At 43.3% G+C, this 144179-nt stretch overlaps 5 protein-coding genes across 9 annotated transcripts; 1 reads left to right on the top strand and 4 right to left on the bottom strand.

The window, feature by feature from the left end:
* Nucleotides 1-11472: 11472 nt before the first annotated feature.
* On the bottom strand, nucleotides 11473-14330 carry LOC120034930 (group XIIA secretory phospholipase A2-like). Its single transcript, XM_038981632.1, has 4 exons — nucleotides 13954-14330; nucleotides 13584-13660; nucleotides 12970-13135; nucleotides 11473-12132 (listed from the first exon to the last, which is right to left on the bottom strand). The coding sequence occupies exons 1-4, from the start codon at nucleotides 14219-14221 to the stop codon at nucleotides 12014-12016; spliced, it is 630 nt and encodes a 209-aa protein (XP_038837560.1). The 5' UTR covers nucleotides 14222-14330; the 3' UTR covers nucleotides 11473-12013.
* Nucleotides 14331-15515: 1185 nt separating this feature from the next.
* dnajb14 (DnaJ heat shock protein family (Hsp40) member B14) lies at nucleotides 15516-27664 on the bottom strand. Of its 2 annotated transcripts, none has more exons than XM_038981707.1 (8): nucleotides 27487-27664; nucleotides 24751-24934; nucleotides 19476-19621; nucleotides 18351-18539; nucleotides 18072-18157; nucleotides 17500-17609; nucleotides 16918-17090; nucleotides 15516-16481 (listed from the first exon to the last, which is right to left on the bottom strand). In XM_038981707.1, exons 1-8 carry the CDS (start codon nucleotides 27617-27619, stop codon nucleotides 16357-16359), a joined length of 1146 nt encoding a protein of 381 aa, XP_038837635.1. In that variant the 5' UTR covers nucleotides 27620-27664; the 3' UTR covers nucleotides 15516-16356. The 2 variants fall into 2 exon arrangements, with proteins under 2 accessions (XP_038837635.1, XP_038837636.1); XM_038981708.1 differs by having other exon boundaries at nucleotides 16367-16481; nucleotides 16848-17090.
* A 3687-nt stretch (nucleotides 27665-31351) lies between these two features.
* On the bottom strand, nucleotides 31352-38051 carry LOC120035168 (tetratricopeptide repeat protein 39B-like). The gene is made up of 16 exons (XM_038981989.1): nucleotides 37957-38051; nucleotides 37555-37686; nucleotides 37046-37122; nucleotides 35906-36035; nucleotides 35201-35306; nucleotides 34885-34950; nucleotides 34485-34593; nucleotides 33874-33941; nucleotides 33734-33793; nucleotides 33312-33473; nucleotides 32691-32782; nucleotides 32348-32468; nucleotides 32142-32253; nucleotides 31861-31978; nucleotides 31586-31702; nucleotides 31352-31490 (listed from the first exon to the last, which is right to left on the bottom strand). The coding sequence occupies exons 1-16, from the start codon at nucleotides 38049-38051 to the stop codon at nucleotides 31376-31378; spliced, it is 1680 nt and encodes a 559-aa protein (XP_038837917.1). The 3' UTR covers nucleotides 31352-31375.
* Nucleotides 38052-43271: 5220 nt separating this feature from the next.
* snapc3 (small nuclear RNA activating complex, polypeptide 3) lies at nucleotides 43272-56485 on the top strand. Its single transcript, XM_038981737.1, has 9 exons — nucleotides 43272-43501; nucleotides 43829-43912; nucleotides 44047-44128; nucleotides 44531-44635; nucleotides 44877-45026; nucleotides 45561-45643; nucleotides 47271-47429; nucleotides 55451-55558; nucleotides 55722-56485. Exons 1-9 carry the CDS (start codon nucleotides 43272-43274, stop codon nucleotides 55867-55869), a joined length of 1149 nt encoding a protein of 382 aa, XP_038837665.1. The 3' UTR covers nucleotides 55870-56485.
* A 1810-nt stretch (nucleotides 56486-58295) lies between these two features.
* psip1a (PC4 and SFRS1 interacting protein 1a) lies at nucleotides 58296-75079 on the bottom strand. 4 transcript variants are annotated; one of them, XM_038981894.1, is made up of 16 exons: nucleotides 74965-75079; nucleotides 74210-74303; nucleotides 73569-73645; nucleotides 73259-73397; nucleotides 72205-72300; nucleotides 70190-70249; nucleotides 69737-69800; nucleotides 69394-69493; nucleotides 68762-68960; nucleotides 68200-68303; nucleotides 67021-67076; nucleotides 66825-66895; nucleotides 65063-65164; nucleotides 64257-64458; nucleotides 59474-59567; nucleotides 58296-59171 (listed from the first exon to the last, which is right to left on the bottom strand). In XM_038981894.1, exons 2-16 carry the CDS (start codon nucleotides 74279-74281, stop codon nucleotides 59141-59143), a joined length of 1467 nt encoding a protein of 488 aa, XP_038837822.1. In that variant the 5' UTR covers nucleotides 74282-74303; nucleotides 74965-75079; the 3' UTR covers nucleotides 58296-59140. The 4 variants fall into 4 exon arrangements, with proteins under 4 accessions (XP_038837822.1, XP_038837819.1, XP_038837820.1 ...); XM_038981891.1 differs by having other exon boundaries at nucleotides 58296-59216; XM_038981892.1 differs by having other exon boundaries at nucleotides 58296-59216; nucleotides 74940-75022.
* Between the last annotated feature and the right edge of the window lie 69100 nt (nucleotides 75080-144179).

A 144179-nucleotide genomic window follows, 5' to 3' on the forward strand; every position in this document is an offset into this window, starting at 1 on the left:
TGACCAGACCGGACACGTCGCGTGCGCGAGCGTCGCAAAATAAATGTAGAAATCCATGTTATTCAATTATTGCACCCACACTGCTTGCGCACGCCAACAAGCGTCTGCGACACCAAGGGCTAAAATAGAAGTCGTTCCTACTATGAAAGTCATCTCCTCATTGGTTTATAGAAGCAGGTACCCACGTGCCATCTCCTCATTGGTTATACCCACGTGGGTGACTGAAAGACGAACTTTGTTGCCGGTTGTCGTGGTAATACAATAAAAGTTTAGATGGATCACCATATAAATTCAAAGATGAAAAAGCCTGGAAGGAGGAGCGATGACTAGAAATGATTCAGTTGGCCGTTTTATGTGTGGATTAATTGTCGGAGTAGAGGTCCTTGTGCATTTCAGGTAAAATAATAACTCAATGTTTATATCCCAGGACAAATTAGCTAGCAACAGCAAGCTAGCTAAATAGGACAAATTAACGTCAGCTAGCAGGTGCAAGCTAGCTAGCTAAATTGCCATACATGTTTAATGCTTTTCGACCTGTCCCCAAATTAATGTAATTGGTTCAGAGTTTGTTTTTATATATATATATATATATATATATATATATATATATATATATATATATATATATATAAATTACCCCCTTTTTGTGGTATCCAATTGTTAGTAATTACTATCTTGTCTCATCGCTACAACTCCCGTACGGGCTCGGGAGAGACGAAGGTCGAAAGCCATGCGTCCTCCAAAACACAACCCAACCAAGCCGCACTGCTTCTTAACACAGCGTGCCTCCAACCCGGAAGCCAGCCGCACCAATGTGTCGGAGGAAACACTGTGCACCTGGCTACCTTGGTTAGCGCGCACTGCGCCCGGCCCGCCACAGGAGTAGCTGGTGCGCGATGAGACAAGGATATCCCTACCGGCCAAACCCTCTCTAACCCGGACGACGCTAGGCCAATTGTGCGTTGCCCCACAGACCTCCCGGTCGCGGCCGGCTGCGACAGAGCCTGGGCGCGAACTCAGAGTCTCGCTGCGATGCAGTGCCCTAGACCACTGCGCCACCCGGGAGGCCCTTGTTTTGATATTTTAACCTGCGTGTCGTGATCGCGTTTGGTCTGGGGGGGAAAAATACATTTATGCATGATAGCGCACGATGGCGCACCTGCGCAGCCGGTTTGGGTTCCGTGTCATGCACATGACAGCATTAAACAGCAGGGTTGCAGTATTGTTCACACTCTGAAAACACGAGCAGATCATGTTATACAGACACACAGAAAATGAATAACAATCGAATGTTATTTGTCATGGTATAAAAGTTGCAGTGAAATGCTTGTGTGCTGGTGTAACAGTATAGCTTCTGTCCCTCTCCCCTTCCTGGGCTCGAACCAGGGACCCTCTGCACACGTCAACAAAAGCCACCCTCAAAGTATCGTTACCCATCGCTTCACAAAAGCTGAGGCCCTTGCAGAGCAAGGGGAACAACTACTTCAAGGTTTCAGAGCGAGTGACGTCTCCCATTGAAACACTATTAGCGCGCACCCCGCTAGCCAATTCACATCGGTTACACTCACTCCCCTTTTGATCTCCTCCTTTTCCGCAGCAACCAGTGATCCGGGTCACGGCACCAATGTAACAGTATAGCTTCCGTCCCTCTCCTCGCCCCTTCCTGGGCTTGAACCAGGGACCCTCTGCACACATTGACAACAGCCACCCTCGAAGCATCGTTACACATCGCTTCACAAAAGCCGCGGCCCTTGCAGAGCAACTACTTCAAGGTCTCAGAGTGAGTGACGTCACCGAAACGCTATTAGCGCGCACCCTGTTAACTAGCTAGCCATTTCACATTGGTTACACTGGCTCCCTTGACATTGAAGTTCTATAATCAATCATCAATTAATTTTTTACCTTTATTAAACTAGGCAAGTCAGTTAAGAACAAATTCGTATTTTCAATGATGGCCTAGGAACAGTGGGTTAACTGCCTTGTTCAGGGGCAGAACAACAGATTTTTACCTTGTCAGCTCTGGGATTCGATCTTGCAACCTTTTGGTCCACTAGACTACCTGCTGCCACGCCCCGCCTCGCCCCGCCCCTGCATCAATATCAATAATAAGAGTCAAATAAAAAAAATGACAAGTAATAGAAGAGGTAATACACATAGTAATATGGATGAGTTGTATGTTCTTCCCCACCAGCAAGATTGTTAGCCTGGTTAAACCAGACTGAATGCTGAACTCACCAGTGAAGTGAAACAATTGACAATGGTGAGTGCAGGGTTCAGTATGATTTAACCAGGCTACAAGATTGTGGACACATTATTGAATTAACTGTGAGGAATGCTTGACACTGGGAGCATGTCAATACATGAATCAGGGTTGTGTTCATTGGGCACCACACAGAAGAAAACAGACAAACTACTTGGAGTTCTCCAATAAGAAACACTTATTTTCGTATTCCGTTGTAAAACGTTTTCTGTTGCATGCTCTAATGAACACAATCCAGGTGTCATTTTACCTTGGAAACTCTAGGCAAGTCCCCACATCTTCTGTAATCTCCTACAGAAATCTATCTCCAGGCATTCCTGGAACTCATCGTCACAGTCGTCTTTATCACAGTTACAAGTGGCATAGCAACAGTTGTGCTGGTTACAGAACTTGGTCAAGGATGGGTTGTTGATGTCAACTTGTAGAGTAGACAAAAGAGATGGCCATTAGATCAATGCTCACAAATATTCAATGCAATATGTAATATGACAGGTGTAATCAAATCTAATTATATTTGTCACATGCGCTGAAAACAACAGGTGTAGACCTTAGCGTGAAATGCTAACTTACAAGCCCTTAACCAACAATGTAGTTTTAAGAAAATAGAGTTAAGAAAATATTTACCAAAGTAAAAATAAATAAAAAAGGACCACAATAAATAACAATATTGAGGCTACAAGGGTACTGAATCAATGTGTAGGGGTAAAGTGACTATGTATAGATAATAAACAGTGAGTACCAGCAGTGTAAAAACAAAGAGGGGGGGGGGGGGGGTCAATGCAAATAGTCTGGGTGGCCATTTGATTAATTGTTCAGCAGTTTTATGGCTTAGGGGTAGAAGCTGATCAGGAGAATTTTGGACCTAGACTTGGCACATCGGTACCGCATGCCGTGCGGTAGCAGAGAGAACAGTCTATTACTTGGGTGACTGGAGTCTTTGACAATTTTTAGGGCCTTCCTCTGACACAGCCTGGTACAGTATATAGTTCCTGGATGGCAGGAAGCTTGGCCCCAGTGATGTACTGGGCTGTACGCACTACCCTCTGTAGAGCCTTATGGTCGGATGCCGAGCAGTTGCCATACCAGGCGGTGATGCAACCAGTCAGGATGCTCTCGATGGTGCAGCTGTAGAACTTTTTGAGGATCTGGGGACCCATGCCAACTCTTCTCAGTCTCCTGAGAGGAAAAGGTGTTGTCGTGCCCTCTTCACAACTTTCTTGGTGTGTTTGGACCATGATAGTTTGTTGGTGATGTGGACACCAAGTAACTTCAATCTCTCGACCGGCTCCACTACAGCCCTGTCAATTTGAATGGGGGTGTGTTCGGCACTCCTTTTCCTGTAGTCTATGATCATCTCCTTTGTCTTGCTCACATTGAGGGAGAGGTTATTGTCATGGCACCACACTGCCAGGTCTCTGACTTCCTCCCTATAGGCTGTCTCATCGTTGTGTGATCAGGCCTACCACCGTTGTGTCGTCAGCAAACTTAATGATGTTGTTGGATTCGTGCCTGGCCATGCAGTCATGGGTGAACAGGGAGTACAGGAGGGGACTAAGAACGCACCCCTGAGGGGATTCCGTGTTGAGGATCAGCGTGGCAGATGTGTCGTTGCCTACCCTTACCACCTGGGGGCGGCCCTTCAGGAAGTCCAGGATCCAGTTGAAGAGGGAGGTGTTTATTCCCAGGGTCCCCAGATAACATTCCTATAAAGAGTAGTCTTCATTCCCTAAGTTATAGACCTCACCAGACACGCCATCAGGGGGAGTTGTATGATCTTCCCCACCAGCAACATTGTTAGCCTGGTTAAACCAGACTGAATGCTGAACTCACCAGTGAAGTGAAACAATTGACAATGGTGAGTGCAGGGTTCAGTATGATTTAACCAGGCTACAAGATGGTGGACACATTATTGAATTAACTGTGAGGAATGCTTGAGTCAAGTCCTGCTCTGTGTTCAACACTGGGAGCATGTCAATACATGAATCAGGGTGGTGTTCATTAGGCAACACATGGAAGAAAACAGACTGAAACAGGATGGAAGAAAACAGACTGAAACTGACAGGAACTACAATAAGAAACACTAATTGTTGTGTTCCGTTGTAAAACGTTTTCTGTTGCATGCCCTAATGAACACAACCCAGTTGCCATCTTACCTTGGACACTCTGGGCCAGTCCCAACATCTTCTGTAATCTCCTACAGATGGTCTCCAGGCATTTCTGGAATCATCGGCACAGTCGTGTTCATCACAGTTACAGGTGTCATAGCAACGGTCGTGCTGGTTACAGCACTTGGTCAAGGACAGGATGCCGATGTCAAACTGTAAAGTAGACAAAAGAGTTGGCCATTAGATCAATGCTCACAAATATTCATTGCAATATATAATATGACAGGTCTTACAACATTCCTATAAACAGTAGTCTTCATTCTCTACGTTCTTGACCTCATCTGAATCTGGTAATGAATGGTGTGGCTGTTGAACAAGTAGAGGACACTAAATTACTTGGTGTTACCTTATATTGTAAACTGTCATGGTCAAAACATATAGATTCAATGGTTGTAAAGATGGGGAGAGGTCTGTCTGTAATAAAGAGATGCTCTGCTTTTTTGACACCACACTCCAAAAAGCAAATCCTGCAGGCTCTAGTTTTATCTTATATTGATTATTGTCCAGTCATTTGGTCAAGTGCTGCAAAGAAAGACCTAGTTAAGCTGTAGCTGGCCCAGAACAGAGCAGCACGTCTTGCTCTTCATTGTAATCAGAGGGCTAATATTCATACTATATATGCCAGTCTCTCTTGGCTAAGAGTTGTGGAAAGACTGACTACGTCACTTCTTATTTTTATAAGAAACGTTATTGTGTTGGAAATTCCAAATTGTTTGCGTAATCAATTACACACAGCACTGACACACACACTTACCCCACCAGACATGCCACCAGGGGTATTTTCACAGTCCCCAGGTCCAGAACAAATTCAAGAAAACGTACACTATTATGCACAGCCATGACTGCATGGAAGTCCCTTCCATCTTATATAGAGCAAGTGAACAGAAAACCTGGTTTCAAACAACAAATAAAGCAACACCTCATGGCACAACACCTCTCCCCATGTGACCTACTTGTGTGTATGTACCAACATGCATGTGTAACTGATAGATGCATACACACACACACATTACATGTTAATGTTCTTAAATGTATGTAAATTGTAAAGTATTTTGTCTGTAATGTCTTTTTCGTTATGCTGTTACCATGTTTTCTCCCACTACAAACAAGTATTGGGGTGCGTGTGCGTGTGCGTGTGTGTGTACGTGCGGGCAGCCCGAGGGAGAGACTTTACCATCAATGCATTCGTAGTGACACATTCCATCGTGTCCTCCAAGTAAGTCCAGAGCCACGTTGAGTTCTTTTTTAATGTTATAGATCTTATTGAGGTATTTGTCAATGTTATGGATTCCATTGCGAATGGTTTTTAAAGTAATTTGCCAGTCCGGTGTTTCTGTTTCAGGTTCCTTACTGCATGAATATACAGTTGTGGCCAAAAGTTTTGAGAATGACACAAATATTAATTTCCACAAAGTTTGCTGCTTCAGTGTCTTTAGATATTTTTGTCAGATGTTACTATGGAATACTGAAGTATAATTATAAGCATTTCATAAGTGTCAAAGGCTTTTATTGGCAATTACATGAAGTTGATGCAAAGAGTCAATATTTGCAGTGTTGACCCTTCTTTTTCAAGACCTCTGCAATCTGCCCTGGCATGCTGTCAATTAACTTCTGGGCCACATCCTGACTGATGGCAGCCCATTCTTGCATAATCAATGCTTGGAGTTTGTCCGATTTTGTGGGTTTTTGTTTGTCCACCCGCCTCTTGAGGATTGACCACAAGTTCTCAATGGGATTAAGGTCTGGGGAGTTTCCTGGCCATGGACCCAAAATATCTATGTTTTGTTCCCCAAGCCACTTAGTTATCACTTTTGCCTTGTGGCAAGGTGCTCCATCATGCTGGAAAAGGCATTGTTCGCCACCAAACTGTTCCTGGATGGTTGGGAGAAGTTGCTCTCGGAGGATGTGTTGGTACCATTCTTTATTCATGGCTGTGTTCTTAGGCAAAATTGTGAGTGAGCCCCCTCCCTTGGCTGAGAAGCAACCCCACACATGAATGGTCTCAGGATGCTTTACTGTTGGCATGACACAGGACTGATGGTAGCGCTCACCTTGTCTTCTCCGGACAAGCTTTTTTCCGGATGCCCCAAAGAATCGGAAAGGGGGTTCATCAGAAAAAATGACTTTACCCCAGTCCTCAGCAGTCCAATCCCTGTACCTTTTGCAGAATATCAGTCTGTCCCGGATGTTTTTCCTGGAGAGAAGTGGCTTCTTTGCTGCCCTTCTTGACACCAGGCTATCCTCCAAAAGTCTTTGCCTCACTGTGCGTGCAGATGTACTCACACCTGCCTGCTGCCATTCCTGAGCAAGCTCTGTACTGGTAGTGCCCCGATCCCGCAGCTGAATCAACTTTAGGAGACGGTCCTGGCGCTTGCTGGACTTTCTTGGGCGCCCTGAAGCCTTCTTCACAACAATTGAACCGCTCTCCTTGAAGTTCTTGATAATCCGATAAATGGTTGATTTAGGTGCAATCTTACTGGCAGCAATATCCTTGCCTGTGAAGCCCTTTTTGTGCAAAGCAATGATGATGGCAAGTGTTTCCTTGCATGTAGCCATGGTTGACAGAGGAAGAACAATGATTCCAAGCACCACCCTCCTTTTGAAGCTTCCAGTCTGTTATTCGAACTCAATCAGCATGACAGAGTGGTCTCCAGCCTTGTCCTCGTCAACACTCACACCTGTGTTAAGGAGAGAATCACTGACATGATGTCAGCTGGTCCTTTTGTGGCAGGGCTAAAATGCAGTGGAAATGTTTTTGGGGGATTCAGTTCATTTGCATGGCAAAGAGGGACTTTGCAATTAATTGCAATTCATCTGATCACTCTTCATATCAGTGCTTAGTTGTGGCCGAGTTGTCTGGTACGCGGTACCGGAACCTCAATTTTGGGGTTGAATTGCGTACCAGCTCCTATATAAAACAAGTAGAATATCATCGGCCCAGATTCACACAGTGAGCTAAAAGAAATGTTGATCAAAGCGGAATGAAAGTGGGATCGGCATTTCTCGATTGTGCTATGTTCAAGTTTATTTGCCACTAGTCTGTGATTCTATGCGTGACAGTAGGCTAGCAGTGTTCGAGATTGTGCGGATTGAAAATGCGTCAGCGTGAATGGCATGATGCGCTGTTCCAAATTGCCAAATTAGGGGTTGTAAGGTCATGAAAAGTAATGGAAATGTTTGTTAACATAGTTCATGAAGGCACACTTAAATATTATCAATCACTTAAAAATCGATATATCAGCCATCATTGGAATGACACTTCAGCGCATGTCTATGTGTGCTGTTTATGTGCCAGTGGGCCGTTGCCCGAGAAGAGAGAGCGCGACATTTCAGCAGCGGATATAAAATAATAACTAGATAGCCAATTCAAAACATAACTTGTAGCCGTTATCTCGCTAGGAAAATATAGCTAACTACCATTCATGTTGTTTTCGCCTTTCCAAAGGCGCTGTAGATAGCCTAAATAAATATGCACCGTTGGAAAGCTGGGATTCCCGTCTGTTAAAAAGCAGCCATGTAATTGTGACAACATAAAAAAGATTCTAATAATAGCCTAATTGACAATGAATTTGCTGTGCGAATTGAGGCTATTCTGAGGGCAAAATGTTTTTACACTCAGTGTATATATAGACATGTCTAATTAGATAGCTTTCTCTGAAGTTACCTTATCCATATTGTCCCTGATTCATTGAATGAATCTCACAAATGGAAACTCGGCCAAAACCCTCCTTCCGCTAATATCGTTGCGCGCACACACACACACACACACACACACACACACACACACACACACACACACACACACACACACACACACACACACACACACACACACACACACACACACACACACAGACACACACACACACACACACACACACACACACACACACACACACACACACACAGACACACACACACACACACACACACACACACACGTTAATGGTTTTAACTTTATGTAAATTATAAAGTATTTTGTCTGTAATGTCTTTTTCGTTATGGATCTTGGCCAAAACCCTCCCTCCGCTAATTTAGCCAGTGTTAATCATGGCCAAAAATCTTTTTTTTAAACGATACAAACCATTTAGATTTTGTGGCTGTTGAATCTAGTGGAAACCGTTTATCGTCCACACAGGGTCTTGAAAACCCCTGCACCAGTTAAAGCAGCAGTCGAAACAATAACAAAGCGGTTGTCAGTAAAACGCTGAGGGATGGAGCTTGGGGAATGTAACCTCTCTCTAAATCATAGACAGAGCTATGGATGCAAGGACTGATCAGCCTTGCATCAACATTATAGTTCAAACCATGTTTTGAGGCTGCAGTAGGCTAATTGTTTAACATTTTCTTTGTTTACAAACATTGCAGTAAAACAAGCTTATAATTGGGGTTTTGATGTTGTATGCCAGTTGAACTAAGTTCATGATGCATTTATAAATTATAGCCTATTCTTCAAGAATCAATGTGTGCATATCATTCATTTATAAGTTAAAAAAAATTATGTAACTGCTGATTGTCACTTTATGCACAATCCTGATTTGTCCAAATAAACAACAACAACAAAACAAAACCAGAAACTACTGGGAGGATTGATTATATGTAAGTGTTCATCTACTAAACCCTTTTGTGTAAACTCCCTCTTCATCTCGGTTGCTACTTTTTTTTTTAAACATTTATTTAACTAGGCAAGTCAGTTAAGAACAAATTCTTATTTACAATGACGGCCTAGGAACAGTGAGTTAACTGCCTTGTTCAGGGCCAGAATGACAGATTTTTACCTTGTCAACTCTGGGATTCAATCTAGCAACCTTTAGGGTACTGGCCCAACGCTCTAACCACTAGGCTACCTACTTAAAGTCCCCAGGACATTTGCAGTATTAAGCAAGACTACCTTCTCGTCTTGTGCACCAGAGGCATGGTATAGTCTACAATGCATACTTCATCTAGATATGTTAGTGCCACTGAATGAATTTAAAATGTTGAATGGAGACTCTGTTACAGAGGAGTGTAAATGTTTTTTGGGGGGGCTGGATCATATTGTTGTATTGTATTGTTGTATGTTTTAATTCTGTAATGTATTGATTGTTGCTGCCTTCTCGGCCAGGTATCCCTTGAAAAGGCGACTCTGGGTCTCAATGGGTTTTTCCTGGTTAAATAAAGGTTAAATAAAAAATAAATAATGGTGAACCGCGGGGCCTCGGTGTATGTCCTTTGACGTGAATTGTCAAAAGCACTAAGGGATGAGTGCCCTTTTTCAAGTCAAACAGTCGTCTGTGCCGCTCTGTCAACAAGGCAGCATGGTGCATCATCCAGAAACATACACAGGCATACATCTCTTTTCCATTCAAAATATGTTTGCATTTTCAAACTAGTTTTCAATTGGGAAAGCAGATAATGCTGTTTTGTCAAAATAAATCACTTTTACATGTGAAAACACAGAACCGTACTCTTTACTCCACGTGCTAATTACGTGACTTTTGTTTTGAGCGGATTTCTCCGTGGGCTTTGAACCGGGCACCTGTCTCACGCCCTGGAGGCAGGCCGGTTCCAAAACAAACGCAATGAACTTTCACCCAGTAAAAAACACGCATAGTCTGGCGCCCGGCAGATTAATTGAACCCCTCAATGTTGTTTATAACCACATAATCCTACATCAACATTGACAGATTCTCGCCGTTTCCACAAGAATTAGTCGCCGAGAGATTATAGTCTGGTCTCAATGAAATAGAGTAGGCTGCCTATGCGTGGGAGGAGAATCAAGTGGCAGTTGTCTTTTCAAGAAAATTACATTAAATATTAGACTACGGTTTACTACAGTGTCTGTAAATAAATAGGGTATTGATAATGGAAATAAGTGGTGGACGCTCAACCAACGTTAGTCAAGGTGCAATAATAAAAAATTATTGAAAAGGCGTAACGCGCGGATAGGCTACCATTGTGAGCGAACGTTTCATTTTCAATAAATATTAATTACCCATTTATTTGTCTCTGCCTGCAAATTATCCTCCTAAAAGGTAGGCTATATCCTATATGCAAAACGTAGTTCAAGAGAATGTACAAGTGTCCGCTCTCATCGTTCTTGCTGCCTCATATTCAGTAACCACACATACGAAATAAAGCAGTCTATATAGCCTATGCATGGGCGGAGAAGCCCGAGGCAGTTATCTTTCCAAGGCAATCAATGTAGGCTACTTCCTAAATATGAGTTGGCTATAGTTTACTACATTGCCCTGAAATATATATTGATCAATTCAAAGTAAAGGGCTTTATTGGCATGGGAAACATATGTTAACATTGCCAAAGCAAGTGAAGTAGATAATAAGAAAAAGTGTGTGTCACTGTCTGAAAATCGTCCTACTCCTAAAACCGAGGCTATAAAACGTAGCTCAAGAGAAAGTGCAAGTGTCCCAACTGCTCTAATCAAATTGCTTCTAGCCTATTGGTTGATATAGCGCAGTAATACCGATAACCTAATATAATGGGCCACGTGAGAATCTCTTGTAATTTAAACTATTTCTTAGGTTCATTTTGCGCATTTTGATATTGCTTACATAGGTCGCAAAATTGCTGCGACCATGGCTGGCAAATGAGATAGATGCGTCACATTCGCCTAAAATAATATTGCTGGACTTCGGTTGGGTTTGGGATCGGTTCTTGCGGTAGCGGCTGAGAGTCGGATAGAAAGCCAGCGGATGAGGTATTAAAAGCTGAGGGTGCGAGCAGAAGCGGGCTGAATTAATCAGTACCGCGCAGAACTCTATTTCAATGGGCCAGTTCGTTTTGCATGGCACGATGCCCCGGGCGGGTGAAGATTTCATTGAAGGACCAATGGAATGGTCTAAAAATATTTACTCCTCCTCACACGAGGCACCGGGCCATGCAAAACGAACTCTCCCATTTTCAACGCAGTATATACACACACATCTTTGGACATTATACATAGGGATACTGTAAAAACAAAATGCATGTTTCCGTATGCATGTCTGTGAATGAGGCAAGCTCAACAAAGCTCAAACAACAAAACAAAAATAAAAGCATGGAACAGCGGGGGTTTTCCAAACATTTAATTTAACTACAACATAACCACTGGGGCAACACTCCATCAACAGGTAAACCATGTTGTGTACATTCATTTATCAGCCTATTTACACATTTAATATAAATCATTAAAAAGTAGCCAAAACAATACACTTACTGGGCAATATAATGTAGCCATTACCCTCATCACTGTATCATTATGTGCTTGTAGTCATACATTTGTCTTTCAATGTCTTCTTACCTTTTATAAACATTCATATTCTCTCTTAATTGATACTTCATATATATGTGTGGCAGAACAAACAAATTACATACATGACAACTACTAAACAACCTTTGCATAGGAGAACAATTCTACAAAATGATCAAATAGCGATTTTAAATCTCAGATCACCCAACGCTCATTCATTGAGAGCACATCCAGGCCCCTTCACAAGGCTTAGCACATTGTTATCAATGGAAACTTCCACAGCTCTATCCCGAGGTACACTATTTACTTCAGTGTTTCTCTGGTGGCTTGACTATTCCAGAATCCCCTCTGGATGGCAGCTCATAGATCCCTCTTGACTTCAAATTTGCATATGCAGGAGTCTCTCTGGCTGTCCATGTAAGGTTTACAGCCCATGTGCATGACAGCCTCAAACAGCAGGGTCACAGTATTCTCACACGCTGTATAGAGAGACATGGAAACACGAGTTGATCATGTTATACAGACATATGAAACACACAGAAAAATGAATCAATATAAAATGTTATTTGTCACGTGCACAGTTTACAGCAGGTATAAAAGGTGCAGTGAAATGCTTGTGCTAGCTCCCTCAACATTGCAGTACTATAATTAAGCAATATGGCACGAGGGGGTGTGGTATATGGCCAATATACCACGGCTAAGGGCTGTTCTTACGCACGACGCAACACAGAGTGTCTGGATGCAGCCTTTAGCCGTGGTATATTGGCCATATACAACAAACCCCCAAGGTGACTTATTGCTATTATAAACTGGTTACCAACTTAATAGGTGCAGTAAAAATACAATGTTTTTTCATACCCGTGGTATACGGTATGATATACCACGGCTTTCAGCCAATCAGCATTCAGGACTTGAACCACCCGTTTTCTGTTGCATGCCCTAATATGGAAGAGTTGTATGATCTTCCGCACCAGCAACATTGTTAGACTGGTTAAACCAGACTGAATGCTGAACTCACCAGTGAAGTGAAACAATTGACAATGGTGAGTGCGGCATTCAGTATGATTTAACTAGGCTACAAGATGGTGGACACATTATTGAAATAACTGTGAGGAATGCTTGAGTCAAGTCCTGCTCTGTGTTCAACACTGAGAGCTTGTCAATACATAAATCAGGGTGGTGTTCATTAGACATCACATGGAAGAAAACAGACTGAAACTGGCAGGAACTACAATAAGAAACACTCATTGTCGTGTTCCGTTGTAAAACGCTTTCTGTTGCATGCCCTAATGAACACAACCCAGTTGTCATCTTACCTTGGACACTCTGGGCCAGTCCCAACATCTTCTGTAATCTCCTACAGATGGTCTCCAGGCATTCCTGGAACTCATCGTCACAGTCGTGTTTATCACGGTTACAGGTGTCATAGCAACGGTCGTGCTGGTTACAGCACTTGGTCAAGGACGGGATGCCGATGTCAAACTGTAGAGTAGACAAAAGAGTTGACCATTAGATCAATGCTCACAAATATTCAATGCAACATATAATATGACAGGTGTAATAACATTCCTATAAACAGTGGTCGCCGTACAGGGGAGCCGCACTACTATGGCTGACCCTGTAAAACAACACATTTCACTGCACATATCCGGGTATGTGACAATAAAATTAACAATTTTTTGTGTGTGTGTGTGGGGGGGGGGGGTCTTCGTTACTGGTCCTGAAGAGCCGCCGCTATAGCAATACACTATAGTGTGTGCAGGCTTCACTGTCTGAAACACAGGTCTCTGCTAATCATAAAAACCATGAGTTGATAAATCAGGTGGGTTAGTGCTGGACTGGGACAACAGTCTGCACACACTGTGCCCCCCACAGGACTAATAGGGAAGACCACTGCTATAGATCAAAGTCATACATGACACTAGCTCACCTGGAATCCGAACAGGGGTGACCCACATCCATTGGGTGGGGTTGGTTTGTAACCAGGCCGGGGTTCTGGTTTGTAACCTGCAAGGAAAGAGCAAAGGTAGAGGTGTTCAGAGTTCTTCTTTAGTCTTGTTGAGAGACAACCTGTTCAGAGAGACTACAGAGTGTGTTGGGGGTGGCACTGTACCAGTTTAATGGTTTACAACTCAAGATAGCTACAGTGGTGCTTATCTGCTTTGTTTGTGGAACATAATCACTTTCAACTGATCTTTTTAATAAATGGCTTGTCTGCATAATAAGCAAAGTAGTTATGGCCATGTTTTATTTCCATTACCAACGAGTATTGACTGTGTGTGTGGCCTGAGAGACCTTACCATCGCTGCATTCATAGAGACACAGTCCATCTCGTCCTCCAAATAAGTCCAGAGCAACGTTGAGGTATTTGTCAATGTTATGGATCCCATTGCGAATGGTTTTTAAAGTCATTCGCCAGTCCGGTGTTTCAGGTTCCTTACTACATGAAGACACACAGCTCAGAAATCCATAGAAAGATAGTAAGCCAACGAGAAAAACCGGGATGCAACTGTTATGATGCATGATGACAGCACCGGATGCTAGCAAATAGTTGCAATTGGTCGGCATGTGAATCCAAAGTTAAATGACTGCACCAAACGTCGGTAGAAAATCATTCCACACTTTCCCAAATGTTACACTATAGGTCCTATTCGATGTCAACAAATTGCCTGTCATGCAATTCCCTTTCCGGGTTATGGGATTAGTCACGTGACAGCAATAAGCCTATCAGTGACAATAGATACATTTGCACTTATAGTACACGTGGTCACTCATCGCCCACAGATGTTCAAAGTTCATGCATGCCACGAACAAATGTATATTCATGACTGATTTGATTTTTACTGAGAAATTGTCTTGTTTTGTTTTAAGGCAATATTAATCAGTGTAGTACTTTCAAGTATTTTTACTTAAGTCGTTTTTTGGGGGGTATCTGTACTTTAACATTTACATTTCTAAAGAAAATAATGTACCTTTTACTCCATACATTTTCCGTGACACCCAAAAGTACTTGTTACATTTTGACAGGAAAATGGTCCAATTCACACACATCAAGAGAACATCCCTTGTCACCCCTACTGCTTCTGATCTGGCAGACTCACTAAACACAAACGCTTCCTTTTTGAAAATGTCCGAGTGTGCCCGGTTATCTGTCAATTTTAAAAAAGCAAGAAAATTGTACCGTCTGGTTTGCTTAATATACAGCATTTGAAGTGGTTTATACTATTACTACTTAAGTACATTTTAGCAGTTCCATTTACTTTTGATACATTTAAAACCATTTACTTTTAAAACCAAATACTTAGTAGTATTTCACTGGGTGACTTTCTTTTGAAATGTTCTATTAAAGGTATCGTTACCCTTACTCAAGTATGACAATGGAGTACTTTTCCCACCACTGATATTAATCAATACAAGTGATAATCACTGCCTATACACTAGGTATTTTTCAGAAACACCACTACAGTTCACAAGGACTTCCAGGAAAAACAGCAAATTCCCCTTTCTAGTAGACTTGTTCAGTTGCATTGCAGTTTTATGAATCACAGTACCGACCAGTTTGGGTACCAAGCTGGAGCATGTAGCCATACAAATCCATGTGAACACATCTTTTACAAGCCTCATAAACATGGTGAGGCACTATTAGGTTGAGAATAAGGCTTCCTGCAAAACGAAAGTGAGACTGTATACAAACTACTAATAGAGTAATGGATCTGTATGCCAGGGAGAATATTATGTGGAGAGAATAGGCCTACAGTCTGAGTACTATTCACACATTTTCAAAGGGTGTTTAACCTGCCCTACCATCAGTTTCATACGCACAATTGCACATGCTCTTGTGCTCGAAACAAATCAAAACTGCTTCTGGTAATAATTTATTGTTTATTCAAATGATTAACCGAGCAATGAAGAAAAACCTTGTTTTTCTACTTAAATAACTCCATAAATTTTCAAACATTCCAAATGAAAAATGTACAACAATTGATGAAGATTATGGTTCCAACTTCACATTTTTTCCCCAAGCCAAAAAAGTTAAAGTGAGACCGTGGTCATTTCTTCATCTGCGGAATGAACTTCAAGGTCCATGGAACTCCACAGAAGGTTCCACTGTGGGTTCCACTGTGGTAGCTAGGAAGCATTCTCCGGGTTCCTCACAATACTAGCACTGCTAATGTAGGGATTGGAAGGAAGGCAGCATCTCCAGATGAGCCTAAAAATCTTGTTTAAGTCAAGAAGGTGAAGTAGTTATCTAGAGTGAAGATTGTGATTTGCTTGTTAGAGCAGAATGCTTGGCGCTTCAATACTCAAGAGGCACCACCACAATGCCTTCTGCTTTTCCAGTCAGTGTTCATTTCCAGAGTGGGTTCTTATTTCCAGAAAACACAAAAAGACAAGCAAAGATAGAAGAGAAAGAGGTTGTGTTCTCAAGTGTTTTGGGAGGTTGGTCTATTCTTCAGTTGGTTCATTGAGATGCAGCAAGGCAGTTCCCAGGGAGGAGGGGGTGGTGAGGAAGATGGAAGGATGGGTACTGGGGGAGGGATGGGAACAACTTACAACTTCAACGGTAAGGCTAATTATTTTTATATTTTTCCTCCTTTTCATCTCCATGGTTTTTCCTTAAAAATAACAACATTTACATACATATATCTATTCATATATCTCTTCTAAAAGCGTCCTGTGGGAGCCTGCGGCTTCAGGCGGGCTCAGCCCCCCCTGAACAGGTCATTTAGTCTGTCCAGCTCCTTGCAGTTATCCATGGTCATCAGCTCAGCCTTCTTACGCAGGCGGTCGTCCCTGTAGACCTTAGCAGCATACAGCAAGTCCGTTTCTGAGAGAGAAGGGAGAGATGAACAGAAGAGTCAGTCAATATCAACCATGTCACACTAAGCTACGTCGAGGGAATGCTTTCGTCACAAAATAGGAAATGAATGCGTGTTTTGTAGGAGTACTTGTATTGCTTCACATCATTTGATTGAAGTCCTCACTGTAATTATACCCTGCAGGGGCTACGTGCTACGTCACTGCTTATAACTAAGAAATCTGTATCAAATAAATTATATCCAGCTCAGAGCTCCAGCTATGCATTCGGTTTTCTAACTTGCTAGCTACGTGACAAGATTACAGCAGAGATATTCAATCTCCTCCTGGATCAAGATCCCTGTTGCCTAAATTGTTTTAATACTTCTGGTAATACCTGGTATGATACAGAGACGGTATGAACATCTGGATACCGCCCAACTAATAGAGGCATGATGGACACCTACTCGTCTGCCTCTCCTTCCAGCAGTTGTTTCTGACATTAGACACGTAGTCCTCCTCCACGTTCTTCTCGATCTTCTGCAGATTGGAGCCCTTGTACTCCCTCTTGAAGTCTCTGTTGACGTAGTAATCTACACGCAGGTTCTCCGTCTGCCGTTTCACCGTCTGCCCCGTGGACCTGGAGAGGACAGAGGACAGGCATCAGGTTACATATGGCTGTTCTGATAACAGCTAGATCTACAGTTCTTTTTATATGTCCTATCTTTATACCAGGTGAAGAGAGGCAATGGGAATGATCAAACGCACACAATAAATGCTTCAGTACTTTACTGGTAGGTGTGTCCGTTACATACACCTACCATGTCACCATTTGACAGTATTTTTCAGCACCGAGCATGTGGAGCAGTGGTACAGAATAATAGGCCTGGGTCGTGTTCAGGTGGGAGAAAACGTTTTGAAACAGAGTGGTACCACCTAAACGCATGATGTATCCAATAGGAACACAGATTTTCATTTTCTGTTGCAAAACCTTTAAGTGCCGTGCGCCATACTGAGCACGACCCCAGTGTGTGTGTGTGTGTACGTACGGTCTGGAGTAGAGGCTGTAGGGGGGAGTAGACACCATCAGTTGGCTCAAGATGGACACCAGGATCAGTACAACGATGGGTATCAGCTGGATAAACATGGAGAACCCTCCCTGGACAACAGATTACAAAAATCACTAAACATACACTATTTTGTCCTGCAGCTCAGGAGGTAGAGCATAGCGCTTGCAACGGCAGGATAAGTCGTTTGATTCCCGGGCCCACCCATTGGTAAACTATATACACAAATGAATAAGCTGCTTGGGACAAAAGAGTCAGCTAAATGGCATATATTACCATTTAATATGTTAAGACATGTACTGTCCTGATAGTGACTTTGCACTTTTCCTGCTTTACTATGCAGCACACCGATATTAACTAGAGCTCATCCCAGTCAAGGCTGGAACAGTTGTGTCCTTCACTAAAACAGAGCCTGCAATATGCTGCCAAGACTCCCATAGCTTGTAGAGGGGGGTCTGCTATGGAAGTCTGACCTGAAGTTATCCCAGACTCACTAGGTATTATATTTACAGTCACAGTATACATCTGGCAGTGTAGATGCCAGACATGCATACCTCTCCCCTCTCCTCTGCTCTCTCCCGTCTTTGGTCCGTCTGCTGGCTGTATCGCGCTCTGCCGTTGGTGAACGTGTGGGCAGCCGCTGTGGAGAGGAGGTACCCTGTTAGTGACTCGGCGAAGACTTGCAATACAATACTCATTTAATAAACATTCATGTTTGAGCAAGACAATTGTACTTAATTGATGTAATGAATTAAGACTTGTTTATTAAACATTGAGACAAACTCTGCAACCACTTGATGAAATTAACTTCAAAATGTATGCTTGTCTCTTACAAGAGGGGAATCCTCCTCCGAAGAACATGTTGAAGAGGTCCTCGGGAGTGATGTCGGCCTCGAAGCCCCGGTGGAAGTCAAACCCTTGGCTGTGGGCGTGGCCAGGGCTGGTAGGCTCCTCCGCCCCCGTGAGGTCATACTGCTTTCTCTTGTCTGGGTTGCTAAGCACGGCGTAGGCATTGCCGATCTCTGTTAGAACCACAACACACTTGTGTCAATAAGTGTCGCATTAAGTCAGCAAAAAAGGAGACATTGGCTCAGAGCCGATGCCCATTTTACACTGATCAGCAAACTTCACGTCAGGGGGGATGGCAGGTCAAATTTACACTGCTAACAATGCTGTAGGGACGAGTGGCTCACTTGTTCCAGACCCGGTCCGATCAGTGAGGGAAGCAGAAGAAGTCATTTTTTAAAGCTCCTTTATTAACCAGAGCCGAGTGAGTGAGAGCGTTCTAGCAGGTGGGAGAGGGAGGGAGAGACAGCAACCAACCAAGCTGACTGGCGCTATAGTAGACTAATAGCTGCCATAGCTCAGTTATTTATCATCAAATATGAGTACGTAGTGCCTGTCTTGACTGCATCAAACCAGGAGAAGCTAGGCTGAGGCTGCAGTGCATACGCTTCCTGATCTTACAGTTACAAACAATTCTGATAAGTAGCAGCCTGCCTACCTATTGGTTCTTGGTTGCTGTAGCCTATTCTTCTCCTTTAACGCCATCATTTTAATTCCATCTTCCATTGATTAGATATCTCCTCTCTTTTTCCACACACGGAGCAAGGCTCTACGGCTATAGCCCATTGCCACTGATGACTAATGATTGGCCAACAACCTACACTCGCCACTCGTGAAAACAAGAGCAGCAGCATAAATTATACAATTTCGCTCCCTCTACTGCAGCAGTCGCGTTTGGATTTGTACCTTAAGGACAAGTCGGTTAAAATGACACATACCCGAGTCAATCATATCCAACCCAGACCAGTGACATTATTTTGAATTCTGGTTCCGGACTCGCCCGGGTCCCGAAATCGGGTACGGGTGGATCCGTGAAGACCTGTTGTCTACATTACAACTAAATAAATGTGATTGGCACCGAACACAAAAACAATGCATGTGAAACTTCTTACTTTTGAAGGCCTCTGTAGCTCCGGGGGCTTGGTTTTTGTCTGGGTGGAACTTGAGTGCTAGTTTCCTGTAGGCTTTCTTCAGCTCCTCCTCATTGGCCTCCTTACTGGTGCCCAGGACTTCATAGTAATCCTTACACCGCTTTATCCTGGAGAGAGAGTTTATTACAATGCTACTAGTAGTCCTTACACGTCTTTATCCTTTAAGAAGAGAGATTACAGTGAGTGATTCATCAGGGCTATGTTAACACATGTCCAGGAAACAGATATAGATCTAGTTTATTACAATGCAGTGGATCTGATTCATCATGAGGGTTGTAGCACAGATCACATTTGGCCCAAAAGCAAGACAAAAAACCTCTAATGGATATTTTTTGCTTGAAGAACTAGTGTTTGGAAAGTATCTAGGTTGTGCCTTTAGATTTAGAGAAAATTAACATCCAAGTGAAGAATTTTTACTTCTGGTAAGTTGGTCTGTTTTGCAAGAGTTCCAGGAAGTCTCGCAATGTTGAGCCTCTGGGTTTAGAAAACTGTGCTCCTGGAGTACCATTTGAAACCACAAGAGGGCAAATCAACACTGGTGGCAGAACAGAGCAGGAGAGTTCAAACGCAATACACAGAGTCGATTGCATGACCTGCAGAAGAGAGATTGCCTCCAGTCTCCAAGGAGAACCACCTGAGATACTTGCCAGACTGTTACATTAACATTCAATTAGAATAATCAAATATATGCTGATGTCACTGTGTACCTTTCAATTGAGGTTAAACCCTACGCTGCATGTAGGCCTGTTTTAACAAATTACAGGTTAGTCTCTAAACATAAACACAGCATCTTAGTAAACAAACATATTGTCTTACGCTCTTCACAATGGGACTAGATGTTGGTCAGGCCTACCAAGCACTATGTGAGTGTTACCATAACGAGATGTGTCACAGCTCTTTTGTCTCACTCTCTCAGTCCCTCTCCCTTCCCCTCTCTCACTGGCCTTATGGGCACCTTGCCGAGTCCGAGGTTCCCATAGCGATAGCATGGTGTGTAGAACACTGCAGTGTTCTCATTGAGCAGTTGATTAACGGTCCCCACACATCACCAATGGCGCAAAGCCGACCACAACAAGCCACCCAAACAGCTCTGCCATGAAAGACTCGCATACAAATACACAGACAACCCGTCTGCTGTCATTAGCTCTGCAAACACTGCAAATATTCCGCAGGATTCAACTTTAAACCCAACTCCAAAATGTTGAGCTGAGTAAGTGTTTCAACAGCAGCCTTCCCTACATAAAAGTGTGTTGTTGGCTGGCTCATAGTACAGTAGAGAAGTTTAAGCCCCCCAGTACACCACACTGGACTGGGGGATTATGAGTGATCCTGTAGGTCAACTGCAGGGTTAATTAATGAAACAAAGATGCTAGAGAAAACAAAACATGGAGCCCAATAGAACCATCTAACTACCGTCAGACGACCTCGCTAGGGGAAGGTGGTGGAGGCCTAGGCTACACTCTGCCCATTATTAGCAACACTTCTGTTCACCAGGGACATCAGTCGCTCAGAGCTCCCAGTCACCTACCCTGGCCTATGGGGACAGCAGTGATGCAACAGTGACACAGAAAGAGAGGTGTTAAACAAGAACTCTCAAGGGAGATCATTCTAGTTGTTGGACTCAGGGTCCAACAACAATCAGTGGCCAAAGACCCATACTAGCTAACTACATACTATTTAGCACGTACCGTTCAGTAAAAAGTGTGCAGTGTGCCACGGCCGCAACACAGTACCGGCTACTGATTGGCCGAGTGGGTGGGGCTGCATGTGGGTCGATTTTTCCAAATTCAACAGAAATGCATCACATTAACCAGCATGATAATAGCTCATTTCCAATTTGATTAATTTCTCTAATCAGGAATGGAGTTATAGTCTCTCTATAACCAGCCTCAGTAGGCCTATCACATTCAACCTATACTGCAGTAGACCATATAGCCCAGTGGTGTATAACTCACTCCATTTATAGCCTAGTGTCTGCTGGTTTTTGTTGAATTAAGACCTGGACAACCAGGTGAGTGGAGTTCCTTACTAATCAGTGACATTAATTAATCAAGTACAAGGGAGAAGTGAAAACCCAGTCACTCGGCCCTCCATGGAATGAGTGACATATGATATAGCCATCTCTCATTTAAAACGGACTGAAGACAGAAACCGATCATTTGGTTCAATTTCAAAATATTTATTAGTGAAATCAAAGTGCTGTAGCATATATAAATTAAATCAAATAGCGTAGTACACACACAAGAACTCAGTGTTCAAATCAAAAGGCTATTGAACAGAAGGAGAAAAAAAACAGGGGGAAAAAAGACATACAGTCGGGTGTATCGCAAATTCAGAACCACTGGACAGCAACATAAGCTAAAGCACTGATCATTGGGAACAAGATCAGAATGACTTCGAAGGCTTGATCCATAAATAGTTGTAGTTTTGTAGGCTAGGCTACCTATCTCTATGTTCAAATCAAAAGGCCTGATTAACATGACATCAATAACGCAGCCACATCCCTAGTCCCTAGTGTAGACACTGACAAATCAAAAGACGGTTTATTATTTAGTTTAATAGCGCTGACGATGGCCAAGAAAACATGAAACTGAGAAGACAGAAATTCCACACCCCCTCCCAAAAAAGATTTTAAAAAACACTTCCGTTTTCAAAGACGTAGCCTACAATGCAATACTCGTGATCATTTTAAGGAGTACAAACACTACTTAGCCTACATTTGAACACCACGCAGTAGCTTCGCTATTTAGCATCTTCCCAATTAAGTAGCTTTGTTAGGCCCTAGTTCTCTTCAAGTTGCCAATCCCTTGCAGCCCACCTCTTCCAACGTATAGTGGAAAGGTGTGCATCGAACGCAACTAGATGAGCCGAAATGAGTATAACATCCTGGCATTTAAACCATAGCCTATTTTAACATTTCACAAACCCCCCCCCCCCCCCCCCCACCCCAAATCTAAAATATCTAATTTTTACATCAACGAAATAATCTTTAATTCATAGCGTTCTCAACTCTTATTAAAAATGAAATACGTATATTTACTCAGTAAAATTGTATTTTTCAAATGATTCTCATCAACATTTGTATATTGTCCCATACAATAATCTGTACTCTTAATTGTTAGTCCCCCCATAAAAAAAAAAGGGAAGGAAAACTACACCGACCCAGACTTTGAATACCACGGCTTTAAACCAGGATGGTCTTCTGGACACAATTGATCGTTTGACATCACTTGACTTTATATAATCCACAGCAGGGGTCTCCAACAGGTCTATAGTGAGCTACCAGTGGCTCGCAGCCCACCTACGAGTACCTCGCCAAACAATTCTGAAAGTACAAGCAATTTTCACGTGTTCCACCGCAAACTGTCAAACAAATCTCACAAGTATCAGACACCGTAAACTCCCAGATACTATCTAATCCACGCAACATTATCCCACCCCTGATTATCCACTATTGGCACTACTGATTATGCACAATTTTCTTAAAATAAGACAATATCTGCCAATTAATTTCCAGCAATATTGCCTGTGTGTCTGTGTGGTGCGTGTGTTTATCACTCCATGTGTAAACAGTTAATGTCATAACTGTCTTGTGGGTTGCCATAAATACCATCCCCAAAACCTTCATTTAAATGTTAAATGCAAAGATCAGAATCTGCTAAGGCTTGATCCATAAATGAAATAGTTTTAGTTTTGTAGGCTAGGCTACCTATCTACATGTTCAAATCAAAAGTATATCATGACTAAGTATATCATTTGTATCTATTATTTGTCATTTGCAAACTTTGCCATGAAATTAGCAGTACGCTAGACCGGCACGTCAGATGGCATATTCCTCAATCACTAGATGCATAATTAAAAGGGCCAGACGCGCAATTACAATTTTTTTAATATTGTCTTGCGATGTGATTTAAGCATTGACATGGACTCAGAACATCCCATTCCGTTAGTTCTCTATGAACAATAGTAATTTTAAGATTGAAAAATTTAACTGAGAAGATAATTTGGGGGAAATAGTCGGAATCGCAGATTTTAGGGCCCCCCTTAGAGTTGTTTATTAACCATTATAAACTGGGTGGTTTGAGCCCTGAATGCTGATTGACTGAAAGCCGTGGTATATCAGAAAGTATACAAAAAGATGTATTTTTACTGTTGGGGGTTTGCAGTATATGGCCAATATACCATGGCTAAGGGCTATGTCCAGACACTCCACGTTGCGTCGTGCTAAGAACAGTCCTTAGCCGTGGTATATTCGCCACATACCACACCTCCTCAGCCCTTATTGCTTAATTATTTTACCAGAAATATTGACAGAAAACATGGAACACTACTTTCTCTTGTACACTAAGGACCTGGGAAGAGTTGCAGGGGAGAGAAGAATGTGCCCATTTGATAGCTAGAAAATAAAATGCACCTTGAGATGTTGATTTTTTTTTAAAATAGCTCTCATGCTAGAAAAGGTTGGAGACTCCTGATCCACAGGCTAGTAAAAGGGTTTGAGAGGACATGGATTTCAGAGCCCAGGCGTAAGGCATGGGGGTCTTACCATGGTAAAAGACTAGGGGATTAGGCTAGTAAGGGTTAGCTACTGTCAGAATGTCAAGCATAAAGCATTGACTAATGGTCCCTCGATTGAGACAGAATGACACCGAGTAAGTGGGTTAGTTATTTTTGGTGCGAAGGATATACTTTAAGTTTCATCTAAAATACATCTGATTTGTGTGAAAGCATGCTCACGTGACGTGTGACAGATCCTTATCAATTTCCTGTTGTGGGAAGAACCACCATCAGGTTATAAAAAATGTAACTTATGATCTATTTGACATATATGCAACAGGAAATTCAGGTGAGTAAGGGAATTTTACAATCCACCATTTCCTCATCTTAACAGTTAGCCAAACGAAAAAGAAAACCCAAATGTGTCAGTCTCCTAAATTCCCCATTGGCTATAAAAACTCAGGGTCGAGTGATACCCACAACCCCAACCAGGCTGAAAGTGGCCCTCCCTCCCTAATCGCCACATGAGAATGCACCAGAGTGAAGCAACACAACTACGCACACACAGGTCTGCCTGCTGCACACATGAGAAGTGGGACAGAGGACCGTACCATACGGCCGTCAGGGAGGACGGAGGGCAAGAGAGCAAAACAGAGATTTTACAAACAGATCGCCAATCCCAAATAGATTACGGGAGTGAGCAATCAAGTGGAAAAGAAGTCAAAAGCCTCCTACTCACCTCTGCACTCCCTCCACCTGGTCCTTGGTGAAGCCCTTGGTGCTGGGCTCGCCCCCTCCGGCCTCTTGGTCCTGCCCACCAGCCCGGGCCTTGGTGCTCTCTGAGGAGCTGTCTGTAGTACGCTGTCTGCAGTGCGCGCCATTCCCCGCAGAGCTGCCGTTCCTCGTCAAGGTGTCCAACAAGGCTAGGAGGGAAGAGAGAGAGAAGACAGAACAAAGCATGACGTGGCACATTCAGAAAGAGAGACAAAGCTAAGCACTTCAAAGAACTCATAGGGGCAAATTTCACAGAACCAGATTAAGACGGGTCCTCGACTAAAAAGCGTTCTCATTTTCAATCGAAAGTGTTTTTTTAGTCAAGGACTAGCCTTAATCTGGTTCCGGGAAACTGGCACTCAATCTTACAAGGCGAAACACTAGGCTCTTGAAAGTCAGACCACCATGCAAGGGAACATCAGCGGTTCACACACAGAAACTAAGGTTACATTGTTCCCAGCATCCAGTTGGCTTCCATAGACGAGCTGTAGTGGAGATCTGGTCATGCTTCCATGAGAGCCGCAGGCGAATATATCCAGCTCTGGTTGCTCAATGAGAATGTGCTAAGCTTTTCCAATGACACAAAGCAGCTCTCTGTGTCAGTCTACCCATGACCACTGCAGCAGCAGCCTAAGCAACAGCCTGAGTATACTGCCTAGTGCATCGCTGTTCTCGCTGGCAGCACCCAGACTGTGCAATACAGCTCTACAATTCATGTGAAAGTTTACACAGGTAACTGAACACTATGTTGGATAGACATGCCGGAGTGAGAATACTGACATGTCGGGAAAGATACTCATCTTAATGGTTGAAGTAGTAAATGTATTATTGCATGACACTGAACTGAAGAGGGTGGTTGTTTTTCTTCTATCAAGATGCAATCTTGAATCCTCAGAATCCTCCTTGAATCCAACTATTCTTTCTTGATGCGAGTTAATGAAATAAATAAAAACTGAAATTAAAAGGTGAATATGATTTGGTTTTCCCTGGCCCACTGCCCCCCAGCTTAGCCTTAGCTAATGCCTACCATTGTTCCCTCAGCTCTGGGTCAATCATTCAATTAAGGGATTGAGGTGGACAAGCCTGTTCATCTCGCTAACCTCATCCTGCACGAGCCACGGTACCTCATCTGCTCTGACAGTGGAATCCCTACAAACCCCCTTACCTCATCCTGCAAGAGCCACGTTACCTCACCTGCTCTGACAGTGGAATCCCTACAAACCCCCTTACCTCATCCTGCAAGAGCCACATTACCTCCATTTCCAAAAAAGAAAACTTCTGCTGAGAATGTGAGACAGCCACGTTTCTATTTCCTTCCATTTTTGATATTGAATAAGGCATTGGTGAGGAAGAGCTCGCAAGTAAGCATTTCACTGTACTGTTGGAACCTGCTGTATCCCATGGACATGACCAAACAAATGTTTTTTTGAGTGAGGTGAATAGCCTGCTATAGCCAGCTCCTTGGTGACCATTATAAACACTATTTAACCAAACCTTGAGTATTCACTACAACTAAATGTTCCTAGTGAATGTAAACAGTCATGTTTAACTGCATGATGTGAGAGTTTAGCCAACATGAGGAATAATTGCTGTCAACTGTCACAGCCAATCGTTCAGCTAATATGTGTTCTATTATATATGGCTGCTGTGGAATTGGCCATTTACCTTCATAACAAGGTAAATATCTCTCCTTCTGCCTGACATACTAGTATTGACAATTTCAGAAGCTTTTAAATATGATGGTAGCTGGCAGGCTGCACAATTGACCATAATGCAAGCACACGATTCACTCACAAACGTAAGTGTGTGATTACAGACAAACACTTCAACAGACAAAGCAATGAATTACAAAACATCGCGGCAGCTGAGAGCAATAAGCAGATCAATTGATTACGGCCCGAGGTAGCTGCTGGATCATCCTCATGTATCAATACAACCACAGCCAGGCATGACTTGTGTCCGGCTAGTTAGCCAAGTCCCTTACTAAGCTAGTGTCAGGCCTACATTTATACCAATTTTAAAATTACATTTCTGTCATGAGGACACTGGAGACAACCCCTAGCTGGCTAACTTACTGGTGCATAGGCATCACTTGCTTAGTCAGTTGACCTTGTTATTGCGAAAGAGAAAGACCATACATGTGGGGCGATAACATTCCAGACTGGGAACTTGGTTCCACTGACCACATAATGCAAAACTGAACTGGTTGGCAATCCAACATTTAGCTAGCTCATTTGGCCTAGCTAAAGTTTGTAAATTATAGTTAGTAATAGCTTTGCCAATTGGCTAGTTAGCATAGCCGGTCCACATTCGTCACTGAGCTAAAACAGAACTATAAAATGAAACATAGCTTGTCAAATGAGACATTTAACAGTGGATTTTGTCAACCTTATCAAATCAACAAAATGGGCTAAGAAATGGCTAACGTCAACTAGTTAGCGACATAGTATACATACTGTTAGCATGCTAACGTTAGTTAGCAATTTAAAGAAACGTCACTATTTCCTTTACCCTGAGCAGTTTAACGCGTTAATGACGTTACTTAACCATTTCATAATTTATTTGTTTACGTATTATACGTGCATTGCAAGTGACAATATTCCAAGGCAAATTGCCAAATTGTATTTTAAATAGGTGTTTAATGTGTAACGGGCTAGCTAACGTGGCTAATGAACTGAAATATGGTAACGTAGATATTTACCTTTCGCTTTGTAGGTTGGATAGAGCTTCTCTGCTTTGTTTAAGAATTTCACCGCTTTGTCTTTGTCTCCTGCTTCAAGAGCTTTAGTGGCTATATTTATACATTTTTCTGCTTCGTCTCTGTTCCCTTCCATCTTTCTTCCTCCCCCCCGGCTCTCAGCTGACAGTAGTGATGGGTAGTTCGCGAACGAACGGATCTTTTTGGTGAACCGAATCGCATCGGTGAAAGAGCCGTTTATTTGTCTCCCTGCTACTACAGCTTTTTATTTTTATTTTTTTACATCAAGTTATTATTTAAATTCATAGTATTCATACAACACATTTAGATATGTCTTTAACCCCCCACCGGCAATCTGATAGCATATCAAATAAATCATGAGATAAAAACAAGTAAAATGAATATTACATAGTAAATCTACTGAACAATAGATCATATAGCCTCAGAAATAGGGACAAATTATTGATACTCTCATGAATGTAAAGGCGCATTGGTTAAGAGTTCAGAAAGGTCCGCTGCTGACACCTTGGCCATGTGGATCCTGGTGTTGCTACTGCTTTTTGATCTCAAAACGTTTTTCTCCAGATAATTATTTTGTAATTATCTAAAGAGGGTTAATCTTCCCTGCAGAAACAAAGTGGGCGTGTCAATCTGGTCCATGCAAAAAAAATATTCAGTGCCATCTAATAATCCAGCCAGGTAAACATTTATTTGGAGGTGCATTTCCTGATTTGACATAATGGTAGCCTACCTTTTGGGCTTTAAATTAGAAATGTGCTATTTTTTCACTGGTTCTAGTTTTAATTTTCTAAAATGTTCTACTTCATATTCATCCTCTCCAGCACCACCCTAACATATGTGAAAACAGAGCTTTTATATGTTTTGCAGTCAAAAAGATTGGAAACACATCGTTCTATGACGTTAACCAATTAGACAATTAGTAGGCACCTCCTACTCATAATTTGTTAAAATCATGACACACATCAATGATGTCACTGGAAACACTTACCTTCCTCTCTTTATCAATTAAACATAGAAACGTGTTGTCATTTTCACATATGTTGATGTTGGGGTGGTGCTGGAGATGAATCTGAAGTTAAAAAAAATACAAAAAAGTGAAATTTCCCTTCAAGCATTTTTAACAGAGCAATTTGGGGGCCAAATGAGCCGTCTCTTTTACGTGACGGAGCCAAATGAGTCGGCTCACCGAAAATACTCGAGAAGCGTCACCGCAAAACACATCTGAGCGTTCAGAGCAGTACTTTCGTCAGTGATCCTCGGACGCTGCAATTATTCTGAATTTATATAGTGGGGTTGTTCTGCATTTCTCAATATTAGAGCATGACTTCCAACCCACTGAAATATACACTACATGACTAAAAGTATGTGGACACCTGCTCGTCAAACCTCTCATTCCAAAATCATGGACATTAATATGGAGTTGGTCCCCCTTTGCTGCCATAACAGCCTCCACTCTACTGGGAAGGCTTTCCACTAGATGTTGAAACATTGCTGCGGGGACTTGCTTCCATTCAGCCAAGAGCATTAGTGAGGTCGGGCACTGATTTTGGGCGATTAGGCCTGGCTCGCAGTCTGCGTTCCCATTCATCCCAAAGGTGTTCGGTGGGATTGAGGTCAGTGCAGTCCAGTTCTTCCACACCCATCTCAACAAACCATTTTATTATGGACCTCGCGTTGAGCACAGGGGCACTGTCATTCTGAAACAGGAAAGGGCCTTCCCCAAACTGTTGCCACAAAGTTGGAAGCACAGAATCGTCTAGAATGTCATTGTATGCTGTAGCGTAAAGATTTCCCTTCACTGGAACTACGGGGCCTAGCCCGAACCATGAAAAACATGCCCAGACCATTATTCCACCAAACTTCAGGTAGCATTTTCCTTGTATCCGCCAAACCCAGATTAGTCCGTCAGACCGCCAGATGGTTTAACGCAAGCTTTACACCACTCCAGCCGACACTTGGCATTGAACATTGTAATCTCAAACTTGTGTGCGGCTGCTCAGCCATGGAAACCCATTTCATGAAGCTCCTGACGAACAGTTCTTGTGCTGACTTTGCTTCCAGAGGCATTTTGGAACTCTGTAGTGAGTGTTGCAACTGAGGACAGACGATTTGTACGCGCTACATGCTTCAGCTCTCGGCGTCCCGTTGTGTGAGCTTGTGTGGCCTACTACTTCACCGCTGAGCAGTTCTAGACAATTCCACTTCACAATAACAGTACTTAGTTGACCGGGGAAGCGCTAGCAAGGCAGAAATTTGACGAACTAACTTGTAAAGGTGGCATCTATGACGGTGCCACGTTGAAAGTCACTGAGCTCTTTAGTAAAGCCATTCTACTGCCAATGTTTGCGAATGGAAATTGCATGGCGGTGTGCTCGATTTTATACACCTGTCAGCAACGGGTGGCAGAAATAGCCGATTCCACTAATCTGAAGATGTGTCAAACAAAAGTATATATACACACACAAACCACCTGAAACATGTCGGTTGGAGTTTGATTGTACAGTAAACGCGCTATAACAGAGAACCTCTGATTTGGATACAGTACTGAATAGTAACAAAAAAGCATCCTCTGAAAACTGACTGAACAGTTATAGTTTGCTGCTCAGACAACAGTAATGTGCAGTTTGTAGGTGTGATGCGTTTTGTTACTGAGATCTGATAGTGACAATAAATGGGCTCATTGTAGGATCTAATTGTCAGTGAATGAATGGCAGACAATTCATGCAAAAAATAAAATCTCAAATTCATCCATTCCAACAGTTTTATTTGTCAAAATCTTTTGAGTAATCACTTAGTACAATGACAGGTAAAACTTTGCATTTCCAGTGCACCTTCATATCTGTGGATAATAAAGAACCATGTGTTCAAATGTAAATTAATTGGTTAAATTAGCAGAAAATGAAACAGTTAGAGCAGAATGTATAACAGCATAATGTGTATAGAACATAAATATAAGAACAGACAAACCGTACAGGTACATGTCTTTACAGACTCAAATCAAAGGCTAAACCCAAAACATTTAGGCCATATCCTAACTTAAGATCCAAGTGTGTAGCTCACACGTTTCTTGTAGATCATGCATCGATTACAATGGAAGATTTGTGCTTAAAATGAGTTATGCACTCAAATCTCTAGTCATGAGTCGACCCTACAGAAAAGACTCAAATTCTAATTTTGTAACATTTACATTTTAAGTGCAGGCTTTTTCTAAGTGTACTATAATCAAGGCTCTTTCAAGTCTGTACACCTCCATATCAAGGTAGAATGGACCCAAGATATTCAGCAATTCTTCGTTGGCAGTGGCGCATTTTACCTTTACGTCCTGCGAAGGATGGTTTTGTTCTCTTTTTAACAAAAATATATGCCTTATAGAAATAGGACATGTTAATCACAAAACATAGCGTGTCTGCAGAAAAGCTGTTGTTAATCTAGGGTGTCGACTGTGCTAACCAGAAGGTTGAGACAAGATGGAAAAATGCTGAATAACAAGAAGACAGGAACTGAGGAATGTGTAGAAACTGACAACTCAGCTCAAACTTCACAACAAACACTTCCGGATATCTGGATCCTGTGTGCTGTGAGGCTGGGACCAGCCTGGGCACCACCGATAGGCTAGCAAGTTTAAACCACGCTAAGCCTCTACAACTCTAAAGTTGGAACTACATCTGTCACAGTATAAAAGAAGATGTCTGTACTATTTCAGTCAGTTCTCTGCTTTACCCTGCGTGGTGATACAGTGAACCCGTATATACGAAAATTGCATTTACCATTTATCGCTTATGTTAAATAAAAATAATTAAAGTATATTCGGTGACTCTGAATCACATTTTATCCTGATACCAGATTCGATTGACGCAACCTTTTACAGTCCTCAAGCTGACGTGCGGTGGGGTGGAAGTTTGGCCACCGAGGTCCCCATTGTGTTAAGGGCAGCATGGATACGGAAGTGTAGCCTCGACTCCATGCTATAACCCTTGTAGTTCAGCCTGTAAACATCCAGATACGTCTTAATAACATCCATTCTTCATCCTAGGCAGTAAACAATGCATCTAAAATAGTGCTGGTTTAAATTGACATTTACTTGGCATTTTCTATGGTGGTGGTAGCCTTCCCCAAGTCTCCTTGCTGCTTGTAGAGAAGACCCAGTTCATACATGCTGTATGGCACTAGGTAGCAGTCATGCTTGATCCTGTTTTCACTGTAAAAACAAAACACCACAACAATCAGATTGTAAGAAAGGCAACAGATCTATTACATTTGGGTGCATCAATAGTCTTAGTAGATGGTGGGCTGCCCCCCGAAGAGCCACACAAACCACATTCCTCAATGATCAGTGAATGGCAATAATAGCCTTACCTGGAGATGACGTGTGTGAAGCAGAGTTGGGCCTGGTCGAGACGGCCCAGGTGTCTCAGACACAGCCCCTTCAGCATCTGGACCATGCACTGGTCATCCACGTGGTACTCTGATGGATCTGGGAGAGGAAAGAATTTTTTTTTTTTTATTCTGTATTAGACAGGGGCTGACGGACCAGAAATCAGCCCTGGCATTTCTACCACACCTGACCATTTTTTCCCTCTTGAGACCCCCACACCGTCCCATAGATTAGACCTAGAGCATTGTGAAGGTAAACTCACTTGGGTCATTCTTCAGTTGCTCCTCTGCTTTCTCGATAGTGACCAGAATGCTCTCTGTCAGTTCAGGCCTTTTGCCAACGATGGTGAAGCCATTCCAAACGTATATCATTTCCTGTCATGAGGAAAATGCATTTTAGACCTAAATAACACATTTTAAAAGTTCATGTATATTGCTTTGAATAAATCAAATAAAAAAGTGTTCTCACCACGGCAGGAATCACCAGCGTCACTGGGGTTGCGGCGCTGTACCGCTGAGCCTTCTTCGCGGCGAACTTCTCCGTTGGGATAGACTTCCCTGCAATCCGCAGCCGCAGGCTCTCCACTTGCCTATAAGACACATGAAAGTAGCCATAGCTATAAACCTTAACAACCCACCTTCCCTGTGTAACAGTGCCTTCTGTTCAGTTTATGATTCATGTAAATATTACATTTATGCCATCCTGAATATATAGTCATCTTTTTTTTTGGTGTGGACCTACTTTCTTTTCAAGTTGTATAGTATCTTTGGGTGCCATACAAATAAAATGCGTCTTTATTGACAACACATACCTGAACAACTGTTCCACATTCTCCCCAGTTTTCTTCACCTCCTCCTCTGGCATCATGCTGAGGATGGAAGCTTTCTGGAACACGTACATAGCCTGCCAGGAGAGACCAAAAGTCACAATGAATATGACCCATCTGTACCCAGACCTCCAGGGAATATACCAGTGTTAGAACATGGGGGAGCTGTAAAGAGCAAGACCGTAAGGGTTCAAAAATAAGAATAAAGTGTAGAAGAGGAGAGGAGAGTTACTGGAAAAGGACCTTAATCTGTGACCGGGAAGTAAAATGGTTTTAGTTAGGCTGCTAGGGCAGCAGGTAGCCTAGCAGTTAGTGTTGGGCCAGTAACCGAAAGGTCACTGGTTCATATACCCGAGCCGACAAGGTGAAAAATCTATCGAAGTCCACTTGATCTTAATCTGCACCAGGGGCATCGTACCACTATGGCAGACCCTGTAAAACAACACATTTTACTGCACCTTTCCAGTGTATGTGAAAACAACAAAACGTGTGTGTACTATACCTGGAAACTCCATCCTAAATGTTTTAGTCAGGCTGCTACATGTGTACTATACCTGGGAACTCCATCCTAAATGTTTTAGTCAGGCTGCTACAGGTGTACTATACCTGGGACCACTTGCTCTCTTTGCAGAGAAGGTCTGCATACTGGTAGGCCTCCAGCCAGTCCTGCTGGAAGGAGTAGGACCACATCAGCTCCCAGTAACACAGATGGTGGATCTGACGCCACTCCTGCTGCGCCGCTATGCACTCCAGGAACTTCTTCTGGGCCTGGCGAGCAGATACACAAAACAAGGAGATATGGTTCTTGTTAGACAGAGGGGGTCAATTTTATAACTTGTAACATAGCAGACAGGGTCATATTCATTAGGGCACAGCATAGCAAAATGCTTTGCAACAGAACACAAGCGTTTCTCATTGGACAAGTTTAGGAAGTTGCTCCCAGTTATGTTTTCTTCCATTTGGTACCTAATGAATACTACACAGGAAAATGTATGAAGATGCCATTCTTAAAAAGGGAGATTACTCACAAATTCAAAGTTACCCTTGAGCACAGCAATCCTGGCCTGGTAGAAGAGAATGAGGGCCCCCTAGAGAACAACCACAGTCAATGTTAACGGAGGAGAGGGGCAAGTGGGAAGACCTTGCAGGAGGAGGACTGTTCACTTACATTGGGGAACTTTTCAATGTAGGGCTCCAGAAGAACATCAGACTCTACCAGGTTCGGCTCACCAGTACCTATAGAGAAGGAAAGACAAGGCATCAATCAACCCTAATGGCTGTTGTAAATTAAAACCCATTATCTAAGTATACATTTACACAGGCAGTCCAATTCTATAATTTTCAATAAATCGTCTTTTGTCCAATCAGATCAGTTCTGAAAAAGATTTGACGTGAAAAGACCTGATTGGTCAAAAGATAAATGAGTGGAAAAGAGATCACAACTGGGCTGCCTGTGTAAACACAGCCTAATAGTCCATACAAATGGATGAAATGCTCTTCACATAAGAAACCAGCTGGAGACAAAGTGACTTTGTAAAGCGTGACTGCGACAGTTGATGATCACAGTACTGTAGTAACAATGGAGCAGTTTAGCATTGTCACCACCAGAGAGCATCCTTTATCCTCAAAACTCCAGTGGCCTGTGTGGCATTTGAGGAGTAGGTCAATGTTGCCCCTAGACACAGGTCTTGGGTCCTTTTTGGTTTTTCCCCAATTTAGGGTTCCCAGGTTATGGTAAGGTTTCGGGGAGGTTAAGCTGATCCTAGATCTGTACCTTACCCAGTATGACGCTGATGTAGAGGTGGTACATCAGGAGGCACAGAGTGCTGAGGATGGAGCGCAGGCTGTTGCTGGCTGCCCCCTCCCTCAGCTTGGACAGACCCACTTCCTGCACAACAAGCCTCTGTCAACAACATCCACTTCATTGCATCGTCATTGGCTTAATTATGAGGCATAATGGGAAGTAAACTAAAGAAATGTATCATTTCAAACATTTACAGATGTATTATTTTTTGACTTATGCAAGCACTCAGTTTTTGGGGGACAATAATTACTTTGAAAAAAGAGACTCCCCACTCGGACTATCCAAGAGAAAAGGAGTATTTTGCAAGGCGGCCGGTGTGTGATGCTGAATAGTCTGTCAGAGAAAGAAGTGGTGAGACTGCTGCTCGTCACCTACCCGGTCTCCAGAGAAACCCATCCACTCCAGTAGTCTGAGGACCTTGCTCGGCAAGAGAGACAAATACTGAAAGAGGAAAACCAAACGGTGAAAATAGAGTGACCTCAGCATCTGAGGACTACAAAACAAAAATCCCCCTTTCATGTCAAAGAAAAAAAAAACAGCCAATAGAAAATAAAAACATTTATAATTTGAGTTGAGAAAAAAATATTTGTAATCTTACATTTGACCGCTTTAGCAACTCTTATTAATCTGCCTGTCCTACCATCTTCTACCTCACCCATACCGCTGAAACACTAAACACCAACGCTCTTACCAAGTTAAATGAACCAATGCCCATGTTCACACCACTCCTGAAGTGAGCTTGTGTGCTCATCTGGTCAGACTGGTTCTTTGCCATGGTTGACATATCATCACATTCCCTGGTAGAGAGGAGCCAAACAGGTATTTGGTTATTTTACAAGGATCCCCATTAGACATTGCTAATGAAGCAGCTACTCTTCCTGGGGTTCACACAAAACATGACATAATACAGAACATTAATAGACAACAGCAGCTCATGGACAGAATGACATATATTGAACTATGAACTTGAGTACACTATCAACCATGCAAGATCTCCCAAAATACTTGACTCTCAAATGTGACCCTGCTAAAAACAATCACTGCTTGATAACGTTTGATTCATTTCTTTCTACTGCATCAATTCTGTGAACAGTCATTCTTATACTGGAAGCACAGGAGGCTGGTGAGAGGATGACGGCGGCAGCTAATAATAAACTGGAATGGAGTGAATGGTATCAAACATATGGAAACCAGCTTTGATGTGCTTGATACCATTCCAAACATTACTTTGAGCCCGTCCTCCCCAATTAAGGTGTCACCAGCCACCTGTGACTGGACTACCCAAACACAAAACATAATATCCTTTTCACATTATATCATCAACCAGTTCATGTGAAACCAGGCCAGCTCAGTACAGCTTGGTTTGGGTCAGTTGTGAAGAAAAAAAACTGCCCACTTGTAGATCAGAAAGCTGTTGCGGATCTTGATGCCTCCTTTGATGAAGCTGATCATGCTCTCGTCCAGAAAAGTGAGTGTAGCCTTCTGCAATAGCGCCTCAGCATAGCACAACTCCGCATGCATCTCCTCTGCAGCGGGCAAGGAGCAAACAAAGAGAGATGCCCGTCAGTCAAAGTCCAGAATAGACCCACACATTTAAACCAATGTGGATGTAGTATATGTAAACAGTGCATTCGGAAGATATTCAGGACCCCTTCCCTTTTGCCACATTGTTACGTTGCCTTATTCTGAAATTGATTAAATACATTTGTCAATCTACACACACAATAACAGGTTCAGATATTTTTGCATAACATAGAAATGTATTTACAAAAGAATTCAGACCCTTTGCTATTGACCCTTTGAAATTGAGCTCAGGTTCATCCTGTTTCCATTGATTGGAGTCCATCTGTGGTAAATTCAATAGATTGGACATGATTTGGAAAGGCACACATCTGTCTAAGGTCGCACAGCTGACAGTGCATGTCAGAGCAAAAACCAAGCCATGAGGTCAAAGGAATTGTCCGTAGAGCACCAAAACAGGATTGTGTTGAGGCACATACCCAAGAAGAACCAAGGCTGTAATTGCTGCCAAAGGTGCTTCAACAAAGTACTGAGTAAAGGGTTTGAACACGTACGTAAACGTGATCAGTTTAAAAATAAATTAAAAACTGCAAACATTTCTAAAAACTTATTTTTGCTTTGTCATTATGGGGTATTGTGTGTATAGATTGAAAAACAATTTAATACATTTTAGAATAAGTCTGTAACTTAACAAAATGTGGTAAAAGTAATGGGGTCTGAAAACTTTCTAAATAAACTATACTGTGCATATATTATAATTTTGGTACAGCAAATAGTATTTTAACCCCATGTGTGCTGGGCATCCTGAAGCTGAAGTATGACAACCCAAATACATGAAATCAATCAAAAGGCCAGTCATGAAACATGTACATTTCAGTATGGATGACTCATACTACATACTCATTTTCACATTGTCATCTATCATACATACTACATGTATGAATGTCCAGATGTCGACATACTGATATCATCCTTTATAACCTACAACCATCACGGAGATGGTAGCCCATCACACCTTCAGTTAAGTCGTCAGCTGGCTGCTTGTAAAACATTTCAGTGATGGCCTCCACCATGGTAGTCTTCTTCCGGAACCTGTGATGAGATAATGTACTGTGTTAAAGTTAGAATCCTTAGTTGCTATATCCACCTTTGGACAAAAATGTATAATATGTGCACTACGATTGATTCTTGAAGAATATAACACAGATAAATGCCTCATGAGCTTAGTTTAACTGTCATACCCCATCAGAACCCAAAATGTAAATTTGGTTAACTCCAATGTTTGCAAACTAACAGTCCTTGCATCATCCATAGTTGCATTACTCCAGGTCCATCCTTCAGCTTTTTACCAAAACATAGGCGGGGTGGCCGCTTAGCTATTGCTTCGATTCAAGACTCTAGCTGTAAGTCCTGCAATGTCTGAATCTGATGTGTGAGAAAGCTTCTTCAATGCATTGGCAATTGAAACTCTAGAACTAGATGCCCTACATTCATGTAATTTCTTTGAGAGAAGCAAAACCGTACATCTGGCACGTCTGCAGAGACTCCTTCAGAGCAGTCATGGCCTTTTCAACATCCTTGGGTTCAAAGGTCATGCCTGCCTGCATGGCCAGCATGCTGCTGTAGCCCACAGCGTGGTACATACTCTGGCTCCTCCTGAAAGAACATGACAAAACCCTTCAGAAACAGAAGAAACTCAAGAAGCATTTTATTGAGAAATGGATCCAATGTGACCAACCAATGAATATACACTGAGAGAAAGTGGACCGTTTCTGGTAGCCAATTAGGACCATTTGTGTTGGCAATATTGCAGTAGAATACACTTTACCGAACAGGTCACCATCAATCACTATTAGAGACAGACATGAGCAGTTCAAAGAATGTAAAGCCTCAAGGCAAGCTATGATGATGGTGAATGGGACACACCAGGGTCTGAGGAGATCCAAGGCGTCAGAGAACCGGTTGTTGAGGAAGAGGTCAAGCGCTTTGGCACTATCCTGCAACGCAGTCTCTAAATCCATCTGGGATTTCCTGGGAAGGGAAACAGAAGTGCAGATCAGGTGTAGTGTTTCTCCAGTAATGTTCTACACATGGATGTCATTGGCTGCTTTTAACAGGACTCTAGCAAAGGGTTACTCAAGAACTATTTGAGAAGGTCAAGTAACACAAAATGTCCTAGGCGGCAAAGGTCATTTATTGGTGTAATAAAATAAACTCACAACCCATGCGATTCCAAACTGTTCAAACCCCTCTTACTGGCGTTGAGAATTTAGCAATTTTAAAGCTACGTTCCTGTAATTCGACACTCTTCCATGTCTTGTGTGTGTTTATATGATACCAGGGGTCGAATCCCAACAGAGTTCCTAAAAGACTTGAATCTGTATTGACCCTGTTCTGGGTCCGGATTGCAGTCCACCAGTTGAGTATGGGGGCTATAGCAATCACAGCATGCGGCAGACAGTATTAAATATCTATTTAGACACAGAACACAATGTTGAATGTGTCTGCATCAGCTGAGATTTGTGCTGTAGGCATTAATACTGTAACTATGGTTACATAGCTCTTTTACATGAAGGGAAGATCTAAATCAGTGTGTATCTTAGCATAGACTTGTGAAGTAGGAGACTTACATCTTATCAGGTACCAGGAGAAAGGGATCCTCTGGGTCTATCTGAAAGTCAAGGAAATCAAGTTTTTCAACTGCACAAGGAGCCATCATCAGTGCCTAGCCAAACTGCAAGCCCTTTGGCTGTGTTTATACAGGCAGCCCAATTTTCTCCACTTACTGGTCTTTTGACCAATCCCATTGGAGCTTTTCACATCAGCTCTTTTTCAGAGCTGATCTGATTGGTCAAAAGGCCAATTAGTGGAAAAATATAAGACATGGGATAAGTGTAAATGTAACCTCTGAGAATCAATTGAAATACCATCGCAGTGAATTTATTTTTCTTCTTTGGTATAGCAGTGCATTTGTCACAGGATTCCCATTGGATAATTGAGAGTGCTGGGCCTCGTTCAAATTCCTGAAGTGTATCCTTCCTTACCCTCTTCTTGAGGTGTTTCTAATCAGTTATTACTTCAAAAGGAAGGCAATAACAAATTAGTCACTTACAGTGAGGGGTTTATTAATCCTTGTTCACACTGCAGGCCTTAATGCTCAAATCAGTTTTGCTTTTCAAATCCGCTTTGGAATACTGACTGTCCAAACCGCAAGTTACAAGTGACCAAATCGGATGGGAGTGCGTTCAGACTGCAGTCATTTGCTGACATGGCTACGCTAGTTGTCATAGTAATGACGGGTGTGTGTGCAGTGGTGTAGACTGACTGGTGGTGCTCGTGGTTCCCATCGCTCAGAAGTTATGTAACAAGCTAAGGTGACAACAATGCCTGCCATGGACGTTTCCCAGGTGCTTTGAATACTCAATCGTAGTGTAAAAAAATGTTTAGAGCTTCAAAGAATAAGATGGTCCAACTTTCAAAACGAGTCCTTTTTGGCTAGCTACAGCAGTCAACTAGCTAGCTGTTTAGCTCTCTAGCACACAAACTAATTTGTTTGTCAACAATTAACAAGCTAGTTAGCTACCACATGTTCTTGTCAAACTGTCGTAGCTAGCAAGCAACAAGATATGCAGTCTAAAAACCACTTCAGGGCAAATAGATCAGATTTAACCGTTAAGACAAGTCACAGCGCCAGGAATCAGATTTGTACCGGACTTCAAACCACCTACGAAGGGGGTTTGAAATGTGTCTTGAAATATCCGATTCCATGTGCTTTTTGGCTGTTCAGAATGCAGGAAAAAGAAAAGACTCATATCAGAAATGCAATTTTTGGGGGGATTTGAGTCATTTCGAACTGCCAATGTGAACAAGGCTTTAATACCCCAGTACATATTCTCATTCACCCCTTTAGATTTGTGTGTATTAGGTAGTTGTTGGGGAATTGTTAGATTACTACACTCGCTACACTCGCATTAACATCTGCTAACCATGTGTATGTGACCAATAAGATTTGATTTGACATTGGGACACAGGGGCTGTACAGTAACATGCTCATAGAATTAGAATATCAGAATGGCCATCAATCTTCTTATGAAGGGATAAATGTCAGTCATTTTGGTCATGGAGTTGGTCAACCATGTTTGCCACAAAAACCTTATTTATCTCAAATGTTGAGCACAAATGTGTTTACATCCCTGTTAGTGAGCATTTCTCCTATTTCCCAAGATAAATCGATCCACCTGACAGGTGTGGCATATCAAGAAGCTGATTAAAGAGCGTGATCATTACACAGGTGCACCTTGTGCCGGGGGCAATGAAAGGCCACTCTAAAATGTGCATTTTTGTCAACTCAATGCCACAGATGTCTCAAGTCTTGAGGGAGTGTGCAATTGGCATGCTAAGTGCAGAAGTGTCCACCAGAGCCTTTGCCAGAGAATTGAATGTTAATTTCTCTACCATAAGCCGTCGCCAATGTCATTTTAGAGAATTTGGCAGTATGTCAAACCGGCCTCACAACTGCGGACCACGTGTAACCACGCCAGCCCAGGACCTCCACCTCCGGCTTCTTCACCTGCGGGATCGTCTGAGACCAGCCACCCGGACAGCTTATTAAACTGAGCAATATTTCTGTCTGTAATAAAGCCATTTTGTGCGGGGGAAAACTCATTCTGATTGGATGGGCATGGCTCCCAAGTGGGTGGCCTGACACCCAAGTGTGTGGCCCCTGCCCAGTCATGTGAAATCCATAGATTATGGCCTAATGCATTTATTTCAATTTACTGATGTCCTTATTTGAACTGTAACTCAGTAAAATCGTTAATTGTTGCATGTTGCCTTTATATTTTTGTTCAGTATATATGCACACCAAAATTACGATCTGCTTCTCTGAATTGCCTTGTGAAAGTCTAACACCGTAAGATCGTATATTGTAACTTAGCTAGCCATGTTGGCAATAGAACACACTTTCAAATGCCCACCTGACCAGTTTGCAATTTAGAATGGACCTTTTTAGAATGCGTAAACAGTAATTGTGTGATGGCGGGGATGCAGGGTTGTGTTCCATAGAAAACAACTACAAGTCAGCTTGCTCTAGTAGTTCCTCAACAGCACAGCTACGAGAGCCATATTGGTATGAAAATAAACAACGTGCTATTTAGAGCGTTTCCCCAAAATGCATGTCTTGTTTTTGGCTTCAAAGACAATAACAATTGTAGGCTATAACAAATGTGCATTGTCACGCAGTGAGAACTATACTTGAGATAATCCAAATAATGAATGATTACCTAGTTGGGCTAACTTTTTTACTTCTTGCTGTAGGCCCACATCATCATCCTCTTCCTGCATCCCTACTTGTAGCCTACCTGACTCTGGTATAATGCACTTTCACCTCTCACTCGATCAGTCTTGCATGTGCATCTTCCTGAATTAATATTAGATATTTTAATAGATCAATCTCGCTGGCATAACGCAAAATTATTTAGCTATAGTGTGGATGTAGGGCTGTTTTTGTAATAACGAGTTTATGAATGTATTTAATCTGTAGCCTATAAACTGCATGGTTTCCCGAATTTTAGTGGGAGGACAACACCATATCATCGCGTGACTCCAATTTTACGTGGATATGGTGTTTATTATATCAATAGTTGCGCATAAAGCCCTTTCCAATGCCGTCTCTCGCATAACGAATTTTACGACACAAAAATATCCTACCATGTCCAACGAACAAATTAGGCCTATCTGTCTGCATGCATAAGATTGTACCGAAACATCCTATTTCCATCACAGCTGTCTTTGTTGATTTGTTTAGAAGGTAGCCTATGACTTTAATAGCATAAAAACAGGGGATGGAAACGTGGTTAGTAAGGCAGCCCACTTAATTGTTACCCAGAAATGATTTGATATTGAGATAAAAAGGTCTAATGCTGCCGTTTTTAAGAACAACAAAACAATGAAGCTATTAGGCATCTTCGACCAAATTACACTTTCCAACTATAAAGTAATGTGTATGATGCTATACAAAAATTATATTGAACGCTTCTATAGAAGTAGGATTAGGTAAAAAAAAAAAATGTTGGTCAGTCCCATGATAGCAGATTATTTTGGTGGACATACAAAATACCCCCAAAAATTATATCCCAATTTTTATCCATAGAAGGGTCCTTTGGAAGAGGGACTGTTGACATATATTTGACATTGTTATTTAAAATTGTTATTGAAATGTAACCACTCAAATTCATGGACAGATCTACAAGGACTGATCATCAATGATATCAACATCAGATTTATCCTTTAAATAAAATGTAGGCCTATTGAACATTCAAATTTAAAAAATAAGTAAACCGGCTAAAAACGTCTTACCTTTTGGATGTTCCCATTCTTCACGTGAGCCATGTTCGATAGGACAGGAATGATTGTCAAATAAAGAAGAAACGTATTTTTAAATACATTGGGTGGGGGGGGATAGGTCTAAAAGATACCAGTTGATGAAAGAAAGGAGATAGTTCTCTCTGAATTTAGACGAAAAAAATAGCTATTGGGCTTTGGAGTTAATCTTTCACCAGAAGGAAGAGAACTTGCCCATTTGACACCTTTATAAAATAGCCTACTAAATTATGCATGGTGGGGTTACATAATCAAGGACACACCCACCTAAATTGCAGGGCTCCCGAGTGGCGCAGCCGAAGGCACTGCATGTCAGTGCAAGAGGCGTCACTATAGTTAAATAAAGGTTAAATACAAATAAAAAATGCTAAACGCAGCCCCACAATTACCCTTTATTAGAGAGGGGGTTCGATTAATCTCGCCCGGGCACCCGTTTAGGCGTGTTTTTGCCCGGCTGAAAGTTGATTGCATTCGATTTGGAACCTGGCTGCTCCACTCTGTTTTATGGTGAAGTCGGCGCAATGCAAAAGTGACGTAATTAAGCACGTGTATAAATTATTAGGATTCTGTGATTGCTTTGGATAAAAATGCTTTATCTGCCCTCCCAATGAAAACTAGTCATGGAAAGAGATGTTGCACTATGTTGACAAAATGACCGAGCAGCGCAGATTACTTTTCCATTTGAGATGGGCACTCCTCCCTCCCCGCTTTCGCTGGATGACGTGCCGGGTTTCGCTCGGTTCAACCCGGGCCAGTGTAAAATAACTCAATCAATCGGTAGTTTCCCTTGTATTTTCCCATCTCGAGACACTTCATTACCCAGCGTTACCTGGGAATTTTGACGTCATTTAGATGAAAAAATGGCGGCGAGCAGCAGCTCAAACGTGAACGAAAATATTCCAGTTTTTGAGTATAAAGACATAAATACCAAACCATTCCACGTTGGCTCATTCAGAACAGCATGGCTTGAGAAATTGAAACCAATTGACTATTCCTACGAGGAAAAATACGAAGAGACTGAAGATGCCGACTTTGCGAAGGAGATGGGAATCGCACCAGAAACGTTGGATGAACTGAAAGCTATCTGCAGGTTTGTACAGTAAGGGGTAGTTATAAATGTATTTGGTACTCTAGCTAGGCAGCTGAAAAGCCATTGTGTCTGTCTAGTTGACAAGCAGTAACTTCTCAATATGCTAGTTACTTTTTCTCAGTAATATGATGTTTGTTGTTGAACTTCAGCGTCTGTAGTAGTGGACCAGGGATATAACTTCCCTTTGTTTTTGTTTTATGACGCATTTTAGAATCTTGGTCAAAACGAGTGGTATCAGAGATGGTTTTTATAAAGTGAAGATTCAGACCTTTTGCTGTCAAATGACCCATCTGTTCTGTATCTTCACATTGTTGAATCTTTTCCCAGCGTTGACACTCTTCGCTGTCAAGCTGAAGACGAGTCTCTTGACACCAACGTTGTGCCACCTGACCCCACTCTTCAAACACTAATGTAAAACATTACAACGTTTTCACTATACAAATGATATCCTAGACCATTTATACATGATAAATGCGCCAATTCCATGTTATGCAGACAGTTACTCATTCACTGCATTAAAAAAGTGTTGCCTTGTTCATGTTCAGACAGAGGAAGAAGAAGCAGGACTACAAAGGCACCCTGAGGATCGATAAGATAAGCAGAGTTGACCACTACCAAGACGAACTGGTTAGTTATACTCTGTGAAAGTAACCGCCCCTTCCGTTTTACTTCCGTGGGATTCATGATTATATTATTTAAGTAATTTAAGATATATAAACGTATATTTGTGTTTGAGGATGGATTTACTTCTACCAGGCGTTTGCGTTGCAGACCATTGCGCACATTGTTTTGCTCATTGAATACCATTGGAAAACAATGGGTCACTTGCATAGAGTATAACCTGTTGATGTGACCTTTAACCTGTAGTGTGACTGACACCCAGAAGTCTACGCACCCAGACCTCTGGGTCGTAATTCTTCAGTTTGGTGCCTAATGAACACGACCGACAAGAGCTAAGAGGGGGCTGTTTTTAGAAATTTGGTTGACGTGTGTGTGTGTGTGTGTGTGTGTGTTGTTTTGATCTTCTAGGAGAGCCTAGCGGTGGGTAAAAGGCCTGAGGACCCTGTTGACTTGGTGCCAGAAGGGGAGATAATTTTGAGCATCAACGTTCTCTACCCAGCCATATTTGAGAGAGTACGTGCAGTTTCACTTCTTCGATTCCAAGTCTTTGTGAGAATCACCAAAAGTTGAAAAGCCTAATTCCAACAATCTCCATCATTAGACACAACAATAGATGTGCTTTTGTAAGACATGTACATTATCTTTGCCTATTAATCTAATTTGTACCATGGCATTGTTGAATACCCATTTCTGATTGGCTTAAAGGGCATTCTAGAGCTTGCATTATTTCCCTATAACGTACGTTCTCTTCCAGTTTAGGTATGTGAGGCCCCACATGACCCTTCAGATGCTGGGCTCCCATAGTCTGGTGGACCTGAGGGACGCTATCTGCTGTATCAGTGACCTGCAGGTCTTTGGAGAGTTCAGCAACACGCCTGACATGGCACCGGACTTCATCAGCAAGGTGACACGCACACAAAGAGACATGCTCAAACCATACTATTGTAATGGTAGGTGGGTGCTTATATTTCCCTGTTTCACACATGTACAAGTGTGTATTATACACGTGTGAAATGAAAATGTATTATTTGCATATCCCAACTCCCCCTGAGACACCCTCAGAGATTGGGGTCACGGCCAGGGTCAGCCATTATCAGTGGCGACCCTGGAGCAATTGGGGTTAAAGTCTTTGCTCAATGGCACATAGGCAGGTTTTTTTACGTTGTCGGCTCTGGGATTCGAACTAGCAGCCGTTTTAGTTACTGACCCAACGCTCTAAACGCTAGGCTACCGTCGGAATGTGAATCCATAGTCGCTAGACAGTTTGTCTTAAAAAGTTGTCCCTTACATCACAGAGCAGTGCACAACAAACTAATGAATCCAAATGTTAGACGCTACCACCCCACTTCCAAAACCGAACATTCAGTAGTATAAGCCTACATAATAGGACTTGATCATCATGTCGGTGTTGGGTGAACCTTTTCACTGTCTGTTTCAGGATCACTTCAAATCCGCCTTCTTCTACTTTGAAGGGGTCTTCTACAATGACATGCGTCACCCTGAGTGTCAGGACATGAGCGAGTAAGTAGCTCTCTCTCTTCTTTCTCGTTTTCTCTGACATCCAACTGTCATCTGGCTACATCGACTGGACTGACTGAACCTTCATCCCCTCTGGCTACGTCGACTGGACTGACTGAACCGTCATCCCCTCTGGCTACGTCGACTGGACTGACTGAACCGTCATCCCCTCTGGCTACGTCGACTGGACTGACTGAACCGTCATCCCCTCTGGCTACGTCGACTGGACTGACTGAACCGTCATCCCCTCTGGCTACGTCGACTGGACTGACTGAACCGTCATCCCCTCTGGCTACGTCGACTGGACTGACTGAACCGTCATCCCCTCTGGCTACGTCGACTGGACTGACTGAACCGTCATCCCCTCTGGCTACGTCGACTGGACTGACTGAACCGTCATCCCCTCTGGCTACGTCGACTGGACTGACTGAACCGTCATCCCCTCTGGCTACGTCGACTGGACTGACTGAACCGTCATCCCCTCTGGCTACGTCGACTGGACTGACTGAACTGGACTGACTGAACACTTCAGACTAGGCTTACTTGAACTCTCACCTTAGCTGATCCTGATCCTGTGAGAGAACATCTGTGGAAATGGGCCTGTAGAAGCCAGGGAGTAACCCGAAAAAGACAAAAGCCAGGCCTGTATATTGCAGAGACATTTAGTGTAGAGTGAGAGGTAGGGGCAGATCCACAAGGTATTAAGACAATACTTTTTTCAGCCATAGAACTCTATATTGGATCGGAGGTGGAGATTTGGGAAGGTTTTAGGTGCAGAATATTGCATTCGGTTTGCCTAATTATGACCCAGACTCAACTATATGCCTGGGTTAACCTTTGGGATGTGTCAGCGGAATCAACAGAGATGTTAGATTGTAATGGGCCACAATCCAGTTCCTTAAAATGTCAAACAAGACCCATTGGAAATAGGAAAATACGTTCTACATGCTCCCCTCTCATCCACTTAGCCATTTGCTCAGTATCTGCTATATCTAATGGGTATTCATGTGCATTTTATTGATGAACTAGAAACAACCTTTAAGCCCAAGTATAATCAAATCATTTCGCAGACAAGGCTAGTAAGTATACTGAACAAAAATATGAACACAATATGTAAAGTGTTGGTCTCGTGTTTCATGAGCTGAAATAAAAGATCCCAGAAATGCTTCATACACACAAAGCCTATTTCTCTAAAATGTTGTGCACAAAGTTGTTTACATCCCTGTTAGTGAGCATTTCTCCCATTTGCCAAGATAATCCATCCACCTAACAGGTGTCATATCAAAAAGCTGATTAAACAGCATGATCATTACACGCGTGCACCTTGTGCTGGGAAACAATAAAAGGCCACTCTAAAATGTGCAGTTTTGTCACACAACACAATGCCACAGATGTCTCAAGTTTTGAGGGAGCGTGCAATTGGCATGCTGACTGCAAGAATGTCCACCAGAGCTGTTTAGGGCCTAATTTATTTATTTCAATATGAACTGTAACTCAGTAAAATCTTAAATCGTTGCGCTTTTAGATTTCCAAAGCGTATTTTCTGGGTGTTGGAGTTCATTTCTCTCCCTCTACTTTCTACTGTACTTTTCAAATTGGACAATAAAGTTGCATTGTACTATATGTCCAGGACCACCATTGATTGGGCAAAGACCAGAGACTTCCCCACGTTCCAGAAGGCCAAGATGGAGGACACCAGGTTCTACGACCTGATCGTGAAGGTGGGCTACCCCTACCTCTTCTGTCACCAGGGAGACTGCGAGCACGTTGTCATCATCACCGATATCAGGTCAGAGATCGTATTTTGTCATCCATATTGATACCTGGATTTTGAGCTTTGACTTGGTGTGTCGTTTCCCCCTACAGTGAGCTCCAAAAGTATTGGGACAGTGACACGTTTGTTGTTTTGGCTCTGTACTCCAGCACTTTGGATTATAAATGATACAACTATGAGGTTAAAGTGCAGACTGTCAGCTTTAATTTGAGGGTATTTTTAATCATATTGGGTGAACCATTCAGAAATTACTGCACTTTTGTACATAGTCCCCCCATTTTAGGGGACCAAAAGTATTGTGACAAATTCACGTAAAATGTTTAGTATTTGGTCTTATGTTCATAGCACGCAATGACTATATCAAACTTGTGCATCTACACATTTTTGGGATGCATTTGCTGTTTGTTTTGGTTGTGTTTCAGATTTATTTTGTGCCCAATAGAAATTCATGGTAAATAATGTATTGTGTCATTTACAATAAAAGTGACACACTACATTATTTACCATGAATTTCTATTGGGCACAAAATAATCTCAAACACAACCAAAACAAACAGCATATGCAAGAGCGAATATAGTAGACAGTTGCTGTCAAAAACGGATTGATGTGCTTTGCTGTGTCCTTTTGGTTGACCTCTTAATGACATCACCTCTGGATGGTCTCACTATATTTAGTGTGTCATTCTGTAACTTGACAGTACACCTGTTTCTTTGAAGTAAAAAATGCGTTTGAAGTTTGAACTTGTTGATCTCTTAGTGACATCCTCTCAGGTGATGTGTAGTGAACTTGTTGAACATAAAGAAATGTGTTTTAAAGTAAAAATATGTAAAAATAACTTTGGGATAAGAATATATACATATAAATATATGGATGAGCAATGAGTGACCATAGGCAAAAGATGGTATAAAATACAGTATATACATATGAGATGAGTAATGCAAGATATGTAAACATTATTAAAGTGACTAGTGATCTGTTTATTAAAGTGACCAATGATTTCAAGTCTGTGTAGGCAGCAGCCACTCTGTGTTAGTGATGGCTGTTTAGCAGTCTGATGGCCTTGAGATAGAAGATGTCTCTCGGTCCCAGCTTTGATGCACCTGTACTGACCTCACCTTCTGGATGATAGCGGGGTGAACAGGCAGTGGCTCGGGTGGTGGTTGTCCTTGATCTTTTTGGCCTTCCTGTGACATTGGGTGCTGTAGCTGTCCTGGAGGGCAGGTAGTTTGTCCCTGGTGATGCGCTGTGCAGACCGCACCACCCTCTGATGAGCCTTGCGGTTGAGGGCGGTGCAGTTGCCGTACCAGGCTGTGATACAGCCCGACAGGATGCTCTCAATTGTGCATCTGTAAAAGTTTGAGGGTTTTAGGTGACCTTCTTCACCACGCTGTCTGTGTGGGTGGACCATTTCAGTTTGTCCGTGATGTGTATGCCCAGGAACTTAACTTTCCACCTTCTCCACTGCTGTCCCGTCGATGTGGATAGGGGGGTGCTCCCTCTGCTGTTTCCTGAAGTCCATGATCATCTCCTTTGTTTTGTTGAGAGAGAGGTTGTTTTCCTGACACCACACTCCGAGTGCCCTCACCTCTTCCCTGTAGGCTGTCTTGTTGTTGTTGGTAATCAAGCCTATTACTGTTGTGTCGTCTGTAAACTTGATGATTGAGTTGGAGGCGTGCGTGGCCACGCAGTCATTGGTGAACAGAGTACAGAAGGGGGCTGAGCACACACCCTTGTGTTGAGGATCAGCGAAGTGGAGATGTTGTTTCCTACCTTCACCACCTGGGGGCGGCCCGTCAGGAAGTCCAGGACCCAATTGCACAGGGCGCGGTTGAGACCCAGGGCCTCAAGCTTAACGATGAGCTTGGAGAGTACTATGGTGTTGAATGCTGAGCTGTAGTCAATGAACAGCATTCTTACATAGGTATTCCTCTTGTCCAGATGGGATAGGGAAGTGTGCAGCGTGACGGCGATTGCATTGTCTGTGGACCTATTGGGGCGGTAAGCAAATTGAAGTGGGTCTAGGGTGGCCGGTAAGGTGGCGGTGATATGATCCTTGCCTAGTCTCTCAAAGCACTTCATGATGACAGAAGTGAGTGCTACGGTGCGATAGTAATTTAGTTCAGTGCCGCCTGGGGTACAGGAACATTGGTGCCCATCTTGAAGCATATGGGGACAGCAGACTGGGATAGAGAGATTGAATAGCCAGCTGATCTGCGCATGCTCTGAGGATGCGGTCTGAGCCGGCAGCCTTGCAAGGGTTAACACGTTTAAATGTCTTACTCACGTCGGCCACGGAGAAGGAGAGCCCACAGTCCTTGGTAGCGGGCAGCATCGTTGGCACTGTATTATCCTCAAAGCCGACAACAAAGGTGTTTAGTTTGTCTGGAAGCAAGACGTCAGTGTCCTTGACGTGGCTGGTTTTCCTTTTGTAGTCCGTGATTATCTGTAGACCCTGCCACATATGTCTCGTGTCTAAGCCGTTGAATTGCGACTCCACTTTGTCTCTATACTGACATTTCACTTGTTTGATTGCCTTGCGGAGGGAATAACTACACTGTTTGTATTCGGCCATATTCCCAGTCCTCTTTCCATGGTTAAATGTGGTGGTTCGCACTGTCAGTTTTGCATGAATGCCGCCATCTATTCACGGTTTCTGGTTAGGGTAGGTTTTAATAGTCCCAGTAGGTACAACATCTCCTATACACTTCCTTATAAGCTCACTCACACTCAGCATATACTTCAATATTATTCTCTGAAGCTACCCGGAACATGTCCCAGTCAGCGTGATCAAAATAATCTTGAAGCGTGGATTCCTATTGGTCAGACCAGCGTTGAATAGTCCTTAGCACAGGTACATCCTGTTTGAGTTTCTGCCTATAGGAAGGGAGGAGCAAAATGGAGTCGATCACATTTGCCGACAAGAGGGTCGGGGAGGGTGTTGTATGCATCGCGGAAGTTAGAGTAGCAGTGACAGTGTTTTTCCAGCGCGATCAATATGCTGATAGAATTTAGGTAGCCTTGTTCTCAAATTTGCTTTGTTAAAATCCCCAGCTACAAAAAATGCAGCCTCCGGATATATGGTTTCCAGTTTGCGTAAAGTCTAGTGAAGTTCCTTGAGGGCCGTCATGGTATCGGCTTGAGGGGGGATATGCACAGCTGTGACAATAACTGAGGAAAATTCGGTCAGCATTTGATTGTGAGTAATTCTAGGTCGGGTGAGCAGAAGGACTTGAGTTCCTGTATGTTGTTACAATTACACCATGAGTCATTAATCATGAAACACAGTCCCGGCACCTTCTTCCCGGAGAGATGTTTATTCCTGTCGGCGCGACGCACAAAGAATCCAGGTGGCTGTAGCGACTCCGACAGCATATCCCGAGAGAGCCATGTTTCCGTGAAACAGTATGTTACAATCCCTAATGTCTCTCTGGAAAGCAACCCTTGCCCTAATTCCATCTACCTTGTTATCTAGAGACTGAACATTAGCAAGTAATATACTCGGAAGCGGTGGGTGGTGTGCGCGCCTCCCAAGTCTGACCTGAAGACCGCTCCGTCTACCTCTTCTCCGGCGGTGTTGTTTTGGGTCAGCCTCTGGAATCACTTCAAATGCCCTGGGTGGTTCGGACAAAGGATCCGCTTCGGGAAAGTTGTATTCCTGGTTGTAGTGCTGGAAAGTTGATGTCGCTCTGATATCCAATAGTTCTTCCTGGTTGTATGAAGTAACACTTTAGATTTTCTGGGCTAACAATGTAAGGAATGATACATAAAAAAACAAAATACTGCAAAGTTTCCTAAGGCCTAGAAGTGAGGCAGCCCTCTCTGACGGCGCCATTTTGGTCAACCCGGATAGGTTTGCCTGTGTATAAGTCAGTCTTAAGCTTGTCCTGTGAACACTGCGAGCAAGAAGAAACCTCGCGAGAGAAACAGAAAACTCTAAAGAAGAAGAAAAACATGGAGTTGTTACTTACAGACACGCACGTGATGACCGTAACATCGGAAGTAGGATGCAGGCTTCAACAGAAAAAGGGCTTAGTATAAATCAACACTACAAAAAATAGTTTTCTACATTTGTGCAGAACCCAAATACTACTCATAACGGTGCTGGGAGATCAAGTGGTTATGTCTACTGGACAGCTATGGGGTAAGGCGTTTGATTACCCAGCCTGTAGCCGAAGGAGAAGAATATACAGACCAAACCTTGAGTGGAATACAGGCTTGAGGACTGGGATGTGTTTCACAAGGTGGTGTGTAATGAGCTGAGAGTTAGCTCACAGGGTTATTTATACCTTGTACAAGGGGTAGGAGGCTAAGGGTTATTTATATATTGTACAAGGGTTATTTATGTATTGTACAAGGGGTAGGAGGGCAAGTGGCGGTGGTGTTCGGTTACAGTCAGTCCCAGGTCAAAGACGGACATGCTCTTCTCTAAGAACAGTGATTAGAACAGTCTTTTCTAAGAACAGTCTTTTAATATTGCATAGAAAACTTTAATAATTGTAATATGTATGCTTACATTTCTGTACTGAAGATTTAAGAAAATAAAAGGTTTTAAAGAAAATGTTATTTACCTTTTTAATGAAATCTTTCTCTCGAGCTGTCTCTCCCCGCTCTGTTTCTGTCTCTACACAAGAGCCAATGGGTTCTTGGGATGTGTGTGTCAAATCAAAATCTAATTATATTTGTCACATGCGCCGAATACAAAAGGGGTAGTCCTTACTGTGAAATGCTTACTTACAAGCCCTTAACCAACAATGCATTTAAGAAAAATAGGATTTAAGAAAATATTTCCTAAATCAACTAAATAAAATAAAAAATGTAACAATAACGAGGCTATATACAGGCGGTAGCGGTGCGGGGGGGTGTCAGGTTACAAGCAGGGGTATTTATAAGCAGCGACGTGTCTGCAAGCTCGGAACTCTAGGCGTCTAACAGATAACGCCTTAATGCGTTCAATGATATGAACTTAGGGTGACCCTAGGTTCACAACATGCTTAATGACTTGGGCACCCACAATGTTTCTGCTTATGAAGCAATAAATGATTGACAGGCTTAAAACCACCTATAAAATATAATTGTACTCTTTAACGATGTGTTCTTTACTAATGACTTAAACAGATAATTTTAATATTCCCCTTCAGTGATTCCCCAACATCTTGTCAACATGTGCTTTTCCACATTGTTATATTACAGCCTTATTCTAAAAATGGATTAAATAAACTATTTTCCTCATCAATCTACACACAATACCCCATAATGACATTAGCGAAAACAGGCATTTTAAAATATTAGCAAATGTATAATTACATTATTATTTTTTTAAATACCTTATTTACTTAAGCATTTAGACCCTTTTGCTATGAGACTCAATTGAGCTCAGGTGCATCCTGTTTCCATGGATCATCCTTGAGATATTTCGACAACTTTGTTGAAGAACACCTGTGGTAAATTAAATTGATTGGACATGATTTGGAAAGGCACACACCTGTCTGTATAAGTTCCCACAGTTGACAGTGCATGTCAGAACAAAAATCAAGCCATGACTTTGAAGGAATTGTCGTAGAGCTCCGAGACAGGATTGTGTTGAGGCACAGATATGGGGAAGGGTACCAAAAAATGTCTGCAGCATTGAAGGTCCCCAAGAACACAGTGGCCTCCATCATTCTTAAATGGAATAAGTTTGGAACCACCAAGACCCTTCCTAGAGCTGGCCGCCCTGCCAAACTGAGCAATCGGGGGAGAAGGGCCTTGGTCAGGGAGGTGACCAAGAACCCGATGGTTACTCTGACAGAGCTCCAGAGTTTCCTCTGTGGAGATGGGAGAACCTTCCAGAAGGACAACCATCTCTGCAGCACTCCATCAATCAGGTCTTTATTGTAGAGTGGCCAGACGGAAGCCACTCCTCAGTAAAAGGCACATGACAGCCCCTTGGAGTTTGCCAAAAGGCACCTGACCATAAGAAACAAGATTCTCTGGTCTGATGAAACCAAGGTTGAACTCTTTGGCCTGAATTCCAAGTGTCACGTCTGGAGAAGCATGGTGGTGGCGGCATCATGCTGTGGGGATGTTTTTCAGCGGCAAGGACTGGGAGACTAGTCAGGATCGAGGGAAAGATGAACGGCTCAAAGTACAGAGAGATCCTTGATGAAAACCTGCTCCAGAGTGCTCATGACCTCAGACTGGGGCGAAGGTTCACCTTCCAACAGGACAACGACCCTAAGCACACAGCCAAGACAACGCAGGAGTGGCTTTGGGACCTGTCCTTGAGCGGCCCAGCCAGAGCCTGGACTTGAACCCGATCGACCATCTCTGGAGAGACCTGAAAATAGCTATGCAGCGACGCTCTCCATCCAACCTGACAGCTTGAGAGGCTCTGCAGAGAAGAATGGGAGAAACTCCATAAATACAGGTGCGCCAAGCTTGTAGCGTCATACCCAAGAATAATTGAGGCTGTAATCGCTGCCATAGGTGCTTCAACAAAGTACTGTGTAAAGGGTCTGAATACTTATGTACATTTTAATATTACCTTTTTTTGTATATATTTGCAAACATTTCTAAAAACCATTATGGGGTATTGTGTGTAGATTGAGTGGGGGGAAAAAACATTTAATCAATTTTAGAATAAGGCTGTAACGTAACAAAATATGAAAAAAGTCAAGGGGTCTAAGTACTTAACGAATGTACAAAAAGTGTGTTAATTTCTAAACAGGTCACCTGATATGGATGAAAATAAGCTCAAATTTAAGCTGACAGTCTACACTTTAACCTCAGTCATTGTATCATTTAAAAACCAAAGTGCCGACTACAGAGCCAAAACATGTTGCTGTATCTATGAGAAATCAATGTGTCAGAAATCCGTTCACCTTACTCATATCAGTACTGTGAAGAAGGTCAGATTTCTTGTAAGACAGCAGGTCAGGGGAAAGTGCTGCCCTTTCTAGATGAATAGGATCAAGTCATTTCTTTGATCAATTCACTCACATGATAAAGAGCCTTGAGGCTTTCCAATTGATCTGTATTGTAGGTCAGCCTTTTAAGCTTTCTGAGACTGATTTGATTCAAGTTTTAGCATTCTTCTGACTGGTTTTCTTTGCTGGAGGCACTAACTGTGCATGAAGGCTGGTTTTGTGGCGTGACGTTTCCAAGAAGGCCTCAGTGATGCCAGTAAAACTGTTACCAAACTGTGCTGGCTCAGATATTTTCCCATCACTTTGTCCTTTTCAACAGTTTTTATTTAACCTTTTATTTTGACAGGGAGTCAAGGCTGAGATCAAGGTCTCTTTTCCAGATGAGCCCTGTTTAATACAATACAGAATACATTCATAAAAAAATGATAGTGTTTTGCTTTTCATGTATTGTTGTCATTTTAAGACATTCTTCAGTAAAAAGATCCCCTAGGAGCCATCACATGCCCTGGACCAGTGTTTTCCAAACTCGGTCCTCTGTGGAATGAGTTTGACCCCTGCGCTGTAGGCCTAGGGCACTTTTTCCCCAAACTCGGTCCTCTGGACCCCAAAGGGTGCACATTTTGTTTTTTACCCTAACACTACACAGCTGATTCAAATAATCATCAACCTTTGATCATTTCAATCAGCTGAGTAGTTCTAGGGCAAAAAACAAAATGTGCACCCTTTGGGGTCCAGAGGACCGAGTTTGGGAAAAAAGTGCCCTAGGCCTACAGCGCAGGGGTCAAACTCATTCCACAGAGGACCGAGTGTTCGCTCCTCCCTTGTACTTGATTTGATTAATTAAGGTCAGCAATTAGTAAGGAACTCTCCTCACCTGGTTGTCCAGGTCTTCATTAAAAGGAAAAACAAATACCAGCAGACACGGCCCTCCATGGAATGAGTTTGACACCCCTGCACTGAGGCACCAATTCATCATATTTTAAAGTGCATTGGAGATCATTCCACGATAAAGGTGAAAGGTTCCAGTCACTATGGTAGATGCGTAACAAGGCTAGCTCAGTACAGCTTGGTTTGGCTAGGTTTCATTAGTGTGGACATGTTTTTTATTTTATCTCTGCCCAATGTTTCCAGACTGGCTCATAAGGATGACTGCCTGGATAGGAAGTTGTACCCTCTCCTTACCCACAAGCACAGGGTCATGACCAGGAAGTGCGCCGTGTGTCACGTCTACATCGGCAGGTGTGTAGAGAAAATGTCGCCCACAATAAAAGATAATTACTTGGGTCCTGAGTTTTCCCTTTTTACATGACCTGGCCAAAAAAACATAGCCCTAATAATTGACTGTACATTAGTTTTAATTCATTACAAGTTGTCAGTGTACTAATTTGACTTTTGTTTTCAGATGGTTAACCACAAATGATCCATTTGCCCCAAATGACCCGTGTCTCTTCTGTGAGCGGTGCTTCCGCATGCTTCACTACGACAAGAAAGGAAACAAACTAGGACAGTTCCTGGCCTACCCTTATGTGGACCCTGGGGCCTTCAACTGAGACCGAGCTGGTCACGTTACTAACGTTTCTCCCTTCTACTGCTGTGCAGTATTGGCACATAGGGAAGTTATTTCTGTTGGCATTAAGGCACTTTATCTACTGTTCTATTTGTCTTGGGATTCATGATCACATGGAAATGTTTGTTAATAAAGCATTTTGTTTGCTGTAGTCCTCTAGAATTGTAAAGCTCATAGACTGTTCGTTTTGGATTGATGAACCTTCAGTGGTGAGCTGGTGATGTCACCAGCTCATGCTACTCATGATGAAAAGTTCACTTGAATGATTATAGCTTTGTAGCTCGTGTGAAGAATTGGTTTCACTAATTAAAGTGGAAGTAAGTGGGAAAACGCCCTTGTCTTCTGCTGCCTGTCGTGGCTCTGGATATTTCGTCCTGCAAAAGCTCTTGAGTGATGGTGACTTGGAAGGGCACTCTAGCAACGTCTTGATTCAAAACACTTCAATGGAATAATCTTAACCGATCTGTTAGGCTAATAGTTTTCCATGTGACGGGTGAAAGGATAACCGTCGACTTGACACAGTACCATTGATAGAAGCAATTTATTTAAATGCGTACAGATGAGGTCAATTACACTGCTCAAAAAAATAAAGGGAACACTAACATAACACATCCTAGATTTGAATGAATGAAATATTCTTATTAAATACTTTTTTCTTTACATAGTTGAATGTGCTGACAACAAAATCACACAAATTATCAATGGAAATCAAATTTATCAACGCATGGAGGTCTGGATTTGGAGTCACACTCAAAATTAAAGTGGAAAACCACACTACAGGCTGATCCAACTTTGATGTAATGTCCTTAAAACAAGTCAAAATGAGGCTCAGTAGTGTGTGTGGCCTCCACGTGCCTGTATGACCTCCCTACAACGCCTGGGCATGCTCCTGATGAGGTGGCGGATGGTCTCCTGAGGGATCTCCCAGACCTGGACTAAAGCAAACATGATGTCCCAGATGTGCTCAATTGGATTCAGGTCTGGGGAACGGGCGGGCCAGTCCATAGCATCAATGCCTTCCTCTTGCAGGTACTGCTGACACACTCCAGCCACATGAGGTCTAGCATTGTCTTGCATTAGGAGGAACCCAGGGCCAACCGCACCAGCATATGGTCTCACAAGGGGTCTGAGGATCTCATCTCGGTACCTAATGGCAGTCAGGCTACCTCTGGCGAGCACATGGAGGGCTGTGCGGCCCCCCAAAGAAATGCCACCCCACACCATGACTGACCCACCGCCAAACCGGTCATGCTGGAGGATGTTGCAGGCAGCAGAACGTTCTCCACGGCGTCTCCAGACTCTGTCACGTCTGTCACATGTGCTCAGTGTGAACCTGCTTTCATCTGTGAAGAGCACAGGGCGCCAGTGGCGAATTTGCCAATCTTGGTGTTCTCTGGCAAATGTCAAACGTCCTGCACAGTGTTGGGCTGTAAGCACAACCCCCACCTGTGGACGTCGGGCCCTCATACCACCCTCATGGAGTCTGTTTCTGACCGTTTGAGCAGACACATGCACATTTGTGGCCTGCTGGAGGTCATTTTGCAGGGCTCTGGCAGTGCTCCTCCTTGCACAAAGGCGGAGGTAGCGGTCCTGCTGCTGGGTTGTTGCCCTCCTACGGCTTCCTCCACGTCTCCTGATGTACTGGCCTGTCTCCTGGTAGCGCCTCCATGCGCTGGACACTACGCTGACAGACACAGCAAACCTTCTTGCCACAGCTCGCATTGATGTGCCATCCTGGATGAGCTGCACTACCTGAGACACTTGTGTGGGTTGTAGACTCCGTCTCATGCTACCACTAGAGTGAAAGCACCGCCAGCATTCAAAAGTGACCAAAACATCAGCCAGGAAGCATAGGAACTGAGAAGTGGTCTGTGGTCACCACCTGCAGAACCATTCCTTTATTGGGGGTGTCTTGCTAATTGCCTATAATTTCCACCTGTTTATTCCATTTGCACAACAGCATGTGAAATTTATTGTCAATCAGTGTTGCTTCCTAAGTGGACAGTTTGATTTCACAGAAGTGTGATTGACTTGGAGTTACATTGTGTTGTTTAAGTGATCCCCTTATTTTTTTGAGCAGTGTATATTGGCACCACTTGTACTTTGCAGTAGAGCAGAATGTTCTGTTTCCTCTTACCCAGTAGGCACCTGCAACTTACTACAGGTGGGAAATGACTTAACGAGACTCATTGCCTCCAAATTAATGAATTTTGAATAAGCTAGTCTAGGCCATTTTTGACTTAAGTGAAAAATATTAATTTCAGTTTTGATTTGGTCCTGTGAAGTGTAAACAAGTTATTCATTTAAATGTATTTTTTGAAGAAAGTAAATCATGCAAGGGTGCCAATATATTTGACCACATCTAAAAACGAATAATTACTGTTTCAAACAAAATATCAATTTATGTAGTTACTGACAAAAGGTTATTGAACCAATGCTTTATTACAAAGGAGGCAAAACAGGCTTTCAGACAGGCACAAAAATACTCTTATTTACATCAATGTCAGCAAATTGGAGGACTTACAACAGACAGACATTTAAACTTGGGTGTGCGAGTGGAAAGACACTTTGGCACACGAGTAGTATTTCCTTTCTGTGCAAGAACATTAAAAATATGTGCACCTACCCAGAGTAATATTGGTCAGTATCGAGTACATTTGACTAAACTAACAAGTAATACAAAGACTCCTCTACCAGTAACTACCATATATTTAATCTATCTTGTATAATTCAGAGAATTGAGTTGAACTGAAAGATCTTGCGATGTCAAACGTTAAGTGATTTTAAAACAGACTATAAAGCTTCCTTGACCCACTCCATTTTTGCAATGACCTTCTCAAACATGATACTGTCAATTTTTCACCACATAGCAGAATGGTTAAAACAAAGTGAGGTCAGGGATGGGTTAGATATGCAAGTATTAAACTAACATATTTTCCTTGTGGAACCACTTTTTACTACCATCAGTTTAAAAACAGCCATAGTGGATGCATTCATCATAAACATTTTTTTATCTAAAATAGGACTTTGGAAGACACTGCTCTGTAGGGTTTAAGACGTGGGTGTTCAGACCAGAAAAGAGCCTGGATTTGTACTACTTGAGGGACATGATGTCAAAGCAACAGGAGTTAACCTCTTATTGGTGGTGTTTGGACTAGTGTGTGCAGGTGGGATCAGCACAGATCAGTCAGGACTCAGGAGCAGGTCAGCAGCACCAACATCCCCTTCAGTTTAGTCAGTGAGATGTTTCTTCATCAGGTGGATTCCTCTTGGGCCTTCACTACACTGCCGGTAAAGGGATTAGAAAATGGGACGGCAACTAGCACAGCACTGTTAAGAACGTTTATAGAAGTTATACAAACACAAATGGGGATGTAACTAGCAAATTGACAAAATATGGATACTTTGAAAATTTGCTTGGTTTAGGACGTCGTGTTAATGAAACCTACTCAGACCCAAAGAGATACAGTGAACAGTGAGATGGAGGACATTCGCCAACGACTTATGCACATGCAGGATTGGTTAAGTCTTGTGAGCAAGCACAGACCTCCAAACACCCAGAACCTGTTGGCCCCTGTCGGTCTTACCTGCTGTTATCACCTGTAGAGGCCTCTTCAGCAGGCTTCTCCTTGTCCGACTCCTGCTTCTTATCAGGACTGGAGTCGCCATTCATATTGTTATCTAGAGCAAGCGTCACACACAAGTCAGGAACAGACGCACACGCAGACACACAGACTTTCAGTTTCAGCCTGCATTAATAATCCAAACAGACAACCATCCTCTTGCCCACACATATCATTATTTTTTCCAGCTCTCCTTTTACGACCCCAACTCTGAAATCTCCTGGAGGAGTTAGGAGGGGGATGACATGTGATACGCTCATGCCTATATCTGGGCCAGGCGGAGACTAATCTGATTTTCCATCCATTGGAAATGCCTGTTTCGTAGAGACACTTGTCTGAGGTATGGCTGTGTGGTACGGATGTGGTCCCGACTAGAACAACCCTCCTGATCATGTTAATACTTACGGAGCCCATCATAAAAAAGGGCATAATGCCTACAGACCGGTCATAGTCTGAGAAGTTATAGGATCACAAACATTTAATTCTATGGTGGTCAGGCTGCTGTGGCATTTTACTCTTAAGCCTTGTTCACATTGGCAGTTTGAAATGACTCAAATTAAAAATTTTGCATAACGGATTAGAATCTGGTATTTTTCCTGCAGTCTGAACAACCAAAAATCACATGAATCTGATATTTCAAGTCACATTTCAAACCACCTTTGTATGTGGTTTGAAATCAGATTCAAATCTGTTCCCTGGCCATGTAAACAGTCAAATCTGATTTATTTCCTCTCAAGTGTTTTATTTTTAGACTGTTATTAGGCATATCTTGTTGCTTGCTGATACTCTTGACAGTTTTGACAAGAACATGTGGTAGCTAACTATTTTGTTAATTGTTTACAAACAAATTAGTGAACGTGCTAGAGAGCTAAACAGCTAGCTAGTTGACTGCTGTGGCTAGTCAAAAAGGACTCCTTTTCAAAGTTGGATCATATACTTTGAAACTTTAAAAAGGGTGTTTTTACTAGGGGTCACTCATATTACCGCCACACCGGCAGTCATGACCGCAGTAAAATTCCACGTAACCGTTCGTGGTAATCTCCTTTTATGCACTCTGGACATGCTTTGGTGGTACCCAACTTGCTAACTACCATCGGGTCCTAATGGCCTGCTACTCAGGGCTCTATTGTCCCTCTAACCACTCTGATGTCAATGCAAATACAATTGAAAATGACATCAAGCCTATCTTACTTTTAAAACTCCCGGTGATGATTCATTTAAACAGTGTAAAACATGGTTGGACAGCTCTTTCTAAGGTGATGATTCATTTAAACAGTGTAAAACATGGTTGGACAGCTCTTTCTAAGGTGATGATTCATTTAAACAGTGTAAAACATGGTTGGACAGCTCTTTCTAAGGTGATGATTCATTTAAACAGTGTAAAACATGGTTGGACAGCTCTTTCTAAGGTGATGATTCATTTAAACAGTGTAAAACATGGTTGGACAGCTCTTTCTAAGGTGATGATTCATTTAAACAGTGTAAAACATGGTTGGACAGCTCTTTCTAAGGTGATGATTCATTTAAACAGTGTAAAACATGGTTGGACAGCTCTTTCTAAGGTGATGATTCATTTAAACAGTGTAAAACATGGTTGGACAGCTCTTTCTAAGGTGATGATTCATTTAAACAGTGTAAAACATGGTTGGACAGCTCTTTCTAAGGTGATGATTCATTTAAACAGTGTAAAACATGGTTGGACAGCTCTTTCTAAGGTGATGATTCATTTAAACAGTGTAAAACATGGTTGGACAGCTCTTTCTAAAGGTGATGATTCATTTAAACAGTGTAAAACATGGTTGGACAGCTCTTTCTAAGGTGATGATTCATTTAAACAGTGTAAAACATGGTTGGACAGCTCTTTCTAAAGGTGATGATTCATTTAAACAGTGTAAAACATGGTTGGACAGCTCTTTCTAAGGTGATGATTCATTTAAACAGTGTAAAACATGGTTGGACAGCTCTTTCTAAGGTGATGATTCATTTAAACAGTGTAAAACATGGTTGGACAGCTCTTTCTAAGGTGATGATTCATTCAAAACTCCCATAAGCATATTGGAGCTGATGCATAGGCTTATGAGGCCAGGCCCCCCAAAAAAGAACATAGATTTAAGCTGTTCTAAAATACATACGCCTACTGCATATTACACATGGTAGAAAAACAAAACTGATATAAAGATGTATTTGGTACATAATTGGTCTAGCCTATACAAATTATAGTAATTGCTTTTCAGTGTGGACTGTATTATTATGCATACTGGATGGACTGGTTAGCTTATGCTACGCTCCAAAATGTATACCATGAGTCTGGGAGAGAACGTACAGCCCAGGCCATGCTGTTGGTTCACTGATTGTGCAGGTCGGCTCACAGTTAGCCTGCAATTAGTGAATTTGTATTTCATTATGAATAGCCAAGTAATAGGGAATGTTCATCATTAATTGGGTGACATGCTTGGAGTGAAATAAGTATTCATTTCTCAGCTGCTCATATTAAGCACATGCTGGCTATAAACCCCAAGTAGTTTACAAAACGGCCTCCATTCACTATTCCAGTGCAGACAGATGACGTCTTTTTCCCCTGCCCCTGTTCCTGCCCATTTGATAAATGGACCATTCTAAATCGAAACAAATGTTACATATTAGTAAAGACCAGACTAAATTGAGAATAGTCTGATGGGTGAAAATATGATCAGTTGATGAGAGAACAGCTGTGCAGCCTGAGGCAAGGAACAGAGCGCAAGCTTTTTTTGATACTTTTTCAAATCATCAATAGCTTATTGTCGGATCATGCAGACCATATACGTTCTGATTTCTAACACATTCTAATGTTTGTATCATTCACAATTAAAGTTCCCAAATAACTCTAAATCTAGCATATAAGACCAGTTTCAGATGGCCACTTTTATGCTCAACATACATACTTCATATGCGCACTCGCTCCATAATGGGAAAAATATCCTTTCTATTTTATGCAGCTAACTTCAATTATATTCTTCTTACTATAAAATCATAGAACATAAAATAATGCGATGGGACTTCTATATTATCAGCTAAATGAACAAGCCCATGGCATGGAGCATAGCCAGATAACATAGGCCTACAGTAGCCTGGCCAACTCATATGCTGTTCTTCTGAAACACATTTTCTTCATATCATAATGTTTCTTTAGACCTGACTAAAATACATGGATTTATTGCGATGGTGTACATTAAATTGATTTAGACTTTTTTTAAATGTAGATGTTCCAAAGGGGCGAATCAGCGGCTTGTATGTGAGGAGGCATGGAGATGCTAAAGGTGATTGTTAATTAACGGTCAATTACCGTGAGACTGGCAGTCTTTGCATGACAATAACCTGCGGACCAGATTTCATGACCTCCACAACCCTAGTTCTGAAACAGATGTGGCATTGTTGTCACCTTAGCTTGCTACACTTCTGGAGTGATAGGAAGCACGTCACGAGCACCACCAATCAACACCACCCCTCGTTACTATGACAACTAGCGTAGCCAAGTCAGCAAATGACTGTTGTCTGAACACACACAAATCCAATTTGGTCAGGTGTAACTTGCCGTTTGGACAGTCAGTATTCCAAAAGAGGTTTTAAAAAACAAAACGGATCTGTGCATTAAGGCCTGCAGTGTGAACAAGGCTTTAGTCTGCGCGCGTGGCCTAACCGGTCATAAAGGGTGACCAATGACGTGACCAGAACACCAAAACATGATCCGTAAACAAAACTCTTTTCATACAGGGATGAATGCACAATGCTAACGCCAATTTTCATTCCAATGAATATCCCATTGACAACATGACGATTTATGCAAAAGTTGCGCGTATTTCCAGTTTGGATCCAGCCCACCGTCAAATCATAATACGATATGTGGGCATAAGTAGAATTTGAGATAATTCTCCTAATGTTAACACTGCCTGACTTGTGCAAAAATCAGATTTGTGTGTGCATATCACAAGTTGGCATTGAGCCAAGAGCGGATACGTAACTACCTCTACTAAGTGAGTGTTTACCTTTCATCACAATATGTTCCCACAGTAATTGTTTATGTAAAAAATGTAATTACTAAAAAACATTCTAAACAAAAGGGCATAGATCTGTTAAGTCTCAGAGTCGGTTTGGCCTTTCTCTATACTGGCTGGTGAAGAGTTTCTCCCAAACAATTCGTCTTTTGGACAGAAATTCACAGGATATGTCACAGGCCACACAATGAGCATTGCAGAACACTGAGGAAGACACATCCTTCTGAATCTGTAATGTTTGATGAGTTGACGCTCATCACATCTAGGATTTCTATCAGATTCCCGAGGAGGAATATGTAGGGCGTTGACCCTAACCACAGATACTGGGGAATATTTCTTCATCTTTCTGAAGGATTCTGTAGGCTAATCTGATCTGAGACCAGTGCTTTTGGACAACTTCTAAACCCAGCTATTGTGAGTGATCAGGTATCAACCACATGACTCCAAATTACATTAGCCCACCGAGCTAAAGCCTTGGGTTTAGCTCTAGGTCCAGACATACAGTCAGTAGTGTGTCACCAAACCACCTCCCATACATTTATCACTTATCTGCCACTCCACAAGACCCCGGTCCCACTCCCACACTGTTGTGTTGTTCTCCCTGACTTGCTCAGCCTTCTTCAAAGCACCACTCTTGGCTTTACTAAGTTCACTAGTGTGCAGTTTGCCAGTGTGGCTATAGGAACAGAGCCCCAGTCCCTCTCTCCTCACAGTACCTGTGTTGTTCTCCCTGACTTGCTCAGCCTTCTTCTGGGCTCCCTTCCTGGCCTCCTCCTGCTGCTTCTGCTCTGCTATGGACTTGTTGAGCACCTGGCTGAGCAGCTGGTCCCCTTCCCCCAGCAGGAACATGCTCTTAAACTTGTTGTACAGCATGGTGGACTTGTCCATGATGTCCTGGCTGGCCTTGAACCTCCGAATCTGCCCACCCATGGAGAGCAGACAGTAAATACAGGAGATATAGCTGGTCCTCTATAGCTCAGTTGGTAGAGCATAGCACTTGTAACGCCAGAATAGTGGGTTTGATTCCCGGGACCACCGTACGTAAAATGTATGCACAAATGAGTAGGTTGCTTTGGATAAAAGAGTCTGCTAAAGGACATATATTGCTATTAGAATATCAATAGCGTTTAACTTATTAAATCTCCAGATCTGGCAACAAAGAGCAGCATGTACATGGGGTATAAAGTATGCATGAACATATAAACATGCACCCACAGTTGCATACAATTAGCAGATGTTCTTATGTACTCTTATAATGTGATGACCTAAGAAAAAGGAGAGGGCCAAGTGGCAGCAGGAGTGAGTCTATGTAGGGGAAGCTTTACCCTCAACCCCAGCAGTCAGGGTGAGCACATGCATTCTGGGACACTTTTGGTGACATTCACACTTCAACATTAACTCAGGACACAGCAGCTGTGTGAAGAGACTAGCATAATGATTGGTCACTTGGTTTATGGTGAAACAAAAGGCATTGAGAACAAAGTGTTTGTGTGTAGGGGGGCAGCTCTGACCGAGACGTTACCTTTTTGAGTGTTGCAATGAGCTCTGAGTGTTTCTGCAGGTGCTGGGTGGTGACCTGCAGCATGCCCAGCTCATCCAACGCCACCAGACACTTCTTCACATCCTACACACACACACAGACAGACATGCAGAGACCAAACTATTTATCTTCTTCAACCAGGTGAGTAACTGCCTATTAAACTAAAATACAAAAGGTCTTAACCCCCCCAAAAATAATAACAGTATTGTGTAAGCCTGGGGTCAATTCCATTTCAAGTCAGTAAGTTAACCGAAATTGGCCCTAACCCTTGCTGGTATTGTCACCAATTTTGTCACCAATATAGCTGCTGGTTTTGTCACCAATATAGCTGCTGGTTTCGTCACTAATATAGCTGCTGGTTTCGTCACTAATATAGCTGCTGGTATTGTCACCAATATAGCTGCTGGTTTTGTCACTAATATAGCTGCTGGTATTGTCACTAATGTAGCTGCTGGTTTTGTCACTAATATAGCTGCTGGTTTTGCCACTAATATAGCTGCTGGTATTGTCACTAATATAGCTGCTGGTATTGTCACTAATATAGCTGCTGGTATTGTCACTAATATAGCTGCTGGTTTTGTCACTAATATAGCTGCTGGTTTTGTCACTAATATAGCTGCTGGTTTTGTCACTAATATAGCTGCTGGTTTTGTCACTAATATAGCTGCTGGTTTTGTCACCAATATAGCTGCTGGTATTGTCACTAATATAGCTGCTGGTATTGTCACCAATATAGCTGCTGGTATTGTCACTAATATAGCTGCTGGTATTGTCACCAATATAGCTGCTGGTATTGTCACCAATATAGTTGCTGGTTTTGTCACCAATATAGCTGCTGGTTTTGTCACTAATATAGCCGTTTTGCCCATTTGAGAACGTATGTGTTGACTGGGCATAATGGTCTAGGTATGGACATGACTAAGTCACTCAGGACAAAAGCATCTGCTAAATGGCATATTATATGTCACCCAGAAAGACGTCTGGTAACAGTCAGGAAGGTGTCAAGAGGTCAAGTGAACTCAATGACAACTAGTGTTCCCCTTGTCCACACTGGTACTCCTTGTATATAGCCTCGTTATTTGTTTTTATTGTGTTATCATTTAATTTTTTATTTTGCAAATATTGGTCTTACTTTTTAACTCTGCAGTGTTGGGAATGGGCTCGTAAGCATTTCACTGTTGTATTCGGCGCATGTGACCAATACAAAATGGGATTAGATGTTTCCCCTCCCATAAATATGGTGTTGTTTGGGAAGGGGTGGGGTTGAAGGTTAAGAGTAGCAGAAGAGCCATCCGTTGCAATAGACGGACACACAAAACGTTCCAACTTGAAATACCATTGCATAATAATTTCACCCTCGGTCTAACCAAAAAGAGCAGCTTCTTTTTCTTTCAGCCTCGTGTAAACCCAGACAAAAACCTGATGCTTTCCTCAATGAACTGGTCTGCTCTGAAGACCTGAATCCATCACAGGTCAAGATAAGGTTCAACTAGACTCTGGCTTCAGTCAAAGTGTGACAGCCACAAATGTCAAACAAAACCAAAAACACCCTTCAGCTTACAATGGCTAGGCTAGGAGGATCCATTAAACTGTCTCCCAACTAAAACCTAGAATGACTTGAAAGCTTCTTCTTCTGCAAAAAGTGAGTGTGTAAAATGACCCTGGTGAAGTAAATAAGTGATTGTCTCTTGGGTAAGGGCTCTGTAGAAGGCAAGGTCTAGGGCAGTCTTTTAGGGCAACTTACTGGGTTGTCAATCTTGAGGGAGATTTTGATTTCTCCATGCAACCTCTGCAGCCTCGATTCTGTCGATATCTCTGCGATGAAGGAAACAAAAACCGACATCGGTCATGACTTGTTCATGAAAGTTGAGCTATCTCGACAGAGGACAAGTAGCAATGATCTTCATAATGTCCATGAGAAAGCACCAACACACAGTCACCTTTCTTCTTGTCTCCTTTCCTTTCATCCACTTTGTTTCCATCGTCTTTGTTTTGCCTGAAACACAGAAGACCATTAACGCACCAAATCAACTCAGGTCATGTGTCCATTTCAACTTGAAGTTCACATGCAAATTACTTACCAAAAACCTAATATGTACACACAACCAAACTGAACTGCCAGTCGTTTTAAGAGTAGCACCACTGGAAATTCCATCATCAACATATCAACTGGAGATCATTTGAGATGGATGTACAGAACAGGGAACCCAATTCCCGCCCGAGTGTTTTTAATGGAGACTTCTGCCCAGCGCCAGCCGGGCAGCGCCCTTGTGACCTGTGCACATGGAATGACCCTCATGTCTGAAATCCAATTCTGTCACTCCCCTGTCCTCCCGCTGTGGCTGCCATTCGACATAAACCCTGACCCTGCCATCTTGTCACAGTGACCTCTGACACATGGCATGCTTTTTTTTTTTTTTTTTTTTTTTTTTTAATTTGATCCCCTTTTCTCCCCAATTTTTCGTGGTATCCAATCGCTAGTAATTACTATCTTGTCTCATCGCTACAACTCCCGTACGGGCTCGGGAGAGACGAAGGTCGAAAGCCACGCGTCCTCCGAAGCACAACCCAACCAAGCCGCACTGCTTCTTAACACAGCGCGCCTCCAACCCGGAAGCCAGCCGCACCAATGTGTCGGAGGAAACACCGTGCACCTGGCCCCCTGGTTAGCGCGCACTGCGCCCGGCCCGCCACAGGAGTTGCTGGAGCGCGATGAGACAAGGATATCCCTACCGGCCAAACCCTCCCTAACCCGGACGACGCTAGCCCAATTGTGCGTCGCCCCACGGACCTCCCGGTCGCGGCCGGCTGCGACAGAGCCTGGGCGTGAACCCAGAGACTCTGGTGGCGCAGCTAGCACTGCGATGCAGTGCCCTAGACCACTGCGCCACCCGGGAGGCCGACACATGGCATTCTACACACACGACTGTCACTTCAGGAACCATTTTTAGATGGAGCAGTAAAAAATTAAATCACTAGCCATTGAAAATGTATAGCCCCCGTGTGGGGGGATGTGGAGCAATGTATACCCCCCCCCCACGGGGTACTAAATAGAAAGGTGAGTGTTGGGAGATAGAGAAGATAGATAAGACGGATGGATAGACGGATGGTTGCCTTACTCTTTCTGCTCGTCTTGTTTGCGTCGTTGACGATCGTCTTTGTCCCCTGTCTCGGTCGGAGTGGGCTGCTGCCGCTTGCGGTCACCCGCCACCCCCTTGTTCTTCTAATGGTTACATTGGTTAACGGGGTGGAGAAAGAGATGCTGATTGGATGTACATACATGTAGACATGCTTTGCTGGCACCGTTTGTCATGACATGGTTTCACTGTGTAACTGTCTGCTCCACTAGGCTATTTAGGGCACACTCTGTTATAGTGGAAACAGTAACTGAATTAGAATAACTAGTTCACTACTTTTGGCCAGAGCCCCAGGCACCCTAATCCCTATTTAGGGCACATAGGGAATAGGGTACCATTTGGAATGCAAGCCCAGGTGTGATGAATTTAGCCAATCCCTGTTGGTGAGGTGATTGGTTGTGTTTCACCCTATCCAAGTCCCAAATGGCACCCTATTACCTGTTTAGTGCACTACTCCCTATGGGCCCTGGTCAATAGTAGTGCACCACATAGGGATTAGGGGTCCATTTGGGACACTTCCCTTGTCTGGTTGTGGAACACCCACCTCCTGGTCCTCTGAGTCAGAGGAGCTCTCCTCTTTGGTCTGTCTCCTCCGTTTAGCATCAGGGTCCTTCTTCCCTTCCAACTCTCTCCCTTTGTTGTCTTCCTTCTTTCTCCTCCCGTCCAGCCTCTTCTCCTCCTCTCCTCTCTTGGACTTGTCTTCCGGCGTCCTCTTTCTCTTTCTCTCCGACTCAGCAGTGTCCCTGAATGGAGAGAAACGTCTTTTAGGAGTTATTTTACCCAGGAAAGTCAAAGCAATGTTGCTCAATGGTAGCTACAGTAGTGTTGAGCCGCTGTTGTTTTTCAGACAATTTAACAGTCCATTAATGATGGATTACTAGTGGATCCTTTAAAATCAGCGGATGGGTCTCATATAGAGATTCTATTAGACATAGAACTGAAATTCTTAAAATACACATTTATTGTTCTTGTAAATGCACATTTGCTCTTATGGTATGCATGTGTGTGTGTGTTTGTCTGTCTGTCTGTCTGTCTCTTGCTCTAGATGAGACTAATGGTGACTCCAGTCCTGATGATAAGAAGCAGGAGTCGGACAAGGAGAAGCCTGCTGAAGAGGCCTCTACAGGAGATAACAGCAGGTAAGACAGACAGATGAACCATAACCACATAATGTACATGTCACTGCCTGAGCCCTGGGGGTCCTGCTGCTGGAGTAGGAGCATCTTCTCAGCTTTGGTCTTCCTGCCTCGCCGCTTAGGAGTGGGGCCCTCTCCACCTGGACACACACACAGGTCATAGAGTTTGTAGTTATGAGTTGTCATCAGTTATCATACTGAGGGGGGACACTACTGTCCCAATACAGAGGAGCGCTATGCAAGCTGTTTTCCATTACTTTGGTTGTTGTTTTACCCTTTGACAAAATAATAGAGTGCCTGGGGTAGGTCTGCTGTCTTGCACACACGCACCCAACACCTGCAACAGTGGGAAAGGTAGAGGGTTGCATTGACAGACACTGTACCTTGAGGGCTGGATGTGGGACTGTTGGCAGCGTCCTCTTTCTCAGAGTCGGCCTCTACATCACTCTGACAAGAGACACAAGACACCGAGTTTAGTTTCAAAGTGATTTACAAGTTGTATTATGTCTAGATTAGGTGAATTTATGTTATACTTTAAGCGATAAGGCCCGAGGGGGTGTGGTATATGATCAATATACCACGGCTATGGGCTGTTCTTATCCACGACGCAACACAGAGTGCCTGGACGCAGCCCTTAGCCATGGTATATTGTCCATATACCACAAACCCCAGAGGTGCCTTATTGCTATTATAAAAACTGGTTACCAACATAATTAGAGCAGTAAAAATAAAATATTTTGTCATACCCGTGGTATACGGTCTGATATACCACGGCTGTCAACCAATCAGCATTCAGGGCTCGAACCACCCAGTTTATAAATGAGGATATGGGATACCTTTTTCTTCCTTCTTCTCTTGGGTTTGGGAGTGTCTGTAGATTCCTTTGGTGTGGGGTCCTAGAAAAAACAGACATACAGATGCTGTCAAATAGATTGGCACACTTTGCACTTCACAATGCAGTGCAATGGAGTAGAATGTTCTGCTTTTCTTTTCAATTGCTATTTTTACCCTGCAGGCACATAAAACTTAGCACAGGTGAGAAATTACACAGGTAACAAGAATCATTGGCTCCAAACAAATTAATTTGATCAATTTAATCCAAGCCATTATTTTACTTTAAAGTTAGAGATCTTAATGTATTTCTTTTTTGTCATGTACAGTTGTAAATCAAACAAATATACGTGTAAACACCAACATCTTTTTCAATTTTAACTTATTTTAGAATAAATAGTCAATCATACAAAGGTGCCAATATAAACCATGCAAGGGTGCCAATATATTTGACTGCATCTGTATTGTAATAATTCCCTCCCAACTGTCCTTGCCATAAAATAAGGGGAAATTGTGTTTCAGCCACATCTAGTGGATTACTGTGGTATTACACCTACCAAGTCAGCAGGCAAGAGTCTAGTTCCCAAGTCCCAGAACAGTTCCTATCAAATGAAGGATCAGTCATTGGCGCAAGAGAGCAACTTACCTTTCTCCAGAGCGACATAGAATGCCATGCAAAAATAAAACATAAATACGTTGCTTTAACTGATAAGAATTGCTGTAGTTCAGCCCACCAATTAAAAGCTTGATAACAACACCACAAGGAGGGAGGGAGCAACACGTGCCACTGATCAACAATCAGGCCTCGGTGCCTGAATCAGTAAAACAGTCTAGTACATCAAACCTTTAGGAGGTGGGAAGGAAATGGAGGGAACATGCATTCAGGTCATGCAAATGACATTTAACATACCACATCTAATTCACAAAAACATTTACCCATTTATTTACATTTTTATGGTGAATGACCACTCTCACTAAACACAACATTTGCGTGATCCCCCATAGTGACAGCCCAGGTTTGTTCAAAATGAATGACAGTGGTTATTTTAAGGACACAATCACACCACTATCCATGGTATATTAAACTTACAGGCTGTAAGACAGGTACTGAAAACTCCTCTCTTTGCCCTGCCCTCTCACCATTCACTACAGGGAAATAACCCTGCATACCCCTATCCTCCCCTGTAGTTCAGTGGTACAGTTGTAAAACACTCAAAATACTATTGTTACCAACAGAAAAACCAGGCTAGCTAAGAAACAGAGTGAGGATACGGCGCCAAATCATCACCTTACGGCTTTGCAATGGTAGTCGTGCAAGCCAATGGTTACACAGTTGCCTAGCAATAGGAACAAAAAAACACCACCTAGAAAATGAAAGTCACCAGGTGCCACATGCTTTCCCTAAGTGGGGTGGGAGGGTCACCTATCCCATCATGCAACAGTACGTACATCCCGGCCCTGGGGCTGTCCCTGTTCAGAGACCTGCATGCCCCCATCCTCCTCCTCCTCCTCATCATCCTCCTCCTGTTCAGCCTCACTCTCAGCCCCCGACACCTGGGTAACCATACCAAACACACAGGGCCCAGGGTATGGGAGGTTAGGTTAGTTATTTAGTGGGGCCAATTGACAGCTAGACAGAGAGAGAAGTTGGGCCCCGTCTCTCCCTTGACTTCAGTCCTTCGCTCCCAGACAATTCCATACGTAATTGGGATTCAGCTTGGACAAACAACTCTGGTCAAGTACTAGTAATATATCCCACAAATAACATTTGCCAATTCATGATTTGCCTCTTGGGGTATTACGACACAAAGCACAGTACCGTTGGCAAAAGGAGACAACATCAACAGCAGACAGACACATTGGTACAAGAGCGCACGGCATTTAATGTTACGTAGGCATGGTGCTAGTCAAGAAAGTGAGGTTAGTCAGTATTCTATGGTGTTCACGTGAATAACACAGTAAAGTTCATATAAAAATAATGACCTATGAATTAAGGTAGATGGTAGAATGGTTAGCCTACTTTGGGTTTCTTCCTCTTCTCATAATCTCCCTCCTCGTCCCCTTCCGGGTTACTGTCAGAGTCCTTCTCCGTTACGTTATCCGACAGCATCATTTGCTATATGAAAGAAAACCAAACATGTTACCAAAAAAACAAAACATTCCTAAATCACAGACCTAGGAACAGACTACTTTAACCCCAAAACCCAACCTTAAAAGGGGGAAAGAAATCCACATTTGAAACAATAACAAAAAGGGGTCACTTGTTTTGGTAAACAGCTGAGGGATGGGCCTTAAGAAATAGAATATTACTGCTCTTGCATTCATAGGCAGAACTATGGATGTAAGGACTGACCATCCATGATATCCAAATTATAGATTTAACCTCATATTTTGAAGCTATACAGTGTTTGTTTACATTGACTTTGTTTTTTGTTTTTTTATGTTGAGTTAAACAAGCTTATATTCTGGGTTCTGATGGGGTATGACATTTGAACTAAGCTCATGAGGCATTTATAAGTTATATTCTTCAAGAATCAATGGCTATATATCATTAATTTAACAGTCCAAAAATTGATGTAGCAATAGTAGATTGCCCCTTTAACCATTAGGGCAACCCCCCCACCGACATAGAGAACTCCAGGGTCATGTTCATTAGGCACCAAATGGAAGTAAATTGATTAATGTACTGATTGTTGTGGGAGCTAGCACATAAGTATTTCATTGCACTGTTTATACCTGCTGTAAACTGTGTACGTGACAAATAAAAAGAGATTTGATGGGCTAGCTAAAATGCTACAGTTGTCCCTGATCCGACTCTCAACGTGCAACCTAGACGGTCGCGGATTAGGCCCCCCATCCTCCCCGCTTTTGTTTCTGTCTAAAGTAACTAGACCATTAATAGGCATCATACAGTACGTCTTAGAGGTGCTTAGAAATACGTAAAGTACTTTTCATATGGCTCTGAGGTCAGGCTGAACGCTCATATTCATTTTCTGTTGCATAATGTCTTCCGTTGTGTGCCCTAATGAACACGAACCAGAGCAACATGACAAAAGAGAAGAGATAAAACAGACCTTCTCTCCATTCAGCTCCACCTTTGGGTTGTTCTCAACCTCCCACAGGCCTTCGTTGAAGCCCTTTCTCTTGTTAGGCTTGGCATACTTCTCTTTATTGGGCAGGTAGGGATATATATCTTTGGGGCCTAGGAATGCACTGCAATAGAGGAGGAAAGTCAATGCATAGATGCTTTTCTGGTGCTCAAACTGATGTTTGTATATTGTACACAATGCCAATATCAAGAACTGGTGTATTGTTCAGATAGAGGGTGTAGTGTATTGTGAGACATGGGTGAGACAAAGGGAACTACTGTAGCTAACTTCTTACGTTTCATGGGTACCAAAGAAAAAGATGGGAAACTTCATGTTGGCCGGCTTCACAGCTCCATCAGAGTAGTCATTAATCTGGTAGAAAGGGCAAGAGCAGTGAATTGATTAGCCTAGTATGTACATGTCATGTAATTGGCAGACAATTCAAAACACCCATCTTTAATAAATGCCCTATGTGACAAATGATCTGTGTAACAAATGCTTTACGTTTTCAAAATAAGTTAAGAATGGTAGTAACAACTGTATAATACCATGAAATGACTATACTTTAGAGATGGGACGAAAAAAAACAAAAATCGACACCGACCATTCCCATCACTTATCGCAGGCATTTTGCTGATATCTTTCATTACGATAAGTAGCCTATACTAGAGAAATATGAAGTTTGAAATGAAATAATTGTGCTAATATGAGTGATTGTTAATGGGATAATTGATGGCTACAATCAGCAAACTAGTAGTAGTTTTAAAAGGATAATACATAAAAAATGTGGTGCACATTGTTATTATAAATGTATCGTTATTGCATAATTTCAGGCAATTTATCGCGATATGGATTTTTGTCGAGCTCGCCCAGCTCTACATACGTCGTTATGGTAACTGGAAGTAACTTGTCTTGTGTGATTGTGTATTGGCTTACCCTGGCAGGCCAGTGAGGGTAGCCCTTCATCTTCGCAAAGATCAGGTCACCAGGTTTGTAATCCCGAGCCATTCTTCTTGCGACGTACGGCACTCTGTTGACACATGTGACCAATCAAATTTGATGTGATTTGATATAATAATAATACACAGATCATCTACACAGTGCAAACAGAATGCAACTTTTGCCTACATACACAGAAAGAACAGCTAGATGAAATGCATCAAGTCCCACGAAAAAGCCAATTGGGAAAATTTTACAGGACCATTCACCTTCCTATTGCACACCTGAATTGAGTTTCAGATGTGAAGCCATTCTACAAGTGTCCGACTCAGAAGACATGCATGATTCGTGCATTACAGTGTGGGTATGTAGCAAGGGCACTAACCCTTACCCCCATGCATTAGCCCATCGGCTTGTGCACACAAACAGAAACGTGGACGAATCCAGTTTCATTCAAAATGCCGATTCTCCAGCGACCCATGAACAGGGCATTACATATGTTTACATGTAGATACATTTTCATGCTTGTCAAAATTTAGCTACCTAGCGTTTAGATACAATGTTTCCTTTTCGCGACATTCTAGTATTTTCCGGTGACAACATGAACATGCGGGCTGTCTTTCTAGCTTTGACCTCAGTTCAAAACGAACTAATACATACCGTTAAGAAAGGAATACTATTATGTGTATGTTAGTATCATATTCACAAACATTCTGAATGGTGTTACCTAGAAGAAAATGCAAAATGCTTACCAAAGTAGTACTATATTCGTAGCTAGCAAAGCAGCCTACACAACTTTTCCTGCTCCCGCGCAACACGGTAATGGATTTTACCATAATAGCTATAAAATAGGGTGAGCTAAAATCCTAAACACAAAAATTATAGTCTTTGCAATGTGTATCTTGGTCTTTTTATGTGAAGAATGTAATTGAAGTGACGTTATTTGTGCTTCTGGTGTGCACACAGTTGTATTTGTAGATGTAATCAATGCAAGACAATTCAAGTGGATGAGGTACACCCCTCCTATAAGATGCAAGTTTAGGAGAACTGCGCAAGTACATTTCCTTGGTACTGATGCTGCATTCTGTTATGGTTGTTGTTATGGTTGACCAAGTCCACATGTGATCATTTTGACAGCTATTGCAGTTGACTTGAGGAACTATACTTTCCGTTTTCCTCAAGTTGCCTCAAACTGAAATATGAGTTTGTCTAATACCCCAAAATTGGACTATGTTATCACCTACTAATACATATCACTCATTTGCAGGTAAGAGCATTTGGTAAAGCGTTAGCCGACTCCTGCGTGAAATAACTTTATATTGAAATTGTTGGCTACTTTGGATGTCAACGTGGTCATTATAGCTGTCTTCATGTCTTACAGAATGCTGACATGTAGTGGACTATTCTAGTCTTGCACCAGTACAGGAAATAACATTCCTTACTGCTTGCTATTCATTGCCCTCCAGTGGTGAAGATCTGTACTTAGCCCTATTAACATACCACTACAGGAACTGAGTATTGTTCCCTCACTTCTCTTTCATTGTATTATAGTATTTAGTTACATTCTCTTTTACATCTTCTGAATGTCTCATTCATTCAGGAACATACATGTTTGGTTATGTGTATGTTGTAGTGCAGGGATGTAGTGGTAAAAAGGGTAGATAGACCCTATTCACACAATTAAAAAGGTTTTAGTTTATCTTCCACGACATCACTGAGTTGGAATTATCAGAGGGCTCGTCTAGAAAGGTGAATTTCTGTGCATTGACAACTGCAATGACATCCCATCAGTAATACTAGGCCTGCGACTGCTTCCTCTGACACCACCAGAACCGTCACGACTACTTGAACCTTTCTACTGTTGAATGAACACATCAGGAAGGACTGAATGAAGGTGACCTAGGTGTGTGTGACCACCAAACACAGGACAGAACAGTTGTGTGTGTGTGTGTGTGTGTGTGTGTGTGTGTGTGTGTGTGTGTGTGTGTGTGTGTGTGTGTGTGTGTGTGTGTGTGTGTGTGTGTGTGTGTGTGTGTGTGTGTGTGAGAAAGACAATAGGAGTAAAGGAGATACTGATGAATGTGAAGGACAGGCCCGTCACCCCAGAGAGAGGGATTGGGGAGGAGAGAGATGCCAGAGGAGGAGAGAGAGAGGAGCAAAGCAGGTCGGGCAGGCCCCAGGAATAGCACAGAGGAGCAACCAGGAGGAGGAGGACCCCTGCCCAGCCTGTAGGGTGAGAGACCTTGGTGTTGGACCTGAGCCAGCTCAGTGGGGTTCAGACACCAGGCCTAGTGGGGATGGAGGTAGGTAGGGAAGGAAGGAAGGAGGGGGATGGACGGATGGAGAGAGGGAGGGAGGGATGGACTGTGGTAGTGTGTCTATCTACCCTTCACCCTGGCAGACGAGGTGTTGGCACCACGTTCCATCCCTCTTTCTCTCTGGAGCCCCATGATGTCCTGCTATTCTCACTGCTGATGCTCCATATCACCTAGTGACATTCAGAGTGTGTGTACATTTACTTGGCGAATAAAGGTGATTCTAACATACCCTTAACATAATAACATACCCTTAAAATTATGAACTTAACTATTCTCTGTATGTGTGTTCAGGTTTTGGCATATTTTAGGACGAGGTGTGCAAGGTTTAGGGTACTCCAGGCCTGTGTATGTAGGGTTTAGGGTACTCCTTGCCTGTGTATGTAGTGTGTAGGGTACTCCAGGCCTGTGTGTGTAGGGTTTAGGGTACACCAGACGTGTGTAGAGTTTAAGGTATTCCAGGACTGAGTGTGTAGGTTTTAGGGTACTCCATGCCTGTGTATGTAGTGTGTAGGGTACTCCATGCCTGTGTGTGTAGGGTTTAGTGTGTAGGGTTTAGGGTACTCCAGGCCTGTGTGTGTAGGGTTTAGTGTGTAGGGTTTAGGGTACTCCAGGCCTGTGTGTGTAGGGTTTAGTGTGTAGTGTTTAGGGTACTCCAGGCCTGTGTGTGTAGGGTTTAGTGTGTAGTGTTTAGGGTACTCCAGGACTGTGTGTGTAGGGTTTAGTGTGTTGGGTTTAGGGTACTCCATGCCTGTGTGTGTAGGGTTTAGTGTGTATGGTTTAGGGTACTCCAGGCCTGTGTGTGTAGGGTTTAGTGTGTAGGGTTTAGGGTACTCCAGGCCTGTGTGTGTAGGGTTTAGTGTGTAGGGTTTAGAGTATTCCAGGCCTGTGTGTGTAGGGTTTAGTGTGTAGGGTTTAGGGTACTCCAGGACTGTGTGGCTTCTTCTGAAGGGCACCTTGCCAGAGTTCAGTGAACGATGGTGTCCTTGAGTGTGTGTGTGTGTGTGTGTATGTGTGTCAGTCGTGCCTGTGGATTGGCATCCTTCCCCTCACCGCTGCTGGCAACTTTTCAGCTCGTTGGGGGGTGGGCAGGGGTGCCATTGGTGAATGATAAAGTAATCGCCAGGCAGGTCAGTATCTTCATTAACACCACAGCCATGTTCAGGGGGCATATTTTTTGTTTATGAAGTGTTACTCGACCCGGTGATGAACTATGGAACTCTATTAAATGACCTAGTATGAAAGTAAAAGAACCAAACAAACTTCATATGATTGAGTAGTTATTTTGAATAGTGTTTTTAATACTATAGGTGAGATGTCATCCAAAAGAATGGATTTATTTAAATGTCTGAAACAATATTTGGTACCGAGTGGCACAGGTCATGTATTAGCAGTAATGCAAAATGGCTATTGTTGAAACACTGGATGGCTGGTGGAGACTAATCTGAAGTGGAATTAGTTTGTAAATGGATAGTGATGGCATTTGTGTTTTTTACCCTCAAGTCCAAAAATGTATGTACCTTTCCCAGATTAAACAAGAACAAGAGATGGCAGAGTTTTTCTGGAGGAGGCGTAGGAGAGCTTCCTATCAGCTCTGCAGCGAGAAAGAGAGAGAGAGAGGGAGGGACGAGAGAGGAAGGGAGGGACGAGAGAGGGAGGAGAAAGCGAGAGAGAGGGAATGAGAGAGTCAGGCCCTCGGACAGCAGGTGAGTGTGTGAAGGCAGGGGATGACAGATGCTTCTGTCAACGTTCCAACAGTCGCCGGTTAGTGGGAGCGCCACAGATGCCTCCTCCTCCCTCCCTTCTTCCCTCCCTCCATCCCTCCCTCCTCTACTCTCGACAGGCTGCGATGGGGGGATGACAAGACAGGATCAGTCCTCTCGGTGGAGTGACCACACTGACAAGCGGGCGGGCGTGGGCAGAGGAGGAGTAAGGTGATGGAACGGGCCAGAGCTGGGCCGGGGGCTCGGGTCTAGGGGGCATGTGTGGGGCTGCTGGCGGGGTTATAAATGCGGGGGTCAGCGAGCGAGGACAGGAGAAGGGCTCTCTTGCTGGGCTAGAGGAGCCAGCTGAGACGTAGGGTCCGCCGCGCTGGTCCACCCTGCGAGGGGAGCAGATGTTTTCGCTCAGGGGCGAGCCAAGTTCCGGAGCAACCTTCAGCTGCTTGGAGGTCAGGTCTTCAATAAGGGGAGCGGTGCACGGGACATTTCGGAGGCAAACGCTTCAACTTTGATACAACAACATATTAATTATGGTGCTAGACCCGGTGCCGAGGGTTATAGTGGAACATCCCACCCCACTGGGTTGAGCCTCGATCAGGTTGACATTAGCCAAGGTGGCTGGCAGTTCCCGCGCCGTCCCAGAGCTAGCCTATTTTTTTACCCAGAAACATAACACACACACACACACACACAGCAGACCTCTATGGCCACATCTCTGTGGAAGAGTAGTTAAACCGTGATAGATGGACCAGGATACATTAGATAGCATCACCTCTGTCATGAAGAATAAGAGTTTAGGACAACAGCTCAACTACTGAACTTTTAACCCAGTGGTGTATGAGGTAGGTTTGCACATGTTTAAGGATATATCTGACCGACCACCTCTATTCAGTCTTATGTTGCAAAATTTAAAATTGTGTTTTTTACATTGGATAAATATAGAGATTCAGAGCTACACAATTATATATCATACACTGAAGTTGAGGAGCAATGGGAAAGTAATTCTGCCTTGAATGTTGATAAGCTTGTAACCACACAGAAAATGATGCTTGAATGTTTCGTTACACCTACTGGAGAGCTCTTCTTTGTCTACACCTATTCAGCATTGTTCACACCCTCTTAAGCCTTAGCTCCACCCATCTCTTTAAGGAGTCACATGTGAGGCCATGTGCTAAACAGAGTGAGTAAGGTAGTGTAGTAAACAACCCAAGACTAAAAGTGGTGAAAGTAGTAGCCTACGATAATGAAAAACTCCAGGTAAAAATACACTTTATATAGTCCTTGGCCTATATCCTATTCTGTCTATGGTGTAGGTGATGTTGTTCTTCACATTACCGTATCTGGTAAACACACACTATATCGAATAAAATCAAAGTTTATTTGTCACATGCACAGACTACAGAAAGTGTAAATGGTACAGTGAAATGGTTACTTGCATAGTAGCAATATCAAAAATAGAAAGTGTCTGGATAAAAATATTGTATAAATATTTTATCATTATTATATGATGCTTACCCAGACACACTTGTCTAAATTCATGGGCCATATGAAAGAAATGCTATAACCACCCCCCAGCCACATCTAGCTAAGTGGATAGGTCACTATTGTCAAGTACACATGTTCGTGAAATACAATAGATGGCCGTAATCACATCCAGACACACACAACTTGATTGGTCATATAATCATCTGGAGAAGTGGTCTTTTGTTCAGACATGTAGCTAGCTGGCTATGAACCATAGTCCCAACCCATATAGCACTACTAGTAATACAAACGGATTGTCATAGCTAGCCACCATGCATGAAATGCTGTGATATGAATCTGCAGGTAGCTAAAGCTAACTAATGATGTTCAGTGTTAGCTAGCTAGCTAACATTAGGATATAACTAGCAATGCAAATGGATTTCTGAGATACGAATACAATTATTACACAGATAATACACGTATCGTTAGCTAGCAAGCCAACAAGCTAACATTCGATAGCTAGCTAACAGTACGCTTTAACTTGCAATGAAAATGACTTTCTGACAAAATTAGAAACGTATAATATCTGAAAATGTAGCTAGACTCTTACCCATATACATGGATGAACCCCTTTAAATAAGTAAGACGTCCTGTGTCGTTTCCGTTTTGTTTGTACAGCTTGCACATGAAAGTTCACATGTTCCAGAAGGCATTTCTACCAAAAAACACATTTTGATAAAAAAAGGTTTTATGGACACTACCAGTCAAAAGTTTTAGAACACCTACTCATTCAATGGTTTTTCTTGATTTTGACTATTTTCTACATTGTGGAATAATAGTGAAGACATTAAAACTATGAAATAACACATATGGAATTATGTAGTAACCAAAAAAGTGTTAAACAAATCAAAATATATTCTTCAAATAGCCACCCTTTGCCTTGATGACAGCGTTGCACACTCTTGGCATTCTCTCAACCAACTTCATGAGGTAATCACCTGGAATGCATTTCAATTAACAGGTGTGCCTTAAAAGTTAATTTGTGTAATTTGTTTCCTTAATGCGTTTGAGCCAATCAGTTGTGTTGTGACAAGGTAGGGGGGTATTCAGAAGATAGCCCTATTTGGTAAAAGACCAAGTATATATTATGGCAAGAACAGCTCAAATAAGCAAAGAGAAACGACAGTCCATCATTACTTTAAGACATGAAGGTCAGTCAATACAGAAAATGTAGAGAACTTTGAAAGTTTCTTCAAATGTAGTCGCAAAAACCATCAAGTGCTATGATGGCCGCCACAGGAATGGAAGACCGCTACTGCAGAGGATAAGTTCATTAGAGTTACCAGCCTCAGAAATTGCAGCCCAAATAAATGCTTCACAGAGTTCAAGTAACACACATCTCAACATCAACTCTTCAGAGCAGATTGTGTGAATCACCAATAAGAAGAAGAGACTTGCTTGGGCCAAGAAACATGAGCAATGGACATTAGACCGGTGGAAATTTGTCCTTTGGTCTGGAGTCCAAATTTGAGATTTTTGGTTCCAACCTACGTGTCTTTGTGAGACGCGGTGTGCGTGAACGGATGATCTCCGCATGTGCATTTCCCACCGTAAAGCATGGAGGAGGAGGTCTCATTGTGTGAAAGTGCTTTGCTGGTGACACTGTCTGTGATTTATTTAGAATTCAAGGCACACTTAACCAGCATGGCTACCACATCATTCTGCAGCGATACGCCACCCCATCTGGTTTGGACTTAGTGGAACTATCATTTGTTTTTCAACAGGACAATGACCCAACACATCTCCAGGCTGTGTAAGGGCTTTTTTTTTACCAAGAAGGAGAGTGATGGAGTGCTGCATCAGATGACCTGGCCTCCACAATCCTCCAACCTCAACCAAATTGAGATGGTTTGGGATGAGTCGGACCACATAGTGAAGGAAAAGCAACCAACAAGTGCTCAGCATATGTGGGAACTCCTTCAAGACAGTTGGAAAAGCATTCCAGGTGAAGCTGGTTGAGAGAATGCCAAGAGTGTGCAAAGCTGTCATCAAGGTAAAGGGTGGCTATTTGAAGATTAAACAAATATAAAATATATTTTGATTTGTTTAACACTTTTTTGGTTACTACATGATTCCATATGTGTTATTTCATAGTGTTGATGTCTTCACTATTATCCTACAATGTAGAAAATAGTACAATCAAGAAAAACCCTTGAATGAGTAGGTGTTCTAAAACATTTTACCGGTAGTGTATATGTTCAAATGTCTCTCCTGTGAAGTAGTGACATGTGACATACACCTAGCTTCTTGAAACGGCTCACATATTGACACAATGTTGTTCCCAAATGTACAATGTTGAAAGATGTGGGCAGTTAATTGCATCATGTAGACCAATGCCCATACTAACAAAAAAGGGTGATCCCTTAAATTTTACTACTTTCCAACCCCAATGAGTGAATAATTGCAAGTTAACCTCCTCTCAACCTTTGCATTGATTTCTGAGAGAGAGTCAGAGCTGAGGATTACTTGGAGAGCAACGATGAAGACCTAGCTTATTGGCCCTTTTGAGTATTTGGCAAACGGGCTTGACAAAGATGGGCGAGACAAAATCTAGGGCTTACATCTACGGCACACTATCGAGGGGAACTTGAAACTTGAAAGCAGTGCTGGTGATGGGAAACTGGGAGAAAGGGGTTCCTCCTCGTTTAAGAGCTGTGAATTTGGACAGGGGCGCGGTGATGGGGAAACACTCTTTAACTGAACCGCCGAGGCCCAACATCGTCAAGGAATTGAGACGTTTTAAACCGTTAACCGGGGACTGCCTGCATGCGATCAAAGGCGGCGCCGCGGCAGCGGATCCTCGCTCGGGAATGTGAATGGGGGAACGGAGGGAACAGAGGGGATTGTGGGGGATCACGGCGGGTTGAAAACCTAAAGTCAGCACATTAGCTTTATAAGTGCGTCAGAGAAGAAGATGATCAGGGGGGAATCATTGAACCCAGGGGGAGACTGACTGTGGAGGAAAAAGCCGAACTGTGTCGAGTAGAAACCAGGCTACTATATCAGAGAGCACTGCAGCATCATCAAAGCAGCTATCTGATTAGAAACGAATCTGTATGTCTACTATTCTAAATGGATTAGCTACACTACATATTTTTGGTCTTGTCTTGGTCCGACTTTTTCTTATGACACGGACGCAGAGTGTCAGATGAAAGGTCACATAAAGCGCCTACTGCGTGTGCAGTAGATTACAATAACTATCGGTGTTGTCACTACAGTCCTCCTATGAAGTCCTCATATGAGGTCCTCTTCCTTCCTGTAGTTTGGGGGATGGGGGGTCTCTCAGTCTCTACCAACCTATCCCTTCATCCCTTTCATCTGGCTAGATATCAGAGAGAGCGAGACCCTTCTTTCTTCCCATCTTCCAGACCTCCCTGACCCTCCTCTACTATGTTCCCCCTCTTCCTGTGATCTGATGCCTGATGCCCGCCAGGTGGATGGTTGAGAGAGACAGGGCCAGGTATGGACCTCACGTCTCTCACCCTCTTTAAACCCACCTTAAACAGAGCACAAATTACCCACCATGTTGGGTTGGCTGGCCCCTCTCCTCTCCCAGTCGCACGCAGGTCTAGCTAATTCAGTAGAGCATTAGCCTTGGGTTAGCAGGAGCGCTGCGCTACTGAATTATAAATCAAAGAGCTGCTCACATGAAACCCTTTCGCTAATTACACTTTTTCGCTCCCTCGTTTCTTCCCCACTTTTTTTTACACTGCTGTGTCACTTTAAACTGCCTGTGAGCGCTGCAAAGTAATTGCAAGGTACAAAACCGCCGAAAATGGCTTTGGAGGATTCCTCCACCTTAACCGGAACTCTAGTGAAGATGATGCCAATTATTTTCCTGTCATTACCAGACTTTCAATTCATGTTAATGCCTACCACTTGTTCGCACTTTGGGACCTGTCCTTGATGTGCGGACCAGTGGTCTCTTGCTAATACAACCCCAGAATAGGGTTGTTATTTAAGGGGCCAGAATGGACAGAGACTGTAGCTGGAAGTGTACTTCTCCTGTCTTTCACTTTGCTCTCTCTTTGAACGAGATATTTTTATCTGCTGCCGATTTCCTCCCCTCCTTTAATGTTGTTTGTGACTTCTTCTTCTTCTTTGTGTTCTTCCCCCCTTCATGTCCTCTGCGTGTCATTCTACCCCCCTCCCTCCCCCTACCTCCAGCCTGCAGGGCGAACCAATTTATCACCGGCCAAAAGAGGGGCCTTCACTCTGTCCGGCTGCCTCCTGCCTCTTGCCTCCGTTAGCTGCTACTTTCCTAATGAAAGAAATAAAAGGGGGCCGCGTCCTGGACACTCCTGAGGGAGCTGGCGGGGGCAAGGAGACAAGTTCCAGACCCAACCAACTCGGGGAAATAATTACCTCCACTGCTGGGCCACGGAGAGGAGACCGCAACCCATCCCCCCACCCCCGGCTGGGCCGGAGGAACTCACTAGACTACTGGACTTAACTTTATACATCGAGAGCACACAGCTCTGGATCTGCCATCACCATCATTAGGTAGTCACATGACCCTACGAGGCGGGGGATGGGTGTAATGGGGCTACCGGAGGGGGGCTGGATATGGCAGCGTGGAGGGGTGGACTCAGCAGGCATTGGCCCGGGGAGCTGGCACTTGGCTGTAGTTCCAGGGAGAGGAGAGTGGAGGACGAGAGCCAGACACAGCGGAGCGGAGCGGAGAGGAAGAGAGGGAATGGGGGATGAGGAAGGAGAGAGAGATGACAGGAAGAGGAATGGACTGTCCGACGGAGATAAATAACGAGGAATAGAGGCGGCGCCAGGTGACCCGTGGCGGGGCACCCTCGTAGGGACAGTGGGTCCCACTGGGCCACCCACCAGTCACCTACATCTAGACTATCACCAGCCCCACCAACCACAGAGCAGATGGGTCAGAGGTGGCTCTGTCCTGGCTGATGGACTGAACTGGACTGGAGGGAAGCAGAGAGGACATATAGTGGATGTTCTTAATCTGGGCTGACCACAAGAGGAGCTTTAGCTCCAATTAGATTACTACTCTCTCTGCACTAGATTCTCCTTCTTGGTCTGTATCAAACCAGACATGTTCACTCCAAATATAGTGGTCATGTGTGGCTCAGTTGGTAGAGCATGGTGCTTGCAACGCCAGGGTTGTGGGTTTGATTCCCGCTGGGCCCACCCATACTTAAATTGTATGCACGCATGACTGTAAGTTGCTTTGGATAAAAGCCTCTGCTAAATAACACATATTATTATTATTGACACAGAGTTCATCTGTTATTATGAAACATGTTCATGTCAAAGCAATTCATTCAGAAAATATTGTCACAATCAATTAGTTGGTTGACATGTTGAGCCTATATGTGAATAGGGATATATTCAGATACATCCATATCAGTCACTGCTGACAGGTTTGGCATACAGTATCCAGATGAATCGTTTGGGAAACGCTGATCTACAGTATCCAGATGAATCGTTTGGGAAACGCTGATCTTGATGAATTGTTTGGGAAACGCTGATCTACAGTATCCAGATGAATCATCTGCCATCACAGGGATGATGGTGATTAATAGACTTACATTTCAATTGAACAAATTGATTCAATACAAGAGTCAGATCTGTAATTGGTAGTGAGGCAGAATTGTAGTGTATTGGCCAGTCAACCAAGTCATAGACTGCTCTCTCTGCTATCACACGGCAAGCGGTACCGAAGCGCCAAGTCTAGGTCCAAAAGGTTCCTTAACAGCTTCTACCCCCAAGCCATAAGACCGCTGAACAATTAATCAAATGGCCACCCAAACTATTTACATTAACCCCCCTTTGTTTTTACACTGCTACTACTCGACTAACCTGTACCCCCGCACATTAACTCAGTACCGGTACCCCCTGTATATAGCCTCGTTATTGTTATTGTGTTACCTTTTAAAAAACATTTTTTTACTTTAGTTTATTTAGTAAATATTTTCTTAACTCAATTTCTTGAACTGCGTTGTTGGTTAAGGGCTTAAGTAAGTAAGCATTTCACGGTAAGGTCTACTACACCCCTTGTAATTCAGCGCATGTGGCAAATAAAATAAAATGTGATTTGATTTGGACCCTTGTTTAGAGCCGAGATCTGCTTACAAATGAGAGAACTAGTGTACTGTAACTACCTGGAGAGCACAGGTTAACTCCATCTCAGTCACTACTGATGTAGATGGGGCTGTCTTTCTCTCTGTTAGATACAGCCACCTGTGTCTATCTGAAATACACAGACCAAGTTGAACAAACTTAGGGATTCACAGCTATACCCTCCAAAAAACTGTCTTCTTGGTTTTGTTGTTGTTATTATTTTATCTGTTTCATCATGAATCAGCAGCTGGCCTTCCTAATGTAATAAACCACTGTGTGTGTGTGTGTGTGTGTGTGTGTGTGTGTGTGTGTGTGTGTGTGTGTGTGTGTGTGTGTGTGTGTGTGTGTGTGTGTGTGTGTGTGTGTGTGTGTGTGTGTGTGTGTGTGTGTGTGTGTGTGTGTGATGCTGCATGGAGTACCCATCACTCCCTCTGTATCTGCCTCAGGTCTTATCGATCTACGTCCTCTGCCCATTCTAGCTCTCTCCACTCGACGAGATGTTGCTTCAGAATCTGCACTGCAGCACAACTCGCTCCCCCCTCAAGTCCTAATGACACACTTCACTCATTGATGAATTATTAAATGCTCACCTATGTAGTATTGTCCATTATGGCTTATTTTGGAGATGCGTTGTCCAAGTGTTGACCAAGCATTGTATGATTCTGATTGGTCAGAACAAATAATTTACAAGTGACTTATCCAATCATATTCAACTATCTCCCACTTATTGAACATCATGATCCACCTCGTTTGACTGTGGCGTTTGGTTGTGGTCTGGAGGTGATTCGTCGAAAACAATAAATGACAAGTGGCTCATCCAATCATATTCAACCATTTCCCGCTTATTAAATATGACCCGGCCCATTTGACTGGTTGTGGTCTGGAGAGTAGAAGGCTGTTCATGACCATCATCATCAGATTGTCTGGCTCGATCAGCATTCTAACTCCACAAACAGTCTGTTATTCCTTACCTGGAGACAGGATGCCACTTTTAATTTAGAGCTGCGTCCTACCTTTTGAATACCCTTGTAAATATTTGATCACCTCGGGAAGGGTTCTGACAGGCCCATTTTGTAAAAAGGCTGGGCCTTGCAATTAAGCAATATCGGAGAATGGACTAATTACACTTGATAGGCTGGAGTGAGTTAATCTGATTTCCCATTGGGTCGATGCAGAGAGGGGCTATGAGGAACACTGGGGAAATGTAGCTTGGGGTTTGGCAGGAATCCGTTGGCCAGTCCTTGTCTTGATTAGAAACTTGTTTTGTGTTCGGACTGGGTCGAGGGAACTCAATTTGTCCCTGGTGATAAGACAAGAGGGCCCCGTAGAGAGGTGTGGGTGGGTGGTTGTATACGTGTGTGGGTGGGTGTTTGTGTGTGTGTGTGTGTGTTCTTAGCCTCCACTCCCAACATAAGGCCGTCAGATGAACTCTATCCCATAATACTCCAGGCTCTGCCCCTAAGAGAGGCAGGTGACAGCGGGCCAGAATCGGCATGGTGATGGCCCATGCAGAAAGTCGATACTCACAGAGAAGAGGGAAAAAGAGGAAGGGAGGGAGGGAGGAAAGGGGGGGGGGGGGGGGTGGTTGAGGGAAGAGCCGATCAATGTTGCTGTTTGATCTCAGCCCGGTCTGAATAAATGTATATTTAAACGTGTCTCTCTCTCCCTCAGACCAAACATTGACATTCTCCTTGTTGATTTTGTGGAGAAAGTAGTTTTTCTTTCTTCTCCAACATCTTGAGGCTTGTTTTTGCTACAGTGGTTTTCCTGTGCCTCGCTGCCGCTGGGATGGGCTGGCTGGCATGCTGAGACCCCGGGCAGCCCTCCTTTTGGCCCGTGTGTCCAAAGCTCCGCATTCAACCAGACAATAACCATTCCACTCACCCTCCTCTCTCCACACCATCACTACCCAGAAAAACTCCCCCAGGAGTCCAGTCTCAGACAAACCCTGTCGCCCTTCTCCGTGAGCCTTTCATCTTTAAACTTAAGGACATAACCTCCCTCATGTCCCCTTCTTTAACTGCCAGCCATAATACAGAGACAGAGTGTAGACAAACTTAAGGACATAACCTCCCTCATGTCCCCTTCTCTAACTGCCAGCCATAATACAGAGACAGAGTGTAGACAAACTTAAGGACATAACCTCCCTCATGTCCCCTTCTCTAACTGCCAGCCATAATACAGAGACAGAGTGTAGACAAACTTAAGGACATAACCTCCCTCATGTCCCCTTCTCTAACTGCCAGCCATAATACAGAGACAGAGTGTAGACAAACTTGCCTTTTATTTTTGGATTCGTGTCATTCTGATGCAACAAGAGCAGAGAAAAAGACTCCAACGGGTTGGCAAGTAGCCAAATAATGCACCATAAACATGGTTGTTACTGTGGCATTGAGTTCTGTTCAACTCCAGCTGTGTCATTATGTTCCTCAGAAAGACTGTGTGTGTGTGTGTGTGTGTGTGTGTGTGTGTGTGTGTGTGTGTGTGTGTGTGTGTGTGTGTGTGTGTGTGTGTGTGTGTGTGTGTGTGTGCGTCTGTACAGGTATGTGTCTTGTGTTTATGGGGTTGGGGCTTCATAGGGGCTTTGGCCCATTTACACTGAGTGGGGTCACTGCCCTGCCTCACCCCCTTCTCCCTTGTCTCACCCCTCACACACCCATCCTACGGCCACCCAAGGTACACCCTTCTACACCACTCACACCCCCATACTACAGCCACCCATGGTACCCACTTCTCTCCCTCAGGTTCCCCCTGTCCTTGATCTGGCTTTAAATAATGAGCACTGTAATTACAATTTCATCTGGTTTAAACATCACTGGATTACCGTGATACATTTTCAATGTTGTGTGTGTGTGTGTGTGTGTGTGTGTGTGTGTGTGTGTGTGTGTGTGTGTGTGTGTGTGTGTGTGTGTGTGTGTGTGTGTGTGTGTGTGTGTGCAGCCAGGTCACCCGTGATACAAGTCAGTATTCAACATCCATCCATGTCTGAGGACGTCGGGAGATGACATGGAAATCGGCCACTAGGGGGCAACAGTGAGCGCTGTTACCTCCAAGTAGGTACAACATCTGCCTCTGGTGACAAGGGTATGTTCGAATTCCAGCGATAGAAAGTTGTTTTCGAGATTTTTCTTTTAAGTCTATCCCAAACCTTAACCCTTAACCTTAACCATTCACAGTTAACGTGGGGCTAGGCGTCCTGCTAGCGGGACAACTTCCGGTGAAACTGGAGAGCGCGCAATTCAAATTAATAATCATAAAAGTTATGGATATTAAAAATGTAGGTACATATAAGTGTCTTATATCGGCTGAAAGCTTAAATTCTTGTTAATCTACCTGCACTGTCCTATTTACAGTAGCTATTACAGCGAAAACATGCCATGCGATTGTTTGAGGACAGCGCCTCACATCAACATATTTTTCTCCCGGCACAGGTTTCATAAATTTACAAATAGCGATTAAATATTAATTCACTTTTTGAAAATCTTCCTCTGATTTGTCATCCAAAGGGTCCCAGCTATAACATGTAGTGTCGTTTTGTTAGATAAAATCCTTCTTTATATCCCAAAAAGTCAGTTTAGTTGGCGCCATTGATTTGAGTAATACACTCATTCAACATGCAGAGAAAGGAATCCAAAAATCTACCCCAAAACTCTTTCAACAAGTCAAAATACATTTCTATTTACTCCTCAGATACCCTAAAATGTAATCAAACTATAATATTTCTTAAGGAAAGAAGTATGTTCAATAGGAACCCGATTTTAGCAGGTGCGTCCTGTCTTCATGGCGCGCGCAAACACACATTTCTAAGACTGTGTCCCTGTACTAACACGTATATTTCTTATTCGTTTTTGAAGTTACAAGCCTGAAACCTTGAACATAGTCTGCTGACACCCTGTGGAAGCCATAGGAATTGCATCCAGGGAGACTTTTTACTTGCCTATCTAAGAGGATGGTCTCTCAAAAAGAATTCTGGTTGGTTTTCCTTTAGATTTTCTCCTACCATATCTATTGTGTTATATTATCCTACATTATTTTAACATTTCTACAAACTTCAAAGTGTTTTCTTTCCAATGGTACCAATTATATGCATATCCTGGCTTCAGGGCCTGAGCGACAGGCAGTTTACTTTGGGCACGTCATTCAGGCGGAAATTGAGAAAAAAGGGGCCTAGCCCTAAGAAGTTTTAATGCCTAACCTTAAGATTCCGGAGTTAATGCCTAAATGTCAGACTAACCTTAAACACTTCGAAAAACACTTCATGAAAAACATGGATGAACGTCTAATTTTGACGTGAGACTGTGAGAGCTTGTTGGTCTGTGTGTATATGTGTGTGCTAAAAAGGCTTATTTATTCCGTCAACACCACAGATACATAAATAATGGACTCTACCTTTTTTATATCCTTTTAACTGCAAATAACTTCTGTAATAGTAGTGTTTGAGGGATCACATGACTTTTCAAGGAGTAAAATAAAACTTGAAACCCCTATAATATTCGGATATTGTAGTTATATGCTGACATATTAGTTATGTGTCACCTATGGTGATGTATTGCCTCAAGAGTTCTTAAATGTCCGGACAATCCTTGTCCAGCAGGGAAACTTTATTTTTATAGTTTTAAAAAATATTGATTTTGTTGCATTATTTGAGCTTAAAAATTCCTTTTATGGGCATTTTATAAGGGGATAGATTTTCTTTTTGAATTGTGCAAATATTTTCAATATTATTCATTTCCTGATAGAATGGTCATGTTTTTATTCATGTTTTATCTGTAGAGGTAAAAATATTTGTGTTTTGAGTATTTGTTGTCAACTCAATCAGTGGCTCGTCAACCGGTTGATTGCTAAACCCCCTTAAGATCCATTTTATTTTTTATATTCAGAAAGAAAAGCTTTCATCACTGTTCTGCAACATATGCTTAAACTATTGAAGTATGTACTGTTCTAGATCTAAGGGATAATGTTTGCTTTATACATGTTGTTTTATGTTCTGAACCTAGAAAAACATGCCAAAATGCTAACGAAATTAGCCCTGGAGCATTTATTAAAATATAAAAAATAAAACCAAAATACATTTGGAGATTTGTATCACATATTTGAATAATCTAATGTTAGAATTAAACAGTCAAGGCCTTTAAAAACTCTTGTCGGACAATACATGTACAAATGAAATGCCTTTACGGTGTCTGAAGGAGTTGACATAAATCCAGTTAGTTGCATTTTATGAAAACATTTAAGAATTAGGTTGTTCCATGGTGTGATAGCTGGTACTCTGGTCTATCAAAATATATATTTCAAATGTTGTTAATATTAAGAAGATTGTCCAATCCTTCAAGAATCCATGACCTACAGTTGAAGTCGGAAGTTTACATACAATTAGGTTGGAGTCATTAAAACTAGTTTTTCAACCACTCCACAAATTTCTTGTTAACAAGCTATAGTTTTGGCAAGTCGGTTAGGACATCTACTTTGTGCATGACACAAGTAATTTTTCCAACAATTGTTTACAGACAGATTTTTTCACACTGTACCACAATTCCAGTGGGTCAGAAGTTTACATACACTAAGTTGAATGTGCCTTTAAACAGCTTGGAAAATTCCAGAAAATTATGTCATGGCTTTAGAAGCTTCTGATAAGCTAATTGACATAATTTGAGTTTTTGGAGGTTTACCTGTGGATGTATTTCAAGGCCTACCTTCAAACTACCTTCAGTGCCCCTTTGCTTGACATCATGGGAAAATCAAAAGAAATGAGCCAAGACCTCAGAAAAGAAATTGTAGACCTCCACAAGTCTGGTTCATCCTTGGGAGCAATTTCCAAACACCTGAAGGTACCACGTTCACCTGTACAAACAATAGTATGCAAGTACAAACACCATGGGACCACGCAGCCGTCATACCGCTCAGGAAGGAGATGCGTTCTGTCTCCTAGAGATGAACGTACTTTGGTGTGAACATGCAAATCAATCCCAGAACAACAGCAAAGGACCTTGTGAAGATGCTGGAGGAAACCGGTACAAAAGTAACTATATCCACAGTAAAACGAGTCCTATGTCGACATAACCTGAAAGGCCGCTCAGCAAGGAAGAAGCCACTGCTCCAAAACCGCCATAAAAAAGCCAGACTACGGTTTGCAACTGCACATGGGGACAAAGATCGTACTTTTTGGAGAAATGTCCTCTGGTCTGATGAAACAAAAATAGAAATAGTTTGGCCATAATGACCATCATTATGTTTGGTGGAAAAAGGGGGAGGCTTGCAAGCCGAAGAACACCATCCCAACCGTGAAGGACGGGGGTGGCAGTATCATGTTGTGGGGGTGCTTTGCTGCAGGAGGGACTGGTGCACTTCACAAAATAGAATGCATCATGAGGAAAGAAAATCATGTGGATATATTGAAGCAACATCTCAAGACATCAGTCAGGAAGTTAAAGCTTGGTCGCAAATGGGTCTTCCAAATGGACAATGACCCCAAGCATACTTCCAAAGTTGTGGCAAAATAGCTTCAGGACAACAAAGTCAAGGTATTGGAGTGGCCATCACAAAGCACTGACCTCAATCCTATAGAAAATATGTATGCAGAACTGAAAAAGCATGTGTGAGCAAGGAGGCCTACAAACCTGACTCAGTTACACCAGCTCTGTCAGGAGGAATGGGCCAAAATTCTCCCAACTTATTGTGGGAAGCTTGTGGAAGGCTACCCTACACGTTTGACCTAAGCCATGCTACCAAATACTAATTGAGTGTATGTAAACTTCTGACCCACTGGGAATGTGATGAAAGAAATAAAAGCTGAAATAAATCATTCTCTCTACTATTATTCTGACATTTCACATTCTTAAACTAAAGTGGTGATCCTAACAGACCTAAGACAGGGAATTTTTACTACGATTAAATGTCAGGAATTGTGAAAAACTGAGTTGTATTTGGCTAAGGTGTATGTAAACTTCCGACTTCAACTGTATATGCCACTAGAATACAGTACCGTAACAAATCTGTTTGGCTTTGTCTCATGCTGTATTGGTTTAGATATTTCCTAAATTAGACATTTAGGTTCTGAATTGGGTTTTGACTGGGTCAAATCCCTAAACTTTCAATGCAAAATGTGTGGATATGTTATGTTACAATGTATTTCTTGCCATATCAATAAATAAAATCAGCTCTGTACATTTCTATTGGCCTATCCCGTTTTGATTCGACTGAAAGCCTGAATTCCCTCGCGGAATTGCATTATAAATCAAGGCTATAAAACAGACCACACAAGAAGAAGAATTTCTTACACAATGTGTATTGGACTGGTGTGACTATGTATTACTATATGTGTCAACTTAGCCTGGGTCAGTATTTTGCATTGAATCCCACACACATAATATTTTTGAGTTCACATACTGTAGGCATACCTTCAGCTACTGTTTACCTTTGTGTGCACTGTCTGTCTGTCTGTCTGTTATGCATCTCTGTTCGTTCATGAGCGCTGAGTGTATGTGTGTACTTCTGTGTGTGTGTGTGTGTGTGTACATCTGAGGTGTGTGGGTGTGTATTTGTGTTTAAATCTGTGTCTACATCTCTCTCTCCCAGGACATCCTCCAGTCCTCCCAGACCTGTGTGATGTTGACCTGTACCAGCCTCTGGCAGCAGGCAGTGTCTTAATAACTCAGCCCCTGGTCCTGCTGCTCCTGCTGGGATAGCTGTGTGTCTGTGGCCCCTGCTCCACCAAGCTCCACTGGGCTCCACGGTGCAGTGTTGACCTCTGACACTGACTATGGCTAATGAGCCAGGTAGGGCCGTGGTGGAGCGGAGCTGGGGCCCCGGCAGCTGCAGCTGAGCTTTATACCCCGGTTCCAGGTGATGTCATTCGTCCTCATCAGCGAAGGTGTGTGTGTGTGAAAAGAGACTTGTCCTGCAACAACTGAAGCACTGAGAAGGTATGGACACATGCACGCACACACATACACACACAATGAGGACTCATGTGCCATTAATAATTCACTAGCATTAATTATGACTTGTCTATATCTCAGTTTGATGCCATTGCTGAGGGCATGTTAATGCGACTGATGTCTGCAAGGAGCCTCTCTCTATTTTTACTCTCTCTATCTCTTTCCCCCTCTCACTTTTGCTTTCTCTCTCTTTCTCTTTCTCTCTCTCTCACTCTCTCTCTCTCTCTCTCCGTGTCTGTCACACACACACACACACACACACACACACACACACACACACACACACACACACACACACACACACACACACACACACACACACACACACACACACACACACACCTCCCTTGGTGTGAGCATGAAGTCACCGCTAGCAGCCAGGCCCAGCCACAGGGACCTAATTAACATAACATAAATGATGAGATGCTGATGAAGCAGTCACTGGAGCCATCTCAGGGCAGACCACCGATGCGCTTGCTTTGCATTGTCCACACAACAGGCCAGTGTGGGGGAGTGCCTTTAGTGTGTGTGTGTGTGTGTGTGTGTGTGTGTGTGTGTGTGTGTGTGTGTGTGTTTTCTAGCTGGGTGTATATTTGTTTTCTTCCCTTGCAGGGGGGGTGTGTGTGTCTGTGTGTGCGTATGTCTATATATATGTGTGTGTGTGTGTGTGTGTGTGTGTGTGTGTGTGTGTGTGTGTGTGTGTGTGTGTGTGTGTGTGTGTGTACACAGAGCCAATGCCACCACACCAGGTGTGTAATTAACTGTAGCCTGGTGGAGCAGTGAGCCCATGCTAATTAGCCTAGTGGCGGCTGCTTCTCCTCTTTCCTCTTCTCTGTCCACAGTTGACCCTTAAGTGCCCAGTGCAGTCAAAAACGTGAGTTTCCTGGGGTGGCAGGAAATGTGCAACTTCCGCGCTTTTACTGTGAACACTGAGGCTGTACGCGCTTTAAGTTACAGTTTTAAGTGGCTATTTGACCATAATCTAGGCCTATCATTATGGCCAACCATCATAAACAATGGAAAAAATTAATCCCATAACATTTTAACATGGAAATAGCTGTTCTATCATTCAGCCTACAGTGGCAGCCAATGTGTGGTGTTCAATGTAGGCCTAAGGATCCTGAGTGGCGCAGTGCTAGAGGCGTCACTACAGACCTGGGTTCGATCCCGGGCTGTATCACAACTGACCGTGATCTGGAGTCCCATAGGGCGGCACATCATTGACCCAATGTCGTCCGGGTTAGGGGAGGGTTTAGCTGAGGTAGGCCGTCATTGTAAATAAGAATTTGTCATTTTGCCAAGTTAAATAAAAACATTCCATGAGACTTTTGAAAAAAACATACAGGGCTTTACATTAACCTGTTAATCTACTTTTCCTACAGACAAGGAGGTGACTGAAAATGTTGTTGTGTTGTTTGATGCAAGAAACCACTTTACAAAATAAAATTCATTATTATTCACACACCCTTATTACAGAGAATCAGACACATTATTCTACCCTCTGCCTATTGGCTACTTAGCTAATTCAAGCATGTCTTAAAGTACAACACTTCCCTTTTAAGACAAAAAAAAAGCTCTTCACCTGACATGCTTTTCAAAGATCTCTAGAAATGTACATGTTTTGTGCTCTTGTAGGAAGCATTCGCTCCTTCATTGCTGTCTACAAATCATCTATAACTGGGCTAATAACTCATTAACTGGCAGAGAATATGAACAAATGTGTGTGTGTGGCTGATGCAGCTCTCTCTTTGATCTCACAACAAACTAATCTACTCAAGACCGCTCATGCTGTAAACAGCAGTTCAAAGTGAATGGCACAGATCATATATGGCAACGGTGTATTTGCACATAGGCCTACTGCAGCTCTGATTGGTTATGGCGCACCAGTCTGTGTAGACTAGATGGGCCTGAGTCGTGCCTGTCAATGCAATAGAATCCTACTCCGATGCGTTCTGCCTACAAAACGGTCTCTTGCATAGTTTGTTTTGCATACTAAGTTTGCATAGTTTGTTTCGGTATGTTGCATTGAAAGTGGCTAATATTGCATTGATTCGATCACAATTCCCACAGTAAAGGGAAACGTTGAGTGTTAACAATCGGAGAAAACTCTAGAAAGTTGAGTGAACGGACTGATATTTCTTCTGCGCGGCAGTCCCCGTGCAGCTTAGAGGGAACATTGGAGGCAGGTAGCCTGGCAGTGAGTCTCCTGTTAAAGGTGACGGGCCAGTAGGTCGCTGGTTTGAATCCTTGAGCCGACTAAGTGAAAAATCTGGTGATGTGCCCTTGAGCAAAGCAGTTGAGCAAAGCACCATAATTGCTCCTGTAAATTTCTACATATTTCCACAATATGAAGTTGGAATAATACTGTGAATTTGTGAAAATTATGATACTGCCCTTTTAGTGTAAGAGCTGTTTGAATAGACCGCCTGAAATTTCAGCCTGTTTTGACGAGATGAACCTTTGGCCTTTCCATGGTGACATCACCATGTGGTAATAGTTAATAGACCAATAAGACAGGGTTCCAAAGCTAGTTTTTAATTTCCCCCTCAACACTCCCAGACCATCCTAGCAAAATTCTTGCTTGAGAAATTGCTCTTTGCTAAGAAGCTATTTTTGTTTATTTTTGCCCATTTTAATTGAAAACAATCACAGTAAGGTATTTTATTGTTACCCAGAAATGATTTGATATTGAGATAAAAACAGCTGCATTGGACATTTTATAAATGTAACTAAATGAAATCTAAAATGTAATCTACATAATCCCCAAAGTATGGCCCTGTCACGTTCGTCATAATGATTGGACCAAGGCGCAGCGTGGTATGTTTCCATCCTTTTATTTGGAATAGAAAACTCAAAGGGAAAAAACAATAAAGCGAACAAACGAAACGTGAAGCTCAAAATAGTGCTCACAGGCAACTATACCTAGACAAGATCCCACAAAGCACAATGGGGAAATGGCTGCCTAAATATGATCCCCAATCAGAGACAACGATAAACAGCTGCCTCTGATTGGGAACCATACCAGGCCAACATAGAAATATAATTCACCTAGATAACCCACCCTAAATCACACCCCGACCTAACCAACATAGAGAATAAAAATCTCTCTATGGTCAGGGCGTGACAGGCTCTATCATGAGAGTACCATAAACAATAACTAGTAATGCTGAGGTTAAAATCTCAACTTTCTGCTCATTTAAAAAAAGAAATTGCTGAGGTGTAGTCACTTATGAGGACACAAGCTCAAGTTCACAGTACAAATATGATGAAGATATGAAATATTTTATATTATGTATTTCCTATTCAACAAAACTGTATGAATAAGGCTTGAAATGACTTATATGCTTTCTAAATATAGTATAATCAAATTATAAAATGACTAACTACAAGATGTTTAGGTAGAGAAAATGTTCATATTTTCTAAAGGCCTCTCTTGATCAAAACGTCTTTCCCCATCGCTGTGAACGTCTCACAGACCTGTAGGAAAACTCCTAGGTCTCACAGACCTCTAGGTTGGCATCCTGAACTCGTTAGGAACCTGTTTTACATCTCATATTATCTATGCATGGTGATGTCACCATGGAACGCCGAAACCCCCGCCCATGCAAACCCGCTGATTAGAAGGACCCGTGTAGATTATATTTTCAACCAGTAGCTATCAGGAAATAACACTGATCACATTTTTTCACACTTTAACAGTGTTAGTTTCATCAGCTGTTGTACAATATGATACAAAACACAGGAAAACAGAATTTTGACTGCGCTGGGCCTTTAAGGCCCGCAATAGAAGATTTTAAGTGGATAAAGGGTTATGTAATTGCGAAATCATTACATTTTGATACACTCTTGATCCGGAGATCAGTCATTCAATGTAACAACTGACGGACATTAAAAACTAAACGTAAACATGTAGTATTTATTTCAGTTAAGCTCCTCCGGTTCCAGGGGAAATATGTGGCGGAAGACGAAGAACGCCACTGATCTCTGGGTAAAGGAAAACAGCTGATGTAGCGTCTTATTAATGAGTTATTATTACCGTCTTCACTGAGAAAAAAAGGAGGGATTTCTGTCCTCCTTTTCTCTAGAGGTTTGTCATCCATCAGGAGAGAGAAAGAGAGAGGGATCAGTTTTGGCAGAGAGGAGAGGAGTAACTGGGGCAGCAGCAGCAGTGTGTGTATGTCGGAGGTACTGGCAATGGTATTAGACCGATACTGCTAATCCTTCTGTACACACACACACACACACACACACACACACACACACACACACACACACACACACACACACACACACACACACACACACACACACACACACACACACACACACACACACACACATAACACATAACACATCAGCAGATATTTGACTGGTTATTTCATTAAACCATGGCATCAAGCTTCAGATTGGTGGTAGGCTGCATTGCACTTTGCAGACATTGCACACAAAGGCACGGTCCCCACTTGGTGTTGTTTGTAAGATTCAGGACAGCATTTGTATTAAATAGACACAAGCCAGGTAATATCTAAGGCAAATTGTCCCATATGGTTATCAGGGGCTCATCAGCATCCTTACAGGGTCTCGTCAACTGTCCTTTTGCAGCTTGACAGTCTATCAGTCTAACCTTTAATACAAAAGCCTATTCCACCCCGCAAAATGTAATAAATATTACATGCGGCAGCAAACAGAGAGGGGAATTGGAGTGAACTCCCTGAGAGAGTAGAGTGGACAACACAAACCCTACCCTGCACATTCCTTTAAATTGATGTTGAGGAGTTCAGGTCCAAGAGAAACATGTTACATTTCTGCAGGTCATAATCCCCAGACAAGAGAGAGAGAGAGAGAGAGAGAGAGACAGCGAGAGAGAGAGAGAGAGAGAGAGAGAGAGAGATTCATTGACCGGTAAAACGACCAACGCCTCTAAAAAGTGATTTTTTTCTTCCTAGGGACATAATGCTATGCTTCTGCTCGACTTGACCACATCAGAAGACCTATTTAACCCGTACACATTTCATGTCTGTCTGTCGAGCAGGGAAAATACAGTTTAGAATACGAGGGCCAAGGGATTGGCCAATGATGTATTGTCAAGTCGTGTTGAGAGCCGCACCTCCTGAGGACTACTCGACACAGAGGAGTTCTGTCTCTCTCTCTCTCCTTTCTTTCTCTCTCGTTTTCTTTCCCTCTCTCTTTTCTCTCTCGCTCTCATTTCTCCCTCTCTCTCTCTTTTCTCTCCCTCTCTCTCAGGGTGTCTGTGAAAGCTGATATTTGCCAGCTTACAAATACTCAGAAGAACATGTCACTGCTCATGGAAGTGCAAAAACCCAGAGGAAAATAAACAATGCTATATCAAACAGATCTACCGTATGAAAACACACCAGGAAGAAACCCCCAGAATCATCCTTGAAAAGTTCCTTATATCTGTACCGTGTCTCTGTGTATCTGATATCTGTACAGAATAGCTGGGAGGTGAAAAAGGACTGCCCCTATTGTGACTGCCCACTCATGCTGCCAAACATACCCTCGTAAACTGACTATCCTTCCGATCCTTGACTTTGGCGATGTCATTTACAAAATAGCTTCCAACACTCTACTCAGCAAACTGGATGCAGTCTATCACAGTGGCATCCGTTTTGTCACCAAAGCCCCATATACTACCCACCACTGCGACCTGTACGCTCTCATTGGCTGGCCCTCGCCTCATATTCGTCGCCAAACCCACTGGCTCCAGGTCATCTATAAGTCTATGCTAGGTAAAGCCCCGCCTTTTCTCAGCTTACTGGTCACCATAGCAACACGCACCCGTAGTACGTGCTCCAGCAGGTATATTTCACTGGTCATCCCCAAGCCAACACCTCATTGGCCGCCTTTCCTTCCAGTTCTCTGCTGCCAATGACTGGAACGAATTGCAAAAATCACTGAAGCTGGAGTCTTATATCTCCCTCTCTAACTTTAAGCATCAGCTGTCAGAGCAGCTTACCGATCACTGTACCTGCACACAGCCAATCTGTAAATTGCACACCCAACTACCTCATCCCCATATTATTACTTACCCTCTTGCTCTTTTGCACCCCAGTATCTCTACTTGCACATCATCATCTGCACATCTATCACTCCAGTTTTAATGCTAAATAGTCATTATTTTGCCTCTATGGCCTATTTATTGCCTTACCTCCCTACTCTTCTACATTTGCACACACTGTACATAGATTTGTCAAAAAAAATTATATTGTGTTATTGACTGTACGTTTATTTATGTGTAACTCTGTGCTGTTGTTTTTGTCGCACATCTTGGCCAGGTCGCAGTTGTAAATGATAACTTGTTCTCAACTGGCCTACCCGGTTAAATAAAGGTTTTATTTATTTTTATGTAAATAGACCATTTTGGATGCTTCCAGTAGGAAATCAGCTCAAAATATCCTAGAAAAGTTTTCTTAGAAATAGTTTTACCCGGAAGATAGCATCAACCCAAAACAGGGGTGAATTTATGCTGTAAACAATAGCAAATTCACAAGATTGTGATTTAAATGTACTGTGTATTCATTTCCCCCCGTATTTGGCCTCACCAACGTCATAGTCCTGATTCTCTGCTAAAATACAGCACAGGGTCAGCCAGTGACGAGCTCTCTGATTGGTTCCCCGCTGTCACTGACAGGGAGCACGGAGAGGTCACGGGCCTGCACCGGGCTCAGAAGATTCTGGGACGGCTGCCCATAGCCCTGGGTGGCCCACGGTCGCCATAGCGCCAACAGTCCATAATTCTACCACCTCTAAGTGGAATAGAAAGTGTTAATTGACTGGTGTTGAACAATGGCCAAGTGTAAAAGGCTCTTTTGGCAACTAGAACAATAAACATACATGGAATTCTAACAGCTTTGAGACACTTTTTATTTAATTTTATTTCACCTTTGTGCGCCGTCCTATGGGACTCCCAATCACGCCTGGTTGTGATACAGCCTGGATGGTCTACAGACAATAGATGAGGAAGGTGCAAGAACAGGGAATAAAGAAAGTGAGAAGAGAGTCAGTCAGCGGTCGACAGTAAAACAAAGACAATATGAGATTCCAGAACCATCACCATCCAGTCACTCTGGCCACTTGGGGAAACCATTCACAACCCAAACTAACGTAGACATTTTGGGGACTTGCGCCCACCCTCACAGAGAGTGGAACCACAGAGGAGATATAGGAAGGTCTAAGAGTAAAGTGGTTGAAAAAGTAATGAGCCACAAGCAGATGGAACCCAACAACAACAGCAGGCCAGCAGCTCCTGGCTCCAGAGGAGAAGCAGTCAGCCGGTGCTCAGGTAGCCTTGTTCTCTGTTTATCCAGAGAACAGTAGAGATAGGCCGTGGTGAGGCGTGCTGCTGCTCTGCTCCAGGTGCATTGTGGGCCTGGTTTGCCCGTGGACGCGGCCGTTTGATTCGCACGCCGTTCGGGCTCGGCCTTGCTCTTGTGCTTGTCTGGCGGCCTCCTGACATGTGCACTGCACCATGAATAATTGAGGCTTCGCTGCAACGCAGCCAGGGTCCAGCAAGCACAGCTCTACCCTTTTCTCTCTCTCTCTCTTTCTCTCTCTCTCTCTCCCTTCCTCGTTCTCTCTTTCTCCTTTCTCTTCCTCCGGCTGGACACCTCTAGTCCTTGACAATAAGAGGTCTGGGAGACGTGGCACCATCCGCTTTGGTGAAATGATCCCTGAGTTGAGTTGGGCTGCCATCATCCCTCCTGTCTCTCCACAGCCCCCCTCCCTTTCACTCCTTCTCCATCCTACACCCCTCTGCCAAAGAACTCCCCACCCCTCCCCTCCTCGCCCTCATACTGTCCTGGGACTTGAGCGGAATATAATTTATAGCGTTTGTATTGATTAAAAAAGCCTAGACTCTCCTATTAAAAATAGATGGCGTTTTTTAAAATAAAAAACAAAGGGTTGAACCATAGTGCGCCCCACCAAGTCCCATAGCGGACATCAGGAGAGTAACTTTGGGGGCTGGACTTTAATTGAAATAAACAAACACACAAACAAACAAACAGTGATTACCCGGTAGTAAAACCCATCATGTCACCCAGAATAACTGTCTGCCCTGTCTTGGACAGAGAAAGCCCACCTTGATCACCAGCCTCTTGCCCAGCTAGCCTGGGGGGTCTGAGGGTCCTGGGGAGTCCACCCTGGGTCCAATCTGGAGCTTGAGATAACAAGTGGCTGGAAAGGGTTGCCAATGAACTCTGGCTAAATCAATGAGTCAAACAGAGAGATTGAGTTCTAGTCTCTTTCTCTCTCTACCCCCCTCCCTCGGACTCAGACCAGTACAGTTATCAAGTCCAGCAGATAAACAAGACGTGTTGCCAGATATAACTCCAATATGTGAAACTTAATCATACCTCTGGAAACCGGGGGGAATAGTGATGGAGGCAGAGGAAAATGAAAGCTGCCATGCCCACAGGGCAAAACCCAAGGTCCCTTTTGGCAATTGAAGCTCCCTTTCTCTCACCCGTCTTTCCTCCCTCTCTATTTATCCTAGAAAGTAAAAAAAACATCACGAGCAGAGTAGCAGGCAGACCATTTTTATATCCCTTGCCCCCTTTCAAATGTTTTCGTGAAACTCAAACTGCAAGTAGTTTCTGAAGTTCAGGGAGATGTATGCACTCTGTGTCATCTTTAAGGTTCAGGACAACTGATCGCTGTAGGGTAGTCGGCACTCAGAAGTCTTCTTCGCTCGGCGAGGAGCTAGGATCTCTGTGATTTCCACTTGTCAGATAGGGCCAGCCATGCAGAGGGGAAGAGACTGGAGCATCAGAGAGAGAGGAAAAGAGAGAGCTGACTTTGACTGGACTCAGTCAGGCTTTGACATTGACAGGCCTGAGAGGAGAGGAGGACCAGCCACCCCAAAGGACTGGAGAGAGAGAAAGCGAGGGAGAGAGGGAAAGAGAGTGAGAGAGGGAACTGCCAGAGGCTCCTCTTGGCTTTGAAGCAGGGACTAGAAAGGGCTAGGGGCACCGTGAAGTCCATTGAAGTGGTTTCAGCACTTGTCACTCTTCCGGGCATGGCCTAGAGGCTAGAGATGTGGACGTTGTCTTCCCTTTCTGGATGGTCCCACAGTGGTACTCTTCACGGGCTCTGGCGTCCACGCTACACCTTGATGTCGTGACTTGGATCGATAGTCGGACTAGGAGCCCGGTGGCACCGACATGCTATGATGTTAAAAACAGATGAAGTGTTTGTGTGAAGCAGTGAAGCTGGTGCACTGAGTTTACCCGAGGAAGAGGGCTTCTGTCAGAGCGCTTTTTCATATTTTATGTTAGAAGAATCTCTCAAACCACTACGGGTCGCTTGATACAGACCTTAACCCGTACTCTACCTCAAATAAGGGAGAGAAATTAGACAAATACTCAATAGATGTGACATCTAATCTCACACTATATTATTTTCTCTGTGTGTTGATTGTGAGATAGGTATCTTATTTAAATGATAGTTAGCCTGTGATGCTCCGTTTTTCTACAAATTGTCATATTTTGTGTGTTAGTCCTTCATTCTAGCATCTTTACTTTAGAAGCCCAGTTAGCTCAATAAATCGCCTGAAATACTCCAAGTCTCAAAGTACCCACTAAGTACTATTAGTATTTACTGCCTGTGTTCGTCCAAGCTCCCCTCTCGGCCCCTCTCCTCTCCCAACAGATAGATTACTTACAAGGCAGCATATGACCGATGGATAGGGGGCATACGGCCTAAGCCTTTGGAGAAATATGTGCTTATGAAATCATAAATTTGATCTCTAACGCTAATTAGCATAAGAGTAAACAGCTGATTTTATTTATCAACTTTAGCCACAATTAATAAACGCAGGCCCGTAGCCTTGAGAGAAGCCCCGGCCGAGCTGGGCGATAGACATCACATGTTTGTGCCACGGCGTCAAGGCCATAAACCCATTACACACACACACACACACACACACACACACACACACACACACACACACACACACACACACACACACACACACACACACACACACACACACACACACACACACACACACACACACACACACACATATACACACACAAACACTCTCTGATTGTGGCTGCCCCAGTGGGGAAATAAGTAATTGTGCCTGTAAAATTTTAATTGCTCTGAAACGCATTCTAAATTACAGTACCTTGTTTCTAGACATAAATGGTGTGTGTTGTTGCTAAACGACACCCTTAGACAATATACCCCCACCACCTCTGCCCCCTCCTGATGCCCAGACTGAGGCTTGACGTTGGGGCCAGAGATAGGATGGGAGGCTGGGGCTCTCCTATTTCCCTGCTCTCCCACATGTGAACTAACCCGCACATTTTATTCCGTGGATGGATGGATGGATGGAGGGAGGGATGGATGGATGGAGGGATGGATGGATGGATGTACTAGTGTACCACACACCCCAGCAGCCCTGGCAAGGCATGTGAACATGTCATAAACCATGGCAAAAATGTTTAGAATTACAGGAAATTAGCTGTAAAACTGCAATATTTTCTCTCAGCCTCATTGTAAAATTTGTAGAATAGCTTAAGATTAGTTATAAAACTGCAGTTTTCTCTCTGCCCTATGGCATTATGTGTAGAAATGAAGGAAATTTGCTTAAAAAATGTGTTACGCCACTGGATGGATGGATGAATGGACGAGAGTAGTAGAGTAAATGAAAAGAAGGGCTGGGGGTTTAGCTATCCAGGGGAGCGCGTAGCCGAGAACTGCTAACGCTGCTAGGTCTCTGTGCTAATTAGGCCTCATTGTGCTTCCCAGCCAGTTTTCCTGTCTGTCTGTCTGTCGTGGCATTAGCGTGGGCAGCTCTCCAAAGCCTCCTTCCCCAGAGGGCCCCGGGCTAATAACACAGTGAAGGCGTCGCTGTGGAGGTCGCCGGGGTTGACTCGGCACTGTTTACCCCCTGTCGGTGTGGTTTTATAGACCCCCCCCCCAACCCCTGACAGAGTCCTTAAGCAGGGACCTACGCTCTGCTTTTTATTTGGTTTGTTATTCAACCAGGAGAGTTAGGAACAAATTCTTACTTACCATGACGGCCTGGCAAGTGTTGAGGGGCTTTAGAGTTGCAATGGTTAAAGAAACAACATTACTTACACACACAATTATCCCTCATGAGCCCCTGCCATTTGGTTGGCGCATGGGAAATGGTTGCTTGTTTGGGGGCTGTAGGCTGGTCGGGGGTCTGTTGGGGGCTGGAGGTTGACGGTTGACTGTGGACCAGATTCATCTTCCACCCAGACAGACGGGCCCAGGAGCGGTGGAAGCCGAGCCCCAGATCGGAGCCTCATCCCCGGTGAAGACACTCAGACCAGCCAGACCCCCCAGGGTGGATTGTGAATGGGCCTCTATCTCTCTCGCTCTCTCTCTCTTTCTCTCTCTGTAGACTAGACAATCCCTTCTCTTGGTAATTGGTATTTTATTAGGATCCCCATTAGCTGTTGCAAAAGCAGCAGCTCCTTGTCCTGGGGTTCACACAAAACATGAAACATAATACAGAATGACAAAATACAGAACCTCAACAGACAAGAACAGCTCAAAGACAGAACTACATTAAAAAAAATGTAAAAGGCACACGTAGCCTTGGAAGAGAGAAGTGATCACTGAGTAAAAGCAAACAGGCTTTGATAGTTCTTCACGTCAAGGGATGCACCAACCAAACTAAGATGTGTTATTGTTTGGCATCCATGACATGTAAGCTATCGTGTTGTATCACTGTCCAATCCAATACTGACACGCATTCTCTTTGTCCAATCCTCAACTCACAGTGGAACACAGGGAGTGGTATCGGTGGTACGTGTGTTACTTCCCACTGATCCCACAACCCTACGCTGACCACCCCTCTCACAGTTGCAATGGCTTGCATCACCTCCAAATAAATATTTGCAAGACAAATTCAAGAAGGGAAACCTATCAGATGGACGGAGATTGGACTGATGTGTGAGCAGGAAACAAGTAAACAAAATTAATTTTGCATTTAATCAATAAAACAAAAAAGATGCAATCCTTGCTGTTTTTTTGGGCTATCAAGTGATTTACTATCAAGTTGATATAAATACACTTTTAAAGTATTAGATTATCAAAGGTCTTCCATCAAAGTGCCAATGATATAGATCATGACAGAACTATTCAATTGTGGTCTGAAGTACTGCTGTTTTTTGATCAATTCATGTGATTGATTGTCCATAGAGTTCCCTCTCACCTGGTGTGTCCCAGGTTTGAATCTGTCCCTATGACCAATCATGACAACCAGCAGTGCTGTGGCCATTCATGCTGTGGCCATACAGCATTTGTCTTCGCTTTGTCAATGACACCTTTAAAAACCCTAGCACTAACAGACAGAGGTTAGCTGATACCTGCTTCTCTGTAGCACCCACCTCTCTGGTGTACCTTCACGTCTGAAGAATTACAGCCTGGTCCAGTTGATCTTTGTGGCTTGGGGGGAAAGAGACGAAAGGGTGAGACATGGTTTGAAGGTAAGCCTATTCCTAGATGATACACTTTCTGTAGCAATCAAAAGTGTCCACATAGATATTCTTAATGGGCTTAAAGGGAATACATTATTACATTTCTCTGCTAATGCCTCTCTCTAGTCAAGATATTTCACTACACGAATGGACGACCATGGCCCGATTGTAATCACTCACAGCGTTCTTTTACGTTTTTGAATCTTTAATCACTTTTTTTCAACTCAATCCTCCCAGTGAATGCTCATCCAAATTAGATTTAAATTAATTGGACTGTTGAGAAATGAGGGAATAACAAAACACTCTGATATTCTCTGGCTTCACTAAACTGAAATGATGAGATAAAATCAACAACAAAAAAATTCCCATGCTAGCAATGATAAACCAATGATACATTTGCCATCTCAAAATGTAAAAGGGTATTTGTCTTAACATTTGTTTCCACTGCAGGGATACAAATTAAGTAGTTTTAGTCAATTCCCCAGTAAAATCATGCAATTTTGGACTTGCCATGATGCAACTGTAAAAAGTTACCCTCAGATTCAAGAGTGTGAAGCTATGTCTTCTCTTCACTGATGAGGGTCCATTTCGAATTCTCTTTATCACTTCAACATCACACACTTTCTCCGGTCATACTAACTTTTGACTTTGCTAGCGACGCATTACTACGTCATTAATATTTCCGTCTCGCAGGCTAATTCAATTTGAAGCCGAGGGTTTTCCAAATCGGTCGAGAATCGGTCTCCCCAATGACGCAACAAGCTCCCCTCCACCGCCGAGAGTTGTCAAATCGTCCAGATTATTTGACTTTTTTAAGATCCTGCCACATGCGATCTTCTTTACTCGGCCGATAAAACGGAGCTTTACTGACGTTCTCCCCCTCCCCTCTCTCTCTCGCTCTCTCCCGCTCTCTCTCTATGCTCGGTGGGGCACCTGCTTTGATTCCCGGGTAACACGGTTTACTGTGACAACGCGTCGCAGGGGGTCTCTGTGAGCCTAATCTCTAATAAGGGATGAAACGGTTCTTGATGAGGCTTTAGAGCCAACCAGGTTGATCTTTAGCAGGGGGGAAAAACTCCCTTTTAAGATGGAGGACCGTTGGAGTAAATAGCTGGTAGCCTAATGATAACGAGTACTTTTCACTTTGGATCTATGTGCTTCACTTTCTGATCCGAGGAGGTACTTGCTACCGTGGGGGGAATTACCCCACTGATGATCAACCTACGAGGGCTAGCTGCTTCAACTATTTCCACACTCACTCACTCCTTTTCAACTCTCTTTGAACACAATGACTCCGAGTTGAGATTCAAGAGATAGGCCTATGCCCAAATTCCTTGATCATCTTCGCTGTTGCTTAGCTGGAGTTGGAGCTAGAAACACACAGCCACGTCTACCAGACCAGGAGAATTTCATCTCCTTGTGTTTTAAACACAAATAACAGAGAATTCTAGGCCTACCCATAGGGCTGGTTTTCACAGACAAAGATATTACGCGTAGTGATGGACTAAATAGCTGTTTCAACATAGATTCTCTATTGAACATGCTTTTTAGTTCAGGACTAGGTTTAATCTGGCCCTCAGTGTATTGGTAGTGCTGACTCCCACTATAGCCTAAGCATGATCTATTGTCTGTATTCATTACAGAGCTTTGTGAATAGGAGACCAATGACCACTCAGTGCTTTAATGGTCACACCTTTGAGGTGATTACACATGTACTGGCACGCTACTAATTATGATTAATAACACAGCGTCTCTTCAATGAATCAGCTTTAGGGTTAATTTCACTAATAGGGGACAACCACAAGTTCACATCCATTGTCTTGAGATTCCTGCTCCTTCATTCACACCGCCAGGTAAAAATAAACCTTCCGTGTGATCTCACACTTTCCTTTTTGTCTCCTCTCTCCCACACTCACTAACAAGGACCAAATAGACAATAAACACAGTCGATGATCCCGCTGTCAAAGCTCTAGCAATTTCATAAGGGCCTGGATCAAATTATGAGAGACCTTGCAGTGCAACACCGGGGCTCTAGCACGGGATTAGGGGCAACTATCTCAAGGCTGTGCTTCTCAGATAACAGCACCTAAAGCAACCTTTTCTCCGAGACACAATTACCCGGCTGCTCGCTCCTCTCCTCTCCTCCACCTCACCCCCCCCCCCCCCCCCCCCCTTTTGAATTTCATCAGGGTCTTAATTAGTATACAAATAAAACTTCCCCTTATCTCCCACTCTGCCTAATTGGCCTGTCTTTACTTATGCCGGTGGTATGTGTGAATGTGTGTGTGTGTGTGTGTGCGTGTGTCTTTGAAAGAATGTGTGTGTGAGTGGCCTGTAATTAGAGTGACCGTGTTCACCTTTCCCTCTCAGACGCACCAACGCTTGGTGGGCCCCTGGGAGGCCTCGACGGGGCCCGGGAGCTCACGCTCCGGATTATTGCTCGGCAATCATTCCCGGGCAGTCCCACCGGCGTTCTCATGGACGCAGGAGGGCTTTAGGTGCTGCTGGTTCCCACTGTTACGGCAGGGGTATGATGAGGAATGAGGGAGGGGCCGGCTCTTCTTCTTCTTCTTCTTCATTCTCTCTCTTCCGTCTCCCCCCTCCCTCCGCAAAAGGAAAGTGTTTATCGATGATCTCGGCTCCCCGCTCTTCAACAACTTAATATCGCGTGACAGTGTGGAGAGCTTGGCCCGTAATTAGAGTTCAATGGTGGTGGGGATGGGGGTGGAGGAGGGAGTGGAGAGAGGTTGGAGGGGGACAATTAGAGCTCTTTGTTATTAAACTTGATTCATCCATCCCTGCTCTGCTCCTCTCTCTCCCCTGGACCCTTGCGGGGGGTAACGGGGCATCTCGCCTTCCCCGCAAGTGATCATGTTAGCAGTTGCTACCTGTCTGGTATATAGCAGCCAACACATCTCCCAACCCACCCCCTCTCTCTTCCTTCCTTTGTTTTTAACAACATATCTCTGTTACCTTTCTCTTTCAGGAGTTACAGACATTTGTTTTGATTCATCTCTTGCTCAGTTGCTTCTTTTTCCTTTTTGTTCAAAAAATAGAATATCTTTATTCCATATTTAATAGGCTAGGCCTATATATTTATATATCATTTTCTTGTTGGTGGTTATATTTCGCTAGTTGTTTGGGATCAAAAAGAGGTGATTAACATAGATACAATACAATAGATTACATCACCCTCTCCTCCCAATGCCAATAACACACACTAATAATGGTAAAGATCATCAGTCTGCTCCACTAAGGCTTCTGTAGGAGAGAGCTGGTTACTTCTTGGGCCACCTAGACTGAACATACTGAACATGGGTTAACTATGTTGAAAGCATCTACTAAATGACCCTCTTACGTCCAGAAGTACACTATTTCACTGTACTCGGGGTTGGGGATGAACTGATTACATGTAATCTGATTAGAAACAAATGTAACTAATAAATTACGTTACCAGTTAAAATATTTTAATCCCATTACAGATACTTTCGAAAAATTTCATGATTACTTATTGGTTTTCTTTTGAATTCAGAAAGGAAGTTCTCAATTACATTCAATTCAGCATTGAAAAAAAGCACAAGTTTAAGTTTGTTCCCCCTGAGCGAATCTGACCACAAATCAGAGACCACTATGACGACACTCCAAATGCATTTGATGGATTATTTTTGTCTTCTTCTAATGCCTCTTAAGGGGAAAGTAATCTGAAAGTAACTGAAAGTAATCAGATTATGTTACTGAGTTTAGGTAATCCAAAAGTAAATTACCGATTACAATAACTGTAACAGATTACATCTAGAAAGTAACCTACCCAAACCTGATCAAGTAAACTAGCATATTTTACATCTTCAAAGAGTATCTTAAATAATCCCCCTCCTCACCTCGACCTCCCCAAAATAAATATATATATAAGAAAACAAGAAAAAAACACAAACTTTCCTGAACCAACACTTGCACTTGAACCCCCCCTTCTAACTCTGACTCTGCTGCTTTATTGAGGAACAGTGTTCTTACTATGCCTGTGAGTATGTGGTTGTCCCACCTAGCTATCTTAAAATGAATGCACTAACTGTATTGTAACTCGCTCTGGATAAGAGCATCTGCTAATTGACTAAAATGTACATGTAAAACCACATTGTATTCTCAAGCACACAACTTCGCTCCTGCCTGAGGTAAGCTAACAGACAGCTTATTCCCCTGCATGGCAAGGTGAGTGTTGTCAGCAGCAGCAGCAGATGGATCACCTTTTGAAGCGGGTAAACTGCACTGAGACGTTACCACCGTATCTCCCTAAGTCTGGCAATACGACATGACATGATCCTGCTAATTATGCACTTTGGATGGCTTACAGCCCTGTCAACGGCACCCTGCTGGCAGTCAGATATAGCTGTCACTTTAATATGTGCCCAAATACCTCCAACAAACTACCCCCTGAGTATGTGGTTATACTAGTTTGTACTGTATTAGTGCAATACTCCATAAGATATTTTCGCACTTTTGCATCATTATGTTCGTTTGTCCCATTATGTTCATTTGAAAGGACATTTTATCACACTATTTTCAGCTATTTTGGTCAAGGTGTGCAAATATAATCCAGCTACTGTATTCTACTAAATGTAGAACCTCATATGTGACAAAGTCTTACACCCTGCGCTCTGATGATACGTCAATACACAAGTGTGAGCAAAAATGTATATTCCTCCCCCTAGATTTTTTAAATAAATGAGCATTTTTTTATGAACTCTTGGTTTTAAGAAACACATTTTCTGATTAACTAGCCTACATTATTCCCTCAGAATTGGACGAGGGCCAGAATTAGGTTTTCACTTTTTTCAATAATTATTTTGGAGTTGCTATAGTATATTAGTTACTATAGCAACTAATATACCCTTGGCACACAATAAACTCTAAACAAGGTATGTTGGGGGAGAGAGGGCTACAGTACATGTCAGAGTTGGCTTAGTGTACTTTTCTTCTAATCTACCCTGACAAGTATGTTCCATGTCATTAATCATATGTAAAAATACGTGAGAGTGTTTGAATCAAAGACAAGAAACTCACACCAAAAGTAGGAAGAAACACCACAACAATAATAAGAGCGGATAGGAGGCTGCCCTAACATTCACTCCAACTCTGCAACCCTCCAACATTATCTGGTGTTTAGAGGGGGTTCCACCCTTCTCCTTGGTGTTTTCTGTTCCATCAGAAAATATTATGTTGATTCCAGTACAAATCCATAAAAAATAAAGTTTTATCAGATGAATACAGTTTACTTGTGCTCTGTTTTCTGGCCTGGAGTGACGTCTTGATTTTTCTCTCTCTCTCTGTGTGTGTGTGTGTGCGTGCGTGCGTGCGTGTGCTCAAACATTTAGTGGGCTTCGGTAAAACATTCTCACTCCCACCAACATCTGGCCAGCACACTGTAGCTTGGAGTTTTTCTCCCGTCAGAAAAAATGCATAGCTGGTATCCTTGCCCAGGCAAGAAAATGTCTGGGATTTGTTATTCACTGTGGGTAGGCATATCCTTTACAGAAACATAGGACTCATTGGTTTTTACATTCTCAGTTCACCTCAATAAAATAACATTTGACATACCATTCTTAGTTCACTTCAATAAAAGAGGTCAGAGGTTCACTCACAGTACTTGTTGGGAGAAGTGAAATATACTTTTTAGATGGATTCAGGGAACGATTAAGACAGAGGTGCCAAGCCACTTGTATAAAGTGATGTTTAGGATTTCATAATAATCATCCACTTGGATTGTTTGAATGTCACTCACATCTCTTGCAACCCAGTCTCGTGAGCTTTGTGTTGCAACCCCTCTCCTGTCATTAACTTCCGTGTGTTCTGGAATCCTCACTCCGTGTCCACAGTACATTTCTAATTTGACACGCTAGGATAAGGGTTGACAATAGCCTCTCCTCTCTCCCCCATCTCTGCTCTCCTCTTTCCTCTCTCTCCTCCATCACTGCTCTCCTCCGGAGTCTCTGGGAGCGAGGGATGAGATGGAGCTTATGGGGAGACAGCGAGATCAGATCAATCCTGGTGTCAGGCGCTCAGCGCACATCTCTCCTCTCAGCAACGGCAGGACAAGTGTCAGCTGGAGGAGAGGTAGCCGCCATGCAGAGACAGAGAGATGGAGGGTTGGAGAGCGAGAGAGAGAGAGAGAGAGAGAGAGAGAGAGAGGGATAGAAAACGAGAGAAAGGAAGAGGGAGTGAGAGAAAAAGAGGGAGAGAGGGATGGAGAGAACAACAGAGAGGGAGGGAGAGAGAGAGGAAGGAAGAGAGAGCTAGTCCGGCCCAGGGGAGTGCACCTCCAGCAGACAAAAGATCAATTCTCTCCATCTCTCTCCCAGCTCCTGATAACAAGCAAAAGTTCAGCAAGCCCAGGAGCTGTCTCGCATTTGAAACACACACACACTCACCAGTGGGTACACACACACACACTGCCTTTCTCTCACACACAGACACAGTCACAAAGAGAGTGAAAAAATGGCTAAAGAAGAAGGGATTTTTAGATATGACAAACCTAAAACTGTACGTACTTTTTGTGTTTCAGAAGGTGGTAACCCACTGGGCAAAAACTAACTTAATATATACGTTGTTTCCATGTCATTTCAACCGCGAAAAATCTATGTGATGATGTTGAATCGACGTGGAAAACTGATTTGATTTGCAAAAAGTAATCAATCTAAGGGCATTTAGTCATTTAAAAAAAAAAAGTTTAACCTAAAGCCAATAACCTTGTGACATTTCTTGTTGATTTCACGGTTAGTTGACAACTCAACCAAATGTAAATCAAAACTAGACAGTGAACTAACGTCTGTGCCCAGTGGTAAATACGTTAGTGATGTAAATTGATACAATTGTTTAAGTGGTGTTCCGGTCAATGGGCGATCATACACCAGCACGCACGTCATCAGATATGGTAAGGACTTGATTCACATGCCCTTTTTAGTCAACATAAAAAGATATGTAGACCTATATTTCACATTTGTCATTGCGCCAACTGTTTCCATGTGCATTTCCTTCCCTGCTAAAGTGAAAAAGCCTGTCTTTGGCTGAGGCTCATAACAAAGACGGTAAGAGAAAACAGAACGAGACAGGAAGCTGTAGCATTCGGTCAGAACCAAAACATAATTTGTGACAGAAGACGGTGCCAAGGCAGTGCGGTTTGGATAGTGATTGCGGGTAACATTGTTATTGGCAAAGGCTACGGCAGTCAAACCTAAAACACACGTTGTGAAACGCGGCTACATTTAGTCTCTCCCTCAGACACAAGTGTTATTGATAACATACTCATTTGGGGAGAGTTTATGGAGTGTGTTGTTTCCTTCCTGTTTGCGCTCTGCGCTCGCGTCACAGCACTTGTTTTTGTTAAGTCCTAAAAATTCCCCCTCTCCCGAACCACATGTTTGAGCGCTAGCCTCATGTGTTCCTCGTTTGGCCTAATGTCTTTTCAAACCTCATGAATTATTGAAATAAAACCAGAATGAAATGTCACCGTCGATGGGGTATGTCTTTCATTTACATAGTTTCGACTGTGTTGTCCTGAAACCATATTTTTCGGAGACTCGTATTCGGAAATATTGAACCTTTTTGCAGCGAATCCAACTCCCAAGAAACCTTACCTTTCAACCCGAGCGAAATAAAGAAAGAACCTATTGAAACATACTGTCAGAATTCCAATATTTTTCAAAGTGCACGTCCAAATTTCGAACAGACCGCAAAGTGGCCTCGAATCAAATGTTTACCTCAAATCACCGAACTTGGTATTCCTGAATGATTCCTGATAGTCTGTTTGGATCCTCCCGCACCCAATGAAGTTCCAGACATCTCCAGACTGTCTCTCCTGACATGTGGAGAAGCTGATAGTCTCTGACAGGTCCACTGCTGGTTCTGTTTAAAAGAACCATGAACACAGAAAGGCCCTTAGGGGGGGGGGGGGGGGGGGGGGGGGGGTTAGAACCCAGAACCCTGCCACTCCTCATCAGAGAGAGACCCGGACCCAAAGGTCACCCTGACTGACTAAGGCATTCAGGACAGTTAGGTGATGGCTGGCCTGGTCCACACTACACTGTACTAGCTTGGACAGGGTTACTGTTGTATTGGTCTGGCGTTGGCCTCCATTTTATAATCACCTGAGACTGTTATCATTTCCAGGCCCCCTCGCATGCAGTCATCCTCCACCCGGAGACCCAATGTCATAACAACGTCTCAGTAATGTACCCAATGATTAGGGCTTTCTTTGGGACCCCGTAACCATGGCCCCCAACAGATGGGCTGCACCTACTTGACTATGCAGATTTATGCCGCGCCGAATATTTACAGATATTCTCATTACATGGCCATTATGGTATATGGTCGTCCATATTTAATGGGCAGTAATTGAGGCAAAAGCTGTCATGCATTGAGCTTGATGGAGAGCGTTATTCTTGTCATGTTTTCTCTGGAAGGATACGACCAGAGAGGGACAGCTGAGCGCTCGCTGAACACAATTGACCTCTTACATGATTTTCAATTACAGGCGGGAGGAGAGAACCGGAGAGGGGTCCCTGTAGTGCGTCTGTCTCTGTCTCCTTCTCTCTGACCCAACATCTGCCCGTCCAACGTGGCACGGCAGCTCACGAGGTTGCCTGCCCTGCCTGGGATGGGCAGGTGTGTGCCGGGGAGGGCCCCTCTGTCATTAAGCCACCAGCTGTGCCGTCACGTCTGGCAAGCGAAGCGCTCTGTGTCATCTATGACCCTGTCTCAGCCCCCTCGGAGGGGAGCGTGGGTCGGAGACCTTGACAGGGCAACCGGGGGTAAAGCCGCGTATGGAATATCTATGAAGGACAGACGTGGTGCCGTGGCGGTGTGGTGTCGTCCCACCTCACTCCTGGCCAGGCACCACTTCAGCGGCTCAGCTCACTCTCCCCCTTTCCTGCCAGAGACCTGAACGGGCTCTCTCATCAGCCATGTCAGTCAATAAAAGAATAACAGAACACGACTCACCTCCCGCTGTGCCTTTTCAAAGGAGAGGTGAATGCAGGCGGAAGGACGGCTCCTGCAAAAAGGACAATATTGAGAGCAAGGATACAGTTACTGTCCCTCATTGAAAGAACTGGCATTGAAAACTCACATTATATCATTATATTACATTATCAATTATATAAATGTCAGTTAAAGAAAGTTCAAGTGTGAACTAAAAATATATGAATACATTTAACCATTTCATATTGAGAGGCATACACTGAAATACACAGCAATGCATAGAATCTATATATTTTCTAGATAGGTCTACAGTACTTCGGTGAGTGCTATCCGGAATCCTTGGGACGTCCCTACCCTAAACCCTAACCTTAATCCCTACCCTAATCCTAACCATAACCCTTACCTAACCCTAACTTTAAAGCTAACCTTAACCATTTTAAATGTAAACTTCAATGGGGTAAGGACGTACCAAGGATCCCAGATATATTTTTCTCTCCTTTGCGGCTAATTGGTCTTGATTAGCTCCACCTAGCTGCCAGTGACTGACAGTGGCACTGCTAATGCTGGTGATGGCACGGGCACAGTGCAGCAGTTACCAGAAACAGCTCCCTGGCAAGTAATGTCGAATTCCAGCCTCCTCTGGTGGAGTTAAGGTAACAGTGAACCATATATTGTTGGTTGGTTGTTGTTTTTAGCCGCCGTTATTTAAACATGTTACAAAGTAGCATGTGGCATCACCTTGAAGCTAGCTAGCTAGCCAATACCTACTACCTCTATTGTACTTGCTCAGTCAATTAGCTAGCTATCCACGCTAGCTTGACAAAATATTATTTTAACTAACTAGGAGAGGTCATCATCTGTAGTTTGACTGGTCAGCCAGATACATGTAGCCTAGCTAGATAGTCCAAACATGTTATACATACTCAATGAAACTTTTTGATAAGAGTCTTACATTGTATTATAAAATGTTAGACGATGGCTCAGCAATAAGTAGAATAATAGATTGCACATTGAATTTGCTCTGACCTGCTCCAACCTGAGGAAATGTCATGAACGAAGCATTGCATGCATGAACCATATGATTCAGGAAGAAGGCTTGACTTGATTTTTCCCAGCATTGTTCATGTGTAGCCTTCTCTTCCACATCATCCTGTCCTGACCCACTCCAAACCTCTAGCCACTTCATATGATAGGTCATCCTTTTGTGAATCAACACCATATTTCATGTAGTTTGCCTTGCGCTGTACAAATGTGCTGCTAACCAGAGAGGTGTTCAGTCAGTCTCTTCTGAACAGACTAGTATGACATGACCCAGGGTGCACTACACTACAACACACTACCACATTACGTGTCCTGGATCCACACACATACCCTCTTTAATTCAACCCCTCTGTTCTCTCCAGACCTGCCATGGTGAACTGACAGTAAGAGAGGAGCTGAAAGAAACCAGCCAGCACTACTCTGCCCTGGGTGAGAGGTTTGATTTGGGCCGGGGGAATTGGTGGCCCAGCAGGTCTGCTTGCCTGCCTGTTTATCCATCGATGGAAGTGTCTCTCACCTCTGGCCAGCTAGCGGTTCCTCCTGCCTCCTCCTCCTTTTCGACCTACCAACCGTCAGTCCGCTGAATGGTAATTCCCCCTGATAACCTTGTGGGAGCTGGGAAGGCGGCGTACAGAGAGAGAAAGGGGAGAGGGGAGGAAGAGCGAGAGAGGCTCCCGCTCTGTTGGTCTGAGCCCGGTGAGGTGATCGCTGTGTGGACAGGAGCCAGGCCAATCTAGCCATCAAGTGGGCCGTCAGCCGCCCAGCCAACGGGAGACACACTGCTAATGCACGGCATCGGTCACCACGCTGCTGAAACAGCCATGGGTTGTAATTATATCCGAGAGCAGTGGCCAGGGAAGGGGGCACAGGGCAGTGCCAGGGAGCGAAGAGTGGAGAGGCATCTGGACAGGGGTATTGGACTGGAAGGAGAGTCAGTGATTTTGCCTCTTTGCTGCCATTTCGGTCAATACAATCGCAAGAGCCTGAAAAATGAAATCCCCCACCAATATTTCAGTCCAGTTTTTAAAAGCTAAATAACAGTAAAATAATACAAAACATAAGATCAGTATTCCAGGTTTAAACAGTGTATTTTTATACACTATTTATGTGGGTTAATATTTAAAATATGAAAAGACACGCATTTGTCAGTGAGTAAAAAGGACAATGCAAAGAACATCTGGAGACGTTGAAACAAACAGCATGTCTGGAGTCCAGCGACTGAATTAGCCTTCTCTCTAATATTACTAGAAACAAATCTGGTGAGTTGGTTGTTGATTCATGAATATGGAATGGAAATCATTACATTTCATGGTCATTACAAAAGTATGTCAGAAGACGCAGTCATACAAATAAACAAACTTTGGGCATTTTGTTTTGATGATTGTAACTAATTCCCAGGGCTCTAGGTTCATGCCCACCAGCCGCACACAACATTATTGTTGAAGAGGGAAACACTTAAGAGACATTGTTTTCTTTGTGTTGGAGTTTGATGCCTGGCTGGTGAGGAATGTGTTCTGAAAGTAGCTTTTCCCCCCTCTGCTACACATCTCTAGTAATTAGGTTTAGAGTTTTCCGAAAACTTTAACTGTCAATTCACTATAATAGTAAATTAAAAGAGCTTTGTAATATAAGAGGTTGTGTTTGAATTATTAAAGTCTCAATTTCATAGAAATGTGATAGAAACAGTCATGTTTGTAAAATAACCGTAAATGTATACCGTAATATGAAGTAAAGCATTTTAAAACTTCCAAAATATAATTGAATCACTCGATCAGTCAAATGTGTCATTCATGCTATAGAAGTGTGCAAAACCTACCCAATGAGTTCCTAGGAAACCTAACTCTTTCCTCCGTGGTGTATTTCAAACGTTAACCCCCAAGAGTCCTTTATTGCATCCAAGGTAGTACATGTACTTGATCTTCATTTGACCACACAACAAAGAGTCAAGTATGTGTTGCTGTGTGTTTGGTCAGTCCTCCTCCCCGGGCCTCTCCCAGAGTATTGGCTTCCGTGGAGCTTTTGGCGTCAGCGGTGGGATCAGTTATTCCCAGTCTCACCTACAACACGGTGTGTACATTGTTGTCTGGCGGTTATTGGCAGCTCTGCCTTCATCCTCCGACACCGGCGGCCTCCCTGGTGGCCTTTGTCACAGAAGAAAGAGAATGATCAATATCCCAGTTAAACTCGACTTTCAAAGCTGATCGCATACGGGCTCGTTCAGGGGCCCCCTCCGCTTTAATGAATTTTCTTTCATTCCACGCGAGTTTTTAAAACATCAAATAATAAATTGGCCGGGGCACAGTAAAATATTTAGATCTATTGACTGTGGTTGAAAAATGGAGAGGGCAAAAACTCTGGTGGTTTGATGTTGATATAGTCTGAGCACTTTAATCCACCCGAGTGATTCCTTTTATCTGCCTGGGCTTCTCCAACAGAGAGAAAAGGGGCCTCAAGAATATTCTCAAACACGCAGCAACTCTTTTTAAACCCCCCTGCTTTACCTTTGCTGCTGCACATTCTCAAGCCGTCTTCCAGAGGAGAGTGTATTCTTCCGATTGTAAGGCAGTGGCAATGCTGAAGACAACAACTCCACGCAGCAGCGAACACGAGCGAGGTGATAAAAATTACATCACACGGGGAAGGGGGCTACAGAAGTTTGTTGGCCATAGGTATTGACAAAAATATCATTACACTGTCTCTGACATGAAACGTCCCAGAATGGAAAAGAAGACAAGAAAGGAGAAGATTGTAAAGAGTGTTGGTGTGAGGTTATCAAAGAGACTCATATCTTTGAATATTGACTGCTTGTTTTTGGAAGAGGATGACACATGGTACAAGCAGAAGATGAAGAGGACTTTTCTCTTTGTGATTACATTGTTGCTCAGCTCAAGACATGTTTGTTAATAATAAGCCCTTTGAATGGTTCTACAGTCCAACCAAGACTTAGACAGACCGATACATGTTTGTTTTTAAGGGTAGCTGTGGTATCTCTTATTTTCCTTTACCAGAAACTCTCTTATCTAGTGTGATATGGTTTGAGTTAGTTTTGGTATCCCCAGTCAAAGTCACATAGAGGTGAAGTGCCCAGGCCTAACCTGTCCCCTCGCTGAGCCACTCTCCCTATCGTAGTGGTAAATTGTGCTGCGTGTGTGTATACTGCTGCATGGATGCTTGTGGCTTGGCCGTGTGTGTGTTTGGCTGGCGTGACAGCCCGGCCTTGACATTAAACATCTGTTGGGTGATTCATTCGGCTCAGGATGCGGAGTGACACTGAGACACATCTGCCGTCACACGGCGCGGGCGCTCCCCTCTACTCCCTCCCTCCTCTCCCAACCTGCCCCTCATTAGCCCGGATTGCTTCGCCACGCCACGCAAACCACTTTTCTGATGATGCCGTCATTTTCCCTTCTCTCCCTCGCGGTTAGTTCACCAAAGTGACATCCTGCCCCCCCCCCCCGCCCCAGATGCATAGCCTTGGGGAGATTTAGAGATGGCAAACACAATGAAACTCAAGAACCTGGCAACCAACGCCTGGTCTCTCCCAGAACTAGGTTTATTTAGTCCTTCCTTCCCCCAACGCCTGGTCTCTCCCAGAACTAGGTTTATTTAGTCCTTCCTTCCCTCAACGCATGTTAAATTGCAGTAATTCAAAATACTTTTCCCGTGAAAAGATGATTTAAGCGTGCCCAATTCGTAATACACAATGTTTATGTTTGATTTGAAAGACTGTATTGCTTTAGTTGACACACAAGACAGATTAAACACATTTCTGTAGTAAAACGTGTGTCATTCAATAAATATTTAGATTTAAGTGTGGTATGGAGCTATGAAATTGTTATCTGTTAGGAAACTGTTTATGTAGTACTGCATCCCAGTAAAGGCCTACAGATAGGTACGTAGACTACATCTATTTGGTTTGGAAATCATTTCAACCCCAGTGACAGATGCTCTTGCTCACCACTTTACAAGGCCCTGTAATCACTTGAGTGAATACAGCTTGACTGATTAAGGTTTAGAGCATTTGTCCGACTTGTCCTACACAAACCCAGAGTACAGATGTCGGATCGTAATTTGATCACCCTGCAATGCAGGACATTTTAAAATGTGTAGTGTATTTGAGGTTTAAAAAGGCTTCTGAAGTTTTTAATTTCCACGTTGAAATTTCAGACTTGATTTTCCCTTACGGAAAATGTATCGACCCCTACAAAAATGTTCATTAATTATAATCCACGAAATCATTCAAATTTTTTGTTGCTACAGGTTTCTTTTCCTGCTGTAGCAAACTGACTCAAATTAAGATCCTACATCTGTAATGTGTGGTGTAGTACTGTGGCCCACATTGTAACAGTACAGAAGAACACAGGCTTGCTATTTGGTGAGATTTGTCAGTTGGATTTGTCTGTTGGATTTGACAGTTGGAAAGTGCTGGTGAGGACAACACTCAGTATGTGGTGTTGCTGTATTATCAGTATCTAAGCACTTTACTGTGTTGGCTACAGCAACGTTTCGGCATAATCGTGTGTATTTCTTAGTTGAAAAGTTGTCATTATTTCATTTCTGTCACTTTTCCTTAATTTGGAAGCTGTCTGTATGTTGTAATTGCATTGGTCATGAATTCGTCAGCATTCGTTTTTCTTTTTGGATCCTTGCAGCCATTTTCTGTCAGGATTAAAGGAGAATAAATAGGCCCATGTCAAACCTCTGGCTGCTCTGTACAGCACAGTGTGTCCCCTATCAACCCCACACTAAGGGAACCTGTCCTCAAGTGTTGGAATGTTGAACTCAACTCATAGTTTGACCAGTATGGTGTATATCAGCACCACTTCAACCCAGCTGCTACAACATCACTAAACAGTCTGACAACCAATATGAACAAATTGCGATCCAAAAAAACAAGACATTGATGATTAACAAACTAGCATGAAGTCGATGATGATGTACTTGTAAGTTAGATAGGAAAACAATGCAGCTGCTTGTTGAAGGGAATGATGTCACCATGCATGTTCGGTACAGTCAGACCCGGGGAGGACGCTAGATTCTAGAAGCCCTTTGATCCTGTCTCCATGGCGCCCCCAGATGTTGTGCTTGTCGGGGCATTGTGATGCGGAAGCCTGTTTATTTACAGAGGTAATGTCCAGTCATTATATGCACAACTCATCCATCAAACATAGAGGAACGATCAGGGAGATTTCTTTCTTTGCACTTGATGATGAGAGTATACCCACATGTATTACTCCCATGGGTGCGTCCACAATGGCACCCTATTCCATATGTAGTGCACTACCTTTGACCTGGGTCCATGCACTATACATGGAATAAGGTACCATTGTCAGAAGCACGTGTTTCATTCAGTGGGGCTTGGGACCCAGGGAACTCAGTTTACCTACGGTGAAGATATATTTCCGCTGTAAATTAGTGTAGTAGTCTCCTGCAATTAAAAGTGTTTTACCAGCTATTTATGATAAGCACAGTTGTTGTATCCTAATGTTATTAGGCATTTTGTACTGTAGGTAGTTATTTCCTTCAATTTCTAAATTCCAAATAAGTCCTTTTTCTCCTGTTGTTCTGCTTTGTCACCAACAGGTGGCAGTATGATACCTGAATCTGGCCAGTATTGCAGCTCAACTCCATGAGTCCTACAGTCTTAGAAGAAGCAGTCTCTTTAATTTGGTGATTGCCCGAGTATATACCACTGCAAAGTACAAAGTACAAACTCACCATCAGAATACCTTAATGGGTAAAAATTAAGATCAGACAAAAATGTGAGGATATATTTTCATTCACACATGCGCCATCTCTTTATGTGTCCTGTCTTTATTTAGTGTAGTAATTTACATTCAGAACATCAATCCATGTTTGAATGTTTATTTGTAGGTCTTGGAAGAAGGCTGGAACGGGTATTATGTTCTGCTAGTTTTATAGCACTACACAAAGCCTCATATTTGAATTTCTTCTCAATATAAGGCTTGGGTACTACATATGTAGACAGTATGTCACGCTGAGGTGCTGCAATGATGTCCAAAGTTGATTTACTGTACACTTGTATTTTTCTGATATTGGTCAACTGTCTTCAGAAATGAGTATTATTTTCTGGGACTCCAATTGTCAGTTGTGTGCTGCATTTCAACAACCATTTGAATGTTTTGTTGTTTGTTAACGTAATATGAAATCACAGGCGAGAGAGAGAGAGTATTTGAGACCAGGGATTTTTGTTTGCCAAGGTAATTTTCAGGAAAAAATATTGCTCTCTCAATCAATCGCTTCTTTATCAAGTCGAAATATACTATTTCTAAAGATTCTGAACATTATTTAAAAAACAATTCTCTCTCTTTGGTGCCAGAATGTACAACCAACCGTACACTCAAGAGCTTTTGGATCTTTTTCAAATGTTTTCCTCTTCCAATATTGACAATATCACTCCTCCAACTCGCGGGTGCAAGGGGATGGAAAACCCTTGTAATGCAGATGTGACACCGTTTTCCCTCTAACCATCAGGCTACTCCAATCCCCATTTGAAAGCAATTAAAAGGTAGCTGAATCCTAAGACCCTAATGGGTTAATTTCTGGGGTTGTTGCCACGGCAGCCCGATACAATGAATTCTCTTTGTTTGTTTACTTGGCTACAGAAGCTCAAGGTGGACTTTCTATTGACTCTTGTCAAGTCTCAAAATGATAAAAGTACTAGCTCTAGTAAAAATAAACCGGTCTAGGGGACTGGCCGTTGGGCCACTACTATTCAGAATTTCGTAGGATTTATTGTTGCTCGTAGATTGTATTTCCCTCTTAATTTTAAGTAAAGAAAAGGCCGTTTTCCCATCTTTGACATTCATCGCTTCCACTCAGAGAATTAGTAGATTTATTTTCTGTTGAGAAAAAAAAAATTGAGAAAAAAAATCAATTAGTGCTAAATTTATTCATAGATTTCTGGAGTCTGGGCGATCAATGCGAGTCCACTCAGAGGGGCTCGGTGGGACTCGGTTCATCCCAGTTAATGTGTTTGAAGGGGAATTACCATTGATGTTGTTTTGCCTTCCTTGCAGGTCAAAGAGCGCGTCGAGCTGTCACGCCCCAGCGCCACCAGGGAGGGGCTCTCCTCGCCCACCTGGCCTAGCTCGCCTAGCTGGCCGTTACCCACAAGGCACCTGGACAGGAGAGGGACCCGCAGGCAGGAGGGCCAGAGGGGGAAGAGTGAAGGAGTGTCAGCTTGACTGTAAGTCATTATCCACACACACCACCCACCCACGGACACTCAGGGATTCACTGTGCTGGGGCTAATTGTGAATCCCATCATCCATTGCAATACGGCACATTGATTTATCTCACTAAACACACAAAGAAACAAATACACTTGACTCTGAGGTAGCCTACTGGTATTTCAGTGGGGACTAATGTGTTTGTGTACGCTATCATAAACGACATGTATAGTATGTACACAGTACTGAACACTAAATGGGCAACTCGAGTAGCAGTAGGTAACTCCCTGTCTGATTGGTGGGGGAAAAGGAATCGCAATTCATTCAACACAAGCAATTGAGACCAGTCCTCCATTATGAGAGGTAGTTATAGGCTTCTTCATCATCAGGTCCACAGTGACTTAATGATATGTTGTTGTGCTTCTGCTGTATGATCCTCTTCCTTTGAGCAGCAACAGTACTTTTTCTTCAGGAAAAAAAGCGCATTAATGCACTCGCTATCGATTTCAAACAGTTCCTGCACACAGGCCATAGTCCAGGTCAATTAGAGATATTTGGACATTTGCAAATAATTTTTTCCCCCTTCAGATCCTGAGGCTCTTAAAATGCACTTTTGCCCCTCACAGCACTGGGAAGATTCTCTGTGGAGCCTGACATCTTGATCCGCAACAGAGACTAAATGATAACCGTTTCCTTGTAAATACTCTACCCTGCGGGGGAAGAGTTTAAATAGACCAACTAGTTTTCTCTCTCTGTCTCTCTCTCTTTCATTTATCTACAGTACTTGCTGAACGTCCATATTATTATCTTTACTGTACATTAACAACATACTGTATGCACTTTGACCTAGTCTTCTCCATCACACATTTTTACTGTAGATGGGGTAGAGATCAAATCCACACAAACACAATGCATAGTGTTGTTACTGTACATTACAAACATTTTTACTGTAGATGGGATAGAGATCAAATCCACAAACACAATGCATAGTGTTGTTACTGTATATTACAAACATTTTTACTGTAGATGGGGTAGAGATCAAATCCACACAAACACAATGCATAGTGTTGTTACTGTACATTACAAACATTTTTACTGTAGATGGGGTAGAGATCAAATCCACAAACACAATGCATAGTGTTGTTACTGTACATTACAAACATTTTTACTGTAGATGGGGTAGAGATCAAAACCACAAACACAATGCATAGTGTTGTTACTGTACATTACAAACATTTTTACTGTAGATTGGGTAGAGATCAAAACCACACAAACACAATGCATAGTGTTGTTACTGTACATTACAAACATTCTTACTGTAGATGGGGTAGAGATCAAAACCACACAAACACAATGCATAGTGTTACTGTACATTACAAACATTTTTACTGTAGATGGGGTAGAGATCAAATCCACACAAACACAATGCATAGTGTTGTTACTGTACATTACAAACATTTTTACTGTAGATGGGGTAGAGATCAAATCCACACAAACACAATGCATAGTGTTGTTACTGTACATTACAAACATTTTTACTGTAGATGGGGTAGAGATCAAATCCACACAAACACAATGCATAGTGTTGTTACTGTACATTACTAACATTTTTACTGTAGATGGGGTAGAGATCAAAACCACACAAACACAATGCATAGTGTTGTTACTGTACATTACAAACATTTTTACTGTAGATGGGGTAGAGATCAAATCCACACAAACACAATGCATAGTGTTGTTACTGTACATTACAAACATTTTTACTGTAGATGGGGTAGAGATCAAATCCACACAAACACAATGCATAGTGTTGTTACTGTACATTACAAACATTTTTACTGTAGATGGGGTAGAGATCAAATCCACACAAACACAATGCATAGTGTTGTTACTGTACATTACAAACATTTTTACTGTAGATGGGGTAGAGATCAAAACCACACAAACACAATGCATAGTGTTGTTACTGTACATTACAAACATTCTTACTGTAGATGGGGTAGAGATCAAATCCACACAAACACAATGCATAGTGTTACTGTATATTACAAACATTTTTACTGTAGATGGGGTAGAGATCAAAACCACACAAACACAATGCATAGTGTTGTTACTGTACATTACAAACATTTTTACTGTAGATGGGGTAGAGATCAAATCCACACAAACACAATGCATTATGTTGTTACTGTACATTACAAACAGGATAAGCATTCAGTCATGTGCAGTGGTCTCAATGTCATGCAACCAATTCATAGCTGAATGGTGAATTAGTCGCAGTACTAGGAGTTTAGGGTGTTTCTAAATTTAAAGGAAATATAATTCCATCATTATTCTTAACTGTCACTCTTTGTGTTTTTTTATTTCTTTAAAGATAATATTCTTTAAAGGCTCCTCTATTTCAGTGGGAGAGAACAAGCTCCTCTCTGTTTCAGACTGTTTTGTCTCTCAGCATCTGTGATCACTCTCATTAGTCTCTCACAGAGCAACTCACTTCACTACACAGACAAGCGCGCACGAACGCAATGCTGCACACACACACACACACACACACACACACACACACACACACACACACACACACACACACACACACACACAGATCAACTCTCTTCAGTCCATTTATTTTAATTTCAAACATGTCATTGACTGCTGTCTGAGTGCACAGCAGCCTCAACCCAGATCTAAGAGAAAGTGTTTATTTAAAGTAACTAATGCCCTCACTCTTATACAACAGAAATATACATGGGGAGAATCGATCAGCTGCAAAGCCAATATTAGTATATATATATTTTTTTTCTTTTTTAAATGTTTAAAAAAGAACAATTTGTAAATAATTCCCTTTACTAACAAGTATGCAGCCTCTGTACTGCTGAAAATATACAAATCTATATCTGTTTATTTATTTATTTTTACAGAAAAGGGCAATGTGAAGGAGTGACCCTAGCATTATCATTCTGCGTCCCCATGCTTCCTGAAACCTTTGTTTATAGTAGATGACAACGTCCTCCCACTAACGTGTCCACAGTGAACTACTGTTGCAAACACAAGATTGACATGAACACCATTTGATTGAAGTACAAATGTTTTCACAACACATATTCAGCATTTGATAATCCCGAAGGGATAATGTGTCCGTGAAGGAAAAAAACATGGTACTACATGGTACTCTGTTCCTAAAATAGTATAAATGACTTACTATAAACATCTTTACAGTTCAATACCAATGGCTGCTATGATGCACTATATTCTAATGTAATGTGATATATTCTAATGTTCTGGGGAGATATTGGCCCCATGTCACATCCTTATCAAACAGGTGTTTTGTCCCCTTCAATGCAAAGTTATTATTTCCGTATGAGTGCCTGTGATCTATTACTTGTAAATGTATAGATCTTTCCTCTCTGCAAGCCCCCCCTCTCTCCCCTCTTTCTGAGCATGCTGCTAGAAGATCAATTGTGTTTGTACTGTATGTATGTGTATGAAAGAGTCCCCACAGTCAGTTCCTCCACTTATACGGTAATGTACTGACATAGGAGATTCCACGGGGAATGCACACACAGAATAGTGAGCTACATCGGCACCAGCGTGCTTGTAATGTATTGTTGGTACTGTAGAGGGTTGGAGCAGCAGAGCGATGCACACTGACGTGTGTACAGTGCCTCCACAAAGTGTTCATACCCTTGACTTATTCCATATTTTGTTGTTACTGCCTCAATTCAAAATTGATTGTTAAAAATCTCACCCATCTACTCACAATACATCATAATGACAAAACGAAAACATGTTTTAATTTTTTTTTGCTAATTTATTGAAAATGAAATACGGAAATATCTCATTGATTTAAGTATTCACATACTTGAGTCAATACTTTGTAGAAGCACCTTTTGGCAGCGATTACAGCTGTGCGTCTTTTCTGTGTAAGTCTCTAAGCTTTCCACACCTGGATTGTGCAACATTTCCCCAATATTCTTTTGAAAATTCTTCAAGTTCTGTCAAATTGGTTGTTGGTCATTGCTAGACAACTGTTTTCAAGTAGATTTTAAGTCAAAACTGTAACTTGGCCACTCAGGAACATTCACTGTCCTCACTGTAAGCTACTCCGGTGTTGATTTGGCCTTGTGTTTTAGGTTATTGTCCTGCTGAAAGGTGAATTTGTCTCCCAGTGTCTGGTGGAAAGCAGACTGAACCAGGTTTTCCTCTGGGATTTTGCCTGTTTTTAGCTCCATCTGTTTCTTTTTTTATCCTGAAAAACTCCCCAGTCCTTAACGATTACAAGCATACCATAACATGATGCAGTCACCACTATGCTTTAAAATATGGAGAGTGGTACTCAGTAATGTATTGGATTTGCCTCAAACATAACACTTTGTATTCAGAACAAAAAGTTAACTGCTTTGCCACTTTTTTTGCAGTTTTACTTTAGTGCCTTGTTGCAAACAAGATGCATATTTTAGAATATTTTAATTCTGTACTGGCTTCCTTCTTTTCATTCTGTGAATTAGGTTAGTATTGTGGAGTAACTACAATGTTGTTGATCCATCCTCAGTTTTCTCCTATCACAGCCATTAAACGGTTTTAAAGTCACCATTGGCCTCATGGTGAAATCCCTGAGCCGTTTCCTTTCTCTACGGCAACTGAAGGACGGCTGTATTTATTTAAGTTTTTATTTAACCTTTTATTTAACTAGGCAAGTCAGTTAAGAACAACGTTATTTACAATGACGGCCTAGGAACAGTGGGTTAACTGCCTTGTTCAGGGGCAGAACGACAGATTTTTACCTTGTCAGCTCGGGGATTCCATCTAGCAAACTGGGTTACTGGTCCAATGCTCTAACCACTAGGCTACCTGTCGCTCCTGTATCTTTGTAGTGACTGGATGTATTGATACACCATCCAAAGTGTCATTAATAACTTTACCATGCTCAAAGGGATATTTAATGTCAGTTTTTATTTTATTTTTACCCATCTACCAATAGGTGCCCTTCTTTGTGAGGCATTGGAAAACCTCTCTGGTCTGTGTGGTTGAATATGTGTTTGAAATTCACTGCTCGACTGAGGGACCTTACAATTATCTGTATGTGTGAGGAACAGAGATGAGGTAGTCATTTCAAAATCCATGCAACTTAATGAGTCCATGCGACTTGTTAATCACATTTTTACTCCTGAACTTATTTAGGCTTACCGTAGCAAAGAGGTTGAATACTTATTGACTCAAGACATTTCAGCATTTAATTTTGGATTCAATTTATTTCTATATTTTTATATTCCACTTTTTTTTTATTATGGGGTATTGTGTGTAGGCCAGTGACACAACATGTACATTTAATACATATTAAATTCAGGCTGTAACACAATTTTTTGGGGAAAAGTCAAGGGGCGGGAATACTTTCTGAAGGCAATGAATGCATACACACACACACACTTTACAGCGGCCCTCGCGGTGTCTAAACCCACCACTGTACTGTATGCATGTTGAGGTTACGACCTTCCTGTACGTATTGGCCTTGCTGAATAATCAATCACTGAGCTCCTGTTCTGTTTCACTGAGCTACAGGGGGATACAGGCTCAATGAGAACTTTCATCACAGCAAAATACTTCTAGCTGTTTTATTAATCCTTCAGACTGACCCAACTACCTGTCCGCAGAAAAAGGGAATTATTCCCATGCATTTCAATATTATATCGACCTTATAACTACCCAAGTTTAAGTCCTAAATCCATACTGGCTCTCTGTCTGAGAAGCTATAGGGCTCCCTCCTCCCCCCGCCTGTCTCTTCCCTTTTACCGCTGAGGTGGGAGGCAGGTCACACGCTAGGCTGTGGGGGTTTGATGTATTTAACCCAGCCAAAGTCAGGAAGTGAGAAGATGTGTACACCGGTCTGTGTGTGTGCGTACATTTCCTTGTGCTTGTGTGTGTTCGTTGCTCCCACCCAGTGACAGAGGCTCTCCCAGAAGGTGATGGTGACCTCTGAGTCAGTGGTTTATCATGTCCCGTTGATTCACCGGGAGCGGCGGGGCCGACTCCATCTGCCGTCAGTTCAAGCGCTCCGTTATGTCAGTTGGGTTGTGTTAAGTGTGAGGCAGAGAGCGTTTCGCCGCGGTGCTGACGGCGTCCTGAGCGCTAGGCAGGCAGGGTCGGAGACGGCAATCACAGTGACAAGCCCTCAAAACAGGCAGGCCATGAATATGCAAGATAGCTTCCTCCATACTACATCAGAACAAAGGAAAACAGGTTGATGTTGCTGAAAGTTAAAATAAGCAATTTTGCCATCTTAGGTTTGTGGTGTTGACAATTTTATCATATTTCTTTTTGACTCAGGTTGTTTCATTTTTATTTCAACAGTCTACTGGAATGATCCAGTAGAAAAGGAAAAGTTCCTTGACGGTTACATCACTAGATATTAAATCAGTACTGCTTTGTCGCAAAATAATGACTTGAAAATTAAATTAAGAATGCGTTTAAAAAAACATCTAATTGGACTGACTCCTTTTCATCTAGGTAGTATGTATGAAATAATATTTAAACATTTCTAAATTATATGCTAATATTTTTTTTACATTGCGTCAATATTTTGATTGAGCCTGGTTTCAGACTTAGTTTGTCTGTTGCAACTGCCCCCCCGTATAATGCAAATTAACAAACACATGTCTTTGATATTGAAATTAACCCAAACACTTTAGTACACAGTACAAAGCTCAGTGCACTTCGAATCTAATTCAATTACTGTGAGGTCTTTTACCATTAGAAATGGATTGGGATTTGTTGTGACTTGAACAAAAAACAAGTGTTGACTTATTTGAGAAAAGCTTGAGTTACAATTACTTTGTTCTGTCTTTGCCATTGAACACCCCTGTAGATACAGTAGATCTAGGCCTGTGTCGAACTTCTGAATTGTTTGTAGGTTCCTCAGTGTGTGATGATCAGTCTGAGAGGACCTGGATGGACTGACAGGCACTGGACCATGCAAAGCAAACACAGAGATGGCTCTCTAACTGGGTGGGTGTGCGTGTGGTGTGTGGGTAAAGCTTTGTGTGCTCTCTGTAGTCTAGTGAGATACATAGCCCTATATGCAGTCAGTCAGTCAGTAACAGCCTGTTTTTCCCAGACAAAGGCACCATGTTGGTTGTCCTCAGAGATCAGCTAACACTCTCGCCCACTAAAGGAAGTGATAACAGGACAGTGTGTGTGTGTGTCTACTACTGACAACAGCAGTAAAACCCCAGTGAAACTCCCACATCAAGAGACAACGGAGCTCCCAACCTGATGACCCGGCCGTTCTTATTCTCCTAGAGCAACAACATCCAGTAACTGAAACACTAATGAGCTGTAGAGATGAGGACCAGGGAGACACTGTTACAGCACTATACTCAATATGACGTTTGAAATGTCTCTATTCTTTTGACTGTAATGTTGACTGTTCATTTCTCATTGTTTATTTAACTTTTGTTAATTATCTATTTAACTTGAGCGCGAGATTGGCCTCCTACCCAGAAGTGTCTAATTCCTGTATTATTCTATTGCCTTGTGCTTCAGTACAACCTCTCAGATAGCAAAGCATTAGTAATGAGGTGATGGCTAGTATTATTTCCATATGTGGTTGGCTGGCCTCACACTGCTGTTGTTGCCTTGTGTTTTATCCAGTGGAAATAAGATCAGATTCTCTCTGGCTGCGTTTATACAGGCAGCCCAATTCTGATATTTTTTTCCCACTAATTGGTCTTTTGACCAATCACATCAGATCTTTTCACATCAGCTCTTTTCTGATTAATGAAAGGGGAAAAAAAGATCAGAATTGGTGCTGCCTGTCGAAATGTGTGTACATGGACTGATTTGCGATCAGATTGGCTTAGATTCCCTTTTCTTCTGTCCGCCGTCACCCTGTACTGTACAAGAGGAAAAGGGTAGTGGCGCTATTAACTGTACAGGTTTCCTGTTTGGTGGAAGGGGTCTCGCATTCCAGAGCGCGCGCGCTCACACACACACAAATTCACACAGACAGGCACGCACGCATGCACACGCACTCTCTGTCTTTCTCTGAAACACTTCGAATGCCGTGCACACCTCTCTCTTTCTCTCTGCCTCTGTCTTTATGGGAATGCCACTCTGACTGGCCCGTTATGCAACGAGAGGGGAGCCCTCCCCTTCCACCAGAGTTGCTGCTGGACTTCTCTGAGCTTCCTAAAAGCTTTTAGCTTTAACACAGCACCCGGGACACACAGAGGCCCGTTTCTCCCTCCTCTCTCTCCGCCAGGGGAGGAGTGTATTGTCTTGTGAGGACCTGATTGGCTTGAATCAGCCATCAATTATTCAAATGATGGCAGAAAGCATCCACCTATAGCGACGTGCGGCAAAGGGGCTTTCAGGAGGAAGTGGAGAGAGTGAGACCAACTCGGCCTAGACCTCAGTAATCAGTACAGGCGGTGGCAACTTGCTCTCTGTCCCACTCTCTCTCTCTCGGTCCCATGTTCTCCCTCTCTTACTCTCCTCCTCTCACTCTCTCTCTCTCTCTCTCTCTCCCTCCCTCTCTCTCTCTTTGCGTGAGACTGTGACAGCCATGTGAGCCTTGTGGAGAGGCATACTGCCGTGTCTGTGGAGGCCACCGTGTCGGCCCGGCCGAGGTTTGGAAACATGCCCGTACGCGTCCCAGTCCCAGCTCCGCTTATTCAAAATAGAAACCCGCCCTCTCTGTTTGTCTCTCTCTTTCTCCAGCGGGCCCCGTCGGTCGTCTGAGCCGAGCTGATGAGCTGTAAGTGAGCTTGATGAATGTCCCCGTTCACCCGTGACACCTGGTTCCCCCTAAACACGGGGGCTGAAGGAACCTCAGGGATACGGGGGGGAAGAAAAAGGACTGGCGCTTTCTTGGACGGGTCCGACAGTTTTAGGGACCACCCAGGATTTGTGTGCAAGAGGTTTTGTCTACTTCTTGGCATTTTCTTCTGAACATGTTCTCCATGAAGAGGCCTCTGGTACACCTTTTCCTCCTGTACTTTACTCACTGACTCACAAAGACCTGAACACTGTCTGATGTCACCACCCACACAGGCTGACCTTCCAGGCTTCCAGACCTGGAAACCTTTCCTCTCCTCTCCCAGTCTGTTTGCTAATAGAATATCGGCTTACCCATGGAGCCGGCGCTGGTCGTTCCACTCCCCCAAAAAGACAACAGCCCAGGTTTAAAGAGCCGTTTATCCTAATGAAGTGTAAATCACACCTGCTCCGGCTGAAGAGGGGCCGTTTTTTCTCTTCTTCTCATCGTCTTCGATGTGTGAACATTCCACCAGGTTTCCTCTCTGCCTTTCCTGTCTGTAGCGGAGACGAAGACAAACTCAACCCCCCCCCCCCCGCGTGCCAATAAATCTGTCCAGCAGCTTGCGACTTGAGGGGGAAAGAACATTTGTCGGGGAGGGGAAGGAGAGGAGGGTGACTGGGTGGGGGGGTTGTTCGTTGGAAGAGTTGGATAACAATGGCTGCCGTCCAGGTTGGCTAATAGTATCTGACACACTGTGCAATTTTGAGGCTTATCTCAACATTGTTTTTACAGCTGTAATTAAGCCACCTAATCAGAAGCACATTGGTCAGGACAGTCTGGGGCTGTGAGGGAGCACACACACACACACACACACACACACACACACACACACACACACACACACACAGTGAGCTCTGTTCAGCCCCGTGGCGCAGCAGCAGCACTGGGACGGAGGCCAGCTGGGAACTGTGGGTGGGAGAGCATCCTGACACACACACACATACACAGTATCTGTGAACTAGGGCCACACTAAAACAGCACAGATGCTGAGAAGAAGCAGGTCTTGTGTGTGTGTTCTTGTGGTAACACTGAGTGTCTATGCAATTATGTATGAGATATTGTGTGTCTTTGCCGTATTAGTGTGCATTGCATGTGTGTGTGTTTATAAAGTGAGCAATCATGCATTGGGCTTATGTGTGCACAAGTGTATTTCCTTGTGTGTCCGTACATAGCCTTTTGCATGTACACTATGCCTGTGTGTGTGTGTGTGTGTTTTACTCTTTATGTGTGTGTGCGGTTGCTTCGGGGCCCTTAGAGGTGGGGCCCCGCCCTTGTCAGGGCCTGGTGCCGTGTCCCCCACTCAAATGGCAGCTGCAGCACAGCCCCAGCGCAGCGAGACGGAGGAGGGCCAGGGCCAATGTCAACAGATGAGCTGGTCTGGACCGGCTGTCTTGCTGTGTGTTCTGATTGTAAATTGCGCTGGTGATGATTAGAGAACTCCAACACAGGATGTAGACTCTTAAAACTGTCCAGAGAAAATAATTTTCAACTATGTTCAGGAAAACCCCTCCTCTCCAACCCCGGCCCTCTTTTAATTTAAACATCATGGGTTGTGTGAAGAGGTGGAAGAAGTTGGTGTGTAAATGATTTGAAGGCCTCCTGAGTAAGGGGCCAGACAATGGGGTCTGTTTAGTTGTTTCATCGTATCTCCTCCTACTTTCTCACACACTCACAGGCACTTACATGGACAGGTCAAGTACTGTCTGTCACCGGCACTAAGAAGGGGAAATAGTTTGGTGTGTGTGCTTGTTTGAACTGTACAGTATGTGTATGTACAGTATGTTTGTTTGGAAGAGCTTTTGTTAGTTTGTATTGGCTTTACATGTATGTGTGTGTGTGTGTGTGTGTGTGTGTGTGTGTGTGTGTGTGTGTGTGTGCAGGTACGTATGTGTTTTCCGTGTACGATCCTAGGCGCTCGTGTGTGTTAATGCAATTATTCAGTTGTTTATTCCTGAACACGGCTGTGTCTCTCTGTCAGTTAGTGGGTTAGGGAGATCAATGGGCTCTGTAATAACTGTAGAGCTGCGAGGTTGACAGGGATGAATTCATATTGTTCTGCTCTTCTCCTCTACCGCCTCCTACTCACTGTGTCACGGTGTGCAGCCCAAATTGCACCCTATTCCCTATGTAGTCCACTACTTTTGACCAGAGCTTTATCGGACCTGGTTAAAAGTAGTGGCCCTGTGTAGGGAATAGGGTGCCAATTGGGATGCTCACATGATGTCATCATCGTGGGACTCTGGCTCCAAATGGAGCGCCTGCCTCGGTCGGTCGGTACGTACAGTACGTTGCTGTTTCCTAAACGTCCCCGGAAACTAACCACTGCCGCTGCTGCTGCATGTGGCTCCCACCGCCACAGCCCTGATCTCTCCCTCTCTGAATCATCACTACCCTCGAAGCATTGTGCTGATCTGGAACACTAAATGTTAGGAGTGGGGAAGCCTGATGCAGGAGCTAGACTGGATGGGTTGTTTTGCTTGATTTTCATATTGCATCCATGGATGGTATTTTGGGTTTTAGGTTTTTAAAAACCATCTGTATAGTAGTTTATATTCATCACAAGTATAGTGTGCTGATAAGATAAGTACACTTCCACTTTCTACGATGGTGTTGTCATTTTAGCCTAAAACGTTTGAGACATTGACGTGTTGTTGTTGTCAATGTAGTTTATAGCTGCAATATGTCACTTTTTGAGCTACCTGACAAAATTCACATAGAAATGCGCGTTATAGATCTGTCACTCTCATTGAAAGCAAGTCTAAGAAGTGGTAGATCTGTTCTATGTGCACTATTTCTTTGCTTCCCCGTTTAAGTTTCGTTTTTGTCTTTTACTTTCGGTTTTGTACACCAACTTCAAACAGCTGAAAATACAATATTTTTGGTTATTGAAAATATATTTCACAGCGGTTTAGATGGTACAATGATTCTCTACACTATACTCGCTTGTTTTGTCACATAAAATGAAATTAGGCGAAATATGTACATTTTAGCAATCAGGAAATGGCGACGCGATTTCTGGATAGTACATCTTTAACCCATAATGTTAATTTATTTCTCTGGTTCATTTCTCTGGGCTGGGTGCATACATTTGTCAGTAAAACAGATTTGTTAGCGTGTTCAAACACCGTGGTTTCCTGTAATCAGCTGGCGGATGGCGTTTCACATTCCATGACCCCTGCATCGCCACGGCGGTGTAATGTGACCATGAACGTGTTAACAGGGCCAGAACCCTCTCAGCATGTCCTTAGGCCTAATTTAGATTTGTGTGTTTTTCTCCACCACTGTGCCTCCTTCCTCTCTGCTCCCCTCCCCTCCACCTTCCCTTCCTCACAGCTCCACAGATATTTATTTTCTTCGAATTTTGTATATTTTTTTTCTAGGAGTGGAGAGGAGGGAGGCAGGGGGAACATAAGTTTGTGTGACTTGACTGGAACAGTGTGTCGCTGCTTCAACGTTTGGCAGCGAGTCCCTTTCCTCCCTCCTTCCTTCCCTCCCTCCTTCCTCCCCCCGCCCACCTCCACAGAAATGTCCAGCTTGATTTAATCAGGAGGGGAAGGGAATTTTTTTTACTGGGCTTGGGACCAAAGTGGCAACAGCGTGGGGACAGGTCTGACCCTGCCTGCAACTGGGGCGGCCGGGGACGCTAGACAACAAAGAGGGAGAGTGAGCTCAGGAGGCGGACTGGGTGAGAGGAAAGGAGAGGGGGGTGGGGGGTTGTGGAGGACTGGAGTTGAACAGAAGATGTTAATATGTCCCTTAGGTGGCGTGGTGAGAGCAGTCGCAAACAGGCCGGGCTTTGACATGGAGGGAAAGTATTTCCTCCCACGGTGGCTACCCCCCCCCCTGCTGAGCCAGTTCAGACTTTAGAGCCAACATTAAATTCTTGTCGACAAGCTCCTGGTGGGAAACAGAGGCCGTGTTCCCTGTCGCCATGACCCCCAATCCTGGCAGGAGCTTCAGGAGAACTCCTGTCCTCCCCCCTTTCTCTTCTCCTACCTCATTCTCTCTCTCGTCTTCCCTCAGACCCGGGTGTTTCTCGCCTGTTTATACAAAACGGACGGTTACTGCTTAGCTCGCCGGCGTGCGATTCACTGACAAAAACAAACAAAACCAGCAAGTCCACACACACACGCGTTCATTTACACACACACACACACTAGCACACACAGAATAATGAGATGAAAAATGGAGAGAAAATGTAAGCCGTGTGAAGAGAAAGTAAATGAAAAACAAATCATGGTGTGGTTTGGAATGCAGTGTGTGAGTGGAGGCCTAACAATGGCAGAGTGATTCCCTGACTGTGGCACGGTTGTCCAGTTATTAACTAGTGTTTGAAACAAGATCACACAGTAATCTTAGTCCGCTACAGTTCACCTTTCTGCAAATTACTCCAGCTTTCAGAGTAGGTAAAAGACTCCTAGTTACATTTCTCATGGAGGTTACCTTTTGGACTTGTAACAGAAAGGTTACAAGATCAAGTCCCCGAGCTGACAAGGTCGTTCTGCAGGGGGCAGAACAAGGCAGTTAAGAACACATTCTTATTTTCAACGACGGCCTAGGAACACTGCCTGGTTCAGGGGCAGAACAACAGATTTTTACCTTGTCAGCTCGGGGATTCGATCTTGCAACCTTTCGGTTACAAGTCCAACGCTCTAACCACTAGGCTACCAGCCTACCATGCTTGGCAAAGCGTAGCAACCTTACTCATGGAGGTAACCTTACTCATGGAGGTAACCTTACTCATGGAGGTAACCTTACTCATGGAGGTAACATTACTCATGGAGGTAACATTACTCATGGAGGTAACATTACTCATGGAGGTAACATTACTCATGGAGGTAACCTTACTCGTGGAGGTAACCTTACTCGTGGAGGTAACATTACTCGTGGAGGTAACCTTACTCGTGGAGGTAACCTTACTCGTGGAGGTAACCTTACTCGTGGAGGTAACCTTACTCGTGGAGGTAACCTTACTCGTGGAGGTAACCTTACTCGTGGAGGTAACCTTACTCGTGGAGGTAACCTTACTCGTGGGGGTAACCTTACTCGTGGGGGTAACCTTACTCGTGGGGGTAACCTTACTCGTGGGGGTAACCTTACTCGTGGAGGTAACCTTACTCGTGGAGGTTACATTACTCGTGGAGGTTACATTACTCGTGGAGGTAACCTTACTCGTGGAGGTAACCTTACTCGTGGAGGTAACCTTACTCGTGGAGGTAACCTTACTCGTGGAGGTAACCTTACTCGTGGAGGTTGCATTACTCGTGGAGGTCGCCTTACTCGTGGGGGTCGCCTTACTCGTGGGGGTCGCCTTACTCGTGGAGGTCGCCTTACTCCATGTTGTAAATGTAGCTTGGCAAAGCGGTAACACGATAGCACAGCCGAGCACTGACACCTAACCTAGCAGCTTGGACAGCCTTTGTTATCCTTATCCTATTACAACCGTAGTGCTTACAAGTTTAGACTAGCCCTGGCTAATTTTGATAAGAGCCCTGTCTGCTGTCTGGTGATGTCCTACTACACTGTAACTCTTAGTAATTTAGACTAGTCCTGGCTAATTTAGACTAGCCTAGGCTAATTTAGACTAGCCCTGGCTAATTTAGATAAGGGCCTAACCCTGTCTGCTGTCTGGTGATGTCCTACTACACTGTAACTCTTAGTAATTTAGACTAGCCCTGGCTAATTTAGACTAGTCCTGGCTAATTTAGACTAGCCTAGGCTAATTTAGACTAGCCCTGGCTAATTTAGATAAGGGCCTAACCCTGTCTGCTGTCTGGTGATGTCCTACTACACTGTAACTCTTAGTAATTTAGACTAGCCCTGGCTAATTTAGACTAGTCCTGGCTAATTTAGACTAGCCTAGGCTAATTTAGACTAGCCCTGGCTAATTTAGACTAGTCCTGGCTAATTTAGACTAGCCTAGGCTAATTTAGACTAGCCCTGGCTAATTTAGATAAGGGCCTAACCCTGTCTGCTGTCTGGTGATGTCCTACTACACTGTAACTCTTTAGTAATTTAGACTAGCCCTGGCTAATTTAGACAAGGGCCTAACCCTGTCTGCTGTCTGGTGATGTCCTACTACACTGTAACTCTTTAGTAATTTAGACTAGCCCTGGCTAATTTAGACAAGGGCCTAGCCCTGTCTGCTGTCCCTGGTGTGTGTTACAGTGTACTGTACTCGTTGGCCCCTGGTCCTGGGGAGCCGTGGTCTGGGAAGGGTTCAGAGCCGGGGACTTGGACGGGAACCCAACAGATTTATATGTGTTTCAGTTGGAATAACCCAGGGATATGTCCCAGGGTTGTCTGGTTGTTTCAGCGAGGGGGGATTTTCTAAAAGTCGTCTCCTGTTTCTACCGGGTCAGCGTTTTGTCCTACTGAGGACATCACGTGGTGACAGGAGGCATTAAAATACACATTTCTCCTTTTTTTCTTCTTTCTCTCCGTTCTCTTGACCTAATTCCTTTTCCACGACTGCCGTGCTGTTGCTTTCCTGTCTGCCAGTGGCTCTGAACAGTCTACGCCAAACGCATATGACTTTAACTGTATTTATCCTTTTTTACAATTTTTTATCTGTTACGCAACTGTACTGTTATTGTTGTCTGTTCGGCGTACGCCTTCACCTGGGCGGACATGACATTCTGCTCTAATGGACGAACCAGAGCAATTTATAAGGATCTTGAAAGACGTTTTAAAATGTGAGACTGGACCACACACACATGAACTACACTTTACTTTTCGTTAACCATTACTCAACCACAACCTCCTCAGATGAATAACAAGTATTTTCCTTGTCTGTGTCTGTGGCTAGATCTACCATTACAACTAAGGCTTGATTTCAAAATTTAAAAAAATACTAATCTCCTTCTAATGACGCTCCTGAGAATGGACAGTTTACTGTAAAAAAAACAAGCCAAGGCAAAGAATTGACCCTGAAATATGAAACGGCGATATATTTGAGAGGACTAAGAGAAACCTAACATTACTCTTCATAGTCACATTATTAATATTCAACACAGTTTAAAGAGGATGCACTCATATTTCAGGTTTGAGAGTCACGAAATGAACCAAAGCTGGTTGGGCGTCTTTCATATATGTGTGTGTGTGGGGGGTGTGTGTGGGGGGTGTGTGTGTGTGTGTCTGGGGGGGGTGCGCTCTGATGATGCCTCTACTGACACTCAGCCAGTGCCTAACATGATTCATTACTCTGGTTACTGTTTCCACAGACCCATAAAGAAATCATTTGGGTTAAAGGAAATGATTAAGTGTTATTAATATTTTGTCAGTATTTTTCCTGTTTCTGGAGCTGATGTTATAATGAACTGTTAGAACCTAAATGGCTCCTTTCTGTGGACAACTAGCTGTGAAACCGCATGAGTGTCCTTGGGGCGGGCTGGCTGGTGTTTGTACGTGTGTGTGTGTGTGTGTCTGCGTGTGTACCAGGCCCTGCTAGCTTCAGCTTGGGAAACCACTGGGACGTCTTCCAAAAGGACTGACTGTCGACTGGTTTGTTGACTCAATAATGGTTAGAGGGGCAAGTGTAGCCATCTTAGAGCAGAGCTGCAGAGAGAAAGAGAGAGAGAAAGAGAGAGAAAAATAAATCAACTGGTGCTTTTGGAAGTCTGCAGTGTGTAGCTGGAGGGCAGTAGATTTTTAAAGAGCTCTCACCTCACGGTATAATTTCATACAATTTGAATGACAAACTGCCCTGGACTGGCAGCCATTAGCCATTACCACTCCACACATACACAGGCCAAAACAGGGCCCAGACTGGACCCCAGACGAGACCAGTCCAGGACCACCAGCACACTCACTCCCTATTGCTGCTACAAAACGCAGGGTGGAGTGGGTATAGTCTCCCCCCCTCCATCCCCCTCTCCTGGGCATACTGCCTGTGAAATGTACCTCTTTATTTCCCCTTCCCTGAAAATGGACTGGGGCGCTAAAGAGACTCTTATCCAAAGCTGGCTGGGCCGTGTTATTTTAAATTTATGGGACAAAGTCCCGTCTCTGGTAGTCATCAGAGAGCAGTAGTTTCTAAACCTCTTTAATCTGGCCTGGGCTAGGTATTAATACTTAATGCTGAACACTGAGATCAGGAACCTAAACATAATAATAATAATATAAGACAGAAGGCCCCGCCAGCGGCAGGTCAGCTCTAACAGGGGCTTTTTTTCTTTCCCTTGTCTTTCTTTCACACCCTTTCAGTGTGGTTGTTCTGTCGATCCAATGGGAGGCTGCCGGTTTCACTCGGTCATTGCTGTTTGTAATGAAATATACTGGAGGTTTCGCCAAATATGTTCGTTTTTTTACTGTACAATTAAATTGTGTTTTGAAAGAGCTTTGATGCTTTGTGTTACCGTCATGTACTGTAGATTAAAAAAATACATTTTTTTTATTTAAAAAATAATAATACTGTTTTCATACGGTATATGTACTTTGACCAATACCACATGATATTTTGGAGTATATTGCATTTATTTTGCAACATTTCTTCCGGCGATGACTGAATCATTCAATTAGACGTCATGTTTTCACATATTTAGTGACTCACATGATCAAACACATGTATCTCATTTATTCCACCATTCATTTTACTGTATCGTCATTAATGCTGATGGAAAGTACTGCCATACTGTGTGCACATTTAATCAACTTACACTCAACAGTAGATTTCACCCTTTACCTTCTGACTTACCTATCTAAATCATTGGGGAGGCCCTTGTTTAATCAGAGGGGCAGATGTTATTTCTCCACAGCACACTACTACTATAGCTTATGAAGTAGCAAGCTGCGTCTGGCGAATGGTCAATATCCTCCCAGATCAATAATGTTCACATTTTGGCCGCCACAGGCACTGACAGCTACGGTTTTGATTATTCTTTTGTCGGAGTGAAGAACGGCTGTAGTGTGATGGGAGAATGTATTGTCTTGTGGGAACTTATTTAGACCTCCTGTTATTTATTTCTGTATTTTCTAGTATGAGTTTGGGGGGAGAGGTATTTGGTGGGGGTCAAACCACACTCCAGGTAGGGACAAATACTGAACACTAGCTACAACATTGCTGCAAGTTAGGACCGTGATCTATAGGTTACAGAATAGAGAATCCACAGCGTTGGCTTGTTCATCACAATGAGGGCATAGTTCCTATTGAGATATTTCTGTAATAATTCAACCCCCACACCATTCTATTATATTTAATTCTATTCCATCCACGCCTGCCGTAATTGGTCAACAAGACAATTAGCAGCGTGGTTCTTGTCAGTCAAGCCACTGGACTACCAACACTGTTCTCTGAGCTGAAGTCAAGCGGGCAGACCAGGGAGAAAAGGACTGTATGTAGTGAGACTGAGAGCGGCTCGATCGATCAGGAGAAGGTGCTTGGTGATGGAATAGGAAGCATTACCAGTGTAGCCTACACTAGGTGTTCGTTTGGAGACTTTCTGTCGGAGTGGGCTGGGTGGACACCTCGGATCACAGTTTGATCGATGGAAGAGCAGCCTCTCGCCGACCCAGTCCTATTAAGGTGGATGTTTTCAAAGTTTGGGCCGGGCACTGGGGAAAAAATAGGAAACGACATGGAGAGGAAGTGGAGCCTGAGAGGCTGACACGCTTCATAGACACTCCTCCCTGGCTGCCCGCCGCGCTGTCGGGGGTCAAGTAGCTATCTCTCCTCTCCTCGGCTGTGGGCAGTGTTTGTCTCTAACTTACTGAATCTCTAACAGAGAGAGGGATTGCCTTAAACACACACAGGCGCGCACATGTTCTCACAAAGACACAGATTCACTCTCTCACACACACACACACACACACACACACACACACACACACACACACACCCCTATACACACACACATACACAAAACACCCAACAAAACACAGGTTTAGGTTAGGCGAATGATAGTGGGGAGGTTCAGTCCTGTGCAATGAACAGTTTACAGAGTTACTGTATTGCACATAGGTTCCATTTAAGGGATGTTTGTGCCCCAGCACATCCACTGTGTGGATCAATGCTCTCCTGCTGTCACAGGGCAGTCAGCTGGCTGAGGCAGCCAAGGGAGCCCTGCCAGACCCACGGAGGGAGGGAGAGATGTTTACTGTACATTTTTCTATTTCACTTGCTTTGGCAATATGAGCATATGTTTCCCATGCCAATAAAGCCCCTTAAATTGAAATTGAGAGAGGGAGTGAGAAGGAAGGCATTAAGATAGGGGGGGAGAGGGAAGGCATTGAGAGAGAGGGGTAGAGGGAAGGCATTGAGAGAGAGGGGGAGAGGGAAGGCATTGAGAGAGAGGGGGAGAGGGAAGGCATTGAGAGAGAGGGGGAGAGGGAAGGCATTGAGAGAGAGGGGAGAGGGAAGGCATTGAGAGAGAGGGGAGAGGGAAGGCATTGAGAGAGAGGGGAGAGGGAAGGCATTGAGAGAGAGGGGGAGAGGGAAGGCATTGAGAGAGAGGGGGAGGGAAGGCATTGAGAGAGAGGGGAGAGGGAAGGCATTGAGAGAGAGGGGAGAGGGAAGGCATTGAGAGAGAGCGAGTGAGAGAGGGAAGGCATTGAGAGAGAGCGAGTGAGAGAGGGAAGGCATTGAGAGAGAGCGAGTGAGAGAGGGAAGGCATTGAGAGAGAGCGAGTGAGAGAGGGAAGGGATTGAGAGAGAGCGAGTGAGAGGGAAGGCATTGAGAGAGAGCGAGTGAGAGGGAAGGCATTGAGAGAGAGCGAGTGAGAGGGAAGGCATTGAGAGAGAGCGAGTGAGAGGGAAGGCATTGAGAGAGAGGGGGAGAGGGAAGGCATTGAGAGAGAGGGGGAGAGGGAAGGCATGGGGAGAGGGAAGACATTGAGAGAGGGGGAGAGAGAAAAGGAGAGAGAGCGTTAAGTCTCTCTGTGTAGAGGAGATGGAGGATAGTAGTCAGTTGGGGCGAGCCGCGAGACACGCTGCACCTTGACCACCTATTATGAAGCTCTTTGCCACGATGTCAAGTGAAAGCAAGTTAATTGGGTGGAGCTGTAGAGCATGTTAGGGCTGTGGTTGAGGCCTGCCGGCTTGACAGTTGAGTGTCAGCAGGACCCAGTGGAGTGTGACTGAGAGACAGAACGCTGTCACTAGGTCTGCCGTAGGGCCGCCAGGGCTGTTAGTGAGAGAGAGCCCCCCCACGCCACACACAAACACATTCCCTTTCCGTCAGCCCCAGAGTCTGACGCACGGCTAGAGATTGCCCATACCGCAAAATGAAATGCAGCATTCCCCATCACACTCGGAGAGGAAAATCACCTATGCTTAACGGAAGGGGAAAAACAACAACGTATACCTCCTAGACTTGGGTTTTAAAGGTGTTGTTTTCGAAAAGGGTGTATGTACATCAAAATGGACAGTTGTTGATAAATTACTGGCATTTGTTTATCTACGCTGATTCATAGTTATTTAGTGAAGTGTTGAGTTGAATCAAATCAAACTCCATAATGTTGTTATATACACCTAGATTTGATGCGTCATTTTCTGTGCTGCTTTACATACAAACAAATTATATAGGAATTATAAAAATCAGAATAGAAAAAATGAAATAATAAGAGTATCAACAACGCTTCAAGAATACCCATTAACAATGTAGAAACGTGTTCAAAAAGGATTTGGCTAGATTTAGTTAGACTTCAAATAATCCTATTTGAACATATTCCACCCTGTAATGCTATATTCCTAACACATACAGACATACCTAAATAGGACTTATTCAATCTAAATAGACCCCAAATGTTCCCTCTTTAAGTGACAGATTCCCCAGGGTGGAGGGATACTGTGCCTTCACAGATAGTGTGTGAGTGCTCCGCCCGGCGGGGACACTGCCCATTTATCTTCCTAAAGCTCACATCCAATCTGCCTCACCGCTGACAGAGGAA

Source organism: Salvelinus namaycush, chromosome 42 (assembly GCF_016432855.1).
Source record: "Salvelinus namaycush isolate Seneca chromosome 42, SaNama_1.0, whole genome shotgun sequence".
Lineage (NCBI taxonomy): Eukaryota > Metazoa > Chordata > Actinopteri > Salmoniformes > Salmonidae > Salvelinus > Salvelinus namaycush.

Excerpts from the sequence above, each read along its gene's own strand:
- LOC120034930 (XM_038981632.1), bottom strand. The coding sequence starts at position 14,221 with ATGCCGACCAATTGCAACTATTTGCTAGCATCCGGTGCTGTCATCATG. Across the intron at positions 13,136-13,583 it reads CACCCCTGTTCGGATTCCAG|TTTGACATCGGCATCCCGTC; the intron begins GTGAGCTAGTGT and ends TCTACTCTACAG. Across the intron at positions 12,133-12,969 it reads ACTGGCCCAGAGTGTCCAAG|CGTGTGAGAATACTGTGACC; the intron begins GTAAGATGACAA and ends CTCTCTATACAG.
- dnajb14 (XM_038981707.1), bottom strand. The coding sequence starts at position 27,619 with ATGGAAGGGAACAGAGACGAAGCAGAAAAATGTATAAATATAGCCACT. Across the intron at positions 18,158-18,350 it reads CGGAGGAGGATTCCCCTCTT|CGGCTGCCCACACGTTCACC; the intron begins GTAAGAGACAAG and ends TCCTCTCCACAG. Across the intron at positions 17,091-17,499 it reads TACAGCCTCTACTCCAGACC|GTCCACGGGGCAGACGGTGA; the intron begins GTACGTACACAC and ends TGTCCTCTCCAG.
- LOC120035168 (XM_038981989.1), bottom strand. The coding sequence starts at position 38,051 with ATGGATTTAGAGACTGCGTTGCAGGATAGTGCCAAAGCGCTTGACCTC. Across the intron at positions 37,123-37,554 it reads TCTCTGCAGACGTGCCAGAT|GTTCCGGAAGAAGACTACCA; the intron begins GTACGGTTTTGC and ends ATCTCATCACAG. Across the intron at positions 33,794-33,873 it reads ACATTGAAAAGTTCCCCAAT|GGGGCCCTCATTCTCTTCTA; the intron begins GTAAGTGAACAG and ends GTTGTTCTCTAG.
- snapc3 (XM_038981737.1), top strand. The coding sequence starts at position 43,272 with ATGGCGGCGAGCAGCAGCTCAAACGTGAACGAAAATATTCCAGTTTTT. Across the intron at positions 43,502-43,828 it reads GAACTGAAAGCTATCTGCAG|CGTTGACACTCTTCGCTGTC; the intron begins GTTTGTACAGTA and ends ATCTTTTCCCAG. Across the intron at positions 45,027-45,560 it reads CACCGGACTTCATCAGCAAG|GATCACTTCAAATCCGCCTT; the intron begins GTGACACGCACA and ends TGTCTGTTTCAG.
- psip1a (XM_038981891.1), bottom strand. The coding sequence starts at position 74,281 with ATGGCTCGGGATTACAAACCTGGTGACCTGATCTTTGCGAAGATGAAG. Across the intron at positions 73,646-74,209 it reads ACCCTCACTGGCCTGCCAGG|ATTAATGACTACTCTGATGG; the intron begins GTAAGCCAATAC and ends CCTTTCTACCAG. Across the intron at positions 69,801-70,189 it reads AGAGAAGAAGGAAGAAAAAG|AGTGATGTAGAGGCCGACTC; the intron begins GTATCCCATATC and ends GTCTCTTGTCAG.